Raw genomic sequence first — 143,411 nt, 5'->3', positions numbered from 1 at the left:
TGGGTGGTGTGATCATTAGAGGACGCTATTAATCTTGTAGTAGTGTATAGTATTGCTGGCTCCATGATTTTGTTACCAAACTTTGATTTTGGATTTAGTTGTAGAATGGCTCTTCCAAGTTAGTAGTACCATTTTTCCTTACTCAGTTTTTTCCCACTCGGTTTTGCTGAGCAAGGTTTTAATGAGGCTCTTTCTTGGGAATTTGTCATAGTCATTCTGTGGGGTGGTGGTGGGTCTTTTTACCACAGAGTAAGGTGTGGTTTGGTAACCTTGATGTAGTTTCAATTCGTTTTGTACTTTGTTCTTGTCTGATGCTATTTTTGGATCAAACTATTCATATTAATAATATTCATTTCTTTTTCAATTTTTTTTTATATATGTATGTGTTATATATACATATTAAAAATTAAAATGATTAATATACATTTATATAGGGATTTAATGGTATTCAATCGTTACTGTAAACATTTTCTACACAAGCATTTAATGATAGGTCCCGAAATTTGAAACTAAGCTTTTAATTTAATTAAGACAAAAATGAATATTATTATTTTTAAATACGTGACATTCAATTATTAGTCGTTAGTGTGAAAATATATTACAACGACAAGTGCACAACTATTGGCAAAGATAACACTAAAAACGAGTACAATATATAATTTGCTTAATAAATTTTAGGCTTAATCCTCATATTAGTCCCTGTCTTTGTGTCGCCGTCTGAACCAGGTCCCTGACCGGAAAAATTTGTGGATTAAATCCCTCTCTTTAAAAAACGTTTGGAGCCAGTCCCTGCCGGAGCTTGGAGCTCCGGCGAGTGATGATGTAGCGGGCTGACTGTGTAAATGAAGCTGACATGACACCCAAATTTTTTTTTTAATAAAATTAATTTACACATATGATAATTAACATAATTAACCTAAAACTAATTAAACATTCTTAATTCCCCCCCCCCCCAACTAATCCTAATTCCCTAAACAATTACCCCAATTCCCAATTCATCTAACACTCAGAAATTAAAATTAGGGTTCATCTCCTCCATTTCCTCCATCTCCTCCATCTCTCCCGACCTCCTTCTTCTTCCCCATTTCCTCTTCTTCTTGCTGCAGAATCGACCTCATCTTCCTCTCTCCTTCTTCTTCTCTGTTTCAAGCCTTCTCTTCTTCTAGTTCTCAAATCGCGTTCTTGTTCTCCTTCTCCTACTTCTGAATCGCGCTCTTGTTATCTTCTCCTACAAACAATGAATTCTTCATCCGCTTCGCCCTCTCGTTCCAGGCCAAGGTCTGCAGGTAGAAGGGCCAGATGTCAATGTGGTCTCCCTCTCATCGTCTACACAGCTGGGACTCGAGTAAACACTAATAGGAGATTTCTGAGATGCAGAAGATGGCAAGTAAGTTAATCGAGGCTTTTTAATCTGATGCTCTTCATATTAAGCTCTAGTTTGGTGAAGCTATGAGTAACAAAATTCAATGTTTGCTGCAGTTGCCAGATACTTGTGGTTTCTTTTTTTGGATTGATGATCCAAGTATTGTAGTTCAGAGAAGTCATGCTCAAGTTGAAAGTGATGCAACAAGTTTAAATTCTGAGATTGGCAATTCATCAAACTCTGTTCATGTTGTACCAGAGTTGAATAAGAAGATTATGAAGCTCAAGAAGAAGCTTGAAGTTGAGAGATTCCAGAAGAAGCTTGCATGCTTGTTTACTGTCCTTGCAATGATAGTAGCAATAGGGACTTTATGTATGAGAAAGGGTTGAAAGTTTATTAAAGAGAAAGGGTTGAAAGTTTATGTATGAGAAAAGGGTTTATGTAAGGGAATGTGGCCTGTGTTTTGTGTATGGAAGTATGTAGGTTAAGGAAGTATTTTGTGTATGGAAGTATGTATCATGTACTCAAGTTAATGAAAAGAAGAATAGTTGTTGGGCTACTGTTGATGTCATTTATTTCTTTTTCTGAGATTGTACTTCCTTCATCATACACATTGAATATGATTAAAAAGATACAACAACTAGAGATATCTAAATAGACTCAGGTTAAGTATCAACATCAATACATAAGGAGTTAAAGTACTCCACTAGTCATTGTTTGAACACAGATGAAAGGCTAAGACCAAAACATAATTAAAAAGACTTATAATGCAGCAAGCTGATGGCCAAAGTAAGTGGTCCACATACATCCATAAATATTACAAAAAAAATCGACCCTAGTGGCCATGTGGTCCATATTCTACTGCTCTGGACTTGGAACATTGTTGTCAGGATAAATGTTCTCAGGAGCAGTGTTGACCCGAGGATATAAGAGTATTTTTTAGGGTCTTTTATTTTATTTTTAATTTATTTTATGATTTTTAATTAGTTTTTATAGTATTTTTATTTAATTTTCGTATTTTTAATTATTTTAGGAGTTTTTATTACGATTTGGTAGATTTTAGTAATTTTTATCTATCATTAATTAGTATTTTTTAAATGATAGATTTAGTTAGGATTTAGGTTGTTTATTTTTTATTATTATTTTTCTAAGATTTTATTTTAATTTATTTATTTTAATTTTATTTAGGATTTTCGGAATAAAGAGAAAAGAGAAAATCAGAATAAGAGAGCCGATCCGGTGCTGCTGGTCCAGGGGAGCTCCCATGCACATGCATGAGATCAATGGCTCCTGTTTCTCTTTCGTCCACGTGGCACAATCATGACCAAGGTCCACTATAAGCCTGTGGGTTGCATACCACTGGATTTCACACTTTAAGTTCCGCACCAGTTGCGTGCTGACACATGGCAGAAGCATTAGATGCCTTTTTGGCTTATTTGAGAGGAAGATCACATGATTGAATGGAAACGGAAAAACGGAACCTGATTGAAATTGCAAAGATAATTTATATTATTATAATATATAATATATTAGGTTTTGGTTAGTTTATGAAGAGGGGATATAAAATAGAGGAAAAACGGCAGTAGGAGGGGACACAGAAGGAGAGGAAAAACGGCATTGAGGAGAAGAAGCTTCTTCAATTATCCTTCGATTTGATAAGTTCTTTTTCTACTTCTGTGTAATTTTCATGGTCATGCTTGGCTAAACCTCTTTTAGTACTTGGGTTGTGGAACCTTTTTAGGATTATGTTTTGATTCAAATCTTTGTTTCATATAAATTTTATTTATTAATCTACGTAGTTGTTTCAATTTATCTTGATTATACTTGAATGCATGCGAGTAATTTACTGATTTTTATGAGAACGGAAGTTGATTAGGAATTAGAGAAACAAGGAAACAATTAGATTAGGCGTTCCCTACTGCTTGATTCAAGAGTAGAACCTAATTGCGTTGGCTAGTTTAAATAGAACTTAATCTTCAATTCCCTGGTCTAGGTGCTCGTAAAACAGACTTAGTAATTGAATTGAAAGTCTAGGGCGTGTGAGTTATCAACATCTTAGAACATAGGTTAAATCGTCGTAGAGGAGTTTATTAAATTCATATGAACATTGTTAGAATAAAGGCATAAGCCGAATAGGTGAAACAGGACCCAAGTACTATCTTTCTCATCTGATTTCATAAACTATTTGATTTTCGCTTTTACTTTTTATTAGTGATTGTTACAATCTTTAAAATCCTTAAAATTGGTTTTTATTTTCATAATCTAAATACTAGAAGTTAATATAATTAGTATTGAATCACAATCCTCGAGGGATCGATAATTTATTACTACGGGCAACTTTGTACACTTGCAAAGGAGCTATCAAGTTTTTGGCGTCGTTGCCGGGGATTGTCTTTCCAATACTAGTTTTAATTAATCTCTTTTGTCTAGATTTTTTGTCTTTCAATTTTTTTTTTTTTTTTTTGCTATTTCATCTTTATCGAACGGGTGCTTCTAATTAGTGTGTTCAGTGTATACGAGGTACAGTTGATCCAGAGGCATTGCTTTTTGATCCAGAAATCGACCGCACCTTTCATTACCGGTTAGCACAACAAAGAAGAGCCCTTGCATCTGCAATGACAGCTGAAACGAATGCTGAATTGGAAGCGCGACTTCGAGCGGAGTTCGCAAGGACTCAAGAGGAACAGGTGCAGGAAGCCGTGCGCCGAATCCAGCAAGAAAGAGAGCTAGAGGAGGCCAACCGCCCCCTCAGGGATCTGAATGAACCTGTCATGAGTTATGATTACCCAGGAAGTATAGCCCCTCAGAATGTCGAGGCTCAGAACTTTGAACTCAGACCTGCACTCATCAACCTGATCAGTCAACATCAATATGGAGGATCTGCCAGTGAAGATGCCCATGCTCACCTAGAGCGGTTCATCAGGAACTGCAGTACTACACGTCTTCCCAATACCGAGCTTGTCCGTTTGCAACTCTTTCCTTTTTCATTAAGGGACACAGCTGAGGAGTGGCTCAACTCCCAACCTCAAGGCAGCATAACAACTTGGGAAGATTTAGCTAAGAAATTCATTAAAAAGTTCTTCCCTCGTACCTTGCTGAGGAAGCTGAAGAACGACATCCTGGTTTTTAAACAGGAAGATACTGAGAATCTCCATGAAGCTCTAGAGAGGTTCAAGAAACTGTTAAGGAAGTGCTCTCAGCACAACCTCACATTGGGAGCACAGGTGGAGAGGTTTTATGACGGCTTGACTGATTCTGCCAGATCAAACTTGGAAGCAGCAGCTAGTGCCGAATTTGATGCTCTTTCAGCTCAAGCAGGTTGGGACTTAATCAATAAAATGGCTGAAAGTGCAGTGAACTCTACCAATGACCGCCAAAACAGAAGGGGTGTACTGGAAATAGAAGCGTATGATAGGATGGTTGCTTCAAACAAGCAATTATCTCAACAAATGACAGCTATGCAGCGACAGTTCCAGGCAGCCAAGATATCTAATGTGGATAGTATCCATTGTGGAACATGCGGTGGCCCTCATGCCAGTGAAGATTGCGGTGCAGATTTTGACGAGGAAGTCAAGGCTTTGGGAAATTCCCAAAATAATCCTTATTCCAACACCTACAATCCGGGGTGGAGGAATCATCCTAACTTTTCCTGGAAGGAACAGAACAACTTCAATCAAGGAGGAAATAATCAGAGGCAATATTCAAATCAAAGATTCCAGTCTCAGAATTCAGGACCTCAACAGAATCAGGATCAAGGCAGTGGCAATGGGAAGAAGAGCTTAGAAGAATTGATGGAGAATTTCATTAACAAAGCAGATACTAGTTTCAAAAATCATGAAGCTGCTATAAAAAATTTGGAGACTCAGGTGGGACAGATTGCCAAGCAAATGTCAGAAAGACCCTCAGGTATGTTTCCTTCAGATACTGTCATTAATCCTAAAGAAAATTGCTCTGCCATAACTCTTAGGAGTGGTGCTACCTTGAGTGAGCCTAAACAGAAAATTGTAGAAAACAATAATGTCAATGATGAGTTTGTAGGAGATATTGAACCTTTAGGAGAAAATAAGAAAAAACAGAAAGAAAAAGAAGAGGAAAAGAGAAAAGTAGAATTAGAAAAAAAGTTTACAAAAGTCCCTTTTCCCCCTTTCCCCACTAACATAGCAAAGAGGAGGTTGGAGAAGCAATTCTCCAAGTTTATATCTTTGTTCAAAAAGTTGCGTGTAGAGCTCCCATTCTCTGAAGTTCTGGAAAAGATGCCTCAATATGCTAAATTCATGAAGGAGATACTCTCAAAGAAAAGGAGGTTGAGTGAAGAGAATGAGATCGTTGAGCTTACTGAGGAGTGTAGCGCTATTCTACAAAGGAAGCTTCCACCCAAACGAAAGGATCCAGGTAGTTTCACCCTACCTGTTAATTTTGGGGCTTCAAAGCAAGTGAGAGCCTTATGTGATTTAGGGTCAAGCGTCAACTTAATGCCCCTATCAATGTTTGAGCGACTTAATGTTGGAGAACTGAAGCCGACAATGATGATGCTTCAATTAGCAGATCGCTCCATAGTGGCTCCATGGGGAGTTGTTGAAGATGTGCTAGTAAGAGTAGGAGAGTTCGAGTTCCCGGTGGACTTCGTGATAATTGATATGGATGAGGACTCTAAAATACCATTGATTCTGGGAAGACCGTTCCTAGCCACTTCACAAGCGAAAATAAATGTGGGGAAAGGAACAATATCTTTAAGGGTAGCTGATGAGAAGATCAGTTTCAACATATTTGACCTGAAGTCAAAACCAGTTGAGAAGAATGATGTATTTTTGGTGAAAATGATGGAAGAGTGGAGTGATGAGAAGCTGAAGCAGTTCTTCCTTAAAGAAAAAGCTGGAGCATCAAATAAGAAGAAAAAAGAGGACACACAGATCAATCAAACTGAACAAGTCTACTCATTGAGCATGATTGTCAACTCTGAGCAGAAGGAGGAGATCGATTCCAAGCAGAAGGAGGAGATCAACTCAAAGCAAACGGAGGAGAAGGTAAAAGGTGGGTGCTTCCAATGGAAGCCAAAGCGTAAGAAAGAAGAGAAATCTCCTATACCTCTTAATTTAAAATTTAATGATTGTGTGTTAGCTCTTGAGGTTGCATGCAAAAATCTAACTAAGGTGTGTGCTCAATTGAAAGATCCCGAAAGTGCAATGCACTTTGGGATAAACCCTGGATGACATTCTGAGTCCAGGGGAGTCTAGCAAAGACTATAAAATTGCGCTTCTTGGGAGACAACCCATGTGATAGTTTTAGTTTTATTTCGTTGGTTATAATATCATTTTCATTTTGCTTCTTAGTTTTAATCATTAATTTTATTTGGTTTTGTACTGTTAGTTTTATTAAAAAAAAAAATTCCTTAGTATGAGTTTTTATGATATTTTGAGTCTTAGTGTGTAGTAGAGTCTCATTCATTGCATAGGTTAGAGAGCTGAAAATTGGTTAAGTTTGGAAAATTCTGGTAAAATAAGGACTTTTAGTGGCGCCTCTGTCCACTCTATAGCAGCGAAACAATGAAACCGCTGCATTAGCTTGGAAAAGAAAAAAAAGGGCTTACTGGAATTTGCAGCGCCAGATATGGCGCGGTTGCGCCGTTTTTTCCCAGCGCAAGTCTATTGCTGCAGTTCTACTGATTCCGCTGCTTTAGTCCCTGTTTAAAAAAAAAAAACGTAATTTTCTGTTTTTTTTTTTTAAAAAAATTCCAGAAAAAAAAAGAAAAATATTTTAAAAATTCAAAAAAAAAAAATCAGTTTTTTTTAATCATAATTTTTTTTTTTTTTACATTATGTGAGATGCAATTATCTATGGTATTTTTGATGTGTTTGTTCATGTTGCAAGGACTAAAGTGCTTACGTTGAAAAAGTTTGAACAAGGTTGGAGACCCCATTTGTTGATGAAGTCCTGGTACTATCAAATGTTGCATCTACATGGAACAAACAGGGAAGTAATTCATAAACCACGTTCCTCCTATTTTGCATGTTCACTTTTTGCTAGTAGCAGTATGTATTTCGTTTTTTTTATGAGTCTGTTTACCCTTATATTCATGTGTTGTGCACCATGTTACTTGCATATCTTAAGCGGTTTCACCTTAAATTTAGATGCTTGTTTTGTTTGTGAAAATTGATGAAAATAAGTTATTTGGGTGATTCACATGTGGGGAACTGTGTGTGTTAAGAGAATGAGAGCTGGATAGCTTTGGGAACCTGAGTTGAGTTGCTTGGTAACACTGTTTCGAGTTCTGATTATGGGTACACTTACCCTTTTGTTTCTGAGTGTTGAGTGAATATTCTGACATACTTGTACCTGCTTGAACATGTCTTGATTTGCATCTCGGTTGAATATGTGCAGTTTTGTGATTCAGAGAGAGACTTATAGGAATTTTTGTTGGCTTTCAGAATTTGCTTTCATATTTCCGTTAGTGGCCCCTTTGAGCCTTAATTATTATTTATTTGGTGCCTTGCTTTGGTGATTTGTTTGGTTGTTAAGTGATCTTAGTTACTTAAAAATTGGAAAGAGCTTAAAAAGTGCAGGCTTCTATTCTCTCAAAAAAAGAAAAAAAAATGAAAAGAAAAAATGTAAAATTTGAGGTATGTGCCTCGGAACAAAGGGAAAGAAAAAAATATGAAATAAGTGAGTAAGGTTATGGGGGTGGTCATCCCACTTTCTATATTCCCCAATCACTTCATTACTTTGTTCCAAATGAAGGGAAAAAAAAAAGGAATAAGAGGGAGAGCCTAAATGTGTTGAATCTATTGCTCCTTTGTGCATCATGAAAAAAGATCACTTAACCAACATTGGGTAGCCCTTTGAGTTGTCAATTCTTTCAATTCCTTACCTACATTGCACCCTTAGCCACGTTACAACCTGATGAGGTCTCTCCTAATTGCTTTACTGTCTTATTTGATTTTGAGTTGAAAGATAGCCAGGTTTGATGCATTGTACTAGTTTGTTCATGAGCTGAGAGATATGTGAGCTTATTTGTGTACGGACTCTTAACTCTGTTTTCCCAGCTGCTTGTAATTCTCACTTACTGAAGTTTATTCACTTTCTTATCTTAGCACTTGCATAAACTACTGTGATGAACCCTAGGTTTTTAAACTGAAAATTTGGCATCTGATTTAGGGGTGATTAGTTCTGTGCTTGAGGACAAGCTACTTGAGTTTACGCTTGAGGACAAGCTGTCGTTGAGTATAGTGGTGTGTTGACCCGAGGATATAAGAGTATTTTTTAGGGTCTTTTATTTTATTTTTAATTTATTTTATGAGTTTTAATTAGTTTTTATAGTATTTTTATTTAATTTTCGTATTTTTAATTATTTTAGGATTTTAGGAGTTTTTATTACGATTTGGTAGATTTTAGTAATTTTTATCTATCATTAATTAGTACTTTTTAAATGATAGATTTAGTTAGGATTTAGGTTGTTTATTTTTTATTATTATTTTTCTAAGATTTTATTTTAATTTATTTATTTTAATTTTATTTAGGATTTTCGGAATAAAGAGAAAAGAGAAAATCAGAATAAGAGAGCCGATCCGGTGCTGCTGGTCCAGGGGAGCTCCCATGCACATGCATGAGATCAATGGCTCCTGTTTCTCTTTCGTCCACGTGGCACAATCATGACCAAGGTCCACTATAAGCCTGTGGGTTGCATACCACTGGATTTCACACTTTAAGTTCCGCACCAGTTGCGTGCTGACACATGGCAGAAGCATTAGATGCCTTTTTGGCTTATTTGAGAGGAAGATCACATGATTGAATGGAAACGGAAAAACGGAACCTGATTGAAATTGCAAAGATAATTTATATTATTATAATATATAATATATTAGGTTTTGGTTAGTTTATGAAGAGGGGATATAAAATAGAGGAAAAACGGCAGTAGGAGGGGACACAGAAGGAGAGGAAAAACGGCATTGAGGAGAAGAAGCTTCTTCAATTATCCTTCGATTTGATAAGTTCTTTTTCTACTTCTGTGTAATTTTCATGGTCATATTTGGCTAAACCTCTTTTAGTACTTGGGTTGTGGAACCTTTTTAGGATTATGTTTTGATTCAAATCTTTGTTTCATATGAATTTTATTTATTAATCTACGTAGTTGTTTCAATTTATCTTGATTATACTTGAATGCATGCGAGTAATTTACTGATTCTTATGAGAACGGAAGTTGATTAGGAATTAGAGAAACAAGGAAACAATTAGATTAGGCGTTCCCTACTGCTTGATTCAAGAGTAGAACCTAATTGCGTTGGCTAGTTTAAATAGAACTTAATCTTCAATTCCCTGGTCTAGGTGCTCGTAAAACAGACTTAGTAATTGAATTGAAAGTCTAGGGCGTGTGAGTTATCAACATCTTAGAACATAGGTTAAATCGTCGTAGAGGAGTTTATTAAATTCATATGAACATTGTTAGAATAAAGGCATAAGCCGAATAGGTGAAACAGGACCCAAGTACTATCTTTCTCATCTGATTTCATAAACTATTTGATTTTCGCTTTTACTTTTTATTAGTGATTGTTACAATCTTTAAAATCCTTAAAATTGGTTTTTATTTTCATAATCTAAATACTAGAAGTTAATATAATTAGTATTGAATCACAATCCTCGAGGGATCGATAATTTATTACTACGGGCAACTTTGTACACTTGCAAAGGAGCTATCAAGCAGAACCATCTACCTCATGACCAGGAACATTGTTGTCAGGATAAATGTTGACATTAACAGGCACCTCTAATTCTGGAAGAGATTGAGTGTGTTCTGCTTGCTCTTCTTGAAAAACATTGCCAGGCAGCTCCATTTGTTCATTTTGCAACTCATCATCATCATCATCAGAGAGAACTAGGGATGGCAATGGGTCGGGTAGGGTGCGGGTTTTGCCAAACCCAAACCCAAACCCGAAATCAAAAACCCACACCCGCACCCGCACCCGAACCCGAAATGGGTGGTGAACTTAAACCCACACCCGAACCCATTGGGTTTCGGGTTCACCCGACCCGTACCCACACCCGCACACAACCTCAAACAAACAGTTGAACTCGGAAACCCGACCTGAAAAAGACTGTGAAGAGAGCTATATTATGTAATGTAACATTGTAATTGCCATGTTACTGTTAAATTAATATGCAAGATGCTGCATATATTGTACTGCATAAGCAGAATACTTAGGTTTCACTTATACAGATCCGGGTTCGGGTAGGGTTCGGGTGCGGGTTTGGCCAAACCCAAACCCGAACCCGAAAGTGATCGGGTAAAACCCGAACCCGAACCCGAACCCATTTAACTCGGGTTTTCACCCAAGAAATCGGGTCGGGTCGGGTCGGGTGCCCATGGGTTCGGGCTTCTCTGCCATCCCTAGAGAGAACCACTAAAGATGGCTTGCCAGAATTTTTTGATTTGGTCACCACTGCTTCTATTCTACAGGACCTTCTCACAGATTTCATCTTTGTTGGTTGAACTTTCTTCTTTTGTGGTGGAACCTTCATCTCATCTGGTTTTTTCTTTTCATGGACAATAGTGGGAACATAGGCAGCAGTGGGAGGCTCTTCTGCTAGATTTTGTACAAACAACAAACCTTCACCAAGTTTAGCAGCATAATTAGCAAATTCCATAGCATCAGCATCAGTTTTGTACTCCCTGAATACATGTCGAGCAGCATCCTCAGCAGTAAACCACCATAAACTAAACTCACTGTATCCTAGGTCTTTGACAGTGGCAACAGTATCAATGAAGGACCAGAAATCTTCATCTTGATCAGGATGAACACTTCGACCACCACCAAAGTAATGCAAGTAAGGGGCAGTACCAAACCAACCACCATGACGAACAATCAGTTTAAACACCATCTTGCAACCCCACAAAAAGCAACCCAAGTCAAGATTTATTCCTAAAAAGCAACTCAAGATTTTTCCCTAAATAGAAACCCAAAGTCGAACACCACACCACACAAAAACAAAGGCCTCAAAGCAAAGTTCCAGTCGAACAACACACAAAAATCGAAGAAGAGAGAATAGCGTTAATGTCGGTACTTACTTGGTAATCGAAGAAGAAAAGCCTTCTCCTAAAACCTGACCTTCTCGAACGAACATGACCACATCAACGAGAGGAAGAGGAGGTCGATTCTGCAGACAACAACGACCACAGCAACAAGAAGAAGAGGAAATGGGGAAGAAGAAGGAGGTCGGGAGAGATGGAGGAGATGGAGGAAATGGAGGAGATGAACCCTAATTTTAATTTCTAAGTGTTAGATGAATTGGGAATTGGGGTAATTGTTTAGGGAATTAGGATTAGTTGGGGGGGGGGGGAATTAAGAATGTTTAATTAGTTTTAGGTTAATTATGTTAATTATCATATGTGTAAATTAATTTTATTAAAAAAAAAAATTTTTGGGTGCCATGTCAGCTTCATTTACACAATCAGCACGCTACATCATCACTCACCGGAGCTCCAAGCTCCGGTAGGGACTGGCTCCAAACGTTTTTTATAGAGAGGGATTTAATCCACAAATTTTTCCAGTCAGGGACCTGGTTTAGATGGCGACACAAAGACAGGGACTAATATGAGGATTAAGCCTAAATTTTAATAAATTGTCGAATAATTTTTTCATACATCGCATGGGTACAATCCTAGCATCTACTACTTCTTATTCTTCATTTACTATTCCTAAAAGACCTCCAATGGCATTGCTCCACCTGTCTTGCTTGCCTGACTTTTTTTCATTTTATCTATTACTTTTGATCTGGGCCGTTCAACAAATGAGACTCAGATCTCACAACCGTACCTTCTTCTTTTTCTTCTCCAACACGAGAGCTTCCCTATTCTGCCTCCATTCGTCCTTTTTCCCCCCCGATTTCTCGCTTCCCCCAAATCATGGGATTTGCGTTGAATAGGCGGCGGATTTGCTCATAATTCGCATACGTGCACGACTCCACCAACCATCGACGACGGAAAATGTCATCTTCCAGATTTTCGTCATGGTTTGGTGAGAATCATAGGAGATGAGAAGAGTAACTGGGATTACGTTGCCCCGCCGTCGATTCATGTCAGAGGGCCGGTAATGGTGGAACCAATTGTGTTGCAGCAGGTTCGTTTTCTTTATCCAATTCCCCACGTTCCCATTAAAATCCTATAGTTCATCTATGGTTCAAATAGTTTCCCTATTAATAATCAAATGATGCCCTACTGCTCATAGAGTAATGGGTTTCTCACTTTTCGTTTTTCTATAAATATTGTCATCGTTTGGTTGTTTTTCTCATTCTCCAATTGCGTTTGATGTTTCTCAAATTTCTGAACTGTTTGTAGGTAGTAGCAAACTTGCAATGGACAAGTTCACTAGCTTCACCTCCTGGAGCTTGGAAAGATGATACAGTTCATACTATTAGTAAGATGCTTAACCAATGAACTCATTCCTCTATAACATCATCATATGTAGCTACTTCTGATGTGTTGTTGGGAATTGTTGGGAGACTGTGTCATGTAGTTGCTTCTGATTTTACCCCTCCTGGCTTTTTTTTTGATGCACTTTAGACTCATTTGGAATAAAAGTAAAAATGCCTCTTATTTGTTCTATACATGGATTTTCAGTACTGGCTTTAATGGCTATGGAGAGTAATTTCAATTTAGATAATTTTTCTTTGTCACTCTTTTATTCCTCGTGAGCTCTTTTCCTTCTCTATGTTTTATATATATTTTCCTCCTGTCTTTTTTCCCATTAGTGTGAGGAAGCCAGTAAATCTTGGCTTTCATATTAGAAACAATCAGTATTTTTCGTCTCATTTTGATATATTTATTGGTCACACAGTTGCAAGTTTGAAGCTGTAGTGGAGGAGGTTGATAGGATGCTCATAGGCTTGAGGGAAAAGTTATTGTCCAGGACATTGTTGAGATCATCAACGAGCTTCAGAGCTTGGTGAAGTCTATTCAGTGGGAGGTTCATATTAGGATTGGATGAAGTAATAATGGTAAGTGACATTCTTACTTTCCCTCAATGCTTGCTACCCTTTTACCCTGAGCTCTGTATTTTATTTTTACTGTACTCAGTACTCACTATAGGATATGTAGTTCATAGTGCTGGAAGTTACAGCTTGCTAGAGATTAGAGAATTAAAAGGGTAGAACATTAGTCCCAAGATAAAGGCTTAGATGTAGGGTTTTCATTGAGAAACCTTTTATCCCATGAGTTTACAAGATAATGTTAAAACATTTTTTGGAGATCTGGCAATCAAAACAGTAGAGTAGTGAAGGCTGATATGGTTTTAGGCATTATCAATGTTTACTTTGTTTATCATATGCTTTTATGCTGTATATCTCAGTCTAATTCTAAAGTTTGATGTATTTTTAATTGTACTATTTGCAACATTTTTCCTTATTGTACTATCTCAGTCTAATTCTAAAATAGTCTAATTGTACTGTCTCAGTCTAATTCTAAAAGAGTAGAGTGCTTATTACCGAAATGTTGATGGTGACCTTTCCATTCATTTAACAGTAATTTGGTTCTAAACCATATAGGTACGTTACTATTGGACAAAGTGACAAGACAATCACAATCCAACAGCAGCAAAGAACTACATTTTTTTTTGCACTTATCACAGGTTTGGTTATAACAACATGCATGCACACACATGCACGCGCGCGCACACACACACATGATATATATATATATATATATATATATATGTGTGTGTGTGTGTGTGTGTGTGTGTGTGTGTGTGTGTGTGTGTGTGTGTGTGTGTGTGAGAGAGTGAGTATATTTATTTAAATTTTTGAAGAACTTATTTAAACTCATTGAATAGATGATTTGAATTAATATAAAGGAATGAAACAGAATGAAAAATACATTGATATATCCTTTCATCTGTTGTGTATATACTTTAAGAAAAGAGAATGAAGATTTCACTATAGTCTTTCATCTTGATTGTAGGAAGTTGTAAGGGCCCTGTATATTGCTGCACCACTAGAATAGGACCTATCAAATCTTCCATTGAAGTTATTTTTTGAGCAATTAAACGTTATTACTGTTAAGTCTTGGTTAGCGGAATCAGATAGACTGTCAAAATTTCCATTAAAAGATAAGGTTAGCACTTAGTACTTCTATTGATTGATTATGATAGCCATGCCAAAGATTGACTTAGCATGAGGGTAAGAATAAGTGTAATTGTTAATATGAAGGTCACCCATCTTTGTAGGAGTCATTGTCACGTCTCTTTTCTCATTTTCCAGGAGTAGGTTTTTATACCTTTAGAAAAATTTGAATTAAAAGATACTAGGAGGTATGGTTATGCTTTTATGCCTTAAAGACTTTCTATTGATCTCAATTGTGTGCCTAGGACTATAGGGAGACTTTCGCTGTCTTAGTTGTGGATTGGTGTTTGCTTTTGAAGATTAATCAGTATAGAAACTATCTGTGATTGATTTATGAGAATCTGTCATTCTTTATGATTTGGTGGAGCTGATATTGAATCATGAGTGATGCATATATTTTTTCAAGAACTAAAATTCTTACCTTGGGATCCAATTTAAAATATTACTTATTTTAATGGCTTAGATCTCAAATTATTTTAACAAATTGTAGAATGGTTGCACTGTGCGCACAAGTTAACACTTTTTGCATAGAGAATTACTTGGAGATTAAGATATGAGAAATTGAAGGGTCTTGGCTAATTTAGGACTCAATAAAAGATATGTGTTTATGTATGTATGTTAGCAATCTCCTTGGTACAAGAATTCATCCAGAGTTATAATTTGGCTGAGGAATTAACCATAGTTTTTCAGGCATGATACTCTGGAAAGTATTTTATTCATTTTTCAGTGTCAAGTCATGCTAAGATGAAAACCACGCTCAGGTTCCTCAGCTTATAATCACTCTCCAATTTATCTTTTATAGTTTCAATTTAAAATTGAACAAACAAGCTTATAATCACAACTCTGGTTTTCTTCTTTCTCATATATTAATTGCTATTTTTAGTTTGGGTTCATAAGGACTGATTTTAGCATGCCTACTAACACCAATAATGTTATCTTCACACCTCTCTTTGAGGTGGAGAGAGGTGGAATGAAGAGAGAGATAGGAAGAAAAGAAAAAGTAAGAGAGAGAAAGTATTAGATGTGATAGATGATAAGAGGAGAGAGATAGAAATAAAAAGAGGTGGAAATGAAGTGTTTCAAAAATGAGGTGTGTATATATCATTACTCAGAAAACACTGGTAATTTCATGAATTCATGCTTTCTATAGACATGATTATGCAGTACAAGCATCTTTAGATATTTTGGAATGGTAACTGAGCCTGTATTGTAATTGTAGAGGCATTTGTTCAAAAAAATATAATTGACCCTGCAATCAAAGGAACCATAAACCTACTCAGGTCCTGTTTGAATTCCAATTCTGTGAAAAGGGTTGTTTTCACATCTTCCATAAGTACAATTACTGCAAAAGACAGCAATGGAAAGTGGAAACCTTTTGTTGATGAATGTTGTCAAATCCAAACAAACAATGTGTGTAATACAAAAGCAAGTGGATGGGTAAGTAACTAACTAATGCTTTTCCTTGCTCATTAGTACTATACACAAATTTTGGTTCCTTAGGTTTTTTTTTTCCAATGAGGGTAGGTTTGTGCACTTTCAAAGCTTCTCACCGAGGAAGCAACATTTAAATTTGCAAAAGAGAATGACATTGATAAAACAAGCACTGTTGCAGGCCCATTCTTTACTGCTAATGTACCATCAAGTGTTAAAGTTCTACTGTCACCATTGACAGGTGATTTTCTCATCAATCTACATGTTATTCCACGTTTTGAAGAGCTTATTTAAACTTATCTTACGACATAAACGCTAATGCAAGTGTTTGAGTGAACTTATGAAAATTATGATATACCTATAAATTGTTTCGAACTTATTTTATAAGTCTGCTTAGATTAGCTTATGAATTAACACTTACATCCACTTATAAACTATTTTTGGCCTTTTGCAATAAGTTTCTTAGATTAGCTTATGAATAATATCTTATGTGAAGAGCTTAGGCAATAAACACTTAATTAAGTTATTTAACAAAACACATATACCACTCATTCTCAAATTTCTAACATTAAATTCCCCAAAAAATTTCAACCTCTATACTTCAATGTGCATTTTTATGTAAAGTATAACTTTGTCTATCCTGTATCAAGAAAAATCTGGCTGACAAGTTAAAACAGCTTCCGTGCAAATAAATTTAGACCATAAGGAGCATATTCCTAATAACATGTACTAAATGTTAGTAGTCATGGTGTTACTTAGTTGCAAACTGCATAAGTCATTAAGTTCTTGTCGTCATGTTCATTACTGAGCAATTATCTAAGCTGAACCAGTTTCAAGTGGGTATTTGCTTCAATCTGTTTATCTGGATTCGTTGTAGACTCAATGAGTGCATATTCAATTGCAATACTTATGGAGATTGTAGACAATAGGTAAAACTAATTCATTTCATGGTAATTTAGATCACTTATTTCATAGGAGTATGACTGATCCCATGTGTATATATCATTTTCTAGGAGATAAACTAATGTTAACTGTGATTATTGATGCAGGTATTCCATTGATCTTGGTTGGAGTAACTATACTTGATTCTGATCACTTCCTTGAGTTGCTTTTACTATTGATTTTGAATACTGGAAATGTGTAGTTTCTAAGTCTTATCTAAATGGTATGGGAATTCAATAGTCTATTGAATTTTGTGTCTGATGTTTTTGTCTCTAGGATGAGAGGAGTGTTCTCATGGTTTTCTCTTTCTATGAATATACCACTTGACATGAATTTTTGTTTAAGTTTTACATGCAAGATTGCACCTACAAGATCACCTATATGTACAAATTATTTCCTTGCCATTTACATGCAAGATTGTGCCAAACAACACACGAAGAGCGTGAAGCACAGTTGATATTGGAAAGCTATCCAATTAATGTCCACACCGAAGATGATGGCTTAAATGCACTTTTGGACCCATATGTTTAAACTTTTTGCGATTGTCAACCCTTATCTTTTTTTTCTACGAATGGGAACCCTATTCTTTCAAAATGTTACACCGTTTACCCTTCCGTCAAAAACTTGACGGAACACGCTGATATGGCCTTCCACGTGGATAAAAGGGGGATTAAAAAAATGGCTTAAATGCACTTTTGGACCCTCAAGTTTACATTTTTTGCGATTGTTGACTCTGATCTTATTTTTAGTTTGAATGGAGACCCTAATCTTTCAAAACGTTGCATCGTCTACCCTTCCGTCGGAAGGCCAGGTAGGTGGGTTCTGTCAAGTTTTTGATGGATTTGGACGGAAGGGTAAACGGTGCAACATTTTGAAAGATTAGGGTCTCCATTCGTAGAAAAATAAGATCAGGGTCAACAATCGCAAAAAATATAAACTTGGGGGTCTAAAAGTGCATTTAAGCCTAAAAACATCAATAGAAAATAATTATGATCAGTAAATACATCATTGTATTCCATATATATCAATACTCATCTATACTCAGTGATAATGATTAGTAGTTGATTCGAATTAAAATTCCTCGTGCATCGCACGGGTCAACGGGCTAAATACTAGTATTACCTCATTCTTTTGTTACATTTGGATATTACCTCATTTATAGCTTAATCATAATAACCCATTAAGAGTGCCTACAATAAACTTCAATGTTAGTAGACAATATTTTAAGAAAATATCTTCTTTTTTTCGATGTGTATCTATTGAATTGATAGAGGAAGATTAATTCTTCATCTTTCATATATCAAACTTTTGTTTTTTGTCAAATCATATATCAAACTAACCTGAACCATATTGAATGTTTGAAATTTGTCTGGTATCAAAAAAATTGTTTGTGTAGTTTTTCTAGCCTTAGCCTTAGTCCAATTATTCTTTCCTTGTACCTTGTCTTGCCAACCTTTGGGCCATAACATTAACAAAAAAATCCCTACCTCAAATATCTCTTTTTTCTCAGCCAACGCTAGGAGTGAATGATGGGTGTGGAGTAGGTGGTGCTGTATGAATGATTGAATAGGGAGAAGGTTCATAAACAGTGAAAAGTGGGCCATCAACTTAAAAAAATAAAATAATGGCAATCTCAATTGTCCTCCAAATTTTTCCTCGACAACGCTGAGTTAATGGACTTGCACTTGAAAGGGGCCAAATTTACGTGGCACAGCAATCAACGTCATGGCTTCATCACTAGGGAAAAGTTGGACCAAGTACTGGTCAATTGGGCCTGGAGGAACAAGTATCCTCATACCTCCGCCCATGTCATACCAACTATTAGTTCAGATCATGCCATAATCATCTTGGACCCTAAGCCTCAACAACACAACGGTCGCTCCTTTCGTTATGAAGCCTTCTGGGATGATCATAAGGACTGCAAGAAGGTAGTCTCTGGGGGTTGGAATGCAGTGGGGGACAATAATGGGACCTAGGAAGACTACACAGCAAAGGGCAAAGCTTGCAAAAACCATTTAGTCGATTGGCAGAAGCAAACCTTCTCTGCCGCTGATAAGGAAATCACCAAACTCAAACAGGAACTGGAAAACCTACTCAACAGATCACAATCCAACATTGATTGGAGTCAAGTGGCAACCATCAAGGCAAGAATCAGCCAGCTATGGAAGCAAGAGGAGATGTTTTGGGGCATGAGATCAAGGCTGAAGTGGGCAAAGTGGGGGGATAGAAATACGAAATTTTTCCATGCAACGACTATCCAAAGAAGAGACATGAATAGGCTAGAAAGACTCAAAGATGAGAGTGGCAACTGGCTGGAGGGACAAGACACTATCATGGGCCTTTTTGTGAAACATTACCAAGACATTTACACTAGTGACTCTTCACAGGGTACTGAGGAATGCCTTCGAGACCTCACGGTTACGGTTCCACCATCACTCAATGAGGAATTATGCAAGGAGGTGACTGAGGAGGAGATTAAACTGGCAGTGGATAGCCTTGGTAGCCTCAAGGCACCGGGTCCGGATGGCCTCAATGGCCTTTTCTATAAGACCCATTGGGAAACTATTAGGGAAGTCCTTTGTAATGCTATTCGCACCTTCTTCACTACAGGCCACCTTCCACCTGAGGTCAATGAGACCATAGTTACCCTAATCCCCAAGATTCCTATTCCGGAAGCTACTTCTCACTACCGGCCCATTAGTTGTTGCAATTTCACGTATAAGGTCATATCAAGAATCATGGTAACTAGACTTAAAGGAGGCCTCAACCATCTTGTTACACCCAACCAAAGTGCCTTTGTGGGTGGGAGAATGATCCAAGATAATATTATGATTGCACAAGAGGCATTCCACAACATTTTGAAGAAAGGAAAGGAGAGCAAGCATCATGTAGCCCTTAAACTAGATATGAGTAAGGCCTACGAGAGAATATAATGGAGCTTCTTGGAGGAAACCCTTAAAGCTTACGGCTTCAACTTGGGATGGATAAATCTGGTCATGAAACTAGTCAAAGGAGTGACATACAAGCTCAAAATCAATGGCTTCACCTCTCAAAAAATTATTCCACAAAGAGGGCTCCGACAAGGAGACCCCCTTTCCCCTTACTTGTTTGTTTTATGTGCAGATATTCTCTCCCACATGATTAGACAAGCACAATCCATTAGAGACATTGAAGGAATTAAATTAGCCCCCACGGCCCCCAACCTTACTCATCTCTTCTTTGCCGATGATTCCCTAGTCTTTATCAAAGCAAGTATTCAAGAAGCTTGCCACCTTGTCCACATCCTCAACACCTTCTCAAGAGCATCAGGGCAACGCATCAATACTTTAAAGTCTGGGATGATTTGCAACAAATTTATAGACCAAAACTTGAAAGGGCAACTTGCAAACACACTCAACATTCAAAGCTGGGACTCACCAGGCTTTTATCTTGGGCTCCCGGCCACTTGGGGCAGAAGCAAGAACCATTCCTTGGGCTGGTTAAAGGAACGCATTCTGGGGAAGGTTGCGGGTTGGAATGAGGTACTTCTCAACCAAGCTGGGAAAGAGGTACTCATCAAGGCTGTGATTCAGGCCATCCCTACATACGCCATGGCAATCATTAAGTGTCCCAAAGGCTTTTGCTCTTCCCTCAACTCCATTGTTGCACGTTTTTGGTGGAAAGGTCAACACAATCAAAGGGGAGTTCATAGGAAAAAATGGGACCTCCTCACCAAAAGGAAGTTGGATGGAGGATTAGGGTTTAGAGACTTTCAACATCAAAATACCGCTCATCTTGCCAACCAAGCATGGAGAATCTTGCAAAACCCAAGGGCATTGTGGGTCCAAATCCTAAAGGCCATCTACTTCCCGGAGCATGAATTCCTAGCTGCCCCCAAACCTAGAAACTCCTCCTGGATGTGGAGTAGTATTTTGGAAGGTATAGATTTCTTGAAGACCAATGGGAGATGGGCTATAGCCACCGACACTAACATCAGTATATGGAATGATAATTGGGTTTGGAATGGCCTCTCTCTAAAGCAATGGAACAATGGACAGAACTTAATGGTGCATGACCTAATAGAAGGATCAACCGGAAAATGGAATGAGCGGAAGATAGGAGCCATTTTCCCACGCCCTCAAGCCATTGCAATAGCACAAACTCCAAAAGGACTAGTAGGAGAGATTGACAGATTTGTCTGGCCCCATCATCCCTCAGGGAAATATAGCGTTAAGTCTGGTTACCACATAGCTAAGAACACTGTAGTTATGTGTGAAAATGTGGCAGGCTCATCACATGCCATCCCCAGCAACCTTTGGACTAGGATTTGGAGTAGCTCAGTGCCACAAAAAGTTAAGCTTTTTGTGTGGAAAGCTTGCCAAAATGCCTTAGCGGTCAGAAACAATCTCCACAGACGCAGGATTTCCACTACGAACCTGTGCCCAGTTTGCCAGGAAGAGCCAGAAACCATTGAACACACCCTCCTCCTTTGCCCGTGGACAAGGGCGGTGTGGTTTGGCTCCCCACTGCAATTATCCATCAGCCCTAACATCTCAACCTTTGATCGTTGGCTGGACGCAACGCTCAACAGACTACAGGGACCTAATGCCCTAGACAAGGGATCACAACTGTTGTTTTGCATACTTTGGGGAATCTAGAAGGACAAGAACAAGATTACCTTCAGCACTGAGATGGTAAACCCTGAGCAAGTGATCAGACAAGCACTTTTACTCTTGCAAGATTGCTCTCAAGATGAGAAGGAAGGTAACCCAGGCATCACCAACAATCTCCCAGGCAGAGGAAGACGCAACCTATCACCTTGGAAGGCACCTGAACGAGGGGTCATCAAGATCAATACTGACGCTACTTGGAAAGATAATACCAGTAATAGCTCTCTAGCCTTGATTGCTCGAAACCACTCTGGAACGGTCCTAACTGGTGCGGCATCGAGTATGCTCTGTTGCTCTCCGATATCGGCAGAAGCGTCAGCGAGAGAGAGGCACTTATCCTTGCCACCAACCTGGGCTGGGAACAGGTATGGGTGGAGTCTGATTGTGAACAACTAATTGCTGCATGCAACCAGAATAGATCAATTGGTGAAATCCAAATTATTGTGGACGACATTCACAAACTACGATCGATCTTCCAGACCTGCAGACTCACCTGGACCCCAAGGAAGTTCAACAAGGTTGCTCACTCTATAGCTCATCTTCATCATAGGAACCTCCTTCCTCACAACTGGTGTTTGCGCCCTCCAGACACAATTGCCTATGAACTGAGAAAGGACAGGATGCATTTTGAACTGGAACCAGATTGAGCTTCTTACCTGCCAGATCTCTGGGTTGACTCTGCTCCGAGAGTGGATTGATACTTGCCACAGCCGTTTTTTTGTGTTTATAGTTTCTCTGTATTTAGAGCCTAGCTTAGACTTGGTAGAACTTTAGCTGTAGTGGGACATGTTTGTCTCCTTGACCATGTAATGTTACCCACTACCCGTGCACTTCTTTGTAATTTCCGCCACTTCTTATTGGCTCTAATAGAAACTTTAAACCATTGACCAAAAAAAAAAACATCTCAAATGAACAGTGGATTACAGTAAAGTCTTCAACAACCAATTTTTTTTTTAGAACTAAAGGATTATATTAATAGGAAAAGTCATGAGAACAATCCTCTCATGTGGATAAAAAGAAACGAACAGTACAAGATTAGAAACAACTTGCATTGACTCAACTACAAGTCAAAGCCTATCTTAACATATTTGATAACTCGAAAGCTAATGAAGAGCCTCATTAAAACCCCTCAAGAAAAAACCCAGTGGGAAAAACCCTTGAGGGGAAAAAAGTACTCACCAAAAGCCTCAACCAAATGATCCATAATAACAAGGCTAGACATAGAGTTGGGATTGGGTGAAACCACAGTGGTGGTTGAAATTGGGTTACTTTATCATTAAATTTGTATAGTATTATCTTTTTTTAAGTTTTGTAATTTTAATTGCACAAATATTTTTTAAAGAACTTTTTTTTTGGATACATGAAACCTTAGTATAAGGCATCTTATTTAGACCTGTAATTTATGTTCAACATGGCAATACAATCCTGAAAAACAGTTCAAAGAAGCCACAAATAAACCAGAGCTTCAGGCCTATGTCCAGATCACATCAAGCCATCATCACATTTTGTGCAATGTGCAGTAGTCCATCCAAAAATGGACTAGAGCCCTTCACTGAATTACATTACAAATATACCTATATAATTGCATGTTTGAAAACCCTTTTATAATTAATTCTGAAGCCCTAATAAACTCTGGGGAGAAGCTTATTCTAGGTTACTTGACTATTTCTAAAATAAGGTAGAGCTTATTGTATAGGATTACTTTTTGGAAAGAAAATAATTATAGGACTTCAATTCGAATTTTTAATAAGTTTTTTAATAATAACATTTGTTGTTTTTTAAAGGCAACATTTGTTGTTAAAAGTGTTAAAAACATTATAATTTTTATGTTCTTCGTAAGTTTTTTCAATATCTTTTTAGATTAATTTTATTTAAAATATAGTATATAAGAGTTTTTTTTTTGAAATGAATAGTATATAAGAGTTTAAATATGCCTTTAATCGTAAGACTTTCCATATTTCTTTCTAATGGACATGTTTTTTAGAAATAAATTTTACTAGGGTAAAGTAAGACTTCTTTAGTCATAAAATAAATCGGAGGACTCTCCTCAACCCATGCATGAACATAATTACATAAAGCTAACTTTGATATACAGTTTGCCACCACATTAGAGAACAACTTCACATGAACCAAACTGCAGGAGGCAAAAACACAACTAAGATCCAAAAAATCCTCCACAATCATCCGCGAGTAGGAGCGTGATGCCACTGGTGAATTCCGCCCATCCTTCAACAAAAGACTACCTGTTTCAAAAACCAGAGATGAAAACTCCGATGGATAGCAAATATGAATATCCCATTTCAAGAACAGACTCTCGGCTAGTATAGGATCCAACGTAAGTCATATCACGCTAAAGCCATGATCTAACTCTAATAATCGATTATAATTGAATTAAGTAATCTCATATATTTTGTCATTTATAAAAAAAATCGATACTATATTTAAATCATTTCATATAATTTTTAAGTATTATTTAACAAATATCAAAAACTCAAAAACATAGAATTTTTAAAGTGAATGATTATGATGTTAGTATGAGACATATATCACATCTATAAATTAAATTAAATCATAAAGTATAATATTATAATCTTGAAATCGTTCATGGTATTGGAATTGAAAAAAATTGTATATGGAGAAATAATAGACCTTGGAGACAAATGTTTAAAAGATTAGTTTAGAAGATAAAACACACTATCTCATGGGTAAGAGAAGAAAATAAATATGTGTTGAGTGTTGTCATTCGCTAAAAGACGAATAAGCAGAAGTGAAGAAAAAATATGTGTATAGGAGAAAAGGATGTGAAAGTCTCTATCTCATCAACTTTTAAAATAGGATATCAAGTCAAATCTAGTAATTACGATCATATTGATGATGATTTATTTATTCCGTTAATTTAAATTTTGAATTTTAGAGAATCTTTGGTTTTAATTAAAATATTTTCTAATTTACTAATGAATACTTGTAACGTTCATAAAAAATAAATGAATATTTGTGTTTTAAACTTGAATTTTTTTTCACCAAAACAAATTTGAATCTTTTTCTAATTCAAATTACATTAAGTTATAACCTTCCTTTTATATCTTTCATATTTATTAATTATTATATTTTAAGTGTAAATAAAAATAAAAATATAATTATGTTGTAAATATAAATATTCATTAATTAAGGGCATTCATGTAAAAAATTAAGTTAAAAAACAAATTAGAAGTTTCAGTCTAACTATAAAAAATATGAATTTTTTTATGACTCATGAACCAAGACTCGTTTAGGGAGAGAGTTATAAACCTATCTATTTTACTATCAAGATGAACATTCATAATATAATAAGTCATCCATGTTTTATAGAGGTGTCTAACCCTAGATACATGGATTTAGAATTCCTCATACAAACATAATCCGCCCATAAAAGTGGGTGGGTCACCTAAGCCTGTAAAAACATATATCGCTATTATGAGATAAATAATACATGAATCGCAAACATGACTTAAGAAATACATAAATAGTGTGAGACCACCCATATATGGAATATGGTGATTGAGTCATGATTAATGGTTCGCCAAATGTGAGATGGCTCACGTGATAAGAATTTGTTCGCCAAGTAACCGGGGTCACACGCTAGGTAGTAAGACCGCTCGCTTGGTAGTGCTAGAGTCGCCCAATTAACAAAAAAAAAATGTAAATATGAATTTCATTGTTCATATAAATTAAAGTAAATCTAGGAAGTATGAATTAAGAAAGAGATAATTCAGTTATAGTTATTCCGTGAAAATATTGAAAAAACATGTTGCACTTTCCATGTGTTAATGAACATCTAAAATGACACAAACCAACAAAAGATCAAAATTTTACAAAGTAAAATATAAAAAGAACACATAACCTTTTTTCTGCAAAGAAACTCACCTCACCATCCATCTCACAAATGCATTCTTTCCAACCCTGCCTCTCAATGTATCAGACCTTTCATTGAAAGAGTCAAAACATCCATCAAACTCTCCTACCATCAATTTTTAAAATAAGTGGAGAAAACATTAGTCTGAATAAAAAAAAGAGTTAAGAAGGGATTAGAACAATTGATAAACTTACTCATGCAATATATAGCACCAGAAGAAGACAAAGATGAAGTTGGATGAGCCTTTCAAACTAACAACATAAAGGAGGTTGAAGAAACAAATTGTGAGATCGAGATTAACGTATTTGTAAAGATAAAAATAGAGGAAATATTTTATTTTTGGCACAGATATGTTTTTAAAATAAAATATAAATAAAACATTCTCAAATATTGCACTTTTTATATATGATGGACATATTCAAAGTTAAGAAAAAATAAAAAATTTACACATGGAAGGGGTAGATATATATATTTTTTAATGCATATTTAATATTGAATATGTATTCAAAGTTAAGAGAAAACAAAATCTTGCAGATTTAATATTGAATATGTATTCAAAGTTAAGAAAAAAACAAAATCTTGCATATTTAATTTTGAATAATAAAATTTGTATATTTTTTATTGGGATGATATGGGGGTTTCAGATTTAATATTGAATATGTATTCAAAGTAAAGAAGAAAACAAAATCTTGCAGATTTAATTTTGAATAACAAAATTTGTATATTTTTTATTGGGATGATATGGGGGTGACACGTGGCAAAACCTGTAAGATCAAGTTTTGATCAGTGGTTGCATCTCTATGTTTTGATGATTACAATTAAGGTTTGTGATGATGAACAATTGTGGTACCCTAACGTTTGTCTTCTTAGTTGTGACAAACAGGTTCTGAATCTGACCCAAGTCTATCCATTCAGAAGAAGAACTAAGGGATACTAAAAAGAGAGCTTTAAAGCGTACCATGTTCGTTAAGAACAGTGGCAAATCCTTCAGAAGTTCTGAAGATACAAGCTCTCAAGAGGATCTGAAGAACCAGAGTCAGAAGTTCTGAAGACCAGATGTTCCAGTGGAACGGTCCAGAAGCAGAAGACTCAAGTTCTGAAGACTGGCAAGAAGTTGGCTCTGAAGACCCAAGCTATTCTAGCTCTAACGATCAGAAGTTCTGAGGAACTTGTTCAGAAGCAGAAGTTGCAAGGTCAGAAGAATCCAAGCTTCAGTAGCTTCAGTCTGACGATGATCAGAAGCTTCACCAACGTTCATCTGAAGCCTTCAGATCTCAAGTCAACTGGTGAAAGGACAGGTCAATATCACAGTACAACGACGTACAAGTCTCAGTCTGTCCGCCACCTACCTTGTACAGCCTAGCAGTCTGATATTACAGAATTGCCACTCCAACGGTTAAAACCCTAGCAACGGCTACATCACAAGTCTTGGAGTATATAAAGGCTGAAGAAAGAAGAAAGAGACGAAGAAACTTTGCTGAAAACATTCAACACATACGAACCTATTCTCTTAGCATTAATTCTTCACTGTTCTTAAACATCTGAGTTTACTATCAGCTTATTAGAAGCACTCATTGTAAACCCGAAACCTTTTACATCCCATTGTAAAGTTTCTTAAGAGACCAAGGTTGGTCGGATCTTAAGTGAACTGAATCAAGGCTGATTCAGTGTTTAGCTAGTCTTAAGAGGATCGGTATATCAGCTTCTTAAGAGGATACTAGTGAGAAAATCAGTGTATTGTTAGTCACTTAGCAGGTTGCAAGTGCAGTTGTAACACTCATTGATTTTAGTGGATTGCCTTCATCAGAAGAAGGAAGAAATCACCTTCACAGGTGGACTGGATTAGCTTGAGCTTTTATCTCAAGTGAACCAGGATAAAATACTTGTGTGCTTTACTTCTTATCCTTCAGCACCTAGTTCTTATCTTTGAGTTTTCGAAAAGAAACAAAAAGTTTACCATTTATTCAAAAACTCTATTCAAACCCCCCCCCCCTTCTAGTGTTTTTCGCACCTTCAATTGGTATCAGAGCTCCGGTTCTGATTTAAACACCTAACAGTGTTCAGTGATCCAGAACCTTGTGTGAAAAACAAACGATGGCCCAAGCGAATACTTCCGCTGACAACAACAATCAACCTAGAGCACCAATCTTTGATGGTGAAAAGTTTGAGTACTGGAAAGATAGAATAGAATGTTATTTCCTTGGCACTGACCTAGATCTCTGGGATATGGTCATTGAAGGCTATACTGATCCAGTAGATGCTTCAGGAGTGAAGATCCCTCGTTCTGAAATGACTGACGCTCAGAATAAGCGTTTCAAGAATCATCACAAGGCAAAGTCCATGTTATTCAGCTCAATATCATATATTGAGTATGAGAAGATCTCTGACAAAGAAACAGCTAAATCCATCTTTGCCTTCTTAGTCATGACGCATGAAGGAAATGAAGAGGTCAAGGAAACCAAGGCTCTTGCTCTCATACAACAATATGAGCAGTTTAAGATGGAATCTGGTGAAACCATTGAGGAGATGTACTCAAGGTTTCAAACTTTGATTGCTGGAATCAGAGTACTAAACAAGGGCTACTCTACTGGTGATCATGTCAAGAAGATCATCAGAAGTTTGCCTAAGGAGTGGAGAGCTTTTGTCACTGCACTGAAACTCTCCAGGAATCTGAACTCATTGAAGTTAGAAGAACTCGTGAGTCATCTCAGAAGTCATGAGATTGAACTCAAGGAGGACAAGCCTCAGAAGAAAGACAAATCTATTGCTCTTAAGTCAAAGTCTGACAAAGAAAAAGCCTATCAGGCAGAAGAGGAAGATTCCTCTGAAGAGCTATCAGATGCGTCTGGTGATGAAAAGCTATCTCTTTTCACAAAGAGATTAAGCAAACTCTGGAAGAACAGACATAGCAAAAGCAAAGGACCAAAGAAGAGTTCAGGAAAATATGAATCTTCATCTGGTCAGAAGAAATCATCTGGAAAGGAAGTCACTTGCTTCGAGTGCAAGGAATCTGGGCACTACAAGAGTGACTGTCCCAAGCTTAAGAAAGACAAGAGACCAAGAAAAGTCTTCAAGAAGAAAGCTCTCATAACCTTTGATGCAACTGATTCTGATGAAGCTGAGTCAGAAGAAGATGAAGTTGTGGAGGCTCTGATGGCTACCACCAGCAGAGGTGCTGAAGCTTCAGAAGATGACTCAGACTCTGAGAATGACGATGAGGTATTCTCTAATTTTTCTCCATCTGAACTAAGAACTGCATTATCTGAAATAATGAAGAAACATGATGTTTTAGTAAGTAAATATAAAGAGCTTAAGAGAAAGTATGCTGTCAAAAATAGCGCTTCAGAAGTTCATGAGAAGTCAGTCTCTGAACTCATGGAAGAAAACTATACTCTTGTTAATGACAACGCTGTTCTTCGTGCTAAAAATGATGTGTTAGAAGATCAACTTGCATCGTCTGATGTTAAGTATGAGACAAAGTATGAGAAAGCGTTTCAAAAGTTCCTTGCAAAGGGCATAGACAGAAGTCTTATGGCTTCAATGATCTATGGCATGAGCAGAAATGGGAACAGTGGCCTTGGCTACTCTCAATCCATGAGAGATGAGTCATCTGAGCCCAAACGCGAACCATTGCATAAGCATTTCGTTCCCGCTGGCACTGTCATTCCAGAGAAGGTTAAACCAAAGGTGGTGAAACCAAAGGGAAAGTTCAAACTTGACATGTCTAGATACTATACTCAGGTTCCTATGCATTATCCTCCTGCTGCACCCAAAGTTCCAAGAACCTCTGGGAAAACTAACAAGAAAGGACCCAAGATATGGGTACCTAAGACAAAAATTATTCCTGTTGCAGACATCTTATGCAGCTCAGTTAAGACACCTGTCATGGTACCTGGACAGTGGATGCTCGCGACACATGACGGGCACAAGGTCTATATTCCAAGAACTGACACCGCTTAAGTCAGGAGGAGACGTTGGCTTTGGAGGAAACCAGAAGGGAAAAATCATTGGAAAAGGCTCTATAGGAGATGGAAAAATTCCAGTTATCAATGATGTACTTCTGGTGGAAGGATTATTTCACAACTTGCTTTCCATAAGCCAAATTGCTGACAAAGGTTACGATGTGATCTTCAATCAAACCGGATGCAAAGCTGTTAGTCAAACAGATGGATCTGTTTTATTTTCTGGGAAGAGGAAAAATGATATTTACAAAATCAGATCATCTGAACTGCTATCTCAGAAGGTCAAGTGTCTCATGTCAGTTAATGATGAGCAATGGATCTGGCACAGACGTCTAGGACATGCTAGTCTCAGGAAAATCTCTCAACTTAGCAAGCTAAACCTTGTCAGAGGATTGCCTCGTCTGAAGTACTCATCAGAGGCTCTATGTGAAGCTTGTCAGAAGGGAAAATTCACCAAGAAGTCATTTAAAGCAAAGAATGTGGTATCTACAACAAGACCCCTTGAGCTACTTCACATTGATCTTTTTGGACCAGTAAAGACTGAATCCATTGGTGGAAAGAAGTATGGGTTAGTCATTGTAGATGACTACAGCAGGTGGACATGGGTAAAGTTCCTAAGGAACAAAGATGAAACACACACTGTGTTTACCAACTTCATTACCCTAGTTCAGAAGGAGTTTCAATCTTCTGTGATTACTGTCAGAAGTGATCATGGTGGAGAATTTGAGAACAAAGCTTTTGAAGAATTATTCAACTCCCAAGGAATCTCTCATAACTTATCCTGTCCTCGTACTCCTCAACAAAATGGAGTAGTTGAAAGAAAGAATAGAACTCTTCAGGAGATGGCTCGCACCATGATGCAAGAATCAAGTATGGCCAAGCACTTCTGGGCAGAAGCAATCAACACTGCATGCTACATCCAGAACAGAATATCCATTAGACCAATTCTGGAGAAAACTCCCTATGAGCTATGCAAAGGAAGACAACCTGATATTTCTTACTTCCATCCTTTTGGAAGCTGTTGCTATATGCTCAACACTAAGGAGCAATTGGGTAAATTCGACTCTAAAGCTTTAAAATGTTATTTTCTTGGTTATTCTGAAAGATCTAAAGGTTTTAGAATTTATAATACTATTCATCAAACTGCTGAGGAATCTATCCAGATTAGATTTGATGATAAGCTTGGCTCAGAAAAGTCAAAGCTGTTTGAAAGATTTGCAGATTTAAGCATTGATTGTTCAGAGGCAAATCAACCGAAGAACAGCTCAGAGGATGTTGCTCCAGAGGCAGAAGCATCTGAAGATGCTCCAACAACTTCTGATCAACTTCAGAAGAAGAAAAGAATAGTTGCTTCACATCCAGAAGAACTGATCATTGGCAACAAAGATGCTCCCGTCAGAACCAGGTCTATGCTCAAACCTTCAGAAGAGACTCTTCTGAGTCTGAAGGGACTTGTCTCTCTCATTGAGCCCAAATCAGTTGATGAAGCTCTTGAGGACAAAGGCTGGATTCTGGCAATGCAAGAAGAGCTAGATCAGTTCACCAAGAATGATGTATGGACCTTAATGCCTAAACCCAAAGGTTTCCATGTCATAGGAACCAAGTGGGTGTTCAGAAACAAGCTGAATGAAAAAGGAGAAGTAACAAGAAACAAGGCGAGACTGGTGGCTCAAGGCTACTGTCAACAAGAAGGGATTGATTACACTGAGACTTTTGCTCCTGTAGCAAGGCTTGAAGCTATAAGGCTACTGATCTCCTTCTCAGTAAATCACAACATCACCCTCCATCAGATGGATGTCAAGAGTGCCTTCCTCAATGGCTACATTTCAGAAGAAGTGTATGTCAAGCAACCTCCTGGCTTTGAAGATGACAAATATCCAGATCATGTTTACAAGCTCAAGAAGTCACTCTATGGATTGAAACAAGCTCCCAGAGCGTGGTACGAAAGGCTCAGCTCCTTTCTTCTACAGAATGAGTTTGTAAGGGGTAAAGGTGACAATACTCTCTTCTGCAGAACCTATAAGAATGATATTCTTATAGTTCAGATTTATGTTGATGACATCATCTTTGGTTCTGCTAATCCCTCCTTGTGCAAGGAATTTTCTAAGTTGATGCAGGCCAAATTCGAAATGAGCATGATGGGAGAACTCAAATACTTCCTGGGAATTCAAATAGATCAACGACCAGGAGTAACCTATATCCATCAGAAGAAGTACACATTGGAACTTCTGAAGAAGTTCAACATGAGTGACTGCAACATCTCTAAGACTCCAATGCATCCAACATGCATTCTTGAGAAAGAGGAAGTTTCCTCTAAGGTTTGTCAGAAGCTCTATCGTGGAATGATAGGCTCTCTTCTTTACTTAACTGCCTCTAGACCTGATATATTGTTTAGTGTGCATCTCTGTGCTAGATTCCAATCAGATCCTAGAGATCCTCACTTAACTGCTGTTAAGAGGATCCTCAAATATCTGAAAGGAACCACTAACCTTGGCTTGATGTATAGAAAAATATCAGAGTATACACTTTCAGGCTTTTGTGATGCTGACTTTGCTGGAGATAGAGTGGAAAGGAAAAGCACTTCTGGAAGCTGCCATTTCCTTGGATCTAATCTTGTCACATGGTCAAGCAAGAGACAGAACACAATTGCTCTATCAACTGCTGAAGCAGAGTATGTCTCAGCTGCCACATGCTGTACACAAACCATATGGATGAAGAATCATCTGGAGGATTATGGTTTATCTCTGAAGAAGGTTTCTATTTACTGTGACAACACAGCTGCTATCTCACTCAGCAAGAACCTGATTCTACACTCAAGAGCAAAGCATATAGAGGTAAAGTATCATTATATTCGTGATCATGTTCAGAAGGGCACTCTATCATTATAGTATGTTGATACTGACCATCAGTGGGCAGATATTTTCACTAAGCCCCTAGCAGAAGATAGGTTTTTATTTATTCTTGAAAACCTGAACATGGATTTTTGTCCAGAGTAAGGTTTTCTTCAGAACTTCTGACCATGGTACCTCTGAAGTCATCAGATGTTACCTCTTTCAGAAGTTACCCGATCAGAAGCACTTAACCCACTGGTTAACCTTCTGTGGTTGGCAACAATACACGTGTCACTTCATTTGTGTCATAGTTCCTTGAGTCGCGTGGTATATCTGCTATAATGATGATGCCTACTCTCCTCTACTATGCTATTTTCAGACTATCTATTTTATAACCGTTGATTTTGCCTTTAATTTCTTAAAACTGTCAACGGTTACCATTAAACCCACTATATGCACTATCACACACGATCTTCCACTCACTTACACTTACGGTTTTGAAACTCTTCGTGTGCATTGCATTCATTTATACTCCTCCCTCCAACATTTCCCCTTTCTCTCTGAACCCTAAACCTCATTCTCTGAGAATCATGGGCAAATCGAGGAAACCCAAGGCAAATGTATCTGCCTCTTCAAAACAAACTACTGAAGAACAAGAGAATCAAAGATTTGAAGAAGCACAGAAGATTCTGAATGCGCCAAATGTAGTCACATGTGTCAAGAAAGCAGAAGAACTGAATGTGTGCTGTGAAGCAAGAGTTGATTTTGACAACCTAGCTGAACATGGGTTCGACATCAGGGATCAAGTCAACTTGCAAGGGTGGTCTGGCTACTTCAACAGGCTCTGTGGTCCGATCTATCACAAATTTGTTGTAGAGTTCTGGAAAAACGCAGTTTGCAACGACTACTACGTCGTCTCTCATGTGTTGGACAAGAAAATCGTGATTTCAGAAGAATCCATTGCGAAGCTGCTGGGTATGGAGTTCCAGCAAGGTAAAAGGATTAAAAATGTTGATGCAAATGTTCCTGGAATGAGGAACGTGGTCAACAAGGCGCTTTATGATAACTGGTCTCAGGAGAAAACCAAGTACAACATAAAGGACTTGAAGCCTCAGATGAAGATTTGGCAGAAGATCTTCATTCAATGCATTCACCCCAGAACTGGAGAAACTGATTACCTGAATGCAACTCAAAAGGTAATCATGTACTACATTTCTATAGGTGAGCCTATATGTTTGCCATTCCTGCTCTTCAATTATCTGAAGGAATGCGTTGAGAAATCAAGGACCACAACTGGTTCTGAGAACAAGAGGTTCATTTCTTACATTCCGTATGGAAGGCTGCTGTCAGATATCTTCGTCCAGAATAAGCTTGTCAAGACTCTGTCAGAGATTGGACTTCATGAAGATTTGGCCATGTCTATTGGCGATGCTCTCAATGGAACAAAGTTGAAGAAAATGCAGATCATTGAGAAAGTTCAAGTTGTTCCCAGAGAAGACACTTCTGATGAAGTTCGTCAGAGGAACTACCCTATTGATGATTTTCCTCTGTGGTCCAAAAAGGATAATCCAACATGTATTCTGGAGTATGTGAGAATGCTCAGAAGACAAGGAGATCCTATCACTCTTGAGGAGTTTGTCAAAACACTTCCTGAAAGTCCCCCTAAGTTGGCAACAAGGAAATCAAGGAGGGCAACAAGCAGCAAGCCTTCAGATCCTAAGGGCAAAGGGATTCGGACGGAGGAACCTACAAAGAAGAAAGCTGCATCCAAGACTGTGGTCATCAGGGAACCCTCTCCTGAAAGACTTTCTAAGAGAACCTCAGTTCAATCACGTCAAGTATCTGAATCTGAAAGCTCTGAAGACTCATGGGAAGACTCCTCCAGTGAGGAGACTGAAGATGATGATGTTCCTCTAGCCAAGAGGAGAAAAGTTATTGTTGAGGAAGAAGATGAGCAGGATGACCATGAGATCATCCAGAATGTGCTTCAGGGTATAAGGGAATCCTCAGACGCTGAAGAATCCACAGACTCTGACGAAGTGCACTTGGTGAGGAGAAGGAAACTGCCTCTGAAAGGTCCACTTCAGCAGAAAGAGGCAGAATCACAGCAGGCATCTGACCCTGCTTCAGAAGCACAAAGGGAAAGAAGATCAAAACGCACTTCTGATCCTGCCAGGGCTGCACAACTCACCAGATCCACATCCATCAGAAGTCCAAGTAAGGTAATTACTGAAAGCATTAACTCTGATTCTGCTTTAGTAGTTATACCTGAACAACCCCTGCCTATATCTGTAAGATCAAGTTTTGATCTAGTAGTACAACTCTATGTTTTGATGATTACAAGTTAACCTTTTGATATGAACAATTGTGGTACTCTAACGTGTTTTTCTGAGTGTGCTATTTGCAGGTTCTGACCTCAACTCAATCTCACACAAATCAGAAGCACTGTGTATAAAGAGTGACCCAAGCAACGCTTTCGCATTCACCATGTTCAGTATGAACAGTGGAAAAGCTTCAGAAGTTCTGAAGTTATACAAACTCTGATGTGGACTCAGTCACTAGAAGCTCTGAAGATCCAGAAGTTCTGATAACCAAGAAACACTGAAGGTTCAGATGTTCTGATGGTGTAGAAGACTCTGAAGATCCAGAAGCTGAATAGTGGAAACTCTGAAGTCCAGAAGCAAGAAACTCTGAAGGCCATGTTCTTCCCTCTGAGTTCAGAATCAGAAGATACAATGATCAGAGGATCTGTGCTTTCCCTCTGACTCTGATCAACCGGTTTCACAAGTTCCAATATGAAGCATTCCCCTGATCAGAAGTCTCCTAGGTTTAAAGGTCGCGTCGCTATCCAAGTACAAAAGCTACTGTACCTCCCTGACGACCTACCTAACGTTCTCAGCCACAGCAGAAGCTGGATTTTCCAGAACTGCCCTCCAACGGTAGCATTTCCCATGCATCGCTCAACCCTAATCCTTGGAGTATATAAAGAGGCTGAAGACTGAAAGAAACGGCTAGAAGAAGCATTCACATACGCAAGACATATTCAAAAAATCTTCTAAGTTTTCTTTCATCTGAAATTCATTGAGTTTACTATTAGCTTTTTAGAAGCAAATCTCTTGTAAACAATTCTTTGATAAACAGTTTGTTTAGTTCCTTTAGGAGATCAAGGTTGATCGGATCCTAGAGAAGACTAAGAGAGTGAATCTTAGTGTGAGCTAAGTCAGTGTAATTGTTAGTCACTTGTAGGTTTCAAGTGCAGTTGTAACTCTTACCTGATTAGTGGATTGCCTTCATTCTAAGAAGGAAGAAATCACCTTAACGGGTGGACTGGAGTAGCTTGAGTGATTTATCAAGTGAACCAGGATAAAATCCTTGTGTGCTTTTCTATCTCTTATCTTTAGCACTTAAAGTCTCGAAAGATTTGTCAAAATCTTTAAGGTGGAAGTTTTATACTGAAAACGTTATTCAAACCCCCCCTTTCTACCGTTTTTCATACCTTCAATTGGTATCAGAGCGCAAGTTCTGATTACCACACCTAACAGTGTTCAGTGATCCGGGCCGGTGTGAAAAACAATGGCTGCCACCACCAGTGAAACTCAAAGAGATGGTTACAATGCAAAGCCTCCTATGTTCGATGGTCAAAGGTTCGAATATTGGAAAGATAGACTGGAAAGTTTCTTTCTGGGTTTCGATGCAGATCTCTGGGATATTATTGTGGATGGCTACGAGCGTCCAGTTGATGCAGATGGCAAGAAGATCCCAAGGTCAGAGATGACTGCAGATCAAAAGAAGCTGTACTCACAACATCACAAAGCAAGAGCAATTCTTCTAAGTGCTATTTCCTATGAAGAGTACCAGAAGATTACAGATCGTGAGTTTGCAAAAGGCATTTTCGAATCTCTGAAGATGTCTCATGAAGGAAACAAGAAAGTCAAAGAATCAAAGGCATTGTCTTTGATCCAAAAATATGAATCCTTCATCATGGAGCCAAATGAGTCCATTGAAGAAATGTTCTCCAGATTTCAGTTGCTTGTAGCTGGCATACGACCTCTCAACAAGAGCTACACAACAAAAGATCATGTCATAAGGGTCATCAGGTGTCTTCCTGAAAGTTGGATGCCTTTGGTGACTTCAATAGAGCTCACGAGAGATGTTGAGAATATGAGTTTAGAAGAACTCATCAGCATTTTGAAATGCCATGAGCTGAAGCGCTCAGAGATGCAAGATCTGAGGAAAAAGTCCATAGCCTTGAAATCCAAATCTGAAAAGGCTAAGGTTGAGAAGTCAAAAGCTCTTCAAGCTGAAGAAGAGGAATCTGAAGAAGCATCAGAAGATTCTGATGAAGATGAGCTGACTCTGATCTCCAAGAGACTCAACCGCATCTGGAAGCACAGGCAGAGCAAGTTCAAAGGCTCTGGAAAGGCAAAAGGAAAGTATGAGTCCTCAGGCCAGAAGAAGTCTTCAATCAAGGAAGTCACATGCTTTGAGTGCAAAGAATCTGGGCACTACAAAAGTGATTGTCCAAAGTTGAAGAAGGACAAGAAGCTAAAAAAGCACTTCAAGACCAAGAAGAGTCTGATGGTGACATTTGATGAATCAGAGTCAGAGGATGTTGACTCTGATGGTGAAGTCCAAGGACTCATGGCCATTGTCAAAGACAAAGGAGCAGAGTCAAAGGAAGCTGTTGACTCTGACTCAGAATCAGAAGGAGATCCTAACTCAGACGATGAAAATGAGGTATTCGCTTCTTTCTCTACCTCTGAACTGAAACATGCATTGTCTGATATCATGGATAAGTATAACTCCTTATTGTCTAAGCATAAGAAGCTGAAAAAGAACTTATCTGCTGTTTCCAAAACTCCTTCTGAACATGAGAAAATTATTTCTGATTTGAAAAATGATAATCATGCCTTGATCAATTCTAACTCTGTGCTTAAGAGCCAGATTGCTAAGTTAGAAGAAATTGTTGCCTGTGATGCCTCTGATTGTAGAAATGAATCTAAGTATGAAAAGTCTTTTCAAAGATTCCTAGCTAAAAGCGTAGATAGAAGCTTAATGGCTTCAATGATCTATGGCGTAAGCAGAAATGGAATGCATGGCATTGGCTATTCTAAACCAATTAGAAATGAGCCCTCTGTGTCTAAAGCTAAATCCTTGTATGAATGCTTTGTTCCCTCTGGTACCATATTGCCTGATCCTGTACCTGCTAAAGTTGCTAAAAACCCTCTTAAAAAGGGATCTTTCTCTATGACTAAATATCATGCAAATATTCCTTTAAAATATCATGTTGAGACACCCAAGGTGATCAGAACCTCTGGGGTAACTAACAAGAGAGGACCCAGAAAGTGGGTACCTAAGTACAAGATTATCTATGTTGCAGATATCCTTGATAGCTCCACTGAAACACCAATCATGGTATCTGGACAGTGGATGCTCGCGTCACATGACGGGAGAAAGGCGTATGTTCCGAGAGCTGAAACTTAAGCCTGGAGGTGAAGTTGGCTTTGGAGGAAATGAAAAGGGTAAAATTGTTGGTACTGGTACTATTTGTGTAGATAGTAGTCCATGCATTGATAATGTGTTATTGGTAGACGGCTTAACACATAACTTATTGTCTATAAGTCAATTAGCTGACAAGGGTTATGATGTTATATTCAATCAAAAGTCCTGCCGGGCTGTAAGTCAGATCGATGGCTCTGTTCTGTTTAACAGCAAGAGGAAGAACAACATCTATAAGATCAGATTATCTGAGTTGGAGGCTCAGAATGTGAAGTGCCTTCTGTTTGTTAATGAAGAGCAGTGGGTATGGCATAGACGGTTAGGGCATGCCAGTATGAGAAAGATTTCTCAGCTGAGCAAGCTAAACCTTGTCAGGGGCTTACCCAATCTGAAGTTCGCTTCAGACGCTCTTTGTGAAGCATGTCAGAAAGGCAAATTCACAAAAGTCCCTTTCAAGGCAAAGAATGTTGTCTCAACCTCAAGGCCGTTGGAACTTCTGCATATCGACCTTTTTGGACCAGTGAAAACTGAGTCTATAGGTGGCAAGAGATATGGGATGGTTATCGTTGATGACTATAGCCGCTGGACATGGGTAAAGTTTCTAACCCGCAAGGATGAGTCTCATGCTGTGTTCTCTACCTTCATTGCTCAAGTGCAAAACGAGAAGGCTTGTAGGATTGTGCGTGTCAGAAGTGACCATGGTGGAGAGTTTGAGAATGACAAGTTTGAGAGTCTGTTTGATTCCTATGGAATTGCACATGATTTCTCTTGTCCCAGAACTCCTCAACAAAATGGTGTTGTTGAGAGGAAGAACAGAACTCTTCAGGAGATGGCTAGAACCATGCTCCAAGAAACTGGCATGGCTAAGCACTTTTAGGCAGAGGCAGTAAATACAGCATGTTACATTCAGAACAGAATCTCTGTGAGACCAATTCTGAATAAGACTCCTTATGAATTGTGGAAGAACATAAAACCCAACATTTCTTATTTTCATCCTTTTGGCTGTGTTTGTTATGTTCTCAATACTAAGGATAGATTGCATAAATTTGATGCTAAGTCTTCTAAGTGTCTATTGCTCGGTTACTCTGAGAGATCTAAAGGTTTTGGATTTTATAATATTGATGCTAAGACTATTGAAGAATCTATTCATGTTAGATTTGACGATAAGCTTGACTCTGACCAGTCAAAGCTAGTTGAAAAGCTTGCAGATTTAAGCATTAATGTTTCTGACAAAGGCAAAGCTCCAGAGGAAGATGAGCCAGAGGAAGATGAACCAGAGGAAGAAGCTGGTCCCTCTAACTCACAAACTCTGAAGAAGAGCAGAATCACTGCAGCTCACCCTAAGGAATTGATTCTGGGCAACAAAGACGAACCAGTCAGAACCAGATCTGCCTTCAGACCCTCTGAAGAGACCTTGCTCAGTCTGAAAGGATTGGTGTCCTTAATTGAACCCAAGTCCATAGATGAAGCTCTTCAGGACAAGGATTGGATTCTGGCCATGGAAGAAGAACTGAATCAATTTTCCAAGAACGATGTTTGGAGCTTAGTGAAGAAGCCTGAGAGTGTCCATGTTATTGGAACGAAATGGGTATTCAGAAACAAGCTGAATGAGAAAGGAGATGTAGTCAGAAACAAGGCAAGGCTAGTTGCTCAAGGCTACAGCCAACAGGAAGGAATAGACTACACTGAAACATTTGCTCCAGTAGCAAGACTGGAGGCAATCAGACTGTTGATCTCTTTCTCAGTAAATCACAACATAGTTCTACATCAGATGGACGTAAAGAGTGCCTTCCTAAATGGTTATATCTCAGAGGAAGTCTATGTTCATCAACCCCCAGGTTTTGAAGATGAGAAGAAACCAGACCATGTGTTCAAATTGAAGAAATCACTCTACGGTCTGAAGCAAGCTCCCAGAGCATGGTATGAGAGACTTAGCTCTTTCCTTCTGGAGAATGAGTTTGTAAGGGGTAAAGTAGATACAACTCTTTTTTGCAAGACTTATAAAGATGATATCTTAATTGTGCAAATTTATGTTGATGATATTATATTTGGTTCTGCTAATCAATCTATATGCAAAGAATTTTCTGAGATGATGCAGGCTGAATTTGAGATGAGTATGATGGGAGAATTAAAGTACTTTCTGGGAATACAAGTTGATCAAACACCAGAAGGAACATATATCCATCAGAGCAAGTACACTAAAGAACTTCTGAAGAAGTTCAATATGCTGGAATCTACAGTGGCCAAGACTCCAATGCATCCTACATGCATTCTGGAGAAAGAAGATAAAAGTGGTAAAGTATGTCAGAAGCTCTATCGTGGCATGATAGGTTCACTTCTATACTTAACTGCATCTAGGCCAGACATATTATTTAGTGTTCACTTATGTGCTCGTTTCCAATCAGATCCAAGGGAAACCCACTTAACTGCTGTTAAGAGGATCCTAAGGTATCTGAAAGGCACCACTAACCTTGGCTTGATGTATAAGAAAACATCAGAGTATAAGCTTTCAGGTTACTGTGATGCTGATTATGCTGGAGATAGAACAGAGAGAAAAAGTACTTCTGGAAATTGTCAATTTCTGGGAAGCAATCTAGTCTCATGGGCAAGCAAGAGGCAATCAACCATTGCACTATCAACTGCAGAGGCAGAATATATCTCAGCAGCAATATGCAGCACTCAGATGCTCTGGATGAAACATCAGCTGGAGGATTATCAGATCCTTGAGAGCAATATCCCAATCTATTGTGATAACACTGCTGCAATCTCATTGAGTAAGAATCCTATCTTGCATTCAAGGGCAAAGCACATTGAGGTAAAGTATCACTTTATTAGAGATTATGTACAGAAGGGCGTACTTCTTCTGAAGTTTGTTGATACTGACCATCAATGGGCAGATATCTTTACAAAGCCCTTAGCAGAGGATAGATTTAATTTTATTCTGAAAAATCTAAACATGGACTTTTGTCCAGAGTGAAGATGGATCAGAACCTCTGACTATGATACTTCTTGATCAGAAGATGTCTAGTCCAGAAGGTAACTCAATCAGAGTGTATGTACCCACTGGTACTGACTCTGAAGCTGAGACAACAACACGTGTGTCAGTATTTCTGATGCATAGTTCCTTGTGCCCGTGTGACAGTCTGTTATGATTGCGTGTAGATATGCTTCTCTCCTGTGTGTGATTGTGTATTTTACTGTTACTATCTATCTTTAATTTTCAACCGTTGATCTTAAAGTGCTTTTTGAATCAACAACGGTTATTTGCCTAAACTCACTATACACACACGATCTCTTTCACTTCCGGTTTTTACTCTCGCTCTCTCTGCTTTTTCAAAAACCGCTTTTCTCGATTTCTCTCTCGATCTCTCTTCATCTTCCAACCTTCATCTTCTACCTCAAACCTTCAACCGCTTCAAAAATGGTGAGACAAACCAGAAGATCTACTGCAGATGCACCTCAGTTCCCTCACATGGTAGTTGGTCTAGCAACGGGTCAAAGGGGCCCTGAGAATCCGACACCAGATCAAGGTCAAGCTCAAGAGCAGATTCTTCCAATTGCAGAACGGGGCTGTGCCGTTCACTGTGTATTTGCTCCTGAGGAACTCCAAGTCCTGGCAGAATGGAGATTCGACCTCGACAACCTGGCTACAAATGGGTATGATCTTCGTCCTGAAGTCCAAGCTCAAGGTTGGGGAAATTACTTCAACAGACTTCGAGGACCGGTGTATGATAGATTAGTCAAGGAATTCTGGAAGCACGCCGACTGCGATGATACTCAGGTGGTATCTGATATTCTTGGCAGAAAGATCATCATCACGGAGAAGTCCTTCGTGAACTTGCTGGGTGCAGACACTGCTTATGGGTATCGTTTCCAACTCACGGAATCGAAGCTGAAACCCAGCACCAAGGATACAATCAACCAGGCCCTGTACACCACTTTCAAACCGGGCAAGACGAGTTACAAGGTGATGGACCTTCACCCCAAACTCAGGATCTGGCACAAGATCCTGCTCCACTGCATAAACCAGAGACCGAAGGGCAGTTCTCCAGACTACATCAACTTCAACCAGAAGGTGATGTTGTTCTTCATCCAAGATCAGAAGAAGATCTTCCTTCCCTACTTCCTGTTCTCCTACTTGAAGGAATGCATCCGGAAGTCTCGCACCACTGCCTCCATCAAGTCAGCAATCAAATATATCCCCTTTGGGAGACTGCTCTCAGACTTTCTCATTGAAAGCAACCTGGTGCAAGATCTGGTCAATGCTGGATGTGTAGAGGATCTGAGCACAATTGTCAGTGATGTCTTCACTGCAAATTCTCTGAAGAAGATGGGTTTGGTCCAGAAGAAGATTGCTCCTGCTCATGAAGACACATCTTCTGAGATCAGAAGCAGAAGGATGCCTCTGAATGACTATCCTCTGTGGACTCAGGCAGACAATCCTGACGCCATCAGGTGCTATGTTGAAGACCTCAGGGCTCAAGGATTCGAAATTGATCTTGATGATTTCGTCAGTAGACTGCCGCCAGCTCCAGAGTTTCCTTCTCCTCCCAAGAAGAAAGCTCAGAGGAAGATGATAATGGACGAATCTTCTGAGGAATCCGATGTCCCTCTGATCAAAACGAAGAAGAGAAAGCCTGATGATGGTGATGATAGTGACAATGAGGATGGTCCTCCTAAGAAGAAGAAGAAGAAGCAGGTCAGAATCGTGGTGAAGCCTACTCGGGTGGAACCAGCTGCTGAAGTGGTCAGAAGGACTGAACCTCCTGCCAGAGTGACTAGATCATCAGCACATTCAAGTAAGCCTGCACTTGCTTCTGATGATGATTTGAATTTATTTGATGCACTCCCTATATCTGCCATGCTCAAACACTCCTCAAATCCCCTCACTCCTATTCTTGAATCCCAACCAGCTGCACAAACCACCACTCCACCACATTCCCCAAGATCTTCATTCTTTCAACCTTCCCCTACTGAAGCACCTCTCTGGAATTTGCTTCAGAAACAACCCTCTAGGTCAGAAGAACCAACCTCTCTCCTTACCATCCCGTACGACCCATTATCTTCTGAACCCATCATCCATGAACAACCAGAGCCCAACCAAACAGAACCACAACCCAGAACGTCTGATCACTCTGTTCCCAGAGCATCAGCACGTCCTGCTGCCAGAACCACGGATACAGACTCTTCCACAGCCTTTACACCTGTATCCTTCCCAACCAATGTTGCTGATTCTTCTCCCTCCAATAACTCTGAATCCATTAGAAAATTCATGGAGGTCAGAAAAGAAAAGGTGTCTACCTTAGAGGAATATTACCTCACTTGTCCAAGCCCTAGGAGATATCCTGGCCCTAGACCTGAACGTCTAGTAGACCCACCCAGATGAACCTATCTTGGCCAATCCTTTACAAGAGGCAGACCCTTTGGCTAAACAACCTCACCCTGCCCCTGACCAACAAGAGCCCATTCAACCAGAACCTGAACCCGAACAATCAGTGTCTAACCAATCCTCGGTTAGATCACCCCATCCTCTGGTTGAAACTTCAGACCCTCACCTTGGAACCTCTGAACCCAATACTCAAATGATTAACATTGGTTCTCCACAAGGTGCCTCTGAAGCTCATAGCAGCAATCACCCAGCCTCTCCTGAAACCAACCTCTCCATAATTCCTTATACTCACCTCCAACCCACATCTCTCTCTGAGTGCATCAATATTTTCTATCATGGAGCCTCTTTGAGGCTCCGCAATGTGCACGGTCAGACTGACCTCAGTGAGAATGCTGAACGTGTGGCTGATGAGTGGAACAATCTGGGCACTTGGCTAGTGGCTCAAGTTCCAATTATGATGCCGCTCCTGCATACAGAGGGAAGTCAGAGGATTGAGGCTGCCAAGCAAAGGTTTGCTCGAAGGGTGGCTCTTCATGAACAAGAACAGAGGAATAAGCTTCTTGAAGCTATTGAAGAAGCCAAGAGAAAGAAAGCTCAAGCAGAAGAAGCTGCACGTCTAGCAGCAGCTCAAGCTGAACAAGCCAGACTAGAGGCAGAGCGACTTGAAGTTGAGGCTGAAGCTCTTAGATGCCAAGCACTTGCACCAGTTGTGTTTACTCCTGCTGCTTCTGCTTCCATTCCATATCCTCAAGCTGCTCAGAATGTCCCTTCCAGTTCTGCTCAGTCAAGCTCATCCAGACTCGACATCATGGAACAGCGTCTTGACATTCATGAATCCATGCTGATTGAGATGAAGCACATGATGATGGAACTTCTGCGACGAACTGACAAACCTTAGTTTTAGGATCTCTTCTTTTTTCTTTCTTTTTCTTTAACGTTGTTTTATTTAAACTCTGGTTCTTTTTATTTACTTATTCTACTTTATTCGTTTGTGATTATATATGCATCTCTATATATAATTGTGTCACATATGTTTGCAAAAACCCTTTTATTCATAATATTTTTTTCTGTTTACATCATAATTTCTTTATGTTTACATCATACATTCTCTCCCTAAAATCTAGAATGGAGGATCCCTCCTCATTCTTCTGCACTCCTGGCGCTGCTCTGACCTATCCTTCTCCAGACGCTCCAGTACATGCTGGATGTTGCTGAGCCTGTCCTTTAGCTCATCCCTCTCCAGAATCTCTTCTGAAGTCTTGAGCTTCTCTTCCAAACTTTCTTTTTCTTCCAGCAGCTTGAGTTCAAGCCGGCTGAGTTCTTGCACCTCCTCCACGAAGGCAAGAAATTCCTTCAGGTCTCTCTCCAACTCTGGACGCAGGTCCTCTTCCAGCAGTGTCTGTGTCAGCTCCGCGATGGTCGTTGTACCCTCTGGATGCCTGATATTCAGGAACAAGTCCTCCTCAAAGGCCTTCTTCCTCAGCTCTTCTAGTGCTACGCTGTATGATGCCATTTTTTTTTCTTTACTGAAAATTGTTCGAGGTGTGAAGCTTACCTTTCTCTCCAACGCTTTATATAGGCTTCACTTTCTCTCTGAAAGTTAATGCTCCTGCAGTTTCTCGAGGTTAAGTTCTTGGTAACTGACCCTTCTCTTTACTCACTTGACCGGTGGTAAACGTTCTTCTCTTGCATTAACTCTTCTATTTATTTCGCCTAACTCTGATTTTTTGCATCGTTTTCTTTTCCTTTAAACTTAGACCTTCTCTAAGGGGGAGTACCTTGTACTTCAAGCTAAGTTTTTCACACCCCAAGCTTTTTGCTTATGACAAAAAGGGGGAGTAAACCCAGTTTTTGATGTGTAAGATGTGTTAGTGTGATTTATTTTTCTTTTGGAGATTTTAAGAGTTCCACCTTCATGACCATAGATGTGTCACTGGGCAAATACAAGGAATACATTTCACTTCTTCTGAAGTGATTATAAGTTGACTCTGATACCCAAGACTCTGATACCTTGTCCATGACTCTGATTACTTATGCGCTCTGATTACTCGATTTTCATCTATGTCATAAGTTTTTCACTCTGAACTCTTATATTATTTAGCTCAGAATCTAGACTTTACTAACGTTTTCATCAAGTATTAGATTCAGGGGGAGCTAAGCTCAGAATCAAGCAGTGACTTGAATTCAGAATGAGCAAGATAAACTATTCACATCAGGATAAGTCTTATTCTATATCTCTAAACTCTGAGTGAATTCAATTTAATGTTTAAGAATTGTTCATCAAAAATCTTAGTTTTGTCATCATCAAAAAGGGGGAGATTGTAAGATCAAGTTTTGATCTAGTAGTACAACTCTATGTTTTGATGATTACAAGTTAACCTTTTGATATGAACAATTGTGGTACTCTAACGTGTTTTTCTGAGTGTGCTATTTGCAGGTTCTGACCTCAACTCAATCTCACACAAATCAGAAGCACTGTGTATAAAGAGTGACCCAAGCAACGCTTTCGCATTCACCATGTTCAGTATGAACAGTGGAAAAGCTTCAGAAGTTCTGAAGTTATACAAACTCTGATGTGGACTCAGTCACTAGAAGCTCTGAAGATCCAGAAGTTCTGATAACCAAGAAACACTGAAGGTTCAGATGTTCTGATGGTGTAGAAGACTCTAAAGATCCAGAAGCTGAATAGTGGAAACTCTGAAGTCCAGAAGCAAGAAACTCTGAAGGCCATGTTCTTCCCTCTGAGTTCAGAATCAGAAGATACAATGGTCAGAGGATCTGTGCTTTCCCTCTGACTCTGATCAACCGGTTTCACAAGTTCCAATATGAAGCATTCCCCTGATCAGAAGTCTCCTAGGTTTAAAGGTCGCGTCGCTATCCAAGTACAAAAGCTACTGTACCTCCCTGACGACCTACCTAACGTTCTCAGCCACAGCAGAAGCTGGATTTTCCAGAACTGCCCTCCAACGGTAGCATTTCCCATGCATCGCTCAACCCTAATCCTTGGAGTATATAAAGAGGCTGAAGACTGAAAGAAACGGCTAGAAGAAGCATTCACATACGCAAGACATATTCAAAAAATCTTCTAAGTTTTCTTTCATCTGAAATTCATTGAGTTTACTATTAGCTTTTTAGAAGCAAATCTCTTGTAAACAATTCTTTGATAAACAGTTTGTTTAGTTCCTTTAGGAGATCAAGGTTGATCGGATCCTAGAGAAGACTAAGAGAGTGAATCTTAGTGTGAGCTAAGTCAGTGTAATTGTTAGTCACTTGTAGGTTTCAAGTGCAGTTGTAACTCTTACCTGATTAGTGGATTGCCTTCTTTCTAAGAAGGAAGAAATCACCTTAACGGGTGGACTGGAGTAGCTTGAGTGATTTATCAAGTGAACCAGGATAAAATCCTTGTGTGCTTTTCTATCTCTTATCTTTAGCACTTAAAGTCTCGAAAGATTTGTCAAAATCTTTAAGGTGGAAGTTTTATACTGAAAACGTTATTCAAACCCCCCCTTTCTACCGTTTTTCATACCTTCAATATCTACCTCCATGCCTACCTCAAACCAAACAGCACCCACTCAACCTGAAACACAAGCTGAAACACAAGCTCCTAAATCAACCATCCAAACAGCTACCACAGCCATCCCTTCCATTCCAATCCACACCTTCTCCACATCTACCACAACTGCACCTGTACCTCCTTTCAATCCCTTCATCCAAGGTATTGTTCAAAGTGAGGCTACTCTCCGAACCCTGGTTCAACACTTCAATCCCAAACCTTCATCGACTTCACACACCCTCCTCATAACCCAGACTGGTGAGATCCCTGGTGAGATCCCTGCTGAGGCAGCAAAAGAGGATGATGATGATGTTCAGATTCTTGAACCGCCCTTCAATGTGGAGCCTCTTCAACAAGTAGCTTCCAACTTTGAAGACCAGCTTCAAGACGTTCCTGAAACTTCCTATGTGTCTTTGACCAACTATTCTGCAGTCAACTCACAGGATCTGAGTTTCACCTCACCAGAGAAGACTGCCACCTCAAGGCAAAGACCTTAAACGATCTCTGAAGCTGAGCACATGGATGAATCAGATCATTCAGGCATAGAGAAGGATCATGAGATTGATTCTACTCCCTCTGAGCAACCAAGACCTGATAGCTCCCATGCTTCAAGCTCCAATGCTGCCAGAACTCCTCAGGCTGTTCTGACCCTGGCCAACTCCTTCCAACCACAGAATCTTACTCAACTCATTCAGGAGTTTTCTGAAGATGCCACCAGAAGACTGAAATGGCTATATCAGGTGACTGATAATCAGTTTGATGCCTCTCTTGTGGATGGTCTATGGTCTGCCTTTGAAAGATGGTCAGAAGGCAAAGTTCATGAACTTCAGAAGCAGCTTAGCAGGGAGAAACGACTACGAACTCATGATGCTTCTGAGAGGGCCTATGAGCAAAAGCAGAGAGTGCTGCACAGGGTTTGTGAACCCTTGAGAAGAGCTATGGCTGAAAGACCATGTGTTGTCTCTGAATGTACCTCAGAAGATGCTGAGATGCTTGCAGCAGAGGTTGCAGAAGAAAGCTCTGACGGTATAGTCATTCTGGAGGATGCAGATGTTAATGAAGTTGAGAAGCAAGGGCCAATTCAAGTTGATATTGCAATGTCTTCAGAGGCTGAAGTTGCTACTCATACACAAGCTCCAGAAGTTCCTACCTCAGCTCCAGCTCCAGAAGTTGTTATTCTTGCTGCCCGGATTGACAGGATTCAGGATGATCAGCAGAGATTATTTCAGATGGTTGAGCAACAAGGACGTGTTCAGAATGAGCAAAGCAAGCAAATTCAGGAGTCCTCAAGCAAAATGGAAGCAATCATGAAGTATCTGATGGACAACCTTCCCTCCACTTCCAAGCCTTGAATTCCTCACCTCTATCATGCATGCATTTAATTGTTATGACTGAATTTAATTTATGCTGACTATGATAAATTATTCTTCTCTGATTCAATGCACCGTCCATTTAGTAACTCACATGCCTTTATGACTTGATAAGTTTTATGCATGTTTTTGTGTTATTTTTTTCTCCTTATAATCTCCGCAATCCTTCTTCTCCATCACAACGCAATTCACTTCCCTATCATTCAGTTCAATCTTCCCTTCCTTCAAGTTCAAGAATGACTTCTGTCGAATCAATTTCTGAACTCAAGACTATGGTATTTGACCAAGTCTTTCCATGGAGTGTCAATCTATCATCTTCTCAGATCTCTCAAGCTCTTGAGAAGATTGATAACCTTCTGACATGTTGGCTCACTTCTCATCAGACTCACTGTCTTCATAACCTTCAAGAAGTTCTGAATGACCTCCTTCGTCTGACCACTCGCCGGGAAGACGTTGAAGCTCAGCTCCAGGGCATATGTCTGCTTCTGGACTATGAAGAAGTTCACCATGAAGCGAATCCAGATGCTGTCCAGGAGAATGTTGCCTTGAAGGAAGAACTGGCTACTCAGTTAGCCTCACTTGATCAAGACTTGCGTCCTCTTCATCTTCGACTTCTCTCCATGAAGAATGCTCGAGCTTTCCTATATATCTAGGATTAGTCTTCTTCATTCCTCTCAATCCTCTGTACCCCTTCTTCGATTCAGCAATAATAACAGTTTTTCTTGCATCATTTACTTGTTTGTTATTGTTGGTTGTGGCTTTGTTTTTCACTCTTTTTGATTATGACAAAAAGGGGGAGTACATAAAATGGTTTTGATAAACCTTTATATTATATAAAACCAGTAGAGGAGAACAAGTATCAATACTTATAGCACATAGATTTTGTCAAGCGTCTCTAATCAGGAATACATTTTGAAGTAATCTTGCTTCTGACGCCTTATTCCAATTATATCTGGACAAAACTCTATGTTATTATGTGATATACGCTAAGTTCTGAACCATCACTTCTGATGAGTATACATCTCTTCAAGCGTAAATTCTGATCACATAACCAGACTCCGAATCTAGATTCTTCACAAATTCATCAAGTCATAGATTCAGGGGGAGTCAGGGGGAGACCCTAGCTCAGAATCAGGTGCTATCCCAGATTCAGAAAGAGCAAGGCAAACCGATACACAAGGATAAGTTTAATCTCTGATTCTTTCTCTCTTATGTATTCAGTTTATTGTGTAAAAAAAAAAATTGTTCATCAAAATACTTGTTTTGTCATCATCAAAAAGGGGGAGATTGTAAGATCAAGTTTTGATCAGTGGTTGCATCTCTATGTTTTGATGATTACAATTAAGGTTTGTGATGATGAACAATTGTGGTACCCTAACGTTTGTCTTCTTAGTTGTGACAAACAGGTTCTGAATCTGACCCAAGTCTATCCATTCAAAAGAAGAACTAAGGGATACTAAAAAGAGAGCTTTAAAGCGTACCATGTTCGTTCAGAACAGTGGCAAATCCTTCAGAAGTTCTGAAGATACAAGCTCTCAAGAGGATCTGAAGAACCAGAGTCAGAAGTTCTGAAGACCAGATGTTCCAGTGGAACGGTCCAGAAGCAGAAGACTCAAGTTCTGAAGACTGGCAAGAAGTTGGCTCTGAAGGCCCAAGCTATTCTAGCTCTGACGATCAGAAGTTCTGAGGAACTTGTTCAGAAGCAGAAGTTGCAAGGTCAGAAGAATCCAAGCTTCAGTAGCTTCAGTCTGACGATGATCAGAAGCTTCACCAACGTTCATCTGAAGCCTTCAGATCTCAAGTCAACTGGTGAAAGGACAGGTCACTATCACAGTACAACGACGTACAAGTCTCAGTCTGTCCGCCACCTACCTTGTACAACCTAGCAGTCTGATATTACAGAATTGCCACTCCAACGGTTAAAACCCTAGCAACGGCTACATCACAAGTCTTGGAGTATATAAAGGCTGAAGAAAGAAGAAAGAGACGAAGAAACTTTGCTGAAAACATTCAACACATACGAACCTATTCTCTTAGCATTAATTCTTCACTGTTCTTAAACATCTGAGTTTACTATCAGCTTATTAGAAGCACTCATTGTAAACCCGAAACCTTTTACATCCCATTGTAAAGTTTCTTAAGAGACCAAGGTTGGTCGGATCTTAAGTGAACTGAATCAAGGCTGATTCAGTGTTTAGCTAGTCTTAAGAGGATCGGTAGATCAGCTTCTTAAGAGGATACTAGTGAGAAAATCAGTGTATTGTTAGTCACTTAGCAAGTTGCAAGTGCAGTTGTAACACTCATTGATTTTAGTGGATTGCCTTCATCAGAAGAAGGAAGAAATCACCTTCACAGGTGGACTGGATTAGCTTGAGCTTTTATCTCAAGTGAACCAGGATAAAATACTTGTGTGCTTTACTTCTTATCCTTCAGCACCTAGTTCTTATCTTTGAGTTTTCGAAAAGAAACAAAAAGTTTACCATTTATTCAAAAACTCTATTCAAACCCCCCCCCCCCCTTTCTAGTGTTTTTCGCACCTTCAAAACCTTCTAGAAAAAAACCTTCCTTTAGTATATTATATAGATAGATTATACTATTATCAGTAACAATTTTATGTTGAAAAAGAAGAAATGATAAATTGATAAGTAAAAAAATATTTTTATGTAAATAAAACATAACTAAATATTTTTAATTAATAACATAAATAAAATCATAATCATTCTATCAGTCATCCTACAATAATAACTAACTAAAGATATGATATGATAATTAACTAAGGAAATAGTATAACTATTTCGAAAAAGAAAAAGATCTCATCTATTTATCAACTGGTAAAACAACTATAGAAAAAAATAGTCACAAAATATTATGTGATTAGTATTGCATTATATGTACTAAATGTGATCGAAACAAACAATGAACTCAAAATAAACAATATATTAAATAGATAATCTTACATTCATAACATAGGAGAACATCAACAGAATTCCATTTTATAATGGTAGTTATTAAACAAACGAGCACACATAGATATGACACACATAGGATTAAGTGAAGATATACTCCTTATCAATATCAATTAATATCAATATCAATATCAATATCAATATCATCAATATATATTAGAAAAGAAGAACTTTCATAGTGACGTGTCAGCACCAGATTAATTTTAGTGACGTGTCAGCACCAGATTAATTCTCATAAAAATTATTCCACGTGTCAATTTGTTAGAGGGTATAATTTTCAATTAATATATGTTTTAATTTTATATATTCTAAACTAATTAATTGATATTATTTTAGAAGATATAATTTTCAATTGATATATGTTTTAATTTTATATATTCTAAAATAATTGATTCATATTATTTTAAAAGATAAGATTTGGTCTATTAATTTATTTTTAGAATATATTAATTAATTTTTATTGAATTTTCGATTTTTTTATTAATTCGGGATTTTATGAGTTTTTATTGTGATTTGCTAGATTTTGTTAGTTTTTATCTATTTTATTTAGTACCTTTTTTAATATTATATTTAATTGGGATTTAGGTTGTTTATTTCTTAATTTTATTTAAATTTATCTTATTATTTATTTAATTTTAATTCCAGGAAATATTTTCTTTTATTTTAGATTTATTTTTAGAGTATATTAATTAATTTTTCTTGATTTTTCAGATTTTTAATTAATTCATGATTTTATGAGTTTTTATTATGATTTGCTAGATTTTGTAGTTTTTATCTATCTTTATTTAGTACCATTTTAAATATTAGATTTGATTAGGATTTAGGTTGTTTATTTCTTAATTTTATCTTATTATTTATTTAATTTTACGTCCGGGAAATATTTTATTTTATTTTACATTTATTGATAGAGTATAATAATTAATTTTTATTCAACTTTCATATTTTTATTTAATTCAGGATTTTATGATTTTTTATTGTGATTTGCTAGATTTTGGTAGTTTTTATCTATCTTTATTTAGTACATTTTAAAAGTTTAGATTTGATTATGATTTATGTTGTTTATTTCTTGATTTTATCTTAATTTATCTTATTATTTATTTAATGCTAATTCTAAGAAAAGGAAGTTGATTTGGTGCTGAGGGTCCACAAAGCTACCATGGACACACAGAGATTTGATAGCTGCTATTTCTACCTCTGCCAGATGTCGCGATCAGGACAGAGGTATGCCGTAAGATGATGTTACGTGAAGTAGAGTTCATCATGTTGTGATTGATGATTTGTGTCATTTCAGTTTATCCTTTGTTCGTAATTTAATCATGAATTCTTAAAATTCACATATTTTGTGTGTTTTGATCCTAAAGTTTACAAATTTTTTCATAGACCCTTTAACGAATTATTATTGAAGACGTAATGTTTTGATTCTTATGTAATGTTTTTTCTATTGTTCTCCTTCCGCTTTTGTATTTTTTTAAACCAGATTTTAGTATAGTTTGTAGAAAACCATGCGCGTGAAGCCATTCTAAACGAGATTTTGGTATAATTTATAGAAATTCACGAAACTTAGGATAGCTGAATTAATATTCATTTCTCAAATTTTGCTCCCTTTTATTCATCATGTTTGAGCTGTATGTGTATAAGCATACTTTTTGCACTGTATATGAATGATGCACAACTTACTAATTTTTTTTTATGATGCACAGGTCAGTCAAATTGATGAAATTGAAGAGCTCATATTTAATCTTCATGAGTATGTTTAGCCCATTGTTAAGGTTGGTTCATGTTTTCCTCAAACTCATTAGTTTTGCATATAATCATGTTTTAGTATGCCAATTGGGTGACTTATCTTACTTTGCTCTATATATTTCCTTAAGTTCAATTTAAATTGATTGTTAGTATAAGTTCATTGGTGAAGTAACCACAATTATTTTGGGTGGGATAATTTTTTTTTCTCACATATATAGATAATTTATTGGGGTGTGCATAATTGGGGCATTACACCATTTTTTGTTTCTTTTGACTGATATGCGTCTTTGATTTTTTATTTCACAATGGTTCCACCCCAAGATTCACAAATACACTAGATACAATTCTTTCACCACAGTCCTTTTAAATTGGTGAATGAGGGTTTTTTGTTCTTCAAGACTTCATTTTGGGTTTCTGTTTCAATCTTCTTCATGAATTGATTTTGTTCTTCAGCTAATTGTAAGATGTCATATGCTTCAAGGATTCATGTTTTTCTCTTCTTAATCAAAAGCAAAAAGATTGAGGAAAAGAAAATCTTTTGGGGTGCAGAATATTCATTTATTGGAAAAAAAATTACACGTGTCATTCTCAGGTTAATTCTCATAAAAAAAATACATTTTAAAATTTAAGATTTGATTAGGATTTAGGTTGTTTATTTCTTGATTTTATCTTAATTTATTTTTTATTTATTTTTAAAGTAAAAAAAATACATTTTTAAATTTTAGATTTGATTAGGATTTAGGTGATTTATTTCTTGATTTTATCTTAATTTATTTTTTTATTTATTTTTTGAGTATTAATTAATATATCCCTAACTTTTTTTAAGAAGTTAGGGATATATTTATTTAGTACCTTTTTAAATTTTAGATTTGATTAGGATTTAGGTTGTTTATTTCATGATTTTATCTTAATTAATCTTATTATTTATTTTTAGAGTATTAATTAATTTTTATTGAATTTTCGGATTTTTAATTAATTCATAATTTTATGAGTTTTTATTGTAATTTGCTAGATTTTTGTAGTTTTTATCTATCTTTATTTATTACCTTTTTAAATTTTAGATTTGATTAGAATTTAGGTTGTTTATTTCTTGATTTTATCTTAATTTATTTTTGATTTATTTTTAGAGTATTAATTAATTTTTATTGAATTTTTTTGAATAGAGATAATATCTACAAATAGATAATGAGGGAAACTATAAGGTCTGCTAGGGTTCCTCGTTCCTCTTCAGGCAAGGCGACGGCTGGGCTTTGCTCCGGCCATGGTAGGTTCTTCGGCGTCGAAGAAGATGAAGGAGAACAGGGTGAAGAAGACGACGGGTCTACCCCAGGCGATTGCTCTTCCTGTTTCACGGTGTTTGTTGATGGCATCTCTGCCTCTGTGAGTTATCAAATGGTGCGCGGCTTGTTCTTGCTGTTCGGGAGGATTCGGAGTGTTTTTGTGCAGCGATTTCTCAAGCCTGGAAGAAATTTTCGCTTCGGTTTCATTCGGTTCGTTTCTGAGGTCGATGCTGCTTCTGCCATCAAGGCTTTGGACGGGTTGAAGATGGGTGGAGCGACGCTGTTGGTCACGACAGCGAAGTTCCCTCGTTTTGGGGGATTGAAAGCAAAGTCAAAAGGTGGCTCTGCTCAAGCTCCGCTTAAGACGGTTTGTCAAGGTGCTCCTTAGAGTTGGCGTCAGGTGCTGGTAGGGAACTTTTCAGAGACTCGACCAAGGTGTTTTTCAGAGGCAGAACAGGATTGTGTTTCTGATGTTGGAAGGTCGTGTGTTGGGAACCGATGGCTCCCTGATGAACTTCTGTTTCCGGAAATAAATCTCTGGAAGTCTGGCGTTATGGGTCTGATATTGGAGCCAAGGTCCCCGGTTGATTTTCTCTTCCCAGAAGTTGCTCCAAGGTGTAAAGAGGATCTGATACAAGAGGGTGAAAATTCCTGTGCCAGTGGAGTAGCATTGGTGGAACAACCAGCTTTTAAGAGGCAGAGGCGGTTAGGAGATAATCTGTTAGCGTTTGTTGAGAATTCAACTTTGAATAGTCTTTATTTTCGGCTGCTTTTAGGACAGGAGATGGCTTTTACAATGCTTCTTAATGGCAATTTAAAATTGTGTTTATCTCCAAAGGAGGGGATTTCAATCAGAACGCGTTTTGGGGAGATTGGAGTGACTCTGCCACTGCCAGTTGTAAATGGGTCTTTCGTTGTGTCAAAGCCTTCCTCTGCTTCTTCTTCTTCTATTAGACTCTCTGCTGATCCGTCTTCTATTGGGTCTGAGAGGGGGATGTGTTTGCAAGTTGTAGAGGATTTTGATGCTGCTAGTGGGTCATCAGCGGGTGTGGATTCAGGCATGTGCGGTTGGGATGAAGAGAAGCATGGGGTTGAGGTTGCTGCAGAGGTGGAGGTTGGCGAAGCTGTGACAGTTGAAGAAGTCGGGTTTGGTTTAGTGTCTTCCTTTTCAGAACCTTCTCCGCCGAGGCCTCGTGGTCGTCCCATGAAACAGAAAGAGGTATTGCGGGTTTCCTTGGATGCTCCTCGACGACCTCGAGGGCGACCAAAAAAACCCAAAGTTAGTGTTGCCAAGGAAAATTTGCAAGTGTTGCCATGTAGTGGTGTAGTGGAAGGCGCTCGGGATGAAGGGTCGTTAGGGAGAGAGCTCATGGTGTTGCCAGCGGAGCTTTCTAAACCTTATGGCATCCTCACTAGAGCTCGAAGTGCTGTTTTGATGGGGAAGTGTTTGGGTATGGTTTTTGATTGCTCAGACGATGTTGCCACCTATCAAATTGCTGCCCAGATTAATGCGCGTAGATGTCTTTAGGGGCCTTGTGATAGTTTTGTGGGTTGTGCCTTTGTTCTTGGGACCTCTATGGGCTTTGGGTTTTTGTTTCTTGCTCTTTCGGGTGGCAGTCTTTAGGCTTTGGGTTTTCCTTTTCTTCTTAAGGGCTTAACAGGGTTGGTAGGTGTTTGTTTTTTGGGTTGGTTTGGGTGTTTTTTGGTGGTCTTTTGCATCCTATTGAGGCGGGTTGTATATCTTGTCTTTTTCCTCATTAATTTTATTAACTTTTGCTTTCGATAATATCTATTTAAATAGAGATAGGTTTAGATAGATTTAGTTTCTTTTTATCTCTTTGTTAGATTAATAATAAACTAAATCTTAACAGATATTCAACACAGTCCTTATATATCTTTGGCTTCTATGCATTTTCAGGACTTTTGGGTTAAATAACATTTGTGATTTTTTCTCCTTGATTTGTAGGTTGAAGAAAGTATTCGTAATGACGGGGTTAATCCCATGGGAGAGCGGTGTGATTACCTTTGAGACTCACGATATTGCTCAAGTTGGTGCTACGATCTATGATGGAAAAATTGATGTATGGATTCTCATCATTTATTACTTTTTCCCTTTTTTTAGATTTATGGTTCTGGAAAGTGATATCATTAATTTTCTCTTCCTATTTTCAAGTTTTTTTCATAGCTCAAAGACAGGTCAATGTTGATGGGGATATCTAGAAGAAGGAGCATGGGATGCTATCATTGAAAGGTTTGAAGTTTACATGACATTTACTATTTAGTTTTTAGATTCATGTCATGCCTTAAAAGTAGTAATCTCCTTAGCACATGTGAGAGAGAATTTGATTTGAGTTTCTCGGTTTTGAGAAGCTAATTTCAGAGCGAGAGAGAAAGGTTATGCTTATATGTTTCCCTTTTTCATTCCCCTATTTGTTTGACTGTAGTATCTAAAAAGAAAAACTTATCACTCCTTATATGCTTATCAAAGAATAACATGATTATCAAGTAGAAAAAGTCCATATTGTTAGCTTCTCAATAATTTGAAAGTTTGATGCATAAGAAGAAGAATATATAGTTGATAGCTTAATTTCGTTGTTTGTCTCATGTTTTCATGTCTCCAATTGTCTAACATTTGTGTAGCAAAGATCTGATCTTTCATTTACTATTGGAATAGTTATTATTGCTTCTTATGCTGGGGGATGAAGGATACTTATCATTCATCTGAAAGTTTTGAGATCCATTTATAGGCATTTTTTTCTATGTTTTTGGCCATTTATATTGATTGATTGTCTGTTCCTTTATATGCATCTTCTATAAACAGTGTGCAAAGTGTTTAGTTAGTAATTACTAGTGTTTTTTACCCGCGTGTTGCACGGGGAATACATCTATTATATTTGATAGGTCAATTAATACCTTGATCATTAAAAATATAATAAACAACTGATGAAATAGAAGAGTATGAAATGAAGAGCAAAGTGGACAAAAAGTCTTAAATTAAAACCCTTGTTGCATAGATTGAACTTCGTACAATTGAATAACTAATAAAAAAATTGGTTAACCAAATCTCAAATTATGCAAAACATATTAGGGGATGTGGTTTAATGATGGCTAATAAACAATAGTTGATTTAATCTACAATGAAAAAAAGAGAAAAGATTCTTTATGTACGTGATTATGCGAGTTCATTTTTTACACAATAAAATAAACTAAGTTTGACCCATATCAACATGAAGTCGTTTCACATTCTTCATGAGCCTAAAGACAATAACACAAATTATAGATATGAAGAATCACCAATAAAGCATTCAGAACACATTTTAATCTTAGAAAAAAAAGAATGTACCGCGAAATTTGTTATTGATACATTAATTAATACTTAATGAAGGTACTTTCTTGTTAAAATATATTTCTTCCCGTAGGAGAATTTAACTCCTATAATAATTTGTACAAAAAAATTAAAGTGGACTATATTATTATGTAGTAAAAAATTAACATCAAACTATATTATATTATGTTTTTCTTGTAACAAAAAAAAATTCCGATGAAATCTTATTAACATTTATTTTTATGTAGAAGTATTTTCATGTAAAATATTCTTCCTATATATAAAAGATTTTAGGCTCTTTCTAATACATTTAGATCCAGCTTCTCCTTACTCTCAGGATGCCTGAAAGTCTTTTCTCAAGTCTATCTGGTGCGTAATATCGATGAAGATGATGACACCCACCATACCTTGCTTGCTTCAAGGTCGATCTCTTGTATCCTTCTCCTGCCGAAGACTTTAAGAGTAAACCTTGCCATTCCAACTTTCATCGATCGAGTTTTAGTTGTTTTTTCTGTTGATCCAGGTGAGAAAGCTTACTAAGGCAACCTCTGCTTTTGTCTATCTCCCAATATAAGAAGCATGTTGCTTTGCTCTTATAGTAGTACTAATGGGCGTACTTTAGAACAAATTTCTAGCGAAGGTCTTGGCAGTTTGGAACTGAAAGGTTTGGTTCATTAATAATATCTAGTAGTTTCATCATGCTATTCTGCTTTTGAGCTTGTTGTACTTACCGGAGCATTTCTGCGATAAAAAATTTCTGAATAGTAAAGCAGTCGTAGTATGCTCCCTTTACTTGCTCTAGTGCTCAAGTGATAGCTGAGTGCATACTGTTTGCATCTGAATTATATATAAAAGACTCTTAAAAACAACTACTTAATTCTCCATTACAAAGAATATACATTACATCAGAACCTAATTATTATTTGTCAGTGACATAAGTGTCGAAAATAATAGTAATGGAAATTTTGAATGGTGTGGATAAGGGTTAAAAGTCCAATCTCATAAGAAAGAAAAATCTCCATTTACATCAAAATCTCTCTCAGATTTCTCTACCTCACTATCACTACCGTTTTTCTTATAAATTATCCACAAACACACTCACAAATTCCACACAGTACCTAACATCATATGCAAATTTTGTTTTCACTGCAACCAGAGTCTGTTCTCTGGCATAAAAAAGCACTTCATAAAGTAAGAAGGTATCACATTTTGAATTTAAATCATTAAAATATTTATTTCTAATTAAAAAATCAAATGAAACTTCTTCCAAATCAGCAGCAATCCTAGGTGCTATTCCTGATTGTTGTCCAACTTTAACATGAATTAATATGAACTCATGCTAATTCAAATGAAACTTGCTTCAAAATCAGCAGCTTCCAGCCGTATCTGCATTCTAAGTAATAGAAAATCAAGAACTCATGAAGTGAGATTGGTAGACATGTTAGAGTAGGATAGACTAAAGACCACCAAACATAATAGCAATATGTGCAACATCAATCTAGCTAAGATAGTGCAAAGATAGCAATCAAATTTGCAGACAAATATGAAAGCCAAAGAATGAATTGAAGCCACTTTTTGGCTATGGCCTTCCGGTGGTTTCCATAACCAATCAGATCTATTTGTAAGGGGAAACTAATCACATGCTACTAAAGAAGATGAATGGAAGAAAACCCCTCTAGAAATTTTAGACCCATTATATTTGTTGAACGGCTAAAACAACTCTTTGCTTTATGTAGCACTGTTGTTGAAAGTACAATAACCAAATCAAAAACATATGCTGATACTAAATCATAATGGTTTCCATAACCAATCAGATCTATTTGTAAGGGGAAACTAATCACATGCTACTAAAGAAGATGAATGGAAGAAAACCCCTCTAGAAATTTTAGACCCATTATATTTGTTGAACGGCTAAAACAACTCTTTGCTTTATGTAGCACTGTTGTTGAAAGTACAATAACCAAATCAAAAACATATGCTGATACTAAATCATAATGGTTTCCATAACCAATCAGATCTATTTGTAAGGGGAAACTAATCACATGCTACTAAAGAAGATGAATGGAAGAAAACCCCTCTAGAAATTTTAGACCCATTATATTTGTTGAACGACTAAAACCAAGGTAATCAAACTCGAGAGTTTAGGTAAACTCGTGGAGGGAGGGTAAACTCGACTCGTAAACTCGACTCGTAAACTCGTAAGAGTTTACCGCATGCAAAAAATACATATAAAAAACACTATTATGGTGATGAACGCACACTAACAACATTAAAAATGAACCAAATCACCAACAATAGTGATAAGAACAAGTTCAAACCATAAATTAAATTACTAACAAGTTTAAGTTCATACATAAAAGCACTAAATAATGCAAATTAAAGGTTTCACAAGTCATAAACTCATAATAAAACATTAAACAAAAGCCAACAAGTCATGATATCAAATTTCAAATACTTCAACATCTTAAAATCCATCATCATGGCCATCATTCATCACCACCACTATCATGATCATCATCATCAAATTCTGCTCCCGATGAGAGAGGCTCATCAAGTATAGGATCAAAGATCAAATGCTCGGGGTCCCCTTCAAGAGTAGGCTCTTTTGTGACTTGATTCTCACCAACAATGTCATTATCCCCAACAAGAGATTGTTCATCAATCTCTTCCATATCTTCAGTTATCCATTCGTCATCAGATTCTATATCATCAAAAGGAAGGACAACTTTTCTTCTAACTTGTCTAGATCTTAACTTGTTGTTGTACATCACATAGACCAAGTCATTCATCCTTTGCTGATGCAAACGATTCCTTCTCTTTGTGTGAACCTAGCAATAAAAATTAATATCCAAAATTAAGGCTCATAATTTCAATTCTAAACAAACAAAGTTGATAACTAAAAAGTAAAAACATAATAAATTTATTTACCATTTCAAATGCACTCCAATTACGCTCACATCCAGAAGAGCTACAAGTCAAGCTAAGAATACGGATAGCAAAGTTCTTCAGTTCTGGGCATCCATCACCATACATGCTCCACCAATCTACAGGAGCCATAGTCTTCCTACTACTCTTGGCATTAGCATCACCAAACAAAGAATGAGATTTCTGAAACAAAGGAATCTGATTATGAATCTTATGCCTCACCAAGGGGTCACTTGTCATCCTATCCACACAAGCAAATAACCCTTGCTTGGTCTCAAGGTCCTTTACATAAGCATCATCATAGTGAAATCGGGGATTGAGGTAATAAGCAGCTGCATGTAATGGCTTATGGAGTTGGTTTTCCCACCTTTCATCAATAATCTTCCACACAGGCTCATAACTACACACCAATAGAAATACAAATATCAAAGAGTAAATATAATTAGGTTTTAGGCATGTTCCAAAAAAACAACACATAAAAAGATAAATTAACAAAGTTTACCTTCTTTGGACAGAATTGAAATTGCTTTTTATCTTCTCCTTGGCCGCATCCATCTCAGCATATAAAAAACCCATGGCGGGCTTCTCATCCGAATCCACCAAGCGAAGGACAGACATAAGAGGAATGGCAGCCTTGAGACATATGGTTATATTATTCCATAGACGACTATCCAAAACCATGCTTTGCACTTTTTTCCCATCTGATGAGGTAGAAACCTTGGTTGCTTTCCATTCTTCTGAGCCAAACATAGTCATCAATGCAACTTTAAGCTCATTTAGGCATCCCAAAGTCAAATATGATGTGGCGAATCGAGTGGCACCCGGCCTAATTAACTCTCTGTCTTTAGTAAAATGTTTCAACAAGGGAATGAGCATTGTTCTAGAGTATATGAATGTGGTGATCTTCCTTCCTTTTTTTATAGTTGATTCATGCACCTTTAGCTTCTTCTCAAAATCCTCCAAGATCAAATCAATGCAATGAGCAGCACACGGAGTCCAATACAAGTTCTTTCTTTTCTCCATAAGCTTTTGCCCAGCAGCTTTGTAATTTGCAGCATTATCTGTGACTACTTGCACTACATTCTCCTCTCCAACATGCTCCACAACATCATCTAGCATCTTGAAAACCTTGTCTGTTGTTTTAGAAATATCAGAAGTGTCCAATGAATATAGAAAAACAGTCCCCATAGGGCTGTTCACCAGAAAATTACAAATGGAACGCCTTTTCATATCAGTCCATCCATCCGACATGATTGTACAACCATTTTTCTTCCAATCCTGCTTAAACTCATCAAGCATGTTATGTGTTTCCTTGACTGCTCGCTTCAAGAGAGGCACTCTAATGTCATGAAAGGAAGGATGCTTATAACCAATCCCATATCTAGCAACCATATCCAACATCTTCGTAAATTCTGGATTTCTTATAGCATTGAAGGGAATAGCACTTGTGTAGAAAAACTTTGCAACTTGTAGATCAACTTGCTCCTTGTAGTCCTTCTTTACTATTTGATTCATTGTTGCTTGAACCCCACCACCATTTTTTACATTTGTAGTAAACTTTAAAATGCCATTCCCTTTTCTTTGAGAGCTTTCCGTTTGTACATCCTCACCCTCCCCCTCAACATCACCTCCATACTGAGTCAATTTCCTTTTTTTATCTTTTGCAGCTTTAGCATTGTCCACAAAATCCTGCATAACTAGTCTAACATCTTCAGGCACACCGACACAAGGTTCTGAATCTTCGCTTGATCCAGCAAGATGATGCTTAAATCTGAATATTCCTCCACTGACAATTTTTGGGCAATAATTGCATTTAACTTTTCGAGCATTGCCCTCAATATCAACCCCATGTTTCCACCCCATATCAGACCGATTTCCAGGAGCATTTTTCCTCCTATTTCTAGGTCCAGTAGCAGCGCTTGTTTCGTTTGAGGCACTTGACGGATCAACTTGAGACATTGCTGCAAATAACAACATATAATAAAGAACAAAAACAACATGGAGAGCAGAGGATATAACAACAGAACAAGAATGTCTAATTTCTAAACTCCATGGTTCTAATTTCTAAACTAGCGATTACAATTTACAAAATCAACATAGCAACAGCCAACAGCCAAGTGCCAACAGTCAAGTGCCAAGTGCCAACAAAATCAACAGAGAGCAGAGGAGCAGAACATGAACGCAGAAGCAGAAAAGTGGAGGGAGATTAATGGACTCACCTCAGAAGGAACTGGAACGCAGAAGAGCAGAGGAAGGAACTGGAAGAAGAACGTGACCCAGCAGGAGGAACTAGAACGCAGGAGAGCAGAGGAAGGAATTGAACGCAGGAGCAGTCATGGAGTCGTTGAACGCAGAGGAAGGAGTTGAACGCAGATGAAGGATTGAACGCAGCAGGATTGAACGCAGCAGAGCGGAATTGAACGCAGAGCAGAATTGAACGCGTTTCTATTTCTGAACCCTAGTTCCCCCCCCCCCCCCTAAAAAACGACGTCGTTTTGATAAAAAAAACAGGGAAAAAAGGAATTATTCTGAACTCGCTTTACTCGTTACAAACTCGCGATTTTACACGAGTTTAGCGAGTTTATATCGATTTTACCCGAGTTTACCCGAAAACGATTTTACACTCGATTTAACTCGAATTCACTACCTAAAAACGTAAAATCGTACGATTTTACGAGTTAAATCGCGAGTTTAATAACCTTGGCTAAAACAACTCTTTGCTTTATGTAGCACTGTTGTTGAAAGTACAATAACCAAATCAAAAACATATGCTGATACTAAATCGTAATGTGATAATTACACACTCATGCAAGCAAGACTTCCAATCACACTAAAGTTTGATTAATTGAACCATAGTAGAACAATAATTAATTATAAAATCTAATATTGCCTTCGAAAAGTGACTTTTAATATATGTAATGATGATAGATATATGTAGAATTGATGAACTAAGTCAGTAAAACAATATATGCATCACAGTAGTGCAACACCAAACACACATCTCTATCTCTTATATGGTGAATATATACATATGCATCACAGTAGTGCAACACCAAACACACATCTCTATCTCTTATCTGGTGAATATATAATGGACTGAGAAAAACCTCCATGAGTACTGGTCTCGGAGGGATGCGATTGCAAGTCGATGACAAAGTGGTTCCGTTCAGTGGAGAGATGAGATGAAAATTGCATGGAGGAGATGAATTCCATGCAGGAGATAGTGGAGGTAGGTAGGGTTTTAAGAGGGTTTTTACTGATGGGATGTATTATTGATTTAAATCACTTATCACAGATTTTATATTAAGATAAAATCATGAAATAAACAACATAAATCCTAATCAAATCTAAAATTTAAAAATGTACTAAATAAATATAGATAAAAACTATCAAAATCTAGCAAATCACAATAAAAACTCATAAAATCCGGAATTAATTAAAAATCTGAAAATTCAATAAAAATACCATAAAAAATAATTAATACTCTAAAAATAAATAATAATATAAATTAAGATAAAATACAGAAATAAACAACATAAATCCTAATCAAATCTAAAATTTAAAAATGTACTAAATAAAAATAGATAAAAACTATCAAAATCTAGCAAATCACAATAAAAGCTCATAAAATCCGAAATTAATTAAAAATCTGAAAATTCAATAAAAATACCATAAAAATTAATTAATACTCTAAAAATAAATCAAAAATAAATTAAGATAAAATCAAGAAATAAAAAACCTAAATCCTAATCAAATCTAAAATTTAAAAATGTATTTTTTTATTAAGGAGAAATAAGGTAAGGAAAAATCAGGGTACATGTGGCAAGTGGGGCCAAAGAGAAAGAGTTACATGTAAAATATTAGGTGATAATTAATCTGGGAGCGACACGTCACTAACTTGGCATGTGAGAGCGACACGTCATGCTAGAAGTTGTTCTTTTCTAATATATATTGATGGGTGCTAAGGTAACATATGTCCTACTATATGATGGGTGTCTGATTCAGATTGTAGGCTTAGACTTAATGTAGAACACCGATGTTGTTATCTGGTAGAACATAGATAAAATATCAACCATATTGTTGTGTTTTTGGATGATTTTATGATATTTTTCTAGCATTCTTACAGCGTTTTCTTCAACACATTGAATGCATTATTTCCCTATGAACAATAATTTTAAATTCAAAAAAAAAATTAACTTTCAATTTTTTTTAATTCAAACAAAAAATTAAAGTTAATTTTTCATCCAACAATTTTGTATTGAATCTAAAGGAAAAATTTAAGTTTGTTTTTCTCTTATGTTGTGAGTTTTTTATTTTATTTTTAGATTATTAATTAATTTTTATTAAATTTTCATATTTTTATTTAATTCAGGATTTTATGAATTTTTATTTTTGATTTGCTAGATTTTGGTAGTTTTTATCTATCCTTAATTAGCACATTTTTAAATTTTAGATTTGATTAGGATTTAGGTTGTTTATTTCTTGATTTTATCTCTGAGGCTTTTATTTTATTTTAGATTTATTTTTAGAGTATTAATTAATTTTTATGATATTTTTATTGAATTTTCGGATTTTTATTTAATTCAGTATTTTATGAGTCTTTAGTGTGATTTGCTAGATTTTGTTAGTTTTTATCTATCTTTAATTAGTACCTTTTAGATTTTATATTTGATTAGATTTATGTTGTTTATTTCTTGATTTTATCTTTTTATTTAATTCATGATTTTATGAGTTTTTATTGTGATTTGCTAGATTTTGATAGTTTTATCTATCTTTAGTTAGTACCTTTTTAAATTTTATATTTGATTAGGATTTAGGTTATCTTTTTCTTATTTTTTCTTAATTTGTCTTATTTTTATTTAATGTTAATTCCAGGAAAAGGGATTTGATCTGATGTTGAGGGTCCACAGAGCTACCAAGGACACGCAGAGATTTGATGGTTGCTAGGTGAATTTGGCAGAGTTTCTCATTAGCTGCGGACTGCAGTTGTTTCTATATTTTTTCCATTTATCACCTAAGAGAAGTGTGTTTACTTAAATTTTTAAACTCATGATGTAACAGAATGGGAAATTAATCAGGGACTGCAAGGTTAGTTAGATGTTATTATAGTAGTTACTTAGTACTAGGACGAGATGAGCTATAAATATAGGGAAATCAAATTAGAGGGACGCATTATGTAGCACGATATATCTCTCATTAAGTATGTCCTTTTGTAACACCCCATTTTCTGTTATTAGGTTATTTATTATTTTATTTTAATTAGTATTATGGTATATTGTAATTAAGTGATTTTGTTAGATAATTAAGTGATTATGTGATATAGATAAATAAGGTTTTAGGGTTTAGTGTGAGTAATTGAGAGTGGGGCCCATTGTATGGCTATTTAAGGGTTAGGAGTGAAATAGAAAGAAAGAAAAGAAAAAAAATAAGGATTAGAAGAGAAGCAGAACAAGAAACACGTGAAAGCAGAGAAGGAGAGGAGAAAAGAGGAGAAAACTTAGAACTGATCTACAAGAGGTAAGGGTTTGAATTCATGTTTTATGGATTGGTGTGATAGTGGATAATGATAGAAAGCATGATTTAGGAACCCTAGGTTGCAACAATTCCCAAATTGAAATAGTTAGGGTTTGGCTTTTAGATGATTTTGGGGGTAGATGATAGGCTTGCATGATGCGCAGAAATTTACGTTCTCTTGTACCCTTTTTCGTGCTATGTTAGTGGCCGACTTTGAAGAAGTAGTCTTCATAAAAGTTGTAGGTTTCTCTGTTACGAAACTTTTGCCACTGGTTTCACGTCATTCCGACGTCTGTAGCTCGAGTTATGTGTATTTTAGTGAGTATAGGTTAAGCTGTCCAGTTTCTTACGAACTGCGGTTAGTGTACGATTTTTCCTGATTTTTGTACTTCGAATTGTGACTTGAAAATTTATAGAGGTTTACAAAACGTGTATACGGAACCATGATAAAAATATTAGATTTTTCTGAGTATATTTGATAATTTACATCTATTTAATAATTCATTAGATGTGTGGTGCGCGCACATGGCGAGTTGCGCAGGAAGATGTCACAAGATGTCGCGACATGGCGAGTTGCGTAGGGAGATGTCGTGAGATGTCGCGACATGGCGAGTTATTCAGCGACATGGCGAGTTGCGTAGGGAGATGTCGTGAGATGTCGCGACATGGCGAGTTGTGCAGTGAGATGTCGCGAGATGGCGAGCATGAGCATGTCGCGAGTTTTTGGGAAAATTTAGAGAGAAATCCAGTCTTTAGGAAATAGTTGCAGAACCTGTTATATATGAATTATATTTAATTTACATCTATTTTTAATAATCATTATATGATGTTGTTTCTGAATTGATGTTATGTTTGAGATGCTAAGTTGTTGTGATTGCAAGTTGTATAATTGATAACATGTAATATGTGTTTTGTGCAACTGGTGATGAATATGCTAAAATAATTAGGACTTGAAATGGTCTGAATATGCATATGTTAGTTGAGTTTTGCACAATACACCGCATAGTTGTCAAGAGGCAATGTTTGCTAGTTCTCGTGGAGGCTAGTGACTTGTTCCAAAACTGGAGTGGTTTTGAAGCCTAGAGCGAGGGCTTTATTTGTGGTTATCTGTCTGGAGTGGACGCGGTGATACCGCTAAGGATAACAACTTTGGTACCAAAGGCATTTGCACGGGTCTCACTTGAGTCATATGTGTTATGGTGATATTTTTGGAGAGATTTGATGTGGTGGTAAACTGGTAATTAGAGACTATTATATATGTTCTAATTGAGCTATAATTTATGGAGTATTTGCCATAACTGTGAACTTGATTAATTATGTTAAAATTACATAATTTATTATTTGTTAGTGAATGTGAGTAATTTATGTGGAGCATAGATAAGCTTTTACATTATTTATTATTATGCTTATCCATATGATATGAGTTCTCACCCTTCTGTTGGAATGATGTTCTATGCGACATTGCTCAGGTACCGAAGATAGTGGAGCTTCTCGCGAGGGTTAGTTGGAGGAGCTAGTCTTTCATTTACGGTTTAGTTAGGGGAGTCATGCTCTGTTATGTAACACCGGGAAACGTTTAGTTTTGTACCTTGATGTTAAGAGTTACCTATGAACTCTCTTTATGTTAAATTTTGGAGTTGAAATAAATCCGTTGTGCTATGCATATGATGTTGCGACATTAAAGTTGGAAAATTTATATATTTATTATGAGCATGACAGGTGTTTTGATTTATGTTTCTGGAGAATAAGTGTGACACCCTCTGTGTTATGCATTTTACTCTGATTTATGATATATTATTATGCGGGGTTTAGAGGGTGTTACATTAGTGGTATCAGAGCATGATTGGTCAGTAGTCTAGGGTTATTAGCATGTCTAATTCTTTTTGTATTCGATATGTGTTTATGACACAATCGATACTGTTTTGGAATTCCTATCCCGAGTTGTTCGTTTAAGGCAATTTTCGAGGGCGAAAATTCTTAAGTGGGGGAGAGTTGTAACACCCCATTTTCTGTTATTAGGTTATTTATTATTTTATTTTAATTAGTATTATGGTATATTGTAATTAAGTGATTTTGTTAGATAGTTAAGTGATTATGTGATATAGATAAATAAGGTTTTAGGGTTTAGTGTGAGTAATTGAGAGTGGGGCCCATTGTATGGCTATTTAAGGGTTAGGAGTGAAATAGAAAGAAAGAAAAGAAAAAAAATAAGGATTAGAAGAGAAGCAGAACAAGAAACACGTGAAAGCAGAGAAGGAGAGGAGAAAAGAGGAGAAAACTTAGAACTGATCTACAAGAGGTAAGGGTTTGAATTCATGTTTTATGGATTGGTGTGATAGTGGATAATGATAGAAAGCATGATTTAGGAACCCTAGGTTGCAAAAATTCCCAAATTGAAATAGTTAGGGTTTGGCTTTTAGATGATTTTGGGGGTAGATGATAGGCTTGCATGATGCGCAGAAATTTACGTTCTCTTGTACCCTTTTTCGTGCTATGTTAGTGGCCGAATTTGAAGAAGTAGTCTTCATAAAAGTTGTAGGTTTTTCTGTTACGAAACTTTTGCCACTGGTTTCACGTCATTCCGACGTCTGTAACTCGAGTTATGTGTATTTTAGTGAGTATAGGTTAAGCTGTCCAGTTTCTTACGAACTGCGGTTAGTGTACGATTTTTCCTGATTTTTGTACTTCGAATTGTGACTTGAAAATTTATAGAGGTTTACAAAACGTGTATACGGAACCATGATAAAAATATTAGATTTTTCTGAGTATATTTGATAATTTACATCTGTTTAATAGTTCATTAGATGTGTGGTGCGCGCACATGGCGAGTTGCGCAGGAAGATGTCGCAAGATGTCGCGACATGGCGAGTTGCGTAGGAAGATGTCATGAGATGTCGCGACATGGCGAGTTATTCAGCGACATGGCGAGTTGCGTAGGGAGATGTCGTGAGATGTCGCGACATGGCGAGTTGTGCAGTGAGATGTCGCGAGATGGCGAGCATGAGCATGTCGCGAGTTTTTGGGAAAATTTAGAGAGAAATCCAGTCTTTAGGAAATAGTTGCAGAACCTGTTATATATGAATTATATTTAATTTACATCTATTTTTAATAATCATTATATGATGTTGTTTATGAATTGATGTTATGTTTGAGATGCTAAGTTGTTGTGATTGCAAGTTGTATAATTGATAACATGTAATATGTGTTTTGTGCAACTGGTGATGAATATGCTAAAATAATTAGGACTTGGAGATGGTCTGAATATGCATATGTTAGTTGAGTTTTGCACAATACACCGCATAGTTGTCAAGAGGCAATGTTTGCTAGTTCTCGTGGAGGCTAGTGACTTGTCCCAAAACTGGAGTGGTTTTGAAGCCTAGAGCGAGGGCTTTATTTGTGGTTATCTGTCTGGAGTGGACGCGGTGATACCGCTAAGGATAACAACTTTGGTACCAAAGACATTTGCACGGGTCTCACTTGAGTCATATGTGTTATGGTGATATTTTTGGAGAGATTTGATGTGGTGGTAAACTGGTAATTAGAGACTATTATATATGTTCTAATTGAGCTATAATTTATGGGGTATTTGCCATAACTGTGAACTTGATTAATTATGTTAAAATTACATAATTTATTATTTGTTAGTGAATGTGAGTAATTTATGTGGAGCATAGATAAGCTTTTACATTATTTATTATTATGCTTATCCATATGATATGAGTTCTCACCCTTCTGTTGGAATGATGTTCTATGCGACATCGCTCAGGTACCGAAGATAGTGGAGCTTCTCGCGAGGGTTAGTTGGAGGAGCTAGTCTTTCATTTACGGTTTAGTTAGGGGAGTCATGCTCTGTTATGTAACACCGGGAAACGTTTAGTTTTGTACCTTGATGTTAAGAGTTACCTATGAACTCTCTTTATGTTAAATTTTTGAGTTGAAATAAATCCGCTGTGCTATGCATATGATGTGACGACATTAAAGTTGGAAAATTTATATATTTATTATGAGCATGACAGGTGTTTTGATTTATGTTTCTGGAGAATAAGTGTGACACCCTCTGTGTTATGCATTTTACTCTGATTTATGATATATTATTATGCGGGGTTTAGAGGGTGTTACACCTTTAGTATTTGAAAATTTTGCTAAAGTATGGTATTGAACATGTCTTAAGCACAAGAGAAAGTTCTTCGTGCAACGCACGGATAAAAAGTGATTGTTTGAACTCATAGGTCGAAATCTAATTCCTATGAGTTGTAAATAAAAAATTAATATAATGTCATTACTTTTTTCATAACTTTTTGAAAGTTTTAAAAGGAAATAAATATAAAGGCATGATAATTTAATGATTAAAATGTGTCGTGCGGAGATTAGAAAAAATTAATACATATATAGTGTATTTTGGTTTAAGTTAAACTATAGGGTTAAGAGTTCTCACGGGGATGGACATTTTACATGAAAATTCATGTAAAACTAACAGAAAAATAAATTTTAATAAGATGTCACTATTTTACAATGTAACTTCATATTAAACATGTTCTACATATAATATAGTCTATTTTTATTTTATTTTGTTCAATTTATAGGGCAAAAAGCTCCTACGAGAAAGAACATTTTTTGGAAATGCTTTAATGTCAAACATAATAAGAAAATAACATTTCATATATGATTTAAGTAAATTGTTCATAGTTTTTCTAATGATTTTAGGAGTAAATATACATAAAAATTATGTGAGATTTCAAAAGGTATGTGGTATTTCGTTTGTGTTGTGGAGTTGTTTTATTAAATGGTTATCTTTGTTAGTTTCTTAATTCCATCAGGTAAGAATCTCAACAAATAGTGTTTTTAGCATGTCAAATTTGTATAAACCAATGTATTGATCCATGCCTCAAACACATGAGCAAATTTGACCGTAAAAACACTAGAAAGATAGTAAGAAAAGTACGATGAATAAAAATATTAATACATATGTACTATAAAATTATGACCTAAATTTATTAGTGCTAACAAATTAGAGTTACGAGATCTCACGGGAGGAACATTTGACATGAAAATTTGTACGAGTTAACAAAAATAATAATTCATTTTTCTATAACTTAAGCGTATTTTTAATAATTTAAGCAATAATTATATATTTATGTATTGTTACATATCTAAAACACAAAAGCATTACCCTTTATGCAACACGAGTATACATCTTCACAAACAAAATTCACTTATGTCTCACATATGCAAAACTTAAAGCTTTTGGCTTATTAACTTCTGTGTTTTTCAAAATCTTTATATTAGTTAATTCAGTGTATGCTTACAAAACACTAAAATTGAGTGTCTGAATTTGTGCTTTTTAAATATCTACATCTTTATTATGATTATTCTTACATTCTTAGCATCTTAAATATTTTATAATTTAAAATATTAATCGATGTATTAAATACAATAGGTAAATTCCCCGTGCAACGCGCGGGTAAAAAACACTAGTTCAATATAGAAAAACACATACAAACACAATAATAAGTTTCTTTTACGATTAATCAGTAATGTTTTTTCTCACTATATATTTAAGGATAAAACTTATATCAATTATTTATATTCATTCCATCAAGTTCTCCATTCACATAGTGACATGTGTCTAATTAATTTATTTTAAGAAATAAAATCTATTTGCCATTCTTTGAATAAAGAACTTGTCAAAATGAACATAAAGAACATATTGATTCCATTCCATATGTTTTAATGTATCATTCTCATATTATTTTTAATATCTTTTTTCTCACTATATATTTAATGGGGTACTTATGCCAACAAATTTTCAGTGTAAAAAGTCATAATGGAATAAGATGATAACATTATAAAAAAAAATTACAAAGCTTGTAGTGTAGTACTTATACACATGGAATCAATGTGTTTTATATAAAGTAAAATCATATCAAGGAACAAAACATAAGGTGTCATTTTTCATTAATTACTTAACCATTCAACACCCCACCACGATCAACCACCATCTCTTCAGGAATTATACTACCAGCCAAAGATACATAAGCAGAGCATGGCTTGGTCAAGAAAACAGAAACTCTTCCTTGCACGCTCAATTCCAACAACAATGCAAAACTCATCAACTCAACAACAAATAGCAAACAACACCACTATAAGCAGTGAGACCATACATGACCTATACCAACAACCCACACCCCACATTATATAGTCCCAACTTCAATAAGTAGAATTGTACCAAGATTTGAAAAATAGAAAATTTCAGAAAAACAATAAAGCAATTAATTCGCGAGAAATAGTAGAGCAAATTATATACTTGGAACTTCAAATTAGTAGAGCAATCATATAAAAATTGTCACGAGAAATAAAGAAATTAATTCAACTTTAATTAAAAAAGCTATATTTCTACACTACATTATTCCCATAATTTATCTTATCATTCCATTACAAATTTCAATAAAAAGAACCCAATAAGAGGGCTAAAAAACATAAAAGGGCCAAGAGCCCAATAAGAGAAGTTGCTCTAGCAAAAACAAAAAACAAAAGAAACAATAAATAGGAAAAGAATCAAAAATATTTTTTATTTTGGGTGCCAAAGTTTTAGGGTTATCAGAACCCATATAATTATAAAACACACAGTTGCACAGAACCCTAGCAGCCGATACAAAAACACTATCTCTCCTTCTTCTCCAAAAACCCTAAGTCGCGCGGCCACCACCTCATTCTCCCTCATCGCGCCGCCACCTCCTCCACTCTTCCATTCTGCAAATGTAAAAGACTTTGTTTAGCATTAATTAATTTAGCCATTAAAAAACAGAACTCACTACCTAAGGGTGACCAGTACATCATTTCATCCAATCTAATATAAAATGTAACTTTTCTCCATCTTTGATTAATCATTATCTACAATATAAAGAATGGCATTGCAACTAATTATTTTTTGGTGCTTCAGAAAGGCATTGCATCTCAACTTCTCTCTTCCCTACTCTCTTTTCTCTACCAAACGAAGCCTTAGTGTAGTAGATATCACGACTCGTTAAAGTGACACTTTAAATCGTAAACACTATTTGAATATAAGGTTATGACTTATAAAAAAAACCTATATGAATATAAGGTTAGTGGAAAACACTACCCAAAGTCCCAAACACAATTGTAGGAAGGCGCTGGCTAATTCCCAATCCAGCAAGCATACATGCTGGACATCAATACCTTGAAGATTAGATTAGTTAGAGAAGTAATGGCCAAGGAACATCAAATTTATGCAGCAACAACCCCAAAAGTGTTAAATATTATGGGACCTAAATTAAACCCATGTTGCAATAATGAGACATGACCACACCACACCTAACCGGCTAACCCTATTGATGTTGGTGAATGGTGATAGCACATGCAACTTGCAAGTGTTAAAACAAATCTTAAAGGCATAATGTGAAGAATGTCTATGACACATAACCAATAGAATATAGATTGAATAACTTTTGACCATCTATATATATATATAAAGGAGACTTGAGTTTAGTTGCGCTCCTTTACATTAAATGCATTAAATATTAAAATATTTTAATTGTATTAATAACTTAAATAATAAAATTAAAAACTAAATAAAATTTCTTAAGTCATAATTTATTCAACTACATACTAAAATGTAAAAGTCACTTTGAACCTTTGTATTAACATTTTCCTTTGTATTAAATAAAATAAATTAAAATATTAAAATTGAATAAAATTGCCTAAGTAATTGGATATTTAACTACCTACTAAAATGTAAAACTCAATTTCAATTTTGTTATAAAAACATAAAAAAATAAAAAAAATTCTTTGTATTATATAATTAAGGTAGGAGTTGGGGGACATATGAGTTGAGTCTGGGGAGGTCCAAGGATCGATTCCTGACGAGTGAAATTTATCTTTCCGGTGTACCAAAAAAATAGACATTAAACTAAAAACTGATCAATAAAATTTTCAAATCAATAAGTTGTTCAACTACCAAATCAATAGTTATCCAACTACCAAACTGGCAGGGGCCATCGCCGCCCAAGAATTTAGACATTTTTACTGACTAAAGGTATTTTTATAAAGATTTTTTTTGTAATCATAGTCTCCCCCCCCCCCCAAAAATTGTTACTGTTGTAGAATTTTAGTCGAGTCACTCAGTTATCACAAAGTTTCATTATTTAAAACACTACATGTTTTAATAGCATCTACAAAGCAATGTTTTTCTACAATGAAAGTTGTTAAGACTAGACTTCACAACAAAATTGAAGATGATCTTCTCATAAATTTTTTAGTTGTATATATCGAGAGAGAAATTGCTGAAAAAATCTATGTTGATACAATAATAGATAAATTTAGTACTATGAAAGAACGAATAGTTGTATTTAAATAATTTTTTATTATTTAAATTTTATATAATATTCAATGAAATTTTTTTTAGTCTTATATCTCGTCCCCCAACAAAAAAATCCTGGACACACTCCTCTCTTTAGCTGGTGGATAGCACTTTACAATTTTAAAGTATACTGAAGTTCTGGTGGCTGTGCTTTGAAAATGTAACTACTTACAAGTAATTCCATTTATGTTGCATAATAGCTGAAAAAGAGGAAACTTTCCCTTTCTGCATTATCTTCATATATGGATTTTCTTTTCCCCTTTTTCTTTGTTAATTGGAATACAAGTTCATGACCAGTTTGACTCCCCTTGTTTCACACCAAGCATGCTCAGCCTAGTGATTTGTTTCTGGAACATGTCCTCGTCATCATATAGATAAAATAAAAGGATTGAACACTGCATGTCACAGACTTCAGTTGAAATTTAGAAATTGCAGAGTTCAATATAGAATTGAAATTGCAGAGAATTAGTCCACTTTGGCCCTGTTTTTCTATAAATTTTTAGCTGTATTATTGATATCTCTTACATCTAAACTCAACATTTACATGAAGCACTCTACCTCTATATATTTAGAAATTGCAAAGTATATAGGCTCATGAATTTCATGAGTGCAATTTTGTAATTAAGATTCAAAGAATATTTTCTTTTTCAATGAAAACTTTTTACTTTAATATCTTTATAGTCAATTATAAGAGCTTGAAAAAACTCCTCACTTGTATACATGATGCCAGAGTTAGCCCGTGAGAGGAAAGGTGAGTTGGTTATGGGAAAGAGTAGATTAGTAGAATTGTACACTAAAATTTATGACCTTTTGTGGTTTATGATGTTAATGTGCATGTCAGTAAATGATTTTGATTATTTTAAATTTTAATCTTTGCTCTGAGATTTTAACCATCTAATTTTTTAAATGTTTATGGCTTTGCAATGGCCTCAACTCTAAATGAAAGGAGATTCTCATGGAAAGAGTTTGCAAAGGACTTAGGAAGAGAGTGGAATGATTTTCCTAAACAAACTAATTTGGATGTTTGTTTGAATAGACTAAATTATTACATGACAATGGAGTTGTCACACTCCTATGTGCCTATCATTATTCCTTTGCCCCCTTCAAATTATCTTTGCAATCACGGAAATGAATTGAAGTCACATCCATCCCTCTCTGTTCTGCTTAATTTTGCACTTGCTATGTCAAAAGAAAAAAATATTTTGTAACAAAATAAAATAAGCAAGCACGGACAACCGGTAGCTGGTAGCTACCATCTGGCAACCATCCATCACATATTGAATTCCCTTCACCAATCCCTCAAGTGACAGTACATTGTATTTATCTTCTTTTTTTCTCCTTATTGCTTACAATCAATTGAGACAAAAAGTTCTTATTTCAAAAAAAAAAAAAATTGAGACAAAAAGTTCTCAATTCTCAAGTGTTGCTGAGCTTCCAAAAAGACGTGTGTATCAACCAGGACGTATTCATGGAGGGTCTGGTAGGGGTCATTGAAAGAATTTTAATTTTTTACCGACTATATAAGTATTTTTATGAAGTTTTGTTTGTGGTTATATTCCGGCCCCTGTAAAGTTTTGTTGTTGCAGAATTTTAGTCTCATCCATCAATTATCACAAATTGATACTTTAACGCGTCCTCATGAAATTAGATGGAATTTTCATTTTAAATTAATAATAAGTTTGATAAACTTTTTGTGAAATTGCTTAGATTCTTGAAAATATAAATGAGAATTAATGCATTTAATTCTTCTCAACAAAAAGATACGAGAGCAACTTCTCAAAAATTGTTGAGTTTTGAATTTGATTTTATGTTAAATGTGATGAAAGATATATTGGGAATCAATGATACCATTTGTCATTCCTTACAACTATAAAAGAAATTTATCATTTCAGCAAAGACATTATCATTTAGATGTTTCCTAAGATCTTAATTTAGGAAAAATGTCTACTTTATAGCGATATTTTTGTCTTTCAATTAGATTGATATGTTTTGGTTTGAAACTTCTTATTTCAATAGTATCTAATAGTGATTTTTTCTGCAATGAAATTTTTTTTATAGGCAAATGTTAGTTGTTAGTAAATGAGTACAAATTATCCCTCCTCAGGGTTCGAACCCTGACCTTTCACCTACAATTACTCTTAGCTCAACCATGTGAGTTACCCATCCCCAATGAAAGTTGTTAAGACTCGACGAGCTCGCAACAAGATTAAAGATGATCTTCTCATAAATGCATTAGTTGTATATATTAAGCGAAAAATTGCTAAAAAAATCATAGTTGATGCAATAATAAATAAATTTAGTATTATTAAAAAATTAACAATTGTATTCAAATAAATTTTTGTATTAGTTGATATAATATCCAGTAACAATATTTTAGTCTTTCATTTCGACCCTGCAACGAAAAATTCCTAGATACTATCAACGAAATTAAAAGAAACATTTAATCAGTGTGTGAAAACTGTTACAATAACTTTACGCTTAAGTATCTCATGAATTCAATACACTCACGATCTCTAAAGTAAATATTATCTTACAATTCTATGCTCTAAAATAAGAGCATAAGAAAATGAAAATGAAAAAAAATATATAGACTAAAAGTGTTTCAAGGTTAATATTTTGTGTGTTATAATAAGGAACTCAAAATGTATACATATTGGACTCCTCACTCTTCACCACTTTACCAGTTCGTGACTTCTCCAAAAAAAAAAATCTTTTTTTCCATTTCATCAAAATTAGCAATTTGTGACTTAGATCGTAATCAATCCACTAATATGATCACATGTACAAGAATTCTAAAAATCATAGTGTGCCCCTATAGTTTTAGGCCACGCCGATCTCAGCCTCATTCTCATGTCTAACTGTACACGTGAAGAGACAGATTAGTCCTCCAATGATATGCATTAGAGCACATGGGAAGCAACATTAAGGAGTGAGGACCATTTTAAAGACTAAATTCAATCAATACAATTTAAGTTTAAGAAACTCAATCTTAAGTATCACGTACCTTTCCCCCACTGCGATTAACATTCTTAAATTACAGTAACCAAAATCTTGTCTAGATAGCATACAGTACCCTCACACCATTATCATTTTTTTAATAGGAAAAGCAAGTTTAATTTGTATAAGATGGAGTGCATTTATCTATCATTATCTACATTCTGTAAGGTTTTTGAATAAAACAGCTTCTCCAGAAAGATCATTGGTCTGCAGCCACTACTATAATAAAAACCAAAATGTTTGTAGTAATTATTGATCACTGATTAGTTCTCACCTCACTGTTCTGACTTCCTACAACAGAAGTCAACATCTATACAGAGAAGGGTGTACAAAAATATGGCCCAAACTCACATCCCAAACTAAACAGAAAATGGTGAATAAAACAGGCCTCATTCAAGGCTAATCAACCCCACTAGCCACCACACTCTCTCTCCCTCTCTTCAATGCAGCAACCTTATTTGGATTTTGGACAAACTTGGAAGCACACCCTTTAACAATTCCCTGGTATCTTGAGCTAAAAATGGAGAAGAGCTGGATTCTGGCTTTTCTCCTCCTGGTCCTCCATTTAGGCACAGCAAAAGCTGCCATTGGTGTCGGAGGCGGTGTTGGTGTAGGATTTGGTATTGGCAATGATGGTGATGGTGATGGTGGTGGTGGCAGTGGTGGAATGGTTTGGGTTGGTGGAGGGATCAACACTCCAAACCCAAACCCCTCAGGATCTTCAGTGTCAAAGGTGAATGCAGCTTACACAGCTCTTCAGGCCTGGAAATCTGCAATTACTGATGATCCACTGAAGATTTTAGTTAACTGGGTTGGTTCTGATGTGTGTTCTTACAAAGGAGTCTTCTGCAGCTCAAATTCTCAAGCTGAAATGGTTGTTGCAGGCATAGATCTCAACCATGCAAATCTCAAAGGAACTCTGGTCAAAGAGCTATCTTTACTCAGTGACATGTCTCTTCTCCACCTCAACAGTAACAGATTTACTGGCACTGTTCCAGATACATTCAAGGACCTCATGTCTCTGGAAGAGTTAGACCTCAGCAACAACCAGCTTTCAGGTCCTTTCCCTGATGTTACTCTGTACATACCAAGCCTCATCTACTTGGACCTCAGATTCAACTCCTTCTCAGGGTCCATCCCTCAGGAGCTTTTCAACAAGAACCTGGATGCAATTTTTCTCAACAACAATCAGTTTGAAGGTGAGATTCCCCAGAGTTTGGGCAACTCCCCTGCCTCTGTGATCAATTTAGCGAACAACAAGTTGAGTGGGAGCATACCAGCAAGTTTTGGCTTCACGGGTTCTAAGATAAAGGAGATTCTGTTCCTCAATAACCAGTTAACAGGTTGCATTCCTGAAGGAGTGGGGCTTTTCACTGAGATGCAGGTTCTGGATGTGAGCTTCAATGCACTCATGGGTCATTTGCCAGACACACTGTCTTGCCTGGAGGAAATAGAAGTCTTGAATTTGGCACATAATCAGCTTTCTGGGGAGGTGTCAGATATAATCTGCTCTCTGAGAAGCATTGCAAATCTAACAGTTTCATTCAATTTCTTTTCTGGGTTCAGCCAGCAATGCTCAAAACTTTCCTTTAGGAATGTGGGTTTTGATTTCTCACTTAACTGCATTCCTGGGAGGGATTTGCAAAGACCTCAACCTGAGTGTTCTGTGATCCCAGGAGGTAGCTTAAGTTGTCTCAGACTCCCTACACCAAAGCCTGTTATTTGTGGTTCTTTATCTGTAAGTAAATTTAAGAAAACTGATTCCAATTCACCATCTCCTTGATGGTTACAGTATAGTTAATTAAAGGTTGTTCCTTGCCTGTTCCATTGATTAGTGCTACCAATCTTAATTCAAACACTGCTAGTTTAATTCTTCATAGATTCAGTCAGTATGTCTGTCTGTAATTATTTTCGACCTGCACGCTTTAGAAATGGATATATTTTGAAACAGACATATTTGCAATTTCTGAAACATCTAATATCTATCTTGACCCTTGTAAGAGAGTTAATTTATGTTTCACGTGACATGTTTGATTTACTTACTTTAATGTTTACTAGTTTATCACGGGTTCTTCAGAGTATACCTTCAACAACTTCATTCCACGCATTCGACAATGACTCTTGACATCACTATAGTGCTTTCGGTTACACAGCCAAAACACAAGGTTGCCCAAACTACTAATAAAATTCATCAGCCAGAACACTCTACTTTAATCAAACAAAATGGAGATAGCATTAGATTTTCACTATGGCAAGGTAACATATCAAGATAAATGATTATCAGACAGGTAATAATACAGAAAAAAATGTGCATAGACTTTCATTGAAGGAGAAGTGTCAAAGTGTCTGTTATTCTAAGAACCAAATGCCCAGGTTATTTTGTGCTATTTGGTGAAAACTGAAAACAAGGCAAAGCTCGGAAATCAGAATTAGTGTTATCTGTAACAGGCAGCACTTTACCAAGAAAAATCAACTGATGTTACAACAAACAATCATGGAAAATGAATACAAATTGGAGAAGCCATATCTGGATGTTTAAGAAACAACAATGAGACTTAGTGCATGTTTGGCAGTGGAGGAAACCACGGTGAACCAAAACCATTGTAGGCAAAAGCAACTTCTCTTAGCTTTTGCTTCTGTCTACCATGGTTTTTGGCTTCACTATGGTTTTCAATGTGTATCCAAACATACACTTAGACATACAAATAGTGCAGAGACCTCATTTTTCTCTCCATCTCTCTTCTTATTACATTCATCATATATCACATCATTACTTCCTTCTCTTCTCTTCCTTTCTCTGTGTCTGTTGGATGTTTGCAATATGTGAGTGTCTACCAATCATTTTCCTTTAAGAAATATAATACATTGGGTTTGGCAGTTTAAAAGACCGTGAGGCCACTGCATTACCCCACAAATCACTCCACTGATCCCCAGAGTTCCCGTGGATCCTGTACCCTGCGTTCACCAGCTCTGCTCTCTTCTCAGACTTGTAAACAATGGCTGGTTTGCCTTGGTCAGAAGGGCCTCTGTTTCAATAACAAGGAACTCCAAGTGAGTTTCAAAAACATAACACACGTATTTTCTTAAAATCAACAATTTATGCACCTTAAGATGAGCTTCTCCCAGTTTCTGTACCCTGCAAATAGAAGGTTTGCCTCAGTGGAATTTCTTTGATGCTCACTCCTCCCAGTCAAGAGAAATATCGTGAAGCCCAATCCCTGAAGCTCTTTATATAAACTCAAGCTAGCAGGCAATGCTGGGGCCTCAGCCAAGTTGACCCATTCATTGAAGGATGTCTCATTGAAGATCGTTGCCCTGTGGACCAAAGTTTGAAACAAGACACACCCACAATGAACTTAGTAAACCAAAGGAATTCAAATAAACTTTGGGTCAGACCAGTTAGTACATGTTTGGTTGCACAATTGGTATCCATATTAGACCTCAAAATCACGTTAACACATAAGCAACACTATGGAGCTTCGCCGCTAACGTGTTTTGTAGAGTGTGTCCAACACAAATCCAACCATGCTGTTAATCTTAGATTTTAAAAGTTGTAATGTTGAAGTCAAGTTACCAATTTTTACTTTCTGTTTCAGATGGAAACTCTTAGTTAGGTGTTTCACTCATTTTGGTAATTGAAAGAAACAAGTCAAAGAACAGATGTCTTCCTGCTAAGTTGAATAACAACCACATGAATAGCATCTATGCATTAATCACCCAAATTTCCTAGATGTGAGTCACTGATATTTAGTAAACTCCCATGTAGACTTATACTTGATCATCTTTCAGCCAACCAATGATATGTTTAGATGGAGAAATTCTTATGATCTACTAATTACTAAACTATTACAAGCATAGTAGCAGAAACCCATCTCTTAATACAGTGTTACACTGAAAAAAAACTATGCTTTTCTTGAATGCTAGTTACAACTTACATCTAGTGTTATTCATCAGTGATTTAGTTACAAATTTTGCTCCCTAGTGTGCAATTAGATTTGGTTAATTTTGACTCAAATGCAGCTGATAATGAGCTAGCTTTTCAACTAATGACTTCTCCCTAGAACATTTAATCATAAACTAGTTTAAAACACAAACCAAGCTGATAATCAAACACTCTTATATCTCATTTTCAGCCCTCACAATCACATTCTTAATTTATTCATTTGAATCACCATATTAAATAATCAAGGATGAACAATGAAACCTTTATTCAATTATTACTAATGCTTTTCTCATAAATGCATTCAGATAGTGACATTCTTCCATTGCAGAAGCACCATTCAAATCCAACGGCTGTAAATGCAACAAACAACCAATGACAACAATTACCCGAATCCAACGGCTTTGTAGTAAGGAACATTGGACAGCAGCGTCTCATCAATGTCGAACACCCACGCATCTCTACCGTCACCGGTCAACGCCGCAGCCTTGGCGAACGCCGACGAGAAATCCCCAACCACCTCGGAGTCCCTCACGTACCGCTCTCCGACCATGTAGTCAGCCACGAACTGCACGCAACTCTCCGGCACGCGATACCACACGCCTGCGTTATTCGTCTCCACCGCGAGCCTCCAGCTGTCGCAGTGGTCGTCGTTTTCCGACGGGAGCTTGAGGATGGATTCGGAAGAAATGTGACCGGTCGCGGAGAGTAACAGCAGGAACAGGAACGGTACGGCGGGATCCATCGCCGGAAAACGGAGAAGCCTTTGAAGGAAACCGGTCTCCGGCGACTTTTTCTTTTTCTTTTCTGTGGAAAATGAAAAGAGAAACGGAATCGCGGTTACAACCACGTATATCTAAGACGACGACGTTTCGATAAAGGTCATTTTCTCTTATTATTTAATTATTATTATTACCTTTTTTTTTTGTCAATATGAATTATTATTTTTTCTTATAAATGTTTTTCATAAGAGAATCATGTTGCGGCACCTAATAATAATATGTAGGCTTAATTCCACTTTGGGCCCCTGATCTTTCACAAATGAGCGATCGGGGCCCCCCGTGTTTAAACGTAGCTGTCAGGCACCCAAACGTTTCAAAAAAGTGCGATCGGGGCCCTTCTGTTATGTTCCGTTAGTTTGACCAAACGGAGCAGTGATGTGGATTTTCTTTTTCATTTTAAGATTAAATTTTTCACCCAAAAATTCCCCCTAATTCACAAACACGCTTCCCCTCAATTTTTTACCCTAATTTCACCCTAATTTAGCAAGAGAAAGACAAGAGGAGAAGAGGGTGAGTCGCCGGAAATCGCCTCCGGCGGCGGCGCACGGCGGTTCACGGCGGAGGTCATCGGAATCGGAAATTTCTTTGTGGGTTTTGTTGCGGACGAGGAGAGGAGCACAGCGGTGGTGTTGGTTTGTCGAGATCGTGAGCGGTTCGCCGTAGATCGAACTTTGAAGGCGACGGTCCTAGGTTTTCATGGTGGTGATGGCTTCCACGTGGTGGCCATGGTGGCTGCCCTTTAGGTTCGCGCGAGGATGATGAGGAGGTGATGGTGTGACCGGCGGTGGCTCTCATGGAAGAAGAAGAAGGAGGAGGCGCAGTGATGGTGGTGTGGCCAGCGGCGGTGGCTCTCATGGAAGAAGAAGAAGAAGAAGAAGAAGAAGAAGAAGAAGAAGAAGAAGAAGAAGAAGAAGAAGAAGAAGAAGAAGAAGGAGGAGGCCCAGTGATGGTGGTGTGGCCAGCGGCGAGCTCGCGTGAGGAAGCTCGCGGTGGTGGCGGCTTGGCCGAAGAGCAGTGGCGGCGACCATGAAGAAGAAGATGAAGTGAGAAAAATGGAGAAGAATGGAGAAGAAAGTGAGAAAGGGAGAGATGTCGAGAGATTGAGAGAGAATTGGGGGGGGGGGAATTTTTGGGTAAAAAAATAATTTTAAAATGAAAAAGAAAATCCACGTCACTAGTTCCGTTAGTCAAACTAACGACACTTAACAGAAGGGCTTGAAACGCACGTTTTTGAAATGTTGGGGTGCCTGATCGCTACGTTTAAACACGGGGGCCCCCGATCGCTCATTTGTGAAAGATCAGGGGCCCAAAGTGGAATTAAGCCTAATATGTAATATGTATAGCTGAAAAGACAAGTTAGCCATAATATAGGAAATACCCGTTGGAAGAACCGCCGAAGCTTTGAGGTTAGTCGTTGTATAGTAAAATGAAAGAGTCGAGTGAGAGCAATTATGTACTTAGATATAATTCGTAGACAAAGATAAAAGCTCAAACATAAATGAGATGATATTTTGAGGCTTCGAGGATTTTCTCACGTGCACATTTAGTTATTGGTTTTGTTCCTTAACAATAAAAAATGTGATTTTCCACTATGAACCAGCGGATACAAGGAAAATTGGTTTAAAGTAATTTTCTAGATTGATTAGGGAGATATAATACTAGGAGTTGTGCTCGATGTGAATGGTGAGGAAGCCACTCGAAGCTATGCGAATCACCTCATTGCTAATCATCTGAGGTTGTATGCAAACTCATAGCAAGGTTTTTCCTTCTTTGATGTTGGTCGGTGCTTGGGTTAGGGTTAAGGTTAGGGTTTAAGGGTTAGGGTTAGGGTTTAAGGTTTAGGGTAGTTTTGTTGTCTGGGTTAATTGTTCTTGCTTTTACTGTTTTTTATGTTTATCCTTGTATGTCGATTTTCTTGGTCCTTTCCGGCTGCCTTGGGTTCTCTTTGTTAGGGTTTTTTTTTTATGTGTTCAGTCCTTGTGGGTGTTTTCCTCGCTTTGGGGTGTTTAGTTGTCTTTTTGTTGCAGCTAACCTTGTTTGCTCTGTATTCTCTGCTCGAAAGTGCTGCGCTCAAGACTTTTGCTAATATATATTTTTATCTTTCTAAAAAAGCGAACTTTGCTAAGGAGTACTTTAAATAAAAATATTTTCACGTTAAAACTAATAGAAAAATAAATTTTAGTGTATATTCAGTTTTTTTCATATGTGTGATCACATTTTGATTCAGAAAATATGTCAAACATTAGTAAATATTAAGATATATAGTCTATAATTTATTTTTCAGGAAGAAAAAACTTCCTTCATTATGTGAAGAAAACATTTCTAAGGTTCCATGACCAAGGCTTAGCAATCAAAGAGTTTAAGCTCAGTGTGAACTGTTTTGTAAATATGCAATCTCTATGAAATTTTCAATCTAGAAACGTGATGACAATCCTGGTTGAATTTACAATCAATTAGAGCTTGCTCCTCTTGTAATTCCATACTGTCTCTGCTAAAATTTATGTTAAAAAAGTATTGGAGATCTTAGTTACAGATGCCTGTGATGGAAACCTAGATTTGTAACCCTTTCTGTTCCTCAAAATCTGGACGAGTTCCGTTCTGCATCACTATCTAAAAAAATTGTGTGGGTTTCACATTTTTTTCAAATGAGGGGCTCACCTACTTAGAGAGGGATTGATAAATTGTAATGGCTGGTACCTGGTTTTCTTTGGACTTTTTTCCTTGTGAATTGCAGCCAAATGCTTTATGTATATTTTAATCGTTCATAACTTGAGTGCTATTTGTTGTTGATGATTGAATTCAAAATTACTATGTTATGAATATGACAATGTGCATCTTATATTGCAGTTTGGACAATCGGTGTCATCAGGTATGAAAACATTAAAGTGTGAATTTTTAATGTAAGTTTGTTCCCCTCATGGCACTTATCAAAACTTAAGCGACGTCCTATCTTCTAGAAAGATTTCCAAACATAGTTAGATGTCGTTTTAAAGCAAATCACTTGATTCAAGTAAGAATCAGTATAATATGCAGTTGATTTTTTATATAACAACAACAGAGAAAAAGAAAAAAGGCAGAAAAAACTACGGCCTTAAGAAGGCCACACCAAGCGCATCAGCCTGTAAAAGGGGCCTAGCCCCAGCTACATGAGAGCTCCAAACACCGAAAGCACTCGCATTAGTTGAACCAAGTTTGGCCAAATGATCTGAAACAACGTTTCCCTCACGAAGCAAGTGACCCCAATGAACAAACCAACGCTGACGAAGAAGACTCTTAATGCTACTAATTGAAACTTGAAACATAACCAACGTGATCCAAAATCGATTATTAATTATTACGAATTAAAGAAAGGCACAAAAAATAACAAACAGAAATTTGCATTTATAAATAAATTTTACATTTGCCTGTGGGTTGTTTGTACAGTTCAAATGTTCAGTTCAGTACCAAAAAAATGCAGTTAAAATCATCACTCCCCTAATTTCTGCTGTTGAAAAATCCCAGCTTGAAAACAAAACCATCAAAACTAGCAACTCTAATAAACTTCCTAAGAGTTTTTGTATGTAGGTATGCATATACCTCTGCTCAAACCAATGCTCTCACTAATCACTATGCATTGAATAGGAAAACATTGGCTATCACTGCAGCATATATGGTAAAAGGTAAATCAAAAACAAAAACCAGATTCAATCGGCTTCAAGCATGGCTAATCATGAAAAGGATTAGGAAACATGTTCTTCATGATGGTAAAGCTCCTTCCTGAGTTTCTGTGAGAAAAGCTGGCAAGCATCCATGCTAAGATCAATGGCAGCTGAAAGAGCAATGAAGAGAGCAGCATCAGCCATACATGTCACATGCTGTGCCCCAACTTGCACAACCGGTTTACTCATTTTCCCTTCACCCTCCACAGTAGAACCCATCACAAACCCTTTCCCTGGTAACCTTGCACTCAATCCATGATCCTTCATCACCTTATAGTCAATGCAGAATTGGCCACCCTTTTTCACATTCAATGTGCCCTCAGCAATGGGAATTCCGCTCACAGGTCCGTTCTCAGTCACGAGCGCAAACTTGTAGCCTAAGCCATCCTCGGAGCCTCTTTCGCGCCAAGCCTCGAGGCGCCCCCACGGCTTCCAGCTGCTCACGGAGGCGCCGTTGGGGCGCAGGATGAGCCACGCGCCTGGGTTTGATCTTGAGACTCGATCTGAGCCAGGGGAAGGGACAAAGGGGGTGATCATGGAGGCTGCAGCAACAGGGGAGCCAGAGAGATCATGAATCATTATCATCCAACCCTTTCTCTCCCTCCCATGACGATCTCTAACACTTTTCAATGTTCTTCTCCATCTACTTGGCTTGTTGGTAAAATCTGAGGGGAGAGACCTGAATCATGAACAACAGGTATGATTAAACTAAGAAACATATATTATATAAACATTCATTAATTAAATGTAACAACTAACATGTAATATACTAATGAAAATGTCAAGGGTTTTAGGTAATAAATTATTTGAGAGATATTGAGGGTGCAGCCAGGTACTGGCACATGGGAGGGAATCAAGGGCAGTTATGTTTAACAGTTTGGAAAATCTCAACCTGTCTGTTTGACCAAACCTGGGTATGCAGCTAATGAAATCCCATTTATGCTGCAACATGATAATTTAGTAGTGAACCTATCTATTTTTTAAGGTCTAATTAACTCAACAACTTGATGACCCAAAGTTCAATTTTAAAATTGAATCACATTTCTTTGCTTGCAAAGAAAACCAGCCTAGCATCTAATTCATCTTAGATCCAGCTAACGACTAACAGCGAGCAAGTGCTATTTGGAAACATCTACATTTTGGTGGGGCTAGGCGGCTAACTCTCCTAGCAAGTTTTTTTATCCACAAGAGTACTCAAGCCGAGACCTTGCTTAACTAGTATACTTATGTCAGTTATGTGACTAGTCTACATTTACCATGATAAAAAACAGGGGCTTTACTAAAAATCAGGGACATGAATGAGAATTCTGAAACTGCCAAACTGGTACAGTATTTGTGTAATTGTAAATGTTTTAGGAATGTCAAATTGTAGTGCCAAGGATATGTTTCCAAAAGTGGAAATGCCAGCTATTGAAAATGAAATTTTCATGGTACCACTGCCATTTTCCATGATTGTCTCACAAGAAAAGGAAAGAAACAAATGGAGGGGATGATTTCCACCAAATGAATTGAGCAGAAAGGGATAACAACTAAGCCACGAGAGAAACATGAAAAGGAATTGAGCTGGATATGGTGAGACCCGACTAAGCATGTGCAGCGGATGGATAGTTAGGTACCAACACTAAAGATATGGACAAGCCAGCTCACATGCCTAAACCTCACCTTAACTCATAACTCTAGTTAACCTACCAGAATATTCCAACTATCAATAATTTTTGCAGATCAAAACTTTTCTACTTATTATTAGTACTTACATTTTATTGACTTTTGTCCATTGATTCATATATTACATATGTCTATAGAATTAAAAGAGGATCATCTCTTTAGTTTTTTCCTTTCCTACTAATAGTCAAATGTTTAAGCTAACCAATTTTGCATCCATTAAAACATTTGAACTTCTCAACTAAGTTTTCTTATTGTCAAAAGCATTTCCTTGGCAATAGCTTTTTTTAATACAATAGCACCATTTAATTAGATGAATCACGGCGAAACATCTGAATAGACATGGTTCATCTCGGGCGACATTTCGCTGTGGTTAATCTAATTAAATGAAAGTCTACAAAAATGATGAACAATGATGAATATGATCTAACTTACAATTCCGTTTGTGTGAATTAAAATTTACGAAACTCGAGGGCTACCCCTTCATTTAAATAAATAAAAAAAGAGTTTTCGAAACTGAATTCATGTCAACTAGTAGAATTTAAAAGTTATTTTATAAAATGAATCCCATTAACACTTTTAAGTGAGTAAATGCTAAAAGTTGACAATTTTCAACGAAAAATTTGTAAATAGATTGGATTGAAAAAAACTTGATTTAAGGCTAATATTCAGCAATTCAATTGAATATGAAAATTAAACTCTTAAACATGTTGGCAGAATAATGCAATTGTAATATCTTTCTAGTTGATTAACCAACATGGATCACAATAGCAGAGACAATGAAAGAAAACTAAAATGCACCAGATAATACTAGTAACGAAGAAAAGTTCAGTGAGTCACTCACCGGGATCTGCAGTTCCGATCAGCACTGAACTTGCAGCTGAAAACAGGTTGTCGGATATTCTCCTGAATCTGAAAAACCACCGGGCTGCACTCCGGCTCGCCGCCGAACTGAAACACAAATCGGGGGTCCGGTTCAGTCCGGACAACCAAGTGAAGCCGAGCCGAAGGCTTATGCTCCGGTTCACGCTGCTTCTTCCCAAGCCTTTGCCACCCGCCGTGGAACGTGGCGGGGCGAGACATAGCTCCGGCGAGGTCAACGCTGACGGTGACGCGACCGAGCAGCTTAGCACCAGAAACGCCGCAGGTGCGGCCCATGCTACCGGAGTAAACCGAGACGCGAAGAGCGACCGGCTTCCCGGAGAGTCGCTTGAGCGCGGCGGGGCCGAGGTGGAAGCCGGCGGCGGAAGTGGTGGTTTCCGGCGAGGGGGAATCGGAGGAGCAGAGGGGGAGTAGGGCGGTTTGAGAGGGGAAAACATGGAACCGAATCTTGCAGAAGCAAGGGGTGGTTGAAGGGTGAACGCCGGAAACCGGTGCCGGTTTGGTTGCTACCGGAAGCTTCAAAGCCAGAGACTCCACCGTGAGACGCACAAAGGGACATGGATCCATTGAATCGATCAACTTCAATTTCACAGTGGAGAAGAACACGAAAATGGTGTGGATTTTCTTTTTCCTTGTAGCGGGAAAACTAGTGAAGAAGAAGAAGAAGAACACGAAAATGGTGCATGGTCATGATGGAGTGAGTGTGTGTTGCGTTTCGATGGGGACAGTGCAATTTATAGTACTAGTAGGGTTCTCTCTCTTAGCTGTAAGGATTCCAATCTCTCTCACGTGGAAATTCTCTCATGTTAATACCAGAGAATTTCTATATGAGAGGATCTGAATCCCGCTCGCGAAGGGATTATTGTTAGATCTGCACCGTTAATCCCATTTTTGCTTCAGGAGAATCGACTCACCGGATCTTGTTGGTGATTCCATGGTATATATCCCATTGTTTTATAATATACACTGCTTTAGAAATTGTAGATTTGGGATCATGAGAGTGATCTTTGCCCTGATTAAAGAAGTTAAAAATAATTAACAAACAAGGAAAAATAATAATGAGTTTGCTTAATTGACAATTTTTAATTAAGACTAGATTAATTAGGAGAGGGTGAATATTAGTATTCACATATTATACAGTTGTCATTATCTGGTACCACTACAGTTGTGATGATCTTAGGTGGTTAATTGATCATTTATAGTAAATAATATTTCATTGGTTTTCAAAAAAATGTGAAAAATAATTGACATTTAATAATTATGTAAAAATATGTTTATATATAATTTTTTATTTATTTTTTAAATAAGAAACATAATTAATAATTATGTAAACAATATCTTTATATAATTTAATTAATGATTTGAGCTATAAAATTAAATTATATTATAAAACTGTATTAATTAAAGCATTTTCTAAACAATAATACATTTTTATGTACTGGCAAATATATCCACATGATCATATAATTATATTTTGACTTTTATTTATCTGTGTAACACGTTTTTACTGAAATCTTTACTTTATTTTTTCCTTTTTATTTTTTTCTATCATATCACTCATGATATCTTTTACTTATTTATTTTCTATTTTTATTCTTCTCTAGGGTAGTAGAGTGGATGTAGAATTGAGTTGTGAGTATTTTTAATTTTTTCCCATGAACAATTATAAATTTTTTTTATTTGTGCTCATTGACGAATTTTCATTTTATTAAAATATAAGTTGAATGTAAGACTCGATAAAAAAATTATGTGACTACATTTGTTAACGTGACCTATTCTGAGCTTCTTTGAGAATCATCATTTGCAAGTAAGTTTTATTAGGTCAAACCCAAATGGCAAGTGTGTGATCATCTCTATATGTGCTAATGGATCCAATATTTCTCATGAGTATATATTGGATTTCTTGATTTCAAAAAAAAAATATTGGGTTTCTTGAATTTATTTAAACAATCAGGATCGATCCATATTTGTCTCATGCGTTTTTTAATAGCTCAATATTTCATTGATGGGGTTAATTTGCAAAAAACGAGAGATTAAGAAAAATGTTATATTGGGTTGACACAAATAGTTACGTATGTATGTTGCTTCTGCGTGATCATCTTTGCGCTTAAGGATGTTTTTGAAAGATACGTTGTTTTTCCTTTTCTTTTAGCTACATCATTAATTTCCATTATTATTACATGAGAGAAATTGATCCTAACTCAGGGTCAGGGATGGGGTCCTCAACAGCTGGATTTAGGGTGTCATCACGTTGTCAAAGGAATTGGAAATAAGGAAGAGGTTGAATTGAATTGAATAGAAATCATGAAGGGGGATATGGACAAAGAGTCAGGATATAAAACACATTCATTTGTCACATTCTTGTCCTCTATAATCCTTGACTTGACGGCGCTTCTTCTTCTTTTTTGGTTAGTTTCCCTCATTATTGTTAGGCAGTGATGATAAGGAACTAATCAAAGCAAGTTTATTTGCAACGTCAACTCTTCAATTGCAGTTTTTGCTGGACACAATAAAAGATACTATATGGCACAGTTCGTTGATGTTCATATTCCATTACTCATGATTAATCTCATATCACTCGGATTACGATCCTATACAAAAAGAATTGCAATATTCCACCTTTCATTTATATCATAATAAAATGGTAGATTTATATTTTAATGTTTAATTTATAAAATTTAATTAAAGGATAGATTTAAGAGGCTCCCTGACCTACTTGCTTAAGAATTTATAAGACATGTTCATTTCTACTTAAGAGTTCTAGTAATTTTTCGTGAACAACTTTCTATATGAAGAGGATCGGATATCCAGAGACTACTCAACACTTGATTGTCCAATAGCACAAACTTATCCTCCAAGTTGGTATAATGGTATGGGTTATCTAAATCCAGCTCTTAAGCGTTGGAAAGCAATCTCTCTTGTATGTCCCATCATGATAGTGCTAGTGATTTCATCTATTTTTGTATAAAAAATAAGAGGAAAAAAAACAAGTAAAGTATATATTTCATGACATAGGAACTTTAATATACGATATATTATGTATTTGCTATTTGGCAGCTTTGTTTCATATAACGACAAGCATTTTAAAGGATCAATATTTAATTAAAAGGTGAGTGTAATTTAATTTGATTTTTTTTAAATTTCAAACATATAATAAGTAGTTAAGTACAATGATTATATATGGGATCGATTTCTAGTATTTTCATCAGAGACAAGTATTTTTATTTTATAGATGTTCTTATAGATAAATAATAACATAGATATACTAATTTTAGTTTGGTGATATAGCTAACCAAACTAGGTCTTGGTGTGTTGACATGCTGCATACTCTTTGGGAGGGGAATGTTCCGGCAAACTTCATGGCTAAGCTTGGTGGTGATCTGCATTCGGTGTAGGTCGTGTATTTCTCTGCGCCTCCATCTAGGATTGCTCCTCTGTTGTTGGCGGATAGTCTTAGTGTTCCTCATTTGAGACCTTAGTTTTGTTTTCTTTTAACGCCATTTACCAACAAAAAAAAACTAGTGTAGTTTGACAAAATTATATCATATAATCAACTAAATGCTAAATATTACGAATTTGTACTAAGTGAGTTGCGTACGCTTAAAGTCGGATAAATCCATGCTAAAACATAATGTTAGACTCATACTCTAAATCAACTATAGTGTCGGCTTTCACCTTGTTACCATCCGCTTCTGCTGACTCTATTTAGCGCTTTTCTCGTAGTTTCAGAGACTAAAATCACATGATTTTTTATTTTATAGGAACTAAAAATGAATAATTTTTTCAGGGATTAAAATTATATTATATTATATTAATCTAAAATTGATTAAAAACATATTTAAGCTTTTTTTTTAATATTACATGTGAGATTATATATGTCAAAACTTGAAAATATAAAATGGTTTTTAGCTCAACACAAATATAAAAAGTTCATGTGACATGCAAAAATACTTGTCCTCGATTGTGAGTCCTGCAGGTTGGCAATGGGCAACGTGATGAGCCGTACTTCCATATATGGGACATTCTCCATGGCCATCACCAGCATCAAGCATGAAGGAGAATTGTTGGTGGGCAGACAGAGCATTTGGGTTGTAATTTGGTCTTTGGTCAACAATATTGATGAATGATATAATGATCATTTCAGTGTGGTGTGTGGTCCATGCATCACTTCAACACCACCTCCCTGTGGAGCCCCAATGGTTTTGCTCTATTTTGCATTTTTGCTTGATATTAGTAATTAATTCCTTTAATCAATGGCCATTTAACATCAAGTATGGGACTAAATCCATTTGCATGCAGAAACACCAACCATATAACGATGATTAATTAGTTAGCAATCGTTATCCAGGACCTTTTAAAACACGCCATAGATAATGAGCTTAGTTATTGCAGATCATGATCGACTTGCTCAGGGGGTCTCTAAAGATGATCTCATCTCATGTATGGTTTTTCTCGTTGATAATTCTTATCCTTATCTGCACAAATATTATTTTTAAGCCAAAGAAAAATAAAAATTAATCTTAATTAGTCGCATCATTACTTATTTATCAATATCATTTTCGGCAATGAATAATTATTTGTTAACACCTCAAAGTGAGGTGGAAAGAGGTGGATGAAGAGAGATAAAAAGAAAAGAAAAAATAAGAGAGATAAAGTATAAGATGTGATGTGATAGATGATAAGAGAGATAAAAATAAAAATATGTGGAAATGAAGTGTATAAAAAAGGAGATGTGTATATATCATTGTTGTTTCGGCAATAAACATTATCCGGTGTTCCTCTATTACAGTTACTTATCTTAAAAGAATCATCATACATTATTTCTACTAATCATGCTCATTGGCACTATAATTCTGGCATGACATTTTATCCCGTTTCTACATTTTTTTTATTTTTAAATTTAATTAGCCTATACTATAATTTAGAATTGCAATGAAATGGGCTCAACGGATCAACAGTACTTTCGACGGAGAGATGTCAAGCTAATAAAAGGCCCAAGCCTGCTAATAATTGGGGCTGTCAGAGACATTCTACAAGTTTAGGTTGGTGTGAGTTTAGGGTTTTTCATCTTGTTTTAACCTGGATGTATCAACTTGTTTGCTTCAGTGAGTATGTTTTTGTTCTTAATTTATTTATGTATTTGCACTATGTAATGCTCCTTAAAATTTATTCTTATATGATATAAGTATCCTTTGGTAACTCTCTGAGTATTTATTCCAAAAATCTTTAAAAGACAAAAACAAAAGATTTTTTTTTAGACAAACTTGATCGAGTTCTAATATGTTCAAAGTGCTTTCATGTTTATATACAAATATAGATTCCTAATCCCCTTATGACAATCATTTGATTTGAGTTTCTCTCATTCGAAGTTCTTTAAAGTCACTACATTCATGATTTCATAGTCGCTCGATTAAAATCGGATGACTCATTTAAATAGAACAATTTCAAGTATATAATTGTCATTTTGAATTTAAGTCATTAGATTTCAAGACAATTCAAATTTGGAGTAGTTAATTTTAAGTATATATAATTGTCAGTGTGAATATGAGCTATCAGATTAAGATCAAACGACAATTCAACCGTAATTTCAACGATAACGAGAAAATTGTAACAACGAGGAAACTAGATGCGCAACAACATAATTATAGTTCTCTTGACTATTATTGCTTTGCGAAGGAATAGCTAGTAAAACATCAAGTTGAAAAACAAGACTAGATTTTCTACAATAGGTAAAATATTTGGGGTGTATGCATCAAAGATTTGTCAATAGAGCAAGAGAAAAATAGATACCTGACTCCAAGCAAATCTGGCACCATGATATGTATAATAGTTAATGTTTGGAAAACTATATTATTATGTATCATATGTGACTAACACATGTTGGTTCAGCTTGTTGTCGGTACACGAGTTGTATATGTGAGCAATCTGTAAGTACCTTTACAAGTGATATATGATTCTGAAGATATGTCATGACCTGTGATGATGACCGGAGTCGAATCCACCCAAACTTTTTATTTATTATATAAAACCACATGATATAGGAAAGTGTGGACATGGGGTGTATGCAATCCAATCTAAAAGAGGAGAGGAATTGGGTCCTAAAATGAAGGAATGGCAGGAATTGAATGGAAAGCAAAAGGGATGGTCACAATAGAAAATTGGAAAATAAGCCATTCTGGATGAGTATTTAAAAACAACATTTCCAAGCCCACAAAAAACGAAACCAAAAAAACAAAACCACAAACAAGCATCAAGCGAGAGAAACAGAGAGAGTGTGAAACAGAGAAGAAAACCAACAAGAACGAACGAAAAATGTCGTGGCAAACTTACGTCGATGACCACTTGATGTGCGACATAGATGCCACAGGGCATTTCCTCTCCTCCGCCGCCATCGTCGGCCACGACGGTTCCATCTGGGCTCAGAGTGCCAACTTCCCTCAGGTATATATAATCTCCGATCTCTTCATCGCAGTGCTGGATCTGTGCTCATGCTTCTGAGAATTTGAATCATTGAATGAATGTTTCGTTTGATTGAATCGATTGATTGATTTCCTATTTTTCTGTGGCTATGCTATTGTCGTGTTTGGTCATTTCGGGTGAATCTTCGAGAATTATCATGCTTACAATTAGGATTTGCATGTTGTTAACAAGTGCTGTTACTGAATGAATCGAGAAGAAAATTACTGAAAAATGTTAATAAATATTTTCAATTTTTCTCTTGTTAGCATTTGTTATGTTTAGGATCTATTTTTACCATTTCTTTTAATGATTTTTAGTAGAATTGAGTTCATGATATGAAGTAAACAATTGACTTGAAGCTGTTAGTTTATGCTTGTCGATTTGGCGCTAGAGCGAATGCCTACCTGATTTTAGGTATCTCGATGCACCAACGGAGAAGCCACCACATCGAACTCAATGTGACGTGGATGGGAGAAGCAGAATTTTGACACGTTGGAGCCGACGTGTCAAAATTCAATGTGGTCAGGAGAAGCCTGAATTTGCCACATTGAGTTTAATGTCACGTGGATGGGAGAAGCAGAATTTTGACACGTTGGCTCCAATGTGAGATCCACATTGAGTTTAACGGAATTTAAATGCGCACTGCATCTCCAGATCACTATGAATAATGATTTTTTTTTAACTCACTTTTTATCTCCTGCTTGCTTGTCCCTTGGTAACTTTCACACACTGACCATAAATGCTTGTCTTGATTGCGAGTTTCGTGTTATTTTTATGTGACATTTGTGCTGTTGGAATTTGAAGGTTTGATCCACTATATGCTTCTTTTCAGTTTAAGGCTGGTGAGATCCCTGGTATCATGAAAGATTTTGACGAACCTGGACATCTTGCTCCTACTGGCTTGCACCTTGGGGGTACCAAATACATGGTAATCCAGGGAGAGCCAGGAGCTGTTATCCGTGGGAAGAAGGTAACTTAGCTTGTCTTGCTCATTCCGAAAATAACCAATGCATTTGGAATATAACACACTGATCATAATTATGTGATTGTTGTTTTTATTTATTTGATTTGGTTTTCTAGCTTTAGTTCTTCTTGGGGCAATTTTGGGTGGCATTGACATTATGGTGGTCCGATTTCATTTCGTTAATTGTTGTACTTTCATGTGATATCATTAGATTTGATGATTCTCTTTTCCTTTTATCTCACCTCCAAAACTCCAAAAATATTTTGTGAACAAAAATTCGGAAGTTTATGTCAACAATTATACCAAGTTACTAACTACCGTCACTAAACACTCTGCAAGTCTATGGATTTAAATTATCTCTTTTTCCTTAAAAAGCAATGACATGTTATGAGGGAAAACAATTATTGTGTGTGAATGGTGAGCCGCTGCACTGGTATTGATGATAGGCCACCATTGAAAAATTTGCCTTTCCCTCTTATATGATCTTTGTAGTTGTTCTAGAGGAAAAAGAAAGTTTTCAAATTCTATTCTTATTTACCACCAAGAATGACACCTTTTTTTAACCTGTATCTGCTACTCATTCATTAAACAGTTGCATTTGTGGGTGATTCATGTTATAGCATCTTTCTCATACACATATTGCTTTTCTCCTCTCTTACAAATGATATGAGAAGAAGAAGATGCAGCTGGACAACCCAATACCAGTTTTATTTTAGTAAATATTGAAAACACCTTCTGTTTTATTTTTGTGATGATATACCTTGAAAGGCTTCACGTTATGAGTCAAGTGTCTGTTGTAACTAAGAATCAAATGGTTTTCAAATAATCTAGATGAGTGGCTTTGATGAGTTTATTGTATGAAAAATGACTTCTCTGTTTGTTGGATAGGGATCTGGAGGTATCACCATAAAGAAAACCGGTCAAGCTCTAGTTTTTGGCATCTATGATGAACCTGTTACTCCTGGACAGTGCAACATGATTGTTGAGAGGTTGGGAGATTACCTCATCGATCAGGGTCTGTAGACCTATATTTTCAAGATTTGAAGTTTTTTTTCTGGTTGCTATACTCCTTGATTTTTTTTGTTCTATTATGGTCTGCATAAGTTTCAACCCTGAATTGGGAGTTTTCGTAGACAATAACCATGTGGGAATTAAACAATCGACTTTTTGAATGATTAAATGTCGGTACCCTGATGTTGTTTTCTACCCTGGTGCTCTGTTATGACTATGAGTGCTATCCCCTTGTTTAAGGTTTTATTTTTTTTTGTTTTGAAATACTCCCCTTAAGGTTGGAATAAGGAATGAGTATTCTAATCTTTGAACGCCGAAAATTATATTGAAGCGATGAATACATCAAACTTGAATTGGAAACATATGTTTTCTACATGGGTTTTGATAAATTTAGTCCACTATCTCTTTCATCCTCTTTGCCCAAAATTTCTCCTCATATTTTTCTCCTTTTTTTTTTTAGGTGGCCCCTAATAATATGCACCACTTTTAGAATGGTGTAATTTTACACCAATTTTTTTTAACCTGCTATAATAGGTCAACATATCTTTTTTAAACAAATTAATATATAACAAATTTTTAATGATACTTTTTTTAAAAAAAAATAATGTGTTGACCTGCTATAATTGGTCAAAGTAAGTGGTGTAAAATTACACCACTCTAAAAGTGATGCATATTAGGGGAACTCTTTTTTTTATCACATCACTTCTTTCTTTTGTTTCCATCTCCCTCGGGGTGTGGCGTGGAAAAGGACTGAGCAAAAGGTTGGCTTCAATTCGTTTTAGGATCATTATGGCCCAACCAACCAAAGTCGATATGAACTTAACTTGGGCCGAGTCGACCATGGTTAATTTTGGGTAAATCGAGTCCGAAAATTAGGTTACCCGGGTGAGTTGGATATGAACTTAACTTGGGCCGAGTCGACCATGGTTAATTTTGAGTAAATCGAGTCCGGAAATCAAGTTACCCAGGTGAGTTGGACCGATTTTACGCTTGTTCAAATTTTTGGGTATGTTTAAGATTATGAAGGGGAAAACAACCTAAAAGAAGAGAGGAAGAAGTTGAGTTTGAGATCTCGTTTTACTCGCTCCAATAGAAGGAAAAAAAAAAAGATATTCCCTAGCTAGGTAGCCCTAGCTCCGCCCTTGCTCCATTTAGTTTCCTGAACAACATATCATAATGTTTGTTGACATATGTTGTAAATACTAAAGAGAGTAAAGGGAAGTTATAGGGTGGAATTTTTTTTAAGTAGTAAATTGATTATCCACGGGATTATCAATTGAAATTTTATATCAACGACTAAAAAATTTAGTCGTAGAGTAGTAACTAATCAATTAGAATATTTCTTTCAAGTTGGTACTAGAGCAATATAATTTAAGTTTAATTTCCTCTAGTTTCATAGTTTTTAGTTTAAGGTTCCAACGGTTGTATGCTGACCCATATTTTTTTTGGCTAGTTCTTTGGAATCAATTATCACCGATTGTTGCTGCCACTGTTGTATTCACCACTCCCTCACAATTCTCGCACCAGTCTCACGATCATCGAACCTTCCACGAACAACCGCAAAGTTGTCATTGCTATTTGCCAAATAACCCTAATGTCAATTTTCTTCCTAAGCAAGGGAAGCCTTATTCTGATCTAGGAAGATGCAGGACGTTAAATAAGTTGAATTATCTCCAAACTCTTGCAAAAAAAAAAAAAAAACCTCATTGATCAACCTTCTTCTGCTTAGTGCACTGACAATGTAGCTACAAATTAATCGGTTGTGAGGATATCTCGTTAATACCGAAAAAAATCTAGTGTTGCATTGATGTATTGCTTTGTTGGGGTTTAATTCTTGTTAATGATAGTAAGTGTGATTTGATTTTGATCTATCAATCAATTTACCGCTTTGAAAAAATAAACTATACAAACGTTGACAAAAAAAAACCAATTAGAAAGTACACTTGCTCGTACAAGATTTGAGTTTGTTAAAATTTTATGACATGATTTAACCGTATAAATTTTGACCCCTTCCAATTTGTTTTCAGTCAGTAATATTCGCATTTGTGTCTTTAGACGCGGAAAATATATTAATTACTCTATAATTTCGGTATTTAAATTTGAAAGTAAAAAAAAAAGACAAAAAAGTGACGTGAATGTCAAAGAAGAAAATGAAACTTTTTGCTTGAAAAGGACAGCGAATATTTCGGGGACGAAACAGCGAAATTGGGGTAAATGTAAGGATATTCACGTAATTTAACATAGATGCAAGGTGGACTTAACTACGTGGTTTCAACGCTACTTCTGCTGAACACAACACAACAGAGCAACACTCAGAAATTTTCCCAGCAAATTTTCCCGGAAAATCAAACTCCCAAGCGAGAAAAATAAAGAAAGGAAGAAGATGTCGTGGCAAACCTACGTCGATGATCACCTTCTCTGCGAAATCGAAGGTAATCATCTCAGCTCCGCCGCTATCCTCGGCCAAGACGGCAGCGTTTGGGCACAGAGCGCCAATTTCCCTCAGGTAATTATTGAATGAGCAAGCATTTTGTTGTGTGCAGGCAACATCGGTGATCTAACGGATCTGATTTCATTTTTGTTGATTTAGTTCAAGCCTGAGGAAATAACTGGGATTATGAATGATTTTGCGGAGCCTGGATCACTTGCTCCAACTGGATTGTATCTTGGTGGCACAAAATATATGGTGATTCAAGGTGAGCCTGGAGCTGTCATTCGAGGGAAGAAGGTAACAACAACAACTGCTTCTAACTTCTAATCTTAGCTTCAATTTTGTATTGAAAGATAAATTTGTGAATGATGAATTCTCAATTTGCTGGCTCTAATGTTAATAGGAGTGAGTTATAAGAAGCGAATCCGAACATGCTATCACACATGACAACCATTTTAAATATAGGTTTATAAATGTTAAGTTTATATCTATTAGGGACTAAAATGAATTTTAGCCTAGTGATTGTATCACTTAACTTATTTGACAATGGTTGCTCGCATAGTTGCATATTAACTGTTTAGGTCAGATTAGGATCCTTGCATCGATTGTCATGTGAAATTTTGCCAAGAGGGAGTTAGACTCAATATTTTCGCATGACAGTGTCATATGAAGTTTTCACATGAGAGAATCTTGATCCCTGATTCGTTCTAGGTGTTTGATCACATGATATCTTCACCAAGATACCAAGCAAGAAGTGAAACTGATGTGTGTTCGTGTTTCAGAACTGAATCCAAAATTTGAAAGACAAATCTAGGCTTTGAAATCAAGATACACTTAATGCCAGATGATCATTACACAGTTCTAGGTGTTTCTTCAACAAGTAAATGCTTTGTAGATGCTTGATGTAATGATTGTCAGACATTAAGCTTATCTCAAACCTTAGTAAGCCTTTCAAATTCTGGATTCAACTATGGAACATGAACATATATTGGTTCATTTCTTGCTCGATATCTTGTGCGGATATTGCGTTCATGTTGTTTTGACCCTTATTGCCATAATCTGAGTTTTTTTCCATGTTATTCAGGGTCCTGGTGGTGTTACTGTCAAGAAGACCAATCAAGCCTTGATCATTGGCATTTATGATGAACCTATGACTCCGGGTCAGTGCAACATGATAGTTGAAAGGCTTGGTGATTATCTCATTGATCAGGGTCTTTAATTGTATGGTATTTCTTGTTATCATGTTTATTTTATTGGCTCCTATACAAGGCTTTGCATTGGCTTGCCAAGACAATGCTTGACCGTGATGTAATAATATTATGGGGTATTAAAAGTCATGGGATCTGCTTACAGGAAAGAAGTGTTTGGTGCTTGAGAAGTTATGACTAGCATTTGTTGTGCTTTCTTTAGCAGGTACCTGTATACATCACAGTGGTTTTAATGGTATGGTACAATGATTGGTATAAATTAAAAACAAACCAAAAAAAAAACTTTGCTTATTTTCTTTTATCTGGCAGAAAGCCTTCTTGATAATACCAAGTTGTAGCCTCTCTATTTTCTACTTGCAATTGTCTACCAGGTCGCCAGCACTCAACAGTTTTTGACGTATCTGTCTTAGGAAGCCCTGTTATGATCATAGTTCCATCCTAGGGCTAGTATCATGGTTAACTTCCAAACCTATCCAAGTGAACTGAATGCAAACCTGGTAATTACAATATATAGGGTATAATAATATTTGTGGACCTTGATTCAGATTTTAAAGACAAGCTAATTTTCTGATGTAGCAAAAAAAAAAGATTTTAAAGATAAGCTTGAACAAAGAAAATTATGGCGAAAGCCATATAGTGTTCTTCTCCTTTGTGACATCCTTTGTGACATAGCGTCTCGAAAATTGATATTGGTGTGTAAACTTGTCTGATTAATTGGATTAATATGTAGTTTAAATGAATTTAAAAGAATCGATGCTAAATTAGTAAATTATTGAGGAATTATCTCAAGGTTTTAGTCGGCCCCAATGACCATATAGCCAAAGCCACCATAGTCGACCAATAGCATGCATCAACTATATGATAAGTCATCGGTCAAAACAAAGCTTCCATCGTTCTAAGTTCTAACTGGTGGTTTGATCATCAAAGCTAAGTTGTGGTCATTCTATGTTTCAGAATTGATTTTGTAGGTGTTACCTTTTATCATATACGCAAAAAATCAAAAAATCAAGTTGATGGAACTTCAGTACCTCTCACCTATTTGATGTATAATAATATATCAACGATGTGATATTTCTCTATTCATTACTGAAGTATGAGTTCAATTCTATATGATATCCAATATTTGCTTTACCGTCCACATAACCCTATAATATAAGGGCAATATGTTCAGCAAATTAGCTCATTTCTTAACATAATTGAATAATTGGATTCTGACCCTACATTAAACTACTAAACTGGACGTAAATAAATCACAGAAAAGTCGGTTATCTAGACTAGCTGTTTTGGCCTGTCACTCGATTACAAAACTGGGGGCAATATTGTTCCAATCAATCTCTACAGCAGTTAAATTTTTTCATACAATTTTGCATTTTGCTGATGCATAGTCACAAAGCATCTCAATTCTCAAATCACTACTCCCCCCATCAAGCCAAAAGCAGCATACACACATGATACATGGTAAAATCATCAATCATACTACGTTTTCTACAATAAAAAGCTAGCCTTTTTTCTTTTAGTCATCAATCAAGCATGTCTGGCTCGTTCCAGAATCAACAATAGGAGAAAGGTTAAAACAAGAACATGAGAGATCGATGTGTGAACTTTTTCCTGGGATGAGGAGGATGGAAGCGAGGAGGGTGGAAGTGAAGATATCGCTGTTGTATTACTAGCCATGGTTTTGTTATTTCTGCATAAACAATGGAAGAACAAACACAAATGTCATGCTAGTCTTGAATCTTGATAATAAATACCATACAATATAATAATTTTAGGACGTCTAATAACAGACAAAACAACATCAAAAGGAGTGAACATACCCAGTTCTCATGTAGATGCAGTTGTCATAGGCTGCAGAATTAAAAACAAGTAGTTAATCAGTAGCTAAACTAGTCTCAAGAAATACTTGGGTGCACAGAACAAAGCCAGAATGACAACCAATTTAATCAATAACTCTCAGCAACACGGATGATTAAACAAACAGCAATGATATCAGCAAGTATGAGAGACAATAATATCCAGCAACTTACTATCTGTGCAGTCATTGTGGTACTTTGTACACATACAAAACAAATCCTTCAACTCTAATTACTTAATTCTACAGTTCTAGTCACATGGTTTTCATAGTAGACTAGCTTTTTTCAAAACAGATTGTACACATAACATACACATTCTAGTGCAAACTCTAATGACTTTCTCTATAGCTCTACTCACATGGTTTTCAATTTACATATTAGAATAGATTTTTGAAAACAGAGCTAGCAAAGGATCTAATATTATGGACTATAATGTCAAACAAGTACAACCCTTCTCCAAAATATTTGCAGAGTTGGAGATAACAATAAGTATGCAAAAGTTGCCAAGCAAATTTGTACATGACAAAAACCGACAGAAAACAGAAAAGCAAAATTGATGATGGGAAGCAATGAACATACTCGGATCCTTATCGACTATTTCACCAGTCCCTCCAAAACCACAAGCCACATCTGAAGCCCCATTTTGCTGATAATAGGTATTAAAAGCGTATGATGCATGTGAGACAAGGTTATCTGGCTCAAAACAAGGCTGGCTAGGCTGGATAGCAGTACAGTCCACATTGCCAGCACCACAAGCCCAATCTACGGCATTCTGCAAGTCAATCTGTGAGGCGTTACTCGAAGCGATGCACCATGTTGTTCCATTTGATCCGGTTACATTTCCATCTGTAGTCACATTCACATCAACATCAGCTTTTCCGCTGAAATCTAGGCTATACACACTTGTCTGATCTGGATTGAATAATCCCCAGTTCCTCTCAGATTCCAAACCAGGCTTCCTATTTTCGTTGAACAATGAGAAAATGTAGACATCCAACTCTTCTCCGGGCCTCGCAGGCGTGCCGGTGTCGTTAATAGTATGCCGTATCAGATTAGTGTTGTATGTTTGTGCATTATCAGGAGTAGCAGCTGTCTCCTTCGGCGATCCTTTTGAAGGCCAACCAGTTTCAGTGACCATGACCTTAATTGTCCTGAAATTCAGACTCACCAGTGCAAAATAAATAGCATCAATCTGGGCATCAAACATGTTCATATACAGCAAACCAGTGTTTGGATCAACAACTTCAGAGGAAGATTCAAAAAGGGCATAGTCCAAGGACACTTTGTTCGAAGAGTCTCGGTAAGCATAGTAAGGATATATATCAACCATAAAAGGTGACTGGTTCTCAGCAAGAAATTCTAGCAATGGCTTCAGGAAGTGAGCATGTTTGCCACTGAAAGCACCGGCAGAAGGCGGGAACGATCGAGACAGAACCCCAAGGGAATGGGTGGTGGAAATTTTAATCTTTTTATGAAGTCCAGCTTTCTTGAGGGCTGCAAGGACATTGTTCATAGCAGGCACTACCAATGCTGAAATGTTGCTGGTGCTTTCTGTGACTTCTGCACCAACAGTTATGTATGTGATCTTAGTGGCTGGGTAGTAAGGGAGGACGCTGTTTCTCAGCCAAGTGTCTGCATTTGATTGGAACTGGGCAAACGGAAGCAAATCTAGATTTGGAATCCCAATCATGAGCTCAACTCCAGTGTTTGCAAAAGCCTTCAGAACCTGTATGTTAGAATCATAGATCCTAACATATTTTATTTTCTGAAGTTGAATCAGTTGGACCGCCTTATCAGGTGTAGGAAGGTTATCAGCATTCCTTCCATAGCAAATTCCAACAAAACTACCATTGCAACAATCTGTCAAAATTTCACAAAAATCAATTAACAATTGCAAAGAACTCAATGGATCTGTTAGATAAGACTTGAGAGAGAGAGAGAAAGAAAGAAAGAAAATTCCAGCTTTACTAGTGTGGAAACCTCTATCTTAAAAGCAAGCCATTAGTAAAATGATACTTCTAGGAACAAAAAGCAATTTTTATATGTAACAAATAACCAATGATATTCTCTTTTTACCCAAATGTGAGCTATGCAAGCCATTAGTAAAATGAAACTCCATGATTGATATTATTGTGCTTCAAAAAGTTGGACTTCAACCTATCTAACTAAAATTAAAAAGCATTCCTTTCTCATAAACAACTTCCAAGCAAGCTCATATCATTTTTACTGTTAAGAACCCAGGGAGGGAATGCCTAAATAGAAGTAAAACGTAGTTTGAGGACCATGTGATAGGTAAGCCAGTTGAAGGCTCACAATCTAGCCCTTGGAAACAAAGGACATTGTTGTACAGCAACCTACATCAGAGTCACCAAAAGAGAGGGAGAAAATAGCTCTGAGAAAACGGTGGTCTTATACAAGTAAGGTAAGAAATCACACCCCCATCACACAAAATCTATGAATCAAAATACAGAAAACAAGTGTATTTATTTACACACAAACATGAACACAACTGAGCTGTAACAAGACTGAGATAAACATGAGTATAATAATGTAAAAAGAAAGGAAGAAAAGAGCACAAACCCAGAATCATAAGCAGAAGTGATGCAGCAAAGATGAAGCTAAACTCTCTTGCCATTGCTTTGTTCCTTGGAATGGTTCAATGGTGCTCAGAGAGGGTGAAGCTACTTTTTGAGTCTCTGTTGATTGGAGTGGACAGGATGTATTTGTTATTAATATTATTAGTTGCAGTTTCTTGTTTTGTCTGCACTTTGCAGGCATTGACTGTGACCCCAATGCAGAAGTGGAATAGAGCAGGGTAACTCAACACAGTGAAGAGTGTCTTCAGACCGTTGTCAGCATAAAAGTACCGGACCTCAAATTCATTTCTCAAATGGAGTTTATACATTCATCTCGGTTCCAGGATTTAGCATGTTTGTTCTGTATCCCACTACCGTACACCCTTGGTATATGAGTCTCTAATCACTATTCTCCATGGCTTATATTATTGGATTAGGGAAAATTACATAGAGAAAATCTATTAATGTTATCCTTACACTATTCATTACACTTTGGTGGTGTTTTAAGACTCGGCTCGGACCGGCCGGTCCGACCGGTTGGATCTGAACTCGGTGGCCTGACCGGTCCGAACCTCACTTCAGATCGGTTGTGTATGCCACTCGGTTGGAACCGTTTCGAACCGACCGGTTTAATGATCAAACTGTTGACTCGGTCGATTTTTTGATTGAACCGGCGAGTCACCCTTTTCTTTTCTTTTTTTTTTTGGTCAATGCGAGTCCCCCTTTTCATGTTTTTTAATTTTCTTTTAATTTGTTGACGTTGGGCCATATGTGGTCAATGGTTTAATGTCAAATCATTTTACCATTGACAAAAAAAAATATCCAATTGGAAATATTTTGTATGTAGTAGAAAAAAACGTGATATTATGTTTGAGAATGGGGAGGGTTCAAACACAAGCCATAGAGGAAATACGGAGGAAACCTAACCACTGCACCATCACCATGTTATTGATTGGAGACGCGTTTTATTAATTATATATGAATATATATTGCATTGGACATTTTTTATGATTTTTTAATACACACCGAGTCAAGCAATCGAATCAGTGACCCATTGGTCCGACCAGTGACTCGGTACCCCAACCGAGTTGATAACCGAGCCGAGTTTTAAAACACTTATGTGAAATTAACTTAGAACATCTCCAATGCTAGTTTTTAATTCTTAGTTCGTAGCACTATTCATGTGGGTCTGTACTGCCACATGTGCTTAAGCAGCAACTCTTTGCAGATTTTTCTACAACCGTGAGTTCTTAGTTCTTAACACTATTCATCTGGTCTCACAATACTATTATATTAATTTTTTATTTCCATATAATTTTGATTTAAATTTAAATGTTAATTCAATACTTCAATTAAATGAATGAGAGAACAAATTAATTTTTTATGCTAAGAACCTAAAACGTAAAACTTCTTATATAAGAACATAGAACTAAGAATTCTACGTCATCTCCTCTAGTGGTTAAGAACTCAATTCTTAATTCCTAACTCAAAGATAAGAACTAAGAACCTTTTATTGAAAATGTTCTTAGTGAAGCTAAACCCATGCTTAAAGCACAAGTTTGAATTCTAATATACACATAGTACTATTATAAACGACATTCGACTATTTCTCAAACGGATGACAATTCCTAAATAAATAAAAAATTATATAATATTGTAGACATTTATTAGAAAATTTTACATTTTTATATGTTTTTTTCCATAGTGTCGCGGGGACTCACAAAACAAAAGGCATTAGGGAAGGCCAGGTGGCCCACACTGTTCCCTTATCAAAGCCAGGTGCAACTTGCAAGGGCATGGTGATGGGAAAGAACAAGAACAAGATGGACCCAACCGAAACCAAGACATCAATCTTCAGGGGCGTGTGTGTCATTAACCTAAATTAAAGGGGTGTAAGTGCAATTTGCCAATATTTATTTTCGCGGCCTGTTTGGTTTGAATTTATTTTATTCCCTTTTATATCCAACACTTGTTCAATTCCTCTTTCCCTTTCAACCCTGAATCAGTGAATCCCAAGCTCCACACAACACAACAACACTCACTGAAATCCCTAAACTACCAACAAGATGAAGACCAAGACGCCATTGAAACCACTCAAGCTCGCCGTTCCTGCTCAGGAAACCCCCATCACTTCATTCCTGTAAGTTTTCCCATTTTCATCTTCTCTGTACCAACCCATTTCGTTTTCTTTGCTTCATCATTTCAATTCACCCATAAAGGTTCAGTTTTTACTTTCCTTTGCTTCAATTATTGATTTCCAACAAAAAAAGTGTTTTTTGCCCCCAATTTTTATGAAATTGATTTTGATTATTAAATTTGTCATCAGGACTGCAAGTGGCACATTCCATGATGGAGATCTTCTGTTGAATCAGAAAGGGTTGCGTCTCATCTCTGAAGAAAAGGAATCAAGGGTAACACTCTTTTACTTCACAACCCTAGTTGTTGTTTCTATTGCATGTATACTGTTTCAATTTTTTTTGGTAGAATTTAGAATTTGCATACCTTCATTCAATAATGATGTTCAGTGATGATTATGTTTACAGTTTGTGCACTTTATTGCCATCATTCTGCATGAACCATTCATTGATTCCACTTGTTTTTGGTTTCAAGTTTGTAATATGAAAGACTTGCAATTTGCCTCTTTGAACAGCCTTCAGATGCTAAGGAGCTTGAATTTGACTTCTCACTGGATGACCTTGAAACCATCAAAGTGATTGGAAAGGGCAGTGGTGGTGTAGTGCAACTTGTTCGTCACAAGTGGGTTGGAAAATTGTTTGCTTTGAAGGTTGTCATGCATACTTATTTTCAATTGATTCTTATAAATAGATTTGCCCGTATAATTATCCTTTTTACTCATGATTGTATATAACCAGAAGCCATGCAAAAGGAAGCACAATATTGGTTTGCTAATTGCTTTAAACTACTAGTTGTCACTTGTCAATGTCTTAGGATATGTGAACATGGACGATTTTCTATAACTAAATCGATTTATTTATATATATAGGATTACATGGTGTAGGAATTGGGTAAATCTCTTGTAAAGGGCTTAGGAAATGTGAGCTAGAATATTTGTGCAAGCATGTGGTTGCTTATGTGCTCTGAGGATCAATGCTGATGATCATCTTCTTCCAATATTAATTGTTTTAACACGTTAGATCATGAAACAGTTTACCATTGTGATCTTTCGGTGTTGTTAAATTTTGCCTTTTGAAACAAAGTATTTTGATCAGTTTTGACTTTTGAAGGTTTGACTTTTATATATGATAGAAAAAAATCTTCTATTATTGCAGGCCATTCAGATGAATATACAAGAGGAAATTCGAAAACAGATTGTTCAGGAACTGAAAATAAACCAAGCATCACAGTGTCCACATATTGTAGTTTGCTACCATTCATTCTATCAGAATGGTGTTATATCTCTTGTATTAGAATACATGGACCGGGGTTCTCTAGCAGATATAATCAGACAAGTTAAAACAATTCTGGAACCATATCTTGCTGTAGTTTGTAAGCAGGTATGCTGGAGCATACTGTTTCTTGTTGAAAGTGACAGATTTTATATACTTCTAAAATGCTAATTATTCATGTCCATATTCCAGGTATTACAAGGCCTTGTTTACTTGCATAATGAAAGGCATGTCATACATAGGGACATTAAACCTTCCAATCTATTAGTCAATCACAAAGGGGAGGTGAAGATCACTGATTTTGGTGTGAGTGCTATGCTGGCAACCTCAATGGGCCAAAGAGATACATTCGTCGGAACTTACAATTACATGTCGGTATGTAACTTTTCTTCTTTAAGCTTATCCCATATTACCAGAATCTGCTTGGTATCTCCCAAGCCCTATCAAATTTATGCCCTTTTCCTCTTTCCTCCCTTCCATGAACAGACGTATAAATAATGTTATGATAATTAATGTATTGGTTTGTGGATTTCATTGTTTAGCCGGAAAGAATCAGTGGGAGTACTTATGATTATAGCAGTGACATCTGGAGTTTGGGTATGGTAGTACTTGAGTGTGCCATAGGACGGTTTCCTTATATACAATCTGAAGATCAGCAAGCCTGGCCTAGTTTCTATGAACTTTTGGCAGCAATTGTGGAAAGCCCCCCACCTTCTGCTCCATCTGATCAGTTCTCCCCAGAGTTCTGTTCATTTGTGTCATCCTGGTAACAGTTTATTTCTTTTTTACTTTGTTTCATTACAGCCTGATTATGGTACTCATGCATTTCAAGCTAAGCTGTTTTTTTGTGTTTTGACTGCTTGCCTGGTTGTCCTTTTAGCTATATCTATCTGAGAAATGTGGTGATTAGATTCTAAGAGTGTGTTTGATTTCCTTTTAGCTTTCCAAGACAGTTTTTCCAACTGATTTAAGTTGTTGGATTGAGAAACCATATTGCCCAATAACAAGCTTATTATTCCCAAAGCATAAAGTACATATGGTGAGATAATCTAAAAACTAGAACTGAGCACTACATTTACATTACAAACCAAAAGGTCATGGTTCGACAATATATATATACAATCAAATCAAATAAAACTAGAATTGAAGGCATAGTTAAGCCTAAAGTTTTATCATCATGTCTAGTAGGATTTCTCAAAATAGTTGCTAGACCCTGTCATAAATTGGACCAACTGAAATCAAATAAAGCCTTGCAATAGATGTATACTAATAGTATTCTAGCAAAATTGGACCAACTTTGAACTAGGATTGAGAACATTGCAAGGAGTCATAAATTCTGAATTTTTTTGGTCAATCATAGGCAAGTATGCTAACTTTCTAATGAAACTAGTTTCACCTTTAATTACGCTCTGCAACTCAGGGTACAGATTTTTAGGTCAAAGCTGTCTATATGTGTCTAAGCCAGGATTTAGTCTGAATTCCTAACTGAACTGGGATCACTTCAAGTCTCCTAAGTTTCTGATATTCTTACCTGTTATAGGCTTGTACATGAGCTTTCAAATGGAAAAGGCTTGTATATGAAAAATCCAAGGTCTCTAGCTCAAAATATAATTTTTGTTTACAAGCTGTCAGCATGAATCTGAGACAGCAACAACCCTATTCAGCTCTGTTTTCGAAATTTTAGTGGGAACACATGCTTCACTGTAAATTTATGAAATTTATACAGAATATACATGTCTTGTGTTTCAAACAAGTTTTGTTTCAACATATTCTGAATTCTATAGGTTAAGATGAGTTTTTAACACAGGCTGTCAAGAACACCTAGAGCCTTCAAAACCTCCAAATGTTCTTCTTCTAATTCATGTGTAAATTACTTTAGAGAACTGCAATACCAATTCAAAGCCAGCACATTATTTTCCAGAACCACTGGCCCTATAAGCACAAAAGAATCCAACCAAAGTCACTAATTTTCTATCCAATTGAACCAAGAATTGTTAAGATTCCAAATACAACCTACAAAATTTTATAATCAAGATTCAAGACATCACACATAAACCCAGTAGAGTTCCATTGACAATAGTGACACTAATACTCAGCTGAGATCAAGGAAAGCCCATGTAACTGCAAAAACTCAGAAACTTAATATGTAGTTCTGTGTGACAAATCCAGATTCCTAACGAAATGAAATTATACTAACACTTAAATGATAATACCCCAAATCAATTTTTGCTCTCCCTCCTTTGTTTTCGTTTGGATTTACCAACACCAATTTGGTCTCATTTGATTTCTTCTGCGTTCAGAATGCCCACAGGATGAGGATGAAGTGTTTTGAGTTATCCCTTGTACGAATGAAATACTTTCTTAGTATAGTTAAAATGTCCATCTTCTTATATTTTTCTTTCTAATGGTTAATATGTAATGTATTATTAAATTAATTATCTCTTGTATAATTTAGCCAATTAACTGATATCATTAATTTAAAATGCATAGAATTATCAATACTATAATTGAAATTCTGGGGCATTACAGTTGTTTCCCTTCTGCTGTAATTACTGTATGACCGATTTGTTAGTTATATGTGATCCAATAGTACTAAAACCATTGTAAATTCTCTACATATTCTATTGTGTTTTGTATCTAAGTTCATTTCTTGGTTTAATTACAGCATCCAAAAGGATCCTCAGGATAGATTGACATCCTTGGAGCTTCTGGTTAGTAACCTAATGCTCAAATTTTTGTCTCTTATTTTGTTAAAATTTCTTATTGCTGATGCACCTTTTCTCATTGTACTTTCAGGATCATCCTTTTATAAAGAAGTTTGAAGATAAAGATCTAGATCTCGAGATTTTGGTAGGTAGCTTGGAACCTCCTATAAATTTCCCCAGATAATTCTTATGATGTAGTTTGTAAAATTTGTACTTGACAGTCATAGCTCTTATCAGGGAAATTTCTCTTGTCAGTAATGCTATATAGTATACCAGTATCAGTCCTAAGCTTGTTGACTACATTACAGTTTCCTGAAACTGATTTGTGTAATAGTTCTTTCTTGTTTGTACTCTCCTTATGGATCATAGTTACATAGATCCTTGAGCGAAACTCAACTTGCAGTGCTAAAAGTAATTTAACTAGTTTGAAAAGTGAAGGAACATAGCTTATATGGTAAGTGCATGCATCAACTCTCAACAAGGCCAACTCCAAGGTTAGAATCCGTTGTTATAAGTGCATAATAGCATCCTCCTATGAAGAGAGAAAAGGTTTGTTTTTGTTGTGTTTTTTAAATCAAACCTTTTTGCCTTGAGGATAGGGCTTGCGTTTTTTAATTACTTCCTGGAATTATTTCCTTTTGCAAAAAAAAAAAAGTAATTAATGAAGAATAATTCTATCCCCACACCCCCTTTATATGTTTTTCTCTTCTCAACTAGAAAAGAGATGGAATAAAGAGAGATAAAAGAAAATGTCAGAAAGAGTGTCAAAGTTAGTATTGGCATCACTTTGCTTATATTTATTTCTAGCATATATTACTTTATTAACTTATAACAGGAGTCTGTTCAAAAAAAAAAACTTATAACAGGAGTAAATTTATTTCAATAAAAAAGTTTAGTTAATATATTTTATAAAAAATTGAACACAAGGAGTGATTTCTTCGGCCCGCAATCCGATAAGAGTTGGGCTAGTAAACGTTCATCCTGTAAAAACTTCAAACTAGTCTAAGCCCAACTAGAAAATTGTGTCAATCTATGTTCTAGAAGTAAATTGATTTGAGTTGTATAGTTCATGACTGCTACACTTGTTGGAGGAAAAAGAACAAGGGGCTGGTCAACGGTATCACAACTGATGAGGGAAAGAACGTACCATACAATCCAGTGATTGAAGGAATGGATTAAAATAGGGTCATAATCCAATAGTGGTTGAAAAGTCTAAGACTTTGCAAATGCATATTATTTATTTATTTTCTTAATTTTTCAATTGAAGATTATATTCTAGGAGGCCTAACTTGACACAGACATCAAAAACAACATATTATAAACACGTGTCAGGAGTGTGATTGCCCATATCCAAACACCAACCATCATGACTTGTGTACAACTCATCAATCAATCTCCTTATCTTCATCTTCATATCCTAACCACATGCCATATCCTTCAATTCCCGTACCATTTCAGCTCCTTCTAATTAATTAAACAACGATATGATATTATCAAATGGATTGTTTTGAGATAATTGAGGACAGAGAATTCTAAATAATCATATTCTCTTTTATATAGGTGGGAAATTAATGACTCAGCCTCCTGTGAAGATTACTTGATTTGGTAGGCCAACATGCATGCATGATTAATTAATGTTGGGCTCATGGGGAAAAAACGTTACACGTGGTTTGAATATTTTAGTAAACCAAAAAAAAAAACACAAGGAGCTTTGAAAAAGAGAAGAGAAAATTTGAAGAACTTGTCAATCCAATAGAGCTTTTAAAGACTTTAAGGGCTCGTTTGGTGGTCAAGATATGATAAGAGCAAAATATGATAAATGATTGGATAAAGACATAATATGATAAGAGCAGGTAGACTTTTATCTTATCCTGCGTTTGAAGTGGACATGATATTAATAGTATATGATAGAAATAATGAAAAATGTATCAAATTTTCATTTGAATTCATAATATTCATTAACTAATATCCTATCATGTCAGGATAATTTTTATCCTAAGTCCCCCCTCATGATAACTTTTACACATGATAGGATAAGGGACAAGAGTATTATTCTATCCTGCTAGCGCAACAAACAACGTGTTACAACAGAATATGATTACTGATATCCTATCATGTCAGTTTATCATGCCCACCAAATGGGCCTATAAAACATGGGAGTTTTACAACTTAATGATGCATTGGATACTCTACACCAGATGTTTAATTAAGAAAATTATTTTGTTGATTTGGCTTTGGATACTAAATGGATATCCATATGGTTTTATTTGACATTTGAAGAATGTAGCTTTCTATATAAAGCTTATTTTATTTTTAAACAACTTTTATAAAATAATAGAAAAATAAAAATGTTGAAGGAAATGGCCAGCACCTTCATTGAGAAATGCCACTAGATATGAGATCAAAATGAGTCTATCTGCTATACATAGTGAGAACTACCGCTATACTTATAGTCATCCTCGTTTGTTTAGTTGTTAGGTGTTAACTGTTTGCTTACATGTGTGTTATAACTGAATCATCATGTGGTAAAACAACTAAACATTGGTTCTAAGTTCTAACGGCTAAAAAATTCTTTCTATAAGAGTTAGAAATCGAACATCAACTATTTGTTTAAAAGACAAAATGTTTCACTATATTAACCAAAGTTAGTCTAAAGGTCACTTTTTTTTTGAACGTAAAGGTCACTTTAAATAAACTGAACTTTTTATTGGTAATATACTAATATGAAAAGAAAAATTCAAACTCCTATAGTGAAGCCTTTACAAGATTAAGACAACACAATTAGTTTTCTTAAAACTAAATAGATTTTTATCTCTAATTTTTTTTTTACTATTATTCTCTATTCAGATATAATTCATTTTCTTTAAATTTAAAAATCATAGTAAAAATTTTGAAACACTTTTTTTTAATTAGTAGCAGGAGGGTGTCGGCCTAAAAACACATTATTTTTTAAATATAGGAACTAAAAATTAAAACAACAAAAAAATTTCAAACATTAAAATATATTTAACCCCACTTTTCACCATAAAATAAATAGATTAATCTCACTCTTTTTCTTTACCAGATTCCGTTATTTACTTTAATCCTTACTTTTACGTTTTGATTTATATGCCGGGTATGATAATATAGTATTAAAGTATATAGTTAAACTCACTGTCAAAAAAAAAAAGTATATAGTTAAACTCTCTAAACATTTAAATAAAAAGTTTGATGTCAAAATAGAGTGTATGAAAAAAAATTGTTAAAAAAAATCAACTTACTCAATACTAGCGTTTTTACCCCGTGCGTTGCACGGTGAACATGATCTCATTATTTAGGCACGTATTAATAAATTAAGATATGAAAAAAAAATGAGCATTCAACAAAAAAAAATCACAATGAGTGTCACACAACTTGTGAAATTTTGTGTGATTATCAAAATGATTTTTCATATTACTTAAGTATTTTTTTTTTAAAGTAAGAGTAAATATAAGTAATGGAATGATAAATTGAAATTGAAAACACTATTATATATATATATGTGTGTGTGTGTGTGACACTCATTGTGATTTTGTTTGGTTGAATGTTCATTTTTTCATATCTTAATTTATTAATATGTGCCTAAATAATGAGATCAAATATCGCCGTGCAACGCACGGGATAAAAACGTTAGTTATTATTTAAGAAAACAAATCATAATTAATATGTGCATAGATTGTTTGATTATGCCAAATTTGAAGCTTAATCATAATTGATTTCATTAAACAATTTCATTTGAAAGCATATTAATCGTATGCAAAAACCTTTGTTATCCTATTAAATATTTTGCACATTAAAAGCATGAAATTAAGCTTGATAATATCTCATCGAAATTATTTACTATTATTATGGTTTTCAAAATTTATGTTAGGTTGTGGTGAAAAATAATACCATAAAAAACAGCATAAATTCCTAAACTGAATATCTCACTATTTTTTAAAAGTCTATTTATCGCAATTAATATTTTCTCATAATTTGGTACATGTTCTCATTTATTTATTTTTAAAATTTGTCTTCATTGATCAAATTTGTCTTCATTGATCAATTTTTTCGAAAGCAAAAATAATTTTACTAAACCATTGAGTAAAAATTAATGCATTTAAGAATTACTAAATAAGTGTACTAAAAACTGTTTTTATTATAAAGGGAAATTAATTCAACAATTAATTTTTTTGATATTTACCTAACTTTAATTTTTGAAATAATCATTAAATAGGTTAATTCAGATATCATTAAATAAGTGCACTAATCATTAAAATTAAAAAAGAAAACGTAAGAGATATAGTATTTGAATAAAATTAATTAACCTAGAATATAGCATTAATTTTGACTAACATTAATTTTGCTGATATTTGACTAACTTCAATTTTTGAAATAATCATTAAATAAGTTTGGTCAAAAGGTTATTTTTATAAAAATTCGAATATAACATTTAAATGGAGGAAAATCTTGCAGATTTAAACCATTAAGTAATTATATTCTGATACCAAATATACACATTTGAATAAAAAAATATTTATATATTAGTCAAATATTAACTTAAATATTGAGATTTGAAAATTAATTAGACACAATCAAATCAGAAGTTTATACTACAAATTTAATAATAGGAAATTGCTGATGTTTGTGCATTAGGAAATCAAATCAGAAAATTAAGACGTGATGTTTGTGAATTTGCTGATAATTTGGTACTCTGGAATCTGGGCCGTAGTAGAACTCTGTGATCTGGGGATTTCTGTAGACTTGGTACTCATAATTTAAAATTATTTGTAAATTTGAGTCCATCATCGTCCACCTGATACATTAAACGCATATGATATACGAAAAAAATTACCTTTCATATTCCTAGACACATTCAACGCACATGATATATCACATGAATTTTTTTTTCCTAAAATCAATACATTATGAGTGAACATTACAGGGAGATAAAAAAATCGATTTGAAAATTATAAACAATGAAAAATCAAAAATCGACTTCACATGTGCATATAGTTCCAAACCATGATCTGATAATCATCATCTGCAATTGAAAAAACATTCAACTTATTAAATGGTTATAAAACTATTGGAATGATGGAGGAGAGGGGCAACTTAAGGGAGTATTTATAGTTGAGTTGGAATTAGGGTTAATGATGAGAAAAGGTGAAAATAATATTTCATTGACTTTTTAGTAGAATATTTTTTTTCATTGTAATGACTTTTTATGGATAATTTGAATATGATGACTAAACATAAGGGAATTTTTTTTTTCATTCGAGTTAGCTCAAATTCGACAGCATTGATTGGACTCTAATTCATACAAATAATAGTCAAACATTAATTAGAATCAATTATAATTTATATTTTAAATGAAAAAAGTCAAACATTAAACACAAAAAGTCAAGCAAAATTAAGGTTGTCAATGATGGGCATCACCACCTAAATCAAAGGAAATGCATCACGACATTATTCATTTCAAATTCAAATCTCACTATTATATTTTAATCATTAAAAATTAATTTCAAAAATAATATATATCAGATCTCCATTAAGGAAAATAAATCCATTTTTTTAAATAAGAAAAAACAAAATCCAATATAATTCTTGGTAGGCTGTGCATGAATTATATTTGATAGAGGCTATTTAATAGGGGACAAAAAATCAAAATTATAGAAAAATATGTTTGTATAATTAATGTGTGAAAGTCTCTCTGGCTGTGACACTTGTCAGCCAGAGAGAGGGGTGAGAGGAAAATCATTGTGGGAATGTCATTTGATAAAATTTTATGGATAAGGATTTTCTTTTATAAAGTATACGGATGATTTCCAGAGACTATTAACCTCATTCTGCCTGTCCCCTATAAAGAAAGGTGGGGAATATGGCAGTTATGTCATAGCTTTATGAAACAAATTGTAGGCGAGAGATGTGGACCTCATCTTCACCCTCCAAAACCGAAAAAGGAAGTTAAGACGGTGACACACACAAGACTTGGATCAGATATATGTCATCAAATTTAGATCTTATCCTTTATCCTAGTTATCTCACACATGTTATGAATTCTGCACCATATATAACGTGCTGATGTGAAAATGACAAAAAATTATTTCATGTTTATTAATATTCTATAGATAAAGTGACCAATCATAAAAAGAATTAAATTTGTCAATGTTATCCAATTCTCCAATCCATAGTCATCTTATATAAGACCCATTATTCTATTCTATCTGCAGAATAAAACTGATTCATACTTTTCAAACAGATATATACAATTTATCTCTCAGTGAAGGCATGTTCCATTTGCTATAAGCAGAGAAAGCAAGTTCTTCTGTGTCCTTCATTTCCCTTTGTTCAACAAGTCTCAGCAAACCTTTCTAGAAATGATGAAAGAAATAATGGACTGTAATAATGAAACTAGAAACATCAACTGGGTGGCTAAAGAAGATGGTGAAGATAGCAGTTATTCAACATCAATTGGACTCATCTCAGAAGATTCAATGAACTCTGCGTGCTCTTCTTCGTCAGAGTTGACTGAGGATGCTTCCTCTTCAACATCATCTTTTCTATCAACCTCTTCTGCATCATCACATTCAAATGGATCTTTGTATGACCTTTCAGAGCTCATGAACCATCTCCCTATAAAGTAAGCAATTTCCTCCTTCCTTTCTGAATTTTATTCAATTTCCTTTGTTACTAACTTACTATACCATCATGATACAAGTTAAGATTGTTTACAAATATCCCTTCTTTAATTTAGATTTCACCAAAAATGTTGAGAAGTTCTACGATAACTATAGATATAGATATGGCCAAAATAGTCCTTATACGGGGAGAGCAATTCTGTCCTCTTAACTAGCTAGCTTTTCTGTTAGAGTGAGGCTTAACCTGAATTCTAAGAAAAAGAGTTTTATAGCACCAAATTGATTTAAAAAAATCCCTTCTTTTGTGATCAATGTTTATAATTTGGAAGGGTTTTGCATTGTTATTAAAAAGTTGTTGTATTGATTAGTTTATGTTATGAACTGTGCAGGAGAGGGTTGTCTATGTTCTATCAAGGAAAGGCCCAGTCTTTCACTTCATTAGCAAGGGTGCAGAGTATAGAGGATCTTCCTAAGAAATTCATGTCTTGCAGAAATAGAATGAAGTCATGCAAAAGTTATGGGGGAGACTTGGATAGCCACAGAATATTGCTCTCTCCAAAGGCTACAATATCAAAGAAGGCTTCAAAAGGGTCTTCTGTTACATCTGTGCTGAACAAAAGAGGGAGTTTCCTTGGAGGGTCTAGGCCTTCTATTTCTGTCAACAAGAACTTCTGAAATCAAGCCAGTGATTAGAGCTACTTTGCTGATTTTGTGTACAAAAATCCGGAAAATTTTGAATCTCATTCCTTCAGCTTGCTGAGAGTCTAAGCCATATTAGAAATTTTCTATATTATGTTCATTTTCAATATGTTTTTTCAGGCTGACATGATCTGTGCCTGTTAGAGTTATTACATCTATGACTCAAGGATTGTTAATTAGGCATGTGCCAATAACAATTGAGATGTAGGGTTAAAAATGAAATTTGTGAAGGATTTATTTGGAAAATTAGTTCTGTGTAGGATCACGATTGGCCTGGATATGTAAGAGGGATTTGAAGTGCTTTTTTGGATGCTTGAAGTTTCAAATTCAGATTTTATCAATTAATAGAACTTGAATCCATGTTTGGTTGAAGCAAAAATAGACAAACAAAAATAAGATTGAAAATGAAGATATATATGAATCTCTTTTGAATACCAAGGCTTCATCTGAGCATATAACTTCAAATTTTTTTTTTTTTGTAAAAACTAAAAAGTAGAGCTTAACTACGATCGTGATTTTTTCACTTCTTACTTTGATTAAATTTGACTTATACACCATTTTCTTATCTCCTTTTCTTTTATAGGCAAAGGTTAGTTGTTAGTTTTTTTTTTATAGGCAAAGAAATGCATTATTGGGTGTGAAAGGGGTACTCAACTCATAATACAAAGAAAAAAGTAAAAAAATGAGAAAAAAAAATACCCCAAACACAAAAAGAGACCCATACTCCTCAGCAGAAACGCGTATTGCAAATGCTCCCATCCAAGCTGCACCCACCACAATAATCAATCCTACAGGCTACCAATCCTCACACCAATTACATGAAAGAAACTTCCACTAACCAAACCCAATTCAATAACAAACAAACGAAAAGCAAGAATCAGTCGTCATCACCTAATATAACCTCTGATAAGAAAGCACCCCACAAAACCTCCCTACAGAAGCCAAAAGAGAGAAAAACAGCAACATTGCATTGAACTACAAGCCTCCCAAACACAAAATTGGGTTCGTAGAACACTCAAACAATGGGTAAGAAAACCCACTCATATTTTATTTATTCCAATGCCATGACCTCCACTTGAACTGAAGAAAAATCATACACACTGCCCCTAAAAACAATCGAGTTTCTCACCAACCAAATGGACCAAATTGCACCAAGCCAAAAAGAAAGAGTCTTTTTCCCCTCCTCAAACCCTGACCTTTCACCTGCAATTACCCTTGAAAAGAGAAGAATAAAAGGATGGTACAGAAGATCTTGATTATTTTTTAATTAATTGCTTTCACCAAAATCATATTTTCAGCCCCAAATAAAAAACATGTGACAAACGAGTTTCTAGAAAACTAAATATTTTGAAGAAAAATTCACTTAGATAAAAAAAATTCTCAAAACATCTGCATAGCTTATAACATGTAATCTATATTTTGTTCATCCAGCCTAAAAGAACCCAAAAATAATCCTTTTAACATCTGAAGCTGATGATTCCAATGAAAAATAACTTCTGAAACTGATAGTGCCACTGACACCGTGTTGGGGAGAGTCACGGCGAGGACCCATGGGCCAAGGCCGAGAGGAGACACCAAGGAGATCTGGACACCACATCTTAACCCAAAACCTTAAGGCATTAGGTTTATGGGTCCATCTCCTTATAAACTCTCCCTCTTACCTTGGCTTCTCCGATGTGAGACTTGACTCTAACACTTGATTTCAACAATCTCCCCCTCAAGTGTGAGTCCCTCAACCACATCACCCATGGTCCTCCCGTCTGCGGAAGCATATCCACCCTTCCACCGCCCGTCTGCGGAAGCATATCCACCCTTGCACCGCCCGTCTGCGGAAGCATATCCACCCTTGCACCGCAGTTCGCTGCCAACGGAACCCGCCGCCTAGCCACACTGCTAGGAAGACTTTCGACACAAGGAGCCGTAATCATGGCTACACCAACCATCGGCTCTGATACCACTTGTTGGGGGAGACAGGGGAGCCCATGGGCCGAGGATCAACTGGTATCAAGAGCTTTAGGTTTGTGGGATAGATCCTCAGTTTAGAGGAAGAAGTGGGAGCAATGGCGCTAGAAGAAGGGAAGGTGAAGATCGAGAGGTTCGATGGCAGAGACTTCGGGTTTTGGAAGATGCAGATGGAGGACTATCTGTACCAAAAGAAGTTGTATCAACCCTTGACAGGGAAGAAGCCAAACGACATGAAGCAGGAAGACTGGGATCTGTTAGATCGACAGGCCCTTGGTGTGATCAGATTGACGTTATCCAAAAATGTTGCCTTCAACATTGTGAATGAGAAGACTACTGCAGATCTGATGAAGGCATTATCAAATATGTACGAGAAGCCATCTGCCGCCAATAAAGTACATCTGATACGACGTCTATTCAATCTCAGAATGGGAGAAGGTAACTCTGTAACTGAACACATTAATAGCTTTAATACAATTATTTCGCAGCTATCGTCAGTGAAGATTACCTTTGACGACGAATTGATGGCCTTGAGTCTGTTACAATCCTTACCGGATAGTTGGGCTGCAACTGTCACTGCGGTTAGTAACTCCGCAAGGGATAACAAGCTGAAGTTTGATGACATCAGAGACCTGATCTTAAGCGAGGATATTCGCAAGAAAGATTCAGGAGAGTCTTCAAACACTTCCGGTTCAGCATTGAATACTGAAAGTAGAGGAAGAGGTAGCCAGAAGAGTCACAATCAAAGCCAAGGCCGAGGCAGATCAAAATCAAGAGGCAGAAGTCAGACAAGAGTCAAGAATGACATCACTTGCTGGAATTGTGACAAAAAGGGTCACTTCACCAATCAATGCAAAGCTCCAAGGAAAAAGAAGAATTACCAAAAGAGGCAAGATGATGATGAATCTGCTAATGCAGCAACTGAGGAAGTAGCAGACGCATTAATTTGCAGCTTGGATAGTCCTGTTGATTCATGGGTTATTGATTCAGGTGCATCTTTTCATACTATTCCTTCAAAAGAATTATTATCTAACTATATATGTGGAAAGTTTGGAAAGGTTTATCTTGCAGATGGAAAACCACTTGATATTGTGGGAAGAGGTGATATTGATATCAGATCCTCTAATGGAACTCTCTGGACATTGCATAATGTCAGACATGTCCCTGGAATAAAGAGAAATTTGATCTCTATAGGTCAGTTGGATGATGAGGGTTACCACACCACTTTTGGAGGTGGAGCTTGGAAGGTGACGAAAGGCAATCTGGTTGTAGCTCGAGGAAAGAAACGAGGCTCCCTTTATATGGTTGCAGAGGAGGACATGATAGCAGTAACTGAAGCTGTCAATAGCTCATCTATATGGCATCAAAGACTTGGACACATGAGTGAAAAAGGAATGAAGATCATGGCATCAAAGGGTAAGGTGTCAAATTTGAAGCATGTTGATCTTGGTGTTTGTGAGCATTGCATTTTGGGAAAACAGAGAAAGGTTAGCTTCTCAAAAGCAGGCAGGAAATCAAAATCAGAAAAGCTCGAATTGGTGCATACAGATGTGTGGGGTCCAGCCCCAGTGAAATCTCTTGGAGGTTCACGCTATTATGTCACCTTCATAGATGACTCAACAAGAAAGGTATGGGTTTATTTTCTCAAAAATAAATCTGATGTGTTTTCTGTGTTTAAAGGGTGGAAAACAGAAGTTGAAAATCAGACAGGCTTGAAGATTAAGAGTCTGAAATCTGATAATGGCGGGGAGTATGACAGCCAGGAGTTCAAAAAGTTTTGTTCAGAAAATGGGATCAGAATGATCAAGACAATACCAGGTACACCTGAGCAAAATGGTGTCGCGGAAAGAATGAACAGGACCTTGAACGAAAGGGCTAGATGTATGCGAATCCAGTCTGGGTTGCCAAAAATGTTTTGGGCAGATGCCATTAATACAGCAGCTTACCTGATAAATCGAGGACCATCTGTTCCCTTGGATTATCAGTTGCCTGAAGAGGTATGGTCTGGAAAGGAGGTAAGTCTTTCACATTTGAAAGTCTTCGGTTGTGTCTCTTATGTTCTTATAGACTCCGATAGGAGAGACAAATTGGACCCTAAGGCCATAAAATGTTTCTTTATTGGTTATGGGTCTGATATGTATGGCTACAGGTTTTGGGATGAACAAAACAGGAAAATCATTAGAAGTAGAAATGTTACTTTTAATGAAAGTGTGCTTTATAAAGACAGGTCTTCTGCAGAATCTATGAGTTCAAGTAAACAGTTGGAACTTTCTGAAAGAGTGGCATTGGAAGAAATTTCAGAAAGTGATGTAGCCAAAAGAAACCAGATTAATCCTGAGAACGAGGATGATGAGGTAGAAGTTGAGCTGGACCAAGAGCCAACAGCAGTAATTGAAACTCCTATAACTCAAGTGAGGAGATCTACAAGAACGCCGAAAGCACCACAAAGGTATTCTCCTTCGTTGAATTATCTGTTGTTAACTGATGCTGGAGAGCCAGAATATTTTGGTGAAGCCATGCAGGGGAATGACTCTATCAAGTGGGAGCTAGCAATGAAAGACGAGATGACGTCCCTTCAGAAGAATGGAACATGGTCTTTGACCAAGTTACCAGAAGGAAAGAAAGCTCTACAGAACAGATGGGTCTATAGACTGAAGGAAGAATCTGATGGCAGCAGAAGGTACAAGGCAAGACTTGTAGTGAAAGGGTTTCAGCAGAAGCAAGGAATTGACTTCACAGAGATTTTTTCTCCAGTTGTCAAAATGACCACTATAAGAGTTATCCTGAGTATTGTAGCTGCAGAGAATCTTCACTTGGAGCAGTTAGATGTTAAAACTGCATTCCTACATGGTGATTTGGAAGAAGAAATTTATATGACACAACCTGAAGGTTTTGAAGTTTCAGGCACGAAGAATCTTGTATGCAAGCTTCACAAAAGCTTGTACGGTCTGAAACAGGCACCGAGACAGTGGTACAAGAAGTTTAATGAGTTTATGAGCAACTCAGGTTTTAATAGATGTGACATGGATCATTGTTGCTATGTTAAGAAATTTTCTGACAGTTATATTATTCTTGCTTTGTATGTTGATGACATGTTGATAGCAGGATCAAATATGACTGAAATTAACAGGTTGAAGCAACAGATGTCAGAAAACTTTGAGATGAAGGATCTTGGTCCAGCCAAACAAATCCTTGGTATGAGGATTTCCAGAAATAGATCAGAAGGTGTTCTGAAGTTGTCCCAAGAGAAATATGTTGAAAAATTACTGGACAGATTCAACGTTGGAGATGCCAATACCAGAAGCACCCCTTTGGGAAATCACTTAAATTTTTCAAAGAAGCAGTCCCCACAAACAGGTGAAGAAGAAAGTTACATGTCAACAGTTCCTTATGCATCTGCAGTAGGGAGCTTGATGTATGCTATGGTTTGTACAAGACCTGATATAGCACATGCAGTGGGAGTTGTCAGCAGATTCATGTCAAATCCTGGGAAGGAGCATTGGGAAGGTGTAAAGTGGATACTGAGATATCTGAAGGGTTCTTCAAGAATGTGTCTATGCTTTAGAAGAAATGATCTCACTTTACAAGGGTTTTCTGATGCAGATCTAGGAGGAGACTCAGATGGTGGAAAAAACACCACAGGTTATATTTTCACCTTAGGAGAAACTGCTGTGAGTTGGAAGTCTAAACTTCAAAATAGAGTTGCTCTCTCAACCACTGAATCAGAATATGTTGCCATTTCAGAAGCAGCCAAGGAGATGATATGGCTGAAGAATTTTCTCAAAGAATTGGGAAAAGAACAAGATGTTCCTCCATTGTTTAGTGACAGTCAAAGTGCTATTTGCCTTGCAAAAAATCCTGTCTTTCACTCCAGATGCAAGCACATACAGATGAAGTATCATTTCATCAGAGAACTTATCAATGATGAAGAATTATCTCTGTTGAAGATCTTAGGATCAGAGAATCCAGCTGATATGTTGACCAAGACTGTTACAGCTGATAAGCTGAGGCTTTGCACTGCCTCAGCTGGCCTTCGAGGATAATTGAAGACGAAGGCGCTACACTAGGTGGAGAGCAGATTAGCTTATTGCTTACAAGAAGTACTACAATTAGACTCCAAGTGGGAGAATTGTTATGTTATGTAGTCTATTTGTAGTCTCACATTGCTTATGTAGTCTATTTGTAAGTCCCACATCGCTTAGAATAAGGAGGAGGTTGACTTACTCCTAGTATATATAAGCACCTCATTGTAAGCATTATACACACCAAAGAAATATTACTACCTAGTGTAGCCGTGGACGTAGGTACACACATTGTGTTCCGAACCACGTTAAAAACTCCTGTGTTATATTTCTTTCTCTCTTCTCTCATTTCTATTATTGCTCCCAACACACCGTACATTTGCATAGTTCTTTAGTGCACTAGGACCCATACATGCAAAATTCTTGTTATTTCACTTGGAAAACAAGTAAAACTGAATATATGTCTTACAACAAGGAAATAATTTTTAAAGGGGCCTTATCACCGTTACAACAAAAAATCACTACTTTCCTTCTTTCACCTCATGTACAATAAAAATAGAAAAGTGGAAGAAAAAAAAATTGGAAGTTTCCTACACTAGTGTACCCCATAAAAGAAGAATATGAAAAAATAATTGAATTTGAACTCCTTCAGATGGGTTACAACTTGTAAACAGGTATAATGCCAAGGAGATCAAAGCATTTTCTCATCACAATTGCAGTTGCTTCACAAAGCAAGAGTCTGCTAGTTTCCTCAGGTGATCCAACAACCTACCAGAGGACAAGAAGATGAATATTAGATGGCTCATTGCTTGAATTTAAACTTGCTGTCTTGATCCATAGTACCTCATCACTAGGAAATAGGAATAGGAAAAGCATAGAAATTCAGAAGTATACCTGACAATTAGAATAAAACTTTTTGGTGAAGATTTCTGCCAAATTATAGAGGTATTCACATAACACATTGGGCAATAAATTGATGCAAGCCTCCTCAAAAACCTGAAAAATAAAACAGTCCATGAGTCCATTTAAGACTAAGTATCGTTAGCAGGATAAAATAATATGTTTTAATGCCCACCTACTTTCATCATTATATCTCAAGTCTTTTGTTTAAAATAAAAGTGGCTCAAGCACAACCTAGACTATTCACATGTCCTACCTCAGGAAATTGTAGCAAATGAAGTCCCAGTAGACGCTCATCTTCATGATCCAACACTATAATCCCATTCTGTCATCGGTTAATAAACATGAATTAGACGGTAAGAAATGTGCCCAAGTTGATATTTGACAGATAATATATAAAATAACATGCAATGCCGAGTCACTAGTTCACAAGTATATTAGATGAGTGCGGCTCAACCATGGTAGAATATAAATCTAGGCACAACTCTTGACTTGGATCTTGTAAAATTAAGCATATGAAATAAAAATAGTTAAATCAAAATTTTCTTACAAATTAAATATTTGATAAACTGGTAAGTTGTTTCAGTAGAATATAAACCTAGCCGATACTTTTGAGTTTTATATTGTAAAATTAAGCATATGAAACAAAAAAAAAACTATAACATTTCATTCTTAATAAGAAAATATTTGATAAACTGGAAGTTATCATCCAGTGATGAAAAAGAAACTTACTTTCTTTACTTCTTCCATGTCTTTACCAGATTTCCTGATAATAGAGCAGATCCTTGCATGTGCATACAGCAAATAAACAGCAGTATTCCCCTGTTTCAAGACAAACTTAGCAAGGTGAGACATAATAACTTCAGAAATGTTAGTTTGTCACTGTCAGAAGATTATTAAATCTTTTGTATTCTTCACTGTCAGAAGAGAAGCATACGTTCAATTTGCATACAGTAAACGCACCTTGTCATTAAGCATCTGATCGAAGTTGAATGTGTAATTCGTTAATCTGTTGATCTTCAAGTCAGCATACCTGCAAACAGTAACACAAATTAAAAACACGAACAGGGTTTGATTTTTCTGAGACTTTTTCCCCTGTTGTTAAACCAGTAACAATTAGGATATTTCTCACTATAGCTCTTACTAATGGATAGTCTCTTCAGCAACTTTATGTGAGTAATGCCTTGCTCAATGGTTTTCTAAGTGAGGAAGTGTATATGAGTCAACCACCAGGGTTTGAGTGGATACTCAGTAAATAAAGTTTGCCAATTTATGTCTCAGCCTCTTGTCTCTCATTGGCTGGATATAAAAAGAATACATATCTTAATGGCACCTTAGGGAATGGTCTATTACTTCAGCCTGCTGCTTGTACAGTCTCCTTACCCATTCATGCTTCTTGTGATGCCGGTTGGGCCTCAGATCTGGATGATAGAAAGTTCACATCTATTCCTTGCATCTATATAGGCTCAAATCTTATCTCTTGGTGGTCTAAAAAGCAGCAACTAGTGCTGAAGCTGAATATGGAAGTCTTGCTCTCACGGTAGCAGAAGTGTTTATGGATTCAATCTCTTCTAAGTGAGTTGCAGATTTTTACTTCAGTTCCTTCTATATTTTGTGACAATCAAAGCACATTGGCTCTTTTTCACAATCCTGCATTGCATTCCAGAACAAAGCACATGGAACTGGATATCTTCTTTGTTAAAGAAATGTGATAGTAAAGTCTCTTGTTGTTTCTCATATCCTAGCTGATGAGCAGGTTGCTGATATTCTCACAAAAGCACTCCCCAAGCAGAGATTCATGGAATTAAGAGATAAACTCAGAGTGTTAACACCCTGAGTTTATGGGGGGAGTGTTAGAGATAGTTAGTTTTCAGTTAGTAGTTAGTACTTAGTAATAATGTAATACAGCTGCGTATGACTATAGTATAAATAGTCACACATGTAAGAGTGACAGTTAAGAATTAATAACAGAATTTCATCTCTCTCTCTTTTCTGTTATTCTGGTACACTCCATGGATTCTAACACTAATCAAACCTCTACAGTTAGATTAAAAGGATTTGATTTGGTGTCAAATTTTAGTGCTAATAGATCCTATCTCATATATTTTGCATATAAAATAGCATAACAACAAGAGAAAAACACTTTCTAGGGCCATTATGGTACGATTAAGGTGGGATTCTGCAATTAATCTTTACGATTATGCCAGGATTAAGCCAGAAAATAATGACAAATGCGATTTTAATCACCCAGGGCACCATTAATCGCATCATCGTGTGATTAAGTGATTTTGACTACTATGATTAGCACAGGCAATCAGAAACCTCAAAGTCAAAATTAGGATGTATTAAGAGGATTCAGAGAATTTGCTCAGGATTTAAAGCAACCGGTAAATAACAATTTTGAAAATGAAGTCAAAGAGAACTGGTTAGCCAATACATCTGTCTTTTCATTAAGACAAGAAAATATGTGCACAAAGAAGTACACTACAACTAGCATGGCAGGAAGAATAATGATTTTTCTTAAAACTAGGGAAAGAAACACGTTTTGAGTTAAAGAAGCTTACTTAACAGCCCCATAACCAATTGCCTCTGCAGTTTTGTCAATCTCCTCCTCAGACCAATCCTTAGCTGTATCTAGGAGAACATATGACAAAAAATGACAAAAAATTAGGCACATGCATTCAGAGATTTTGATCAAGCAGAAATTTAATGTCATGAATGCTTGCATGCAGACAGGAAGAAGTAAAAGATCTGACAAGGCAACATGCCCTTACCACGTTCAAGAAGGGCAGTTTTACAGCGCCTTTTAGCTTCATCAAGCAAATCAACCAATCGAACAACCTCACTGCTGCGACTCCGAAACCGTTTTCCATCATCACCAAGAACAAGACCAAAACCTATATGAGTACATTTTGGATATGCGTTCTCATCACGTGGCAGCCAACCTGCACGCCTAAAGGCCTGAAAGGAAACAAAAAGGGGAGGTCTTCCATTTTAACTCACTGAAATATTGGGAGTAGCACTAGAAATATGTCATGGTCCATGACTTTCCCTTTCTAAAAATTGAAAAGAAAAAAAAACGAAATGACTATCCCATAAAAGTTTTGGAATTAAAATGATTTTTAAGGATGGTATTAACAAAACTCAAGACAAGTTAATAACCAAGGACATCTTGCTTTTGGCAAACTATGAAAATCATCACTTGAGATATACCTTGAATAGCATATCAAAGTGTTGCTGCTGCCCAATATCTGTAACATACACAATCCACTCAAGTTTTTCTTTATTTAGACGATACCTACATGATTCAAGTAACTCAGATAAACAACACAGTTTTTTTTCCTCAATGGATATATTTCCTGCTCCATACTTAGATAAAAATGCAGACAAATAGTACATGTATCCCAAATTTTACAGGAAAGCGGAAGTGAACATCCCGGATAAAAAAGTTTGACTGCTTAATTAAGTCAGTAGCCTTATCAGGAATTTCAAAAAATATGCACAAAAAACTAAAAAAAGTAACACTAACCAAAGTGATGCTAGATCAGTTGAAAAATAGTTGTAGCCACCATCTCTTTTTACAGCAATAAGTGGTATATTCACACCTTCAACATAGATCACACGAGCACCATCACTATCTTCAATCAGTCCTAATTTATCGAGTTTCTCCAAAACCCCAGGGATATATGGATTATAGAAGCTCTCTCCCTGTGACCAAATACATCATCATTCAGTACACTGAAAATGAAAATTAACAGTTTAACACAATCACGGATGGAGGTGAAAACTTCTGTAATTACTGCAACAGGAATTCAATATATTTGATAGACCCTGTCAGTAAAAAAACGAAACTAAAATGCTTACCATTTCCTCCAATCGAACTCCAAGCCGTTGATAGACCCTGTCAAATTCAGCCCTACTAACATCACAAATCTGTTGCCATGCCTTGCGATACTTGATATCTCCCCCCTGAAATCAAAATTTATGGATATAAAAAATTTAAAAACACTGCCCTATATCTCACAAATAGGAGGTAAAGTGGAAAATCTTAGGATGTAATTGACCTGGAGTAGGATCACAGCCTGCTGCGCTCTCTGCTTAAATTCAGGATCATCATCAAACCTCACTTTCGACGCCTTATAGAATGCCTAAAATGCACCAACTTACATGAGTTTTCGAATCGCTAATATTAATTCACACTTCAAGCGAAAAACAGATGCTTCATCGTCAAAGATATATGTGTGGCATAAACAATGAGGAGACACTAGGAGGTGATTAATGAGTAGAGTATCCCCCAAGACATGTAAAGATTGCCATTTCAAGGTCAACAGTTCATTTTTAGGAATTGGCATAGAGAAATATCTATAATCAACCAAACCTAAACAATTATTTATGACTTCATTCCAAAACTTATTTCTACTTAAAATGGGTATGGAAATTCAAACAGCAATTTTACTCTTTTAAAATTTTATTTACAAACAAAGCATAGAACACCTATTTCAAGCACCGCATACAGAGAAAACTAATTGTCATTTACTCTTGTGAAAATAGCAGCTTATACTTCCTAGCTAGGGTTGATGGCACTTATAGCAAATTAATTTCTAGATAGCTTGGAAAGCATAGTTTTTACTTCAACTTCAAAATTAGTTTCTAGATAGCTTGTAGCAAATGAACTGAAAACTGTGTTTTCAGATCTGAACACAAACAAAATATGATCAAACACCTAAATAAGATTAACCACATGAGAGCTAGTTTTAACATATTTTCTCACCTGAAGATCTCCAATGGCTGCTTCACTAACATCATCGAGGTTTGGAAACTTTTCAAAGAGGTATGTAATCAGCATTCCAAACTGCAAAACAAATGCATGGGCTTTGAGCCATATAGTGCCAACTGCCAATACCAAAATGAGAACTTTGTGTTTTATAATTCTAGTAGATATATCATCAGGATATTTCCCACAAAATCAAGAGGAAATCTTTTCTTCAGGGGGGAAAAAGAGAGGGGGAGCACTGCCTTAGGACATCAACTGTTTAAAATAACCTAAAAAAGAAGAACAAGGAACAAACATTATATCTTCATTTAATTAGGAGGAATGTACTACATATACTTGATCATGAACATAGATAGAAATGCCACTTATATCAGCTACTTCCCCAAAGATAATCAGTTCTCAAGCCACCAAGCATATTTGCCAGGGTAAATGATTGATGCAAATGAGTTACTCAAAGTCATGAGGTATATGAAGAAACCTAGCTTTGAAAGTGTATGGCAAAGATCTAGCCACAAGAAATGGCATAAATCAGTTAACCCCAGACAAAACATGCAAAGTTTTCAATTTCATGGCACAAAAATAGCATAAATATAGAAGTTAAATCTACCTGCGTTCCCCAGTCACCAACATGATTCCGGCGGATGATAAATTCCACCCGTGAAAATTCAAGCATACGAGCTAATGTGTCCCCAATTATGGTAGATCTCAAGTGCCCAACATGCATTTCCTTTGCTATGTTAGGTGAGGAAAAATCAACCATGGCCCTCTTGATCGGAAGTCGAGGTGCCCACATATCAATACCATCAGATAACATCCTCTGTACGCCCTGCAGGGGACTTTTTTTTTTCAATCAGTAACAGAGATCTCAAGTAAGCCCAGCAACTGAAACAAAGTAAAATCCAAATTGTATAGCACCATTCCAATGAATGGACACACTGACTCATATACCAACCCCAAACACCTCAGAAAAAATGGAAACAACTGAAGAGTCTAAGAAACTAGGTAGGTACACACAACACAACACACTATTTCTAATGTAAAACTAGAAGATGTAAAACAAAATCACCTGTGCTATCCAATTCTTTGACAAGACAACATTCACAAATCCAGGACCAGCTAAAGAGCACGAATCTATAATTTCAGATGGAGGAAGATTGCTAATGATGGCCTGCACAAACAAAAAACATACATATCACCATTTGCCAATTAAAAATCAAAATCTGATTCCAAAATCAATAACCAGTAGCAAAGGATTCAAAAGAAAAATACACACCTGCCCAATCGCCGGGGGACCCTTAAATTCTGTCTGCTTCCCTTTTATCTTCGACCACACACCCATCGCATTGTTACTGCACCAAGTAAACAAAATGTTGACTTCACACTTATCCCAATTCACAATGCAATTAAAGTTTGAAACTCTATACTCAGAAAACTAACCATTGATAATCACCAAATTTGACACCACCTTTCGAGGCGCAAGCTTCAACTAACGGCGCAACATCAATCTCATCAGGCACAGTTGCTCTCAAAGACACCTCAAACAACTGTGCTAACTGCCTCTTGACACTGGCAGGGTTATCTATATCCTATTGAAATCCAATTCCAAACACATAATGAATGAAATTGAAGTGAATCTGGAAATGGTGAGAATAGAACAAAGCTTACAATTGACAAGGTTGGAGGTGATTGTTGTGTCTTGGTGGTTACTATGTTGGAGTCAGTTTTGGTTACAGTCAAAACAAATCTTCGAGTTGCAGCTTTGAGTAAATCTGAAACAAACATTGTGGTGTTAGTGAGTGAGTTAGAAGTTGAAATGATGATGGTGAGGAGAGAAAGGTTAGCTTACCGGAACGAGATGGTGGAAGAGAAGTGTGAGAGGGGAAGTGAGAGAAGCGATTGAGGTTTAAGCAGCTTAACATCTTCTTCTTCTTCTTCCTTCGCACGCAGTAGCAGTAGCAGTAGCTGGAGCAGAATCAATCAGCCATTGCCGTTGTTGGTTTTGCGCTGGTTTTGTATGCTTTGCTCGCCGTCGCTGAAGATGAAGATAGGGGCAGTGGGCCACCACTACTGTGCTGACGTTTTTTTCTATAAAATCTATAGCTTTTATTTTTAGCTTAAGAATATTTTTAGTCCCAGAAATATATAGTTAATGTTGGTTTTATTCTCTGAAAAAAAATTCTTACTTTTCAATCTATAAAAATAACACTATTACTTGTTTTGGTTCTTATTGTTAAATTTGTCTATGTGTGTTATGTGTGTCACATAATGATGACTGATGACTCGAGTCTCCTACTTCATATTTTTTTATCTTATTAGTCATTTTCACCTGTGCGTTGCACGACGATTACATTTATTGTGTAGATATATCTGTAGAATATCAAATAACAGAGAATAGATTCAAACATGTATGTTAGGGATGGCAATGGGTCGGGTAGGGTGCGGGTTTTGCCAAACCCAAACCCAAACCCGAAATCAAAAACCCACACCCGCACCCGCACCCGAACCCGAAATGGGTGGTGAACTTAAACCCACACCCGAACCCATTGGGTTTCGGGTTCACCCGACCCGTACCCACACCCGCACACAACCTCAAACAAACAGTTGAACTCGGAAACCCGACCTGAAAAAGACTGTGAAGAGAGCTATATTATGTAATGTAACATTGTAATTGCCATGTTACTGTTAAATTAATATGCAAGATGCTGCATATATTGTACTGCACAAGCAGAATACTTAGGTTTCACTTATACAGATCCGGGTTCGGGCAGGGTTCGGGTGCGGGTTTGGCCAAACCCAAACCCGAACCCGAAAGTGATCGGGTAAAACCCGAACCCGAACCCGAACCCATTTAACTCGGGTTTTCACCCAAGAAATCGGGTCGGGTCGGGTCGGGTGCCCATGGGTTCGGGCTTCTCTGCCATCCCTAATGTATGTGAATAGACCAACTTAAAAATGTTAAATAGAATTCGTTGTATGGCCTACTGAAGTCAACACATGAACAATATTATAAATCCAAGTTTTTAGGAAATGCGTTGCAAAAACAAACAAATTAAAAAATCACAAAAATGTCAATAGCATGATCGCTTAATAGAACTTGTTGTCCATGTTCAGTGATAATGACTTCAGACTTGAAGTTGAATTTGCTACCAATTCAATATTTGAGCAACATAACCTACAATAGAAAAAGTAGATATCAGATTAATAATTAGTAAGCAATACAAAGATGAACTTGATATATCATTTGAAAATTAAAAACAAACTTTATAGCAACGGAATTATCCTTCAAGTTAGATGACCAATAAGCTGCTTGACATTTATTTATACTGTCAACAATTAAAACAAAGACATATCAGATTTGGTATTTAAAAAAATATAAAACCAACAAAACTGTAGTAAAAAACAGCACATACATATCAAATATTTTCATAGACTTCTTGATAGACAATGTTGCGGGTAGTGTTAGAAACAACTCCTTGGTCATCTAGGATTAGTATCTTCAAACATTTTCTAGATTTAACTCTTGATAGTGCAACATATAATTGCACATGAGTAAAGACAGGCCTTGGCAAATACAGTCCAACATGAGTTGAAGATTGTCCCTGACTTTTATTTATAATCATTGCAAAACATAAAATAACAGGGAATTGTCTGCGCTGGAATTTGAATGGAATGTCAGCATTAGATGGAGTTAAGCTCATCCTTGGAATAAAGGTTGTTTCCTCCCATCGTGTTTCCGTTTAGAACAGTAGCAACAATTATATATTTAGTCAAAGCGTTGACTATCATTCGAGTGTCATTACACAACCCTGCAGTTTGGTCAATGTTTCGAATGAGCATGATAGGGACACCGACTTTTAGTTTAATTTGATGGTTTGAAATTCCGGAGCATTTGTAATCATTTGAGAATTCAGATGTAAATCATTCTGCGTTGACACCCGAATCTTCATCGGACTTGCATGGAGTATCACAACTCAAATACTCTTTTTCCTCACCAAGAATCATAGCTAACATAAAGTTGTTGATTTCCTCTACACTTTCTAGTGTTGGTGCAAGGATTGCTCTTTCTTGGAAGAATGAATTTTTTTCCAAATTAAACAAAAGTTTCGGATATGAAAATTTTACTATTTCAAGTAAGGGATCCTTACACGGTTCAATAAGAAGATCTGGAGGAATCTCAATGAGTGATTCGGCTTCGTCAATGGTTGTAATTGTTCCGTCTCCCACTTGAAGCAACCAATCAGCAAACTCTTTTATTTCTGCTGATGAAGAAGATGAGTTAGCATTTTGCAATCTCATATTAACAGTCAATTTCATTACCTTGCAATGCTTCCATAGATATGAAGAATTGATAGCAGAACCCACAATCTCCGAACGGCTTCCTTTGGAAATAACTGGGAGTATTTGTCTAAAGTCGCCTCCTAATACCACAACTTTCCGGCCCTCCGAATCGAATGTCATAACCATAAGTAGATCTAGTCTTCATAATGTCATTTAGAGGTCTGTCCAAAGCTTCAAAGCAATGTTTGTTCAACATAGGTGCCTCAAAGAAACAATGAGTCTTTTATAGTACCCATGTTCCTGAATAGTTCACTAATAGGAATGTCCTCACGAAATCCATCTTCTTCATAAGGAAAAAGTAAAGGGTACTGCAGTGGGATGAATGCAGTATGCGTCTCGTGGATTTTTGTCAAGAAACCATCTCTCAATTTAACAACAACATCCCTACCAAATTGCATATCATCAAAGTCACCAACGATCAAAGCTGCAACCCCATCAGCCGTAGGCATATTATAGGTTCTGGGATCCTTTCCCCTTGCTCGAAAAAGACGCACAGAGAGTTGAGAAGTATCATCAGAAGATAAATGATCACGAACCTGCCGAAAAACTCTAGCAAGCACATTGGTCTGGTCAATCAAGTTTTTTAAATCCTCAACCAATGAATTATCAAGCCCTTTTCCAACACCGTTAGAGCTGCACAATGTTTAAAAAAAAGATTAAATAATTACAAATAAAGATATACATGGCGTAATATCTAATGACAATACGTATAATATTAAACTTTTGTGTTACCTAAGAATTTTCATCCGATTTTTTGTTTCGTTCTATGTATCGTATATATACAATTAAGCAAATTTTGGGGGTTGACCTACTTGCGGAATTAAGCTTCCTATTCGATGATAGTTTTGACCGCATAGGACAAATTGTGGAGGCCCGCCTCCGTCATTAATAGAAGTTTGAACCTTACCACCCATAGAGGTAAATGTGAACATGCTGTTATATGCTCTGATATTTTCCTTAAAATTCTTAGTTCTAGGATCTTTGTCTGTCCATAAATCCAGTAATAAAGATGGCGGGTTGCGTAGATAAGGAAGGGTAACTTTTCCTTTTAAACAACACAATGAAAATGCAGCTTGTTCGGAGGATTCTATTTTCCCAGTTTTCTCATCATGCCACATTAGAGCATTACAATAGAAACAAATAGACGTAGGATCACCCAAGTCAAGTATTTCTGCAAATTTTTTAAAATGTGTTTTTAATAAATTATAAATACAATTATATATTAAAACCTTTTTCAAATAAATAAATTTAAATAAATGAAATAGTGAACCTGTATCTTCAGCTTTTATAAGCAAAACAATAATGTTTGGACGGATCTCTGGGATAGGCTCTTCTATTGGGTCATTGTCTTCAGATTCAGCGTTTTCTGCATCTGCATTTTATGTCATGCAACCAAAGGTTAAATATAAGAGTTATAATGGTATATAAACCAAAATAATAACCATGGTAGATATTGGGAAAAATATGAAATGCTAAAGGAAAAGATATTTAAAATAATCTGACATACCATCATCGCTGCTTAGTGTTCCGTCACCACTTATTGAATTTACGGGGACGACATTATTGCTCATTTCAGTTACTTGACTTGTTTCAATCACTTGACTCAAATACTCAAACCTTCATGATTAGACAGGTCCTCATTAATATTGCCCTCGGCCTGAATCGGCCTTGCAGATTTATTACCCCCTATATGCTGCGAGAGAACATATTTTCTCTTTGCTCTGGCTTCTTTTGAAGTAAATGGGGCACTGTAGTTGGAATTTTGCACTGATAGGGGGGCACTGCTATAGATGAATATCCTAATGGAGTTTTGTCAATAATACTGGATCCTACAACAAAAAATTATAAAATTAAATGATTCACACCGGAATGTATACCAAAGATAGCGACTATAACCACTCTAAAAAACAAAATAAAAAACCATATACAATACCAATGATTGGAGAATTTTCACCGTTTAAAAGGGGCTGACGTGCTTTAGCCATGAGTTTTTTTGCACTGCTATTGATAACTTGTTGGGACTGATTTTTCAAAGAGCTCTTTGCAAGAGTTGAGAATAATTTTCTTGAAATTGTAGCAGGTGTGTGTAGAGCTTGAGTATTGATATCTAAGGTAGAACAATTGGGGTTGGATGAACTTGATGAGATACCACAATTTCTTCTATTTGATAATAGGCTTAAATGCACTTTTGAACCCCCGAGTTTTTTATTTATGTGATTGCTAACCCCAATCTATTTTTTAGACGATTCGGGACCCTGATCTTTCAAAAAAATACACTTTTGGACCTTCTGTCCAATTCCGTCAAAATTTGGACGGTTTTTGCTGATGTGGCCACGTCAGTAGGCCACGTGGCGTGCCACATCATTAAATAAAATAAGAACATGGAAAAATTGGGTGGAAGAGATTTGAACCCAGGACCTGGTAGTGGCAAAAAAAACTTTTAGCAGTTGAACCACTTAATGATTTAGATATATTGTGAACAAATTAATACATATACCATATTTTCTTCTTCTTCTTCATCAATGTCAACTTCATCTTCTTCATACTTCAATAACCAGAAACAATAACCAGCCCTTTTTCTTCTTCTTCATCTACCCCTTCTGCTTCTTCATCCACCATACCTTCGAGAACTCCACCCCAAATCCTCTTCCTTCCCCTTCGATGCACTCCTTCCTCCCTAACCAGAACCTCCTCTCATTGTTCTTCCACTCAACCCTCCTGGCTTCTTCTTCTTCCTCAAAGAACCAAGCCCAGTAACGAGAGTACGGCAGCGACAGAGCAATGGAGCGAGCTCGGCGGAGATCGCCATCGCCTCCGTCATCCTCTCCCATGGTTCCGTTCCCATGGTCGTTCTTCTCCGCCATCTAGCGATCCACCTTCTCCTTTGTCAAAGTTTCACTCTGTCAAACAAAAAGTGAAAAACATTGGGGGCACATGAATCTTCATAGAAGCACCATAATTGTGCAGAGGATACAAAATCAAAGCAACCCAGAAGTAAAAGGGGCTGGATTTTTCATGTTTGGATTTTTGCGTTTGATTGTAATATTCTTGTTTGGAATCGAGTGAGTAGAAAAGGGGTTGGTTCTTGTTATTGTTTCTGGTTATTGAAGTATGAAGAAGATGAAGTTGACATTGATGAAGAAGAAGAAGAAGAAAATATGGTATATGTATTAATTTGTTCGCAATATATCTAAATCATTAAGTGGTTCAACTGGCAAAAGTGTTGTTTTGCCACTACCAGATCCTGGGTTCAAATCTCTTCCACCCCATTTTTCCATGTTCTTATTTTATTTAATGATGTGGCCTGCTGACGTGGCCGTCAGCAAAAACCGTCCAAATTTTGACAGAAGGTCCAAAAGTGCATCTTTTTGAAAGATCAGGGTCCCGAATCGTCGAAAAAATAGATTGGGGTTAGCAATCGCACAAATCGTAAACTTGGGAATTCAAAATTGCATTTAAGCCTTGATAATATTGTCTTTCTCTTTGCCCTGGCCTCACCAGAACCTCCCTTCTTGCTTGGTTCCATGGAGTAGGTGAATGCATACTAATGCTTACCACTGTGCATTATATATATTTTTTGGGATGGAATTTCTAGATCCTTACGTAATTGATTCCAAACGTATTAGCTTTTATTTGCTTCCAAAAAAAAAACTAATAAAACGTTAATTATGGAGTAAATTATGTCACACTAATTGTGGCTGTAACTTTTAAGGGTTTAAAATCTGAACTTATTAACCTTTAAAATTGTATACAAATTAAAATTATTAATGAAAGATTTGAAACAACAATATTATTTCCTATAGGTATTAATTTTTCCTTAAATATTGACCTTGATTATTTCATTTTTAGTTTTTATTAAAATATACAATTAAGAGCATTTATAATTTCTTGAGAAAATATCTATTTTTAAAACACCCTTCCAGTTTTTTTTTTAAATTTGAAACAAATCAAGCAGAGATCATATTTTGACAAAAAAATGCTTTAATTCAATTTTTATAATAGATATTAAAAAAACGAAAATTTATGCCATATCAATTTATTAAAACATATAAATAAACACTAAATGTGTTTAACGTGACATTTTGTACCAATTTATTTTTTTCAACTTTAACACATTGATTTTCCTGATTGAAGCTATATTTTTAAGAATTTTTCAGTTTTTTTTTTAATTTGAAACAAATAAAGCAGGGATCATATTTTGAAAAAAAATGCTTTAATTCAAGTTTTTTATAAAATATTAAAAAAACGAAAATTTATGCCCACTAAATTTATTAAAACATAGAACTAAACACTCCATACAAAACTCATTTACTTTAATTTCCTTAATTAATTCCTTTTGTCGTGCATTTATTTGTTTCCATAAAAAAACTAATAAAACGTTAATTATGGAATAAATTTTATTTCACTAATTGTGGCTATAACTTGTAATGGTTTAAAATCTGAACTTAATGACTTTTAAAATTGTTTCCAAATTAATATTATTAATGAAAGATTTGAAACAACACTATTATTTCCTAGTCGTATTAATTTTTCCTTAAATATTGACCTTGATTATTTCATTTTTAGTTTTTATTAAAATATACAATTAAGAGCATTTATAATTTCCTGAGTGAATATCTATTTTTAAAACACCCTTCCGTTTTTTTTTTAAAATTTGAAACAAATTAAGCAGAGATCAAATTTTGACAAAAAAAATGCTTTAATTCAATTTTTATATTATATATTAAAAAAATGAAAATCTATGTCAAATCAATTTATTAAAACATAGAAATAAACACTAAATGTGTTTAACGTGATATTTTGTGCCAATTTATTTTTTTAACTTTAACACATTGATTTTCCTGATTGAAACTATTTTTTAAAGAATTTTTCCGTTTTTTTTTAATTTGAAAACAATCAAGCAGGGATCAGATTTTGGAAAAAAAATGCTTTAATTCAATTTTTTATAAAATTAAAAAAAATGAAAAATTATGCCAATTGGATTTATTAAACATAGAAATAAACACTCCAAAATAAGTCTCTGTATTTAATTACTTATCTTCCAATACTTTTCAGAAAATGTGATTAGTTTTCCTAATATGTCTGTTTGCGAAATTGAAGGCATACGTTGTACATGTATTGACCAATTCCCACTCAGCCACAATTTTTCATTTTATTTTTCAATTATGAGTCTTTTAATTGTTTCATCGTTGTGGGCTTTTGGTTGGTTCGGCAGCTCCTTTATAATGGGTTGTGCATGAATTCTATTTTGGAGAGGCTCATGACTCCTTTATAATTTTTGCATTTAATAGGGGACGAAGAATCAAAATTATAGGGAAATCAATTTGTATAATTAATTTGTGAAAGTCTCTCTGGCTGTGACACTTGTCAGCCAGAGAGAGGGGTGGGAGGAAACTCAATCTTGGAATGTCATATGTTAATTTCTTGTGGATAATGATTTTCTTTTAATAAGTATATAGATTTGGTACTATAGACTCATTTACACTAATTAGTGTTATCTAGATTTTATATATGAGAAACATATGTGAGTCATGTAAATAAAATTTAATGACATTGATTGAGTTGAGTTGTGTAAGAAAAGGTGACCCCTAATGTGGACCACTTTTTTTAACTTACTATAACAGGTCAACACATTTTTTTTTAAAGATATTTAATATATGACAAATTTTTAATGATGTTTTTTCTTAAAAAATATAATGTGTTGACCTGCTATACCCAGTTAAAGTAGGTGGTGTAAAATTACACCACCTAAAAATGGTGCATATTAGGTTCTCCCGTAAGAAAAATGTAATGGTAAAATCTAAGAAATGTTTTTTTATTGAGTAAAACTAACATTTACTATTTTACAGACAAAAAACATTTTTTTAAAGAAAATAATTATATATATCACTAGATAACTTTTTTTTTTCAAAAGAACATAAAACAAACTCCAACAAAAAGAGACACAAAACCCCCAAGAAGACAAAACTCAAAAGCCCACCAATATACACCAACAACTACAAGGCCCAATATTCAATCAAAAACCAACACAAGATGCACAAAAAGACCTAGAAAGAAAGTCAGGAACTAGCACCCATATTAGCACCTCTAGTCCCCCGGAGGTTAGCCCAAGCGGCAAGAGTTGGGGGCATAAGGGTTGGGTTGGATGAAGGGTGAAGGGTTTAAGGGTTTGAACCTTGAGGAGGGACTAATTTACTAACATTAATAAAAGTTAATATTTGCCTATAAAAAAAAATAACACCTCTAGGAAGCTAAATATGAACATCACCCTAAATTTAGGCTTCGTATACAAGATATTTGATTTTCTTGAGAAGCTACAACTTATTTACTCTAGTTAAATATCACCTAAAGGCGAAGAAGTTGATGTCGCCTCTAAAGGAGTAGAAACATCATACTCATCCCCTTTCGTAAAAACAAATGCTCTTTTTTTTAAGGGTTAATGGTCAAATTGGTCCCTGTGTTTGTAGTGACTTTTGATTTTAGTTCTTCCCCGGAAAAAACTAGCCGATATCTCCCTGCAGTTGCAAGCATTTTGGTTCTAGTCCTCGTCGGAGCTCCACATCATTTTGATTTTTTTTTTCAGCCATGTAATTAAAAATTAATTAAAATTAAAATTATGTACTAGAAATTGAAATTAAAATAAAATCCTTCTTCATGATTAAAACTTAAGAATTAAACATGTTTAAATCTCAAATTAAATTGATAAATTTAATCCTCCAACAACCATCTTCATCCTCCACCTTCATCCTTTTCATCTCCATCTTCATTATCCACCATCAAATAAAGAAAGCTTTATCCTAACATATGAAGCAGCATCCTTCTTCATGAATTAAAAATGATTTTAAAAAAACCCCCCAACACTTAATTAACCCCAAAAGTAACACAAAACTAAATTAAACCCCAAAATTACCCAACCCACAATCTGAAACCCAGTAACAACATCCCCTCTCCCAGTCTCCCTTCATCCAAACCAACATGTGAAGGCTGGAGATCCAGATCGGTGAAGGGGTTCTTGTTGGAGACTCGAATCAGAGAAGGATTGTGGAGGAGGAAGTTAGGGATTTAATTGATGGTGGTGGCAGATCTGAGATTTTGAGGCACGTCCAGACGCACGCCGCCATGCGCACCACCTCCGTCAGTCGTCCCTTTCTCTTCTTCCTTCTTCCTTGCTCCATCGAACCTTCCTTCATGCCACCGCGCGCAGCCCTTCTCCTCTCTCTGGTTATGAATTTGGATTTCGAGACAGAGACAAAGAAATGGTCAGGGAGAAGAATAGCATAACATAGATTATAAATACCATCTGATCTGATTCCATGGAGCGAGGATTTATCTTCCATGGGGCTAACAATTATTTCTCAACCTTTATTTCGCTCAGTAGTTGTAGTTTCTCCCTTTTGGGAGATTTTGTTCCTCAACTGTTTGTGTTTGTTTCGTAATGAAGGAAGTAAATTTTTTGGCTACTATCGTGATGAGGTTATTCACAAAATTATCATCCCAAGCCTTTCTGTATTTTTCAATGCTCATATTGAATTTGGAATTGGTACAATTGAGGTATAGTTATGTTTTTCCCCCAATATCAAAGAGAGAAAAAAAGACTGTACGGGTTATGGGTTTGTGAGGTTGTCGTTGCTTTTGGTGTTCCTATTGGGTGGTGTTCATATTAGTTGTGAGGTTGTTGGTGAAGGTTGAGGGTTGGTGTTTATGTTGTTGTTGGTGTTCATATTAGTTTTGGATGAAGGGAGAGGGGATGGTGTTGTTGGGTTGCTGGGTTTCTATGTTGGTTTGGATGAAGAGAGAGGGATGTTGTTGCTGGGTTTCAGATTGTGGGTTGAGTAATTTTGGGTTTAATTAAGGGTGCTTACTACCATACCACAACACTTAGTTTGGGTATGATACATGAGATGATGTGTACCAATCATATAAATCCACAGTGTAATTAAAAAAACTTTTTTCTCTTTTTATTATTTTTAAAATAAAAGTTATTATTAATGTCATTATTTACTTAGTAGTCCTCAATTAATGTATCAATTGAAAATGACCATCCTCCTCCTCAGCACATCTTCAACCCTAAACTCCCAAATCCAATGAGAGAAAGAAAGGAATGGAACTAACCAGATGCAAACCCCAATCAGAAAGCAAAATCTCATCTCCCTTCCACTCTGATGCAAATCACACTACGCATGAAGGAGACAAAGGACGCAAGAGAAACGACGGTTCCAGATCTGCTTGGCCAGGTCGTTCTGTTCCTGAACAGGGCCACCTGCGAGAGATCGCCCTCCAGCTTCGATGGCTTCAGATCGTTGATGCACACGCCTTCACCGCCTCGCGAAACTCGTCAAACCGCGACATGGTGTACGCCCCGTTTTTCTCAACCCGACCCGGGAACGGCTTCGTGCTCCATCTAGTGTGGAAAGGGATCGATGATTTCAGATCTGTCTTTTTCTTCTGAAGCCTTTGGCATGGTTGAAATTTTTGGTGTCCACTTTGTTATTTGTTTAATCAATTTTTTTGCACATTAAAAGCTGCACAGAGTTGTGATTTAAGATCTATTATTTTTGCTTTTTCCTGTTGATTGTTGGTTCACAATAATATCCATCTAGATACACATGCTTCCATTCGTTCATAACATTGAGTTTTAGCATGTGCTATCTGCATAATTTGTGAGAAGCTAAGTTAAATTATGATCTTATTCACTATTCATGCGTGGTCATCTACCCTTGCTCATCAATCTGTTCGTCAATGGCTGCTGGGAAGGGTGCTTTTATTTTTGTTGGTGATTGGATTAACCAATTTTATATACCAGTTGTTTTATTGAAGGATTTCTGGGTGGTGACGAAGATGAAGGATTTCTGGGTTAAGATGAATGTGAAAACCCTAAAATGCACAAAAAAGAAGTTTCATGAAATTGAGTTACCACTTAACGAAATTACAAAAATGTTAGGACCATAACATAATTAATACAAATTTTTTTTTGTTTTTCATTATTTAAAAATAAATAAATAAAGAAGTCAAAGTTTAGAGTCAAAGCAACTCATATTGGTCCACATCACTCATGTATGATACAATTGAGGTATGGTAGCATTTACCTTAATTAAGTTTTGAGTTACTTTTGGGGTTAATTAAATGTTGGGGTTTAAAAAATCATTTATTTTAAAAAAATCCACATAGGATTCATTAATCCAGTCAGCAAGCTATGTGTCCACATACCTGCCACTCAGCCTCCTCGCCGGAGCTTCGCCCTCCGGCAAGGACTAGAACCAAAATGCTTGCAACTGCAGGGAGAAATCGGCAAGTTTTTTCCGGAGAGAGATTAAAATCAAAAGTCACTATAAACACAGGGACCAATTTAACCATTAACCCTTTTTTTAAATAACTTTCAAATTTTATT

The 143,411-nt window shown here is 36.3% G+C and overlaps 11 protein-coding genes and 1 non-coding gene across 13 annotated transcripts; 6 read left to right on the top strand and 6 right to left on the bottom strand.

Annotated features, from left to right (window-relative positions):
* Positions 1 to 4,464: 4,464 nt before the first annotated feature.
* Positions 4,465 to 4,571, bottom strand: LOC130741633 (small nucleolar RNA R71). Its single transcript, XR_009020520.1, has one exon. It is a non-coding gene; the product is annotated as a small nucleolar RNA R71 (small nucleolar RNA).
* A 7,873-nt stretch (positions 4,572 to 12,444) lies between these two features.
* LOC130736926 (putative anthocyanidin reductase) lies at positions 12,445 to 16,984 on the top strand. The gene is made up of 6 exons (XM_057588699.1): positions 12,445 to 12,471; positions 12,690 to 12,768; positions 15,687 to 15,904; positions 15,992 to 16,139; positions 16,776 to 16,827; positions 16,948 to 16,984. Exons 1-6 carry the CDS (start codon positions 12,445 to 12,447, stop codon positions 16,982 to 16,984), a joined length of 561 nt encoding a protein of 186 aa, XP_057444682.1.
* A 42,801-nt stretch (positions 16,985 to 59,785) lies between these two features.
* Positions 59,786 to 62,183, bottom strand: LOC130736925 (uncharacterized). The gene is made up of 3 exons (XM_057588698.1): positions 60,727 to 62,183; positions 60,228 to 60,624; positions 59,786 to 60,127 (listed from the first exon to the last, which is right to left on the bottom strand). The coding sequence occupies exons 1-3, from the start codon at positions 62,181 to 62,183 to the stop codon at positions 59,786 to 59,788; spliced, it is 2,196 nt and encodes a 731-aa protein (XP_057444681.1).
* A 15,133-nt stretch (positions 62,184 to 77,316) lies between these two features.
* On the top strand, positions 77,317 to 78,997 carry LOC130739058 (leucine-rich repeat extensin-like protein 4). Its single transcript, XM_057591277.1, has one exon. The coding sequence runs from the start codon at positions 77,633 to 77,635 to the stop codon at positions 78,893 to 78,895; it is 1,263 nt and encodes a 420-aa protein (XP_057447260.1). The 5' UTR covers positions 77,317 to 77,632; the 3' UTR covers positions 78,896 to 78,997.
* Positions 78,998 to 79,547: 550 nt separating this feature from the next.
* LOC130739059 (acid phosphatase 1-like) lies at positions 79,548 to 81,881 on the bottom strand. The gene is made up of 3 exons (XM_057591278.1): positions 81,442 to 81,881; positions 80,218 to 80,427; positions 79,548 to 80,138 (listed from the first exon to the last, which is right to left on the bottom strand). Exons 1-3 carry the CDS (start codon positions 81,795 to 81,797, stop codon positions 79,961 to 79,963), a joined length of 744 nt encoding a protein of 247 aa, XP_057447261.1. The 5' UTR covers positions 81,798 to 81,881; the 3' UTR covers positions 79,548 to 79,960.
* Positions 81,882 to 85,195: 3,314 nt separating this feature from the next.
* On the bottom strand, positions 85,196 to 89,004 carry LOC130739057 (uncharacterized). The gene is made up of 2 exons (XM_057591276.1): positions 88,039 to 89,004; positions 85,196 to 86,211 (listed from the first exon to the last, which is right to left on the bottom strand). The coding sequence occupies exons 1-2, from the start codon at positions 88,641 to 88,643 to the stop codon at positions 85,554 to 85,556; spliced, it is 1,263 nt and encodes a 420-aa protein (XP_057447259.1). The 5' UTR covers positions 88,644 to 89,004; the 3' UTR covers positions 85,196 to 85,553.
* Positions 89,005 to 94,262: 5,258 nt separating this feature from the next.
* On the top strand, positions 94,263 to 96,705 carry LOC130739055 (profilin-6). The gene is made up of 3 exons (XM_057591274.1): positions 94,263 to 94,517; positions 95,368 to 95,505; positions 96,388 to 96,705. The coding sequence occupies exons 1-3, from the start codon at positions 94,389 to 94,391 to the stop codon at positions 96,520 to 96,522; spliced, it is 402 nt and encodes a 133-aa protein (XP_057447257.1). The 5' UTR covers positions 94,263 to 94,388; the 3' UTR covers positions 96,523 to 96,705.
* Positions 96,706 to 98,785: 2,080 nt separating this feature from the next.
* LOC130739056 (profilin-1) lies at positions 98,786 to 100,345 on the top strand. The gene is made up of 3 exons (XM_057591275.1): positions 98,786 to 99,016; positions 99,101 to 99,238; positions 100,026 to 100,345. Exons 1-3 carry the CDS (start codon positions 98,894 to 98,896, stop codon positions 100,158 to 100,160), a joined length of 396 nt encoding a protein of 131 aa, XP_057447258.1. The 5' UTR covers positions 98,786 to 98,893; the 3' UTR covers positions 100,161 to 100,345.
* Positions 100,346 to 101,395: 1,050 nt separating this feature from the next.
* Positions 101,396 to 104,864, bottom strand: LOC130739054 (glucan endo-1,3-beta-glucosidase 13-like). The gene is made up of 4 exons (XM_057591273.1): positions 104,583 to 104,864; positions 102,582 to 103,862; positions 101,967 to 101,997; positions 101,396 to 101,836 (listed from the first exon to the last, which is right to left on the bottom strand). Exons 1-4 carry the CDS (start codon positions 104,635 to 104,637, stop codon positions 101,674 to 101,676), a joined length of 1,530 nt encoding a protein of 509 aa, XP_057447256.1. The 5' UTR covers positions 104,638 to 104,864; the 3' UTR covers positions 101,396 to 101,673.
* A 1,683-nt stretch (positions 104,865 to 106,547) lies between these two features.
* LOC130739053 (mitogen-activated protein kinase kinase 6) lies at positions 106,548 to 111,081 on the top strand. The gene is made up of 8 exons (XM_057591272.1): positions 106,548 to 106,718; positions 106,905 to 106,989; positions 107,229 to 107,363; positions 107,869 to 108,093; positions 108,178 to 108,360; positions 108,528 to 108,751; positions 110,651 to 110,696; positions 110,782 to 111,081. The coding sequence occupies exons 1-8, from the start codon at positions 106,645 to 106,647 to the stop codon at positions 110,872 to 110,874; spliced, it is 1,065 nt and encodes a 354-aa protein (XP_057447255.1). The 5' UTR covers positions 106,548 to 106,644; the 3' UTR covers positions 110,875 to 111,081.
* A 5,749-nt stretch (positions 111,082 to 116,830) lies between these two features.
* LOC130739052 (protein OXIDATIVE STRESS 3-like) lies at positions 116,831 to 118,329 on the top strand. The gene is made up of 2 exons (XM_057591271.1): positions 116,831 to 117,330; positions 117,718 to 118,329. The coding sequence occupies exons 1-2, from the start codon at positions 117,068 to 117,070 to the stop codon at positions 118,001 to 118,003; spliced, it is 549 nt and encodes a 182-aa protein (XP_057447254.1). The 5' UTR covers positions 116,831 to 117,067; the 3' UTR covers positions 118,004 to 118,329.
* A 6,091-nt stretch (positions 118,330 to 124,420) lies between these two features.
* Positions 124,421 to 131,759, bottom strand: LOC130739051 (arginine--tRNA ligase, cytoplasmic-like). 2 transcript variants are annotated; one of them, XM_057591270.1, is made up of 18 exons: positions 131,532 to 131,759; positions 131,351 to 131,454; positions 131,123 to 131,271; positions 130,959 to 131,034; positions 130,752 to 130,853; positions 130,293 to 130,511; positions 129,683 to 129,763; positions 128,976 to 129,059; positions 128,776 to 128,880; positions 128,441 to 128,619; positions 128,125 to 128,209; positions 127,686 to 127,872; positions 127,476 to 127,539; positions 125,875 to 125,944; positions 125,644 to 125,733; positions 125,168 to 125,236; positions 124,906 to 125,007; positions 124,421 to 124,779 (listed from the first exon to the last, which is right to left on the bottom strand). In XM_057591270.1, the coding sequence occupies exons 1-18, from the start codon at positions 131,602 to 131,604 to the stop codon at positions 124,669 to 124,671; spliced, it is 1,950 nt and encodes a 649-aa protein (XP_057447253.1). In that variant the 5' UTR covers positions 131,605 to 131,759; the 3' UTR covers positions 124,421 to 124,668. The 2 variants fall into 2 exon arrangements, with proteins under 2 accessions (XP_057447253.1, XP_057447252.1); XM_057591269.1 differs by having other exon boundaries at positions 127,476 to 127,545; positions 131,532 to 131,758.
* Between the last annotated feature and the right edge of the window lie 11,652 nt (positions 131,760 to 143,411).

The sequence above is a fragment of the Lotus japonicus genome, chromosome 2, assembly GCF_012489685.1.
Source record: "Lotus japonicus ecotype B-129 chromosome 2, LjGifu_v1.2".
NCBI classification, from domain to species: Eukaryota; Viridiplantae; Streptophyta; class Magnoliopsida; order Fabales; family Fabaceae; genus Lotus; species Lotus japonicus.
This window is presented reverse-complemented; position numbering and strand designations above follow the sequence as displayed.

What these genes read in the sequence shown, in the direction of transcription:
- LOC130736926 (XM_057588699.1), top strand. Translation starts at nt 12,445, where the DNA reads ATGGTGGAACCAATTGTGTTGCAGCAG. An exon ending in AACCAATTGTGTTGCAGCAG is followed by an intron (nt 12,472 to 12,689) that starts GTTCGTTTTCTT and finishes AACTGTTTGTAG; the next exon opens with GTAGTAGCAAACTTGCAATG. An exon ending in TCTACTGTCACCATTGACAG is followed by an intron (nt 16,140 to 16,775) that starts GTGATTTTCTCA and finishes GATTCGTTGTAG; the next exon opens with ACTCAATGAGTGCATATTCA.
- LOC130736925 (XM_057588698.1), bottom strand. Translation starts at nt 62,183, where the DNA reads ATGTCTCAAGTTGATCCGTCAAGTGCCTCAAACGAAACAAGCGCTGCT. An exon ending in TTCAATTCTGTCCAAAGAAG is followed by an intron (nt 60,625 to 60,726) that starts GTAAACTTTGTT and finishes ATTGGTGTGTAG; the next exon opens with TTATGAGCCTGTGTGGAAGA. An exon ending in ATTGGAGTGCATTTGAAATG is followed by an intron (nt 60,128 to 60,227) that starts GTAAATAAATTT and finishes TTTTATTGCTAG; the next exon opens with GTTCACACAAAGAGAAGGAA.
- LOC130739058 (XM_057591277.1), top strand. Translation starts at nt 77,633, where the DNA reads ATGGAGAAGAGCTGGATTCTGGCTTTTCTCCTCCTGGTCCTCCATTTA.
- LOC130739059 (XM_057591278.1), bottom strand. Translation starts at nt 81,797, where the DNA reads ATGGATCCCGCCGTACCGTTCCTGTTCCTGCTGTTACTCTCCGCGACC. An exon ending in TACAAAGCCGTTGGATTCGG is followed by an intron (nt 80,428 to 81,441) that starts GTAATTGTTGTC and finishes TTTGGTCCACAG; the next exon opens with GGCAACGATCTTCAATGAGA. An exon ending in TGGGAGAAGCTCATCTTAAG is followed by an intron (nt 80,139 to 80,217) that starts GTGCATAAATTG and finishes TTATTGAAACAG; the next exon opens with AGGCCCTTCTGACCAAGGCA.
- LOC130739057 (XM_057591276.1), bottom strand. Translation starts at nt 88,643, where the DNA reads ATGGATCCATGTCCCTTTGTGCGTCTCACGGTGGAGTCTCTGGCTTTG. An exon ending in GATCGGAACTGCAGATCCCG is followed by an intron (nt 86,212 to 88,038) that starts GTGAGTGACTCA and finishes TTCATGATTCAG; the next exon opens with GTCTCTCCCCTCAGATTTTA.
- LOC130739055 (XM_057591274.1), top strand. Translation starts at nt 94,389, where the DNA reads ATGTCGTGGCAAACTTACGTCGATGACCACTTGATGTGCGACATAGAT. An exon ending in AGAGTGCCAACTTCCCTCAG is followed by an intron (nt 94,518 to 95,367) that starts GTATATATAATC and finishes GCTTCTTTTCAG; the next exon opens with TTTAAGGCTGGTGAGATCCC. An exon ending in CTGTTATCCGTGGGAAGAAG is followed by an intron (nt 95,506 to 96,387) that starts GTAACTTAGCTT and finishes TTTGTTGGATAG; the next exon opens with GGATCTGGAGGTATCACCAT.
- LOC130739056 (XM_057591275.1), top strand. Translation starts at nt 98,894, where the DNA reads ATGTCGTGGCAAACCTACGTCGATGATCACCTTCTCTGCGAAATCGAA. An exon ending in AGAGCGCCAATTTCCCTCAG is followed by an intron (nt 99,017 to 99,100) that starts GTAATTATTGAA and finishes TTGTTGATTTAG; the next exon opens with TTCAAGCCTGAGGAAATAAC. An exon ending in CTGTCATTCGAGGGAAGAAG is followed by an intron (nt 99,239 to 100,025) that starts GTAACAACAACA and finishes CATGTTATTCAG; the next exon opens with GGTCCTGGTGGTGTTACTGT.
- LOC130739054 (XM_057591273.1), bottom strand. Translation starts at nt 104,637, where the DNA reads ATGGCAAGAGAGTTTAGCTTCATCTTTGCTGCATCACTTCTGCTTATG. An exon ending in ACTTCTGCTTATGATTCTGG is followed by an intron (nt 103,863 to 104,582) that starts GTTTGTGCTCTT and finishes AAATTTTGACAG; the next exon opens with ATTGTTGCAATGGTAGTTTT. An exon ending in TGCATCTACATGAGAACTGG is followed by an intron (nt 101,837 to 101,966) that starts GTATGTTCACTC and finishes TTGTTTATGCAG; the next exon opens with AAATAACAAAACCATGGCTA.
- LOC130739053 (XM_057591272.1), top strand. Translation starts at nt 106,645, where the DNA reads ATGAAGACCAAGACGCCATTGAAACCACTCAAGCTCGCCGTTCCTGCT. An exon ending in ACCCCCATCACTTCATTCCT is followed by an intron (nt 106,719 to 106,904) that starts GTAAGTTTTCCC and finishes ATTTGTCATCAG; the next exon opens with GACTGCAAGTGGCACATTCC. An exon ending in TGTTCATTTGTGTCATCCTG is followed by an intron (nt 108,752 to 110,650) that starts GTAACAGTTTAT and finishes GTTTAATTACAG; the next exon opens with CATCCAAAAGGATCCTCAGG.
- LOC130739052 (XM_057591271.1), top strand. Translation starts at nt 117,068, where the DNA reads ATGATGAAAGAAATAATGGACTGTAATAATGAAACTAGAAACATCAAC. An exon ending in ATGAACCATCTCCCTATAAA is followed by an intron (nt 117,331 to 117,717) that starts GTAAGCAATTTC and finishes TGAACTGTGCAG; the next exon opens with GAGAGGGTTGTCTATGTTCT.
- LOC130739051 (XM_057591269.1), bottom strand. Translation starts at nt 131,604, where the DNA reads ATGTTAAGCTGCTTAAACCTCAATCGCTTCTCTCACTTCCCCTCTCAC. An exon ending in AGGCTGTGATCCTACTCCAG is followed by an intron (nt 128,881 to 128,975) that starts GTCAATTACATC and finishes TTTTGATTTCAG; the next exon opens with GGGGGAGATATCAAGTATCG. An exon ending in AACTGCCCTTCTTGAACGTG is followed by an intron (nt 127,546 to 127,685) that starts GTAAGGGCATGT and finishes ATGTTCTCCTAG; the next exon opens with ATACAGCTAAGGATTGGTCT.